This window comes from Manis javanica, chromosome 1 (genome assembly GCF_040802235.1).
Source record: "Manis javanica isolate MJ-LG chromosome 1, MJ_LKY, whole genome shotgun sequence".
NCBI lineage: Eukaryota > Metazoa > Chordata > Mammalia > Pholidota > Manidae > Manis > Manis javanica.
In genome coordinates, this window is record NC_133156.1 from 217,426,527 (window position 1) to 217,570,705 (window position 144,179).

The 144,179-nt window shown below is 35.0% G+C and overlaps 3 protein-coding genes across 10 annotated transcripts in view; all 3 read right to left on the minus strand.

The window, feature by feature from the left end:
• Window positions 1–6,934: 6,934 nt before the first annotated feature.
• YIPF4 (Yip1 domain family member 4) lies at window positions 6,935–29,062 on the minus strand. The gene is made up of 6 exons (XM_073214602.1): window positions 28,755–29,062; window positions 18,081–18,234; window positions 16,347–16,518; window positions 13,872–13,949; window positions 11,009–11,122; window positions 6,935–8,010 (listed from the first exon to the last, which is right to left on the minus strand). The coding sequence occupies exons 1-6, from the start codon at window positions 28,831–28,833 to the stop codon at window positions 7,873–7,875; spliced, it is 735 nt and encodes a 244-aa protein (XP_073070703.1). The 5' UTR covers window positions 28,834–29,062; the 3' UTR covers window positions 6,935–7,872.
• A 12,242-nt stretch (window positions 29,063–41,304) lies between these two features.
• Window positions 41,305–73,380, minus strand: SLC30A6 (solute carrier family 30 member 6). Of its 7 annotated transcripts, XM_073214632.1 has the most exons (15): window positions 73,302–73,352; window positions 72,773–73,091; window positions 68,990–69,076; window positions 64,621–64,705; window positions 63,884–63,926; window positions 62,715–62,780; window positions 57,678–57,758; window positions 57,178–57,213; window positions 56,366–56,535; window positions 53,683–53,731; window positions 53,254–53,373; window positions 50,293–50,395; window positions 49,407–49,481; window positions 48,358–48,426; window positions 41,305–44,743 (listed from the first exon to the last, which is right to left on the minus strand). In XM_073214632.1, the coding sequence occupies exons 4-15, from the start codon at window positions 64,646–64,648 to the stop codon at window positions 44,243–44,245; spliced, it is 1,341 nt and encodes a 446-aa protein (XP_073070733.1). In that variant the 5' UTR covers window positions 64,649–64,705; window positions 68,990–69,076; window positions 72,773–73,091; window positions 73,302–73,352; the 3' UTR covers window positions 41,305–44,242. The 7 variants fall into 7 exon arrangements, with proteins under 7 accessions (XP_073070733.1, XP_017506512.1, XP_073070724.1 ...); XM_017651023.3 differs by lacking the exon at window positions 72,773–73,091 and having other exon boundaries at window positions 49,407–49,454; window positions 56,366–56,460; window positions 73,302–73,380; XM_073214623.1 differs by lacking the exon at window positions 72,773–73,091 and having other exon boundaries at window positions 56,366–56,460; window positions 73,302–73,380.
• A 10,225-nt stretch (window positions 73,381–83,605) lies between these two features.
• Window positions 83,606–144,179, minus strand: part of SPAST (spastin) — a 72,170-nt gene continuing 11,596 nt past the window's right edge. Inside the window, exons 2-17 of one of the 2 annotated variants that reach the window (XM_037009384.2) lie at window positions 129,727–129,810; window positions 126,196–126,279; window positions 117,253–117,348; window positions 108,753–108,940; window positions 107,986–108,119; window positions 107,615–107,708; window positions 97,522–97,596; window positions 96,664–96,735; window positions 95,334–95,409; window positions 95,001–95,092; window positions 94,777–94,856; window positions 92,600–92,642; window positions 91,565–91,644; window positions 90,240–90,310; window positions 88,864–88,904; window positions 83,606–85,233 (exon numbers count right to left, since the gene is read on the minus strand). In XM_037009384.2, the coding sequence (XP_036865279.1) occupies window positions 85,111–85,233; window positions 88,864–88,904; window positions 90,240–90,310; window positions 91,565–91,644; window positions 92,600–92,642; window positions 94,777–94,856; window positions 95,001–95,092; window positions 95,334–95,409; window positions 96,664–96,735; window positions 97,522–97,596; window positions 107,615–107,708; window positions 107,986–108,119; window positions 108,753–108,940; window positions 117,253–117,348; window positions 126,196–126,279; window positions 129,727–129,810 (1,433 nt within the window). In that variant the 3' untranslated portion in view covers window positions 83,606–85,110. Of the gene's footprint in view, window positions 85,234–88,863; window positions 88,905–90,239; window positions 90,311–91,564; window positions 91,645–92,599; window positions 92,643–94,776; window positions 94,857–95,000; window positions 95,093–95,333; window positions 95,410–96,663; window positions 96,736–97,521; window positions 97,597–107,614; window positions 107,709–107,985; window positions 108,120–108,752; window positions 108,941–117,252; window positions 117,349–126,195; window positions 126,280–129,726; window positions 129,814–144,179 lie in introns of both variants that reach the window. The other variant, XM_037009383.2, reaches the window with a different exon arrangement.

The window sequence follows — 144,179 nt, forward strand, 5'->3', positions numbered from 1 at the left end:
TTTGCACCTCATCCAGTCTACTCTTAAATCCTTCTATTGTTTGTTTCATTTCTTATCTCCAACTGGAATTCATCCCTTAGCTCTTGCATATTTCTCTGTAGCTCTATCAGCATGCTTGACTTTTATTTTCAATTCTTTTCCAGGAAAATTGGTGATTTCAGTCTCACCAGGCCCTCACTCTGGTGTTGGAGGGATTTTGGACTGAACAAGGGTCTTCTGCCTTTTCATGGTGTTGGAAGTGATTGCCGGCGAGTGGCGCATGTGTCAGCTTGGAGAACAAAATCCCTTCATGCTTGCTAGTTGCCTTTCCCATCTTCACTGACTGTACCAGTCAACTGCACACAGGGAGCAGCCTCTGGTTTAATCCTGTGAGCTGCTGTGAGCAGGGCAGCCCTCAGGACAGCCTAGGGTCCTGGTGGGGGTTGCAGGCATGTAGTGTGTGTTCCCCTGGGAGAATGGCACCCCTGTGTGCTTTCCAGACTCTGAGCCAGTCTCCACTGCCTGTGTTGGGCAACCACACACAGGGTGCAGCCTCTGGGTTGACCCTCTGAGCTACCATGGGTGCAGTTGCTCTTGGGTTGGCCTAGGGCACTGATGGTGGTTGCAGAATGGCAGTGCATGTTCACTGCAAGATCAGAGCCCTACGTGCTTCTTGGACTCTTCGCCAGTTTCCTCTGCCTGTGCCAGTCAACCAGGTGCAGGTGGTAGCCTCTGGGTTAATCCCAAGCTGCTATGGGTATGGCGGCCCTTTGGATGGCCCAGGGTACTGGTGGTGGTTGCAGGTGATCAGTGCACGTTCACCATGACAACAGAGCCTCTACGTGTTTCGCAGACTCTGTGCCAGTTTCCTCTGCCCGTGTCAGTTGGCCACGCACAGTTGGCTGTCTCTGGGTTAACCCCCTGAGCTGCCATGGGTGGGATGGCTCTCAGGATGGCATAGCACACTAGCAGGGATTGCAGGCAAGCAGCGTGTATTCACCACAATAATAAAGCCCCTTTGTGCCTTCCGGACTCTGCGCCAGTCTTCGCTGTCTGTGTCAGTCAACTGCAGGCAGGGGGCAGCCTCTGAGTCTGACCTGGTTAGCCACCTGCTGGGAGAAGACTCTGTGTGGTTGCTGTGGGCAGGGCTGCTCCCCGGCTGCTCCACAGCAATGATAGGTCAGCCAGTTTGCTTGAGGTGCCAGTGGGGGGGAATGAACAGCAGGCTGCTTATTGCCGTGAGGGGCTTTGCAGCTGTGTTGCCACCCAGGGGGTTAGGGCGCCTGAAGTTCCTTAAACTTCCCAGCCTGCTGGGCTGAGTGTGTCAGGCCAATTTTGTTCACCTGTTACACCCTTATCCCTTTAAGATTTTTAAAGCACCTGCTTTTCTTTTGTCCCAGGGCAGCCGGCTGTGGGAACCTGTTCACAGTTTTAGTCTTGGATTTTGCTTTTCTGTTCCTCTAATATCCAGTACACCATGCAATGTGTCTGTGCTCCCAGTGCAGATTACTAGGGCTGGTTATTTAGCAGTCCTGTGCTTCCACTCCCTCCCCACTCTTTCCCTCCCACCGGTGAGCTGGATTGGGGAGAGTGCTCAGGTCCCACTGGGTCACAGTTTTGTATCTTACTCTTTTCATGAGATGTTGAGTTCTCTCAGATGTAGACGTAGCCTGGCTGGTGTACCATATCTTCTGGTCACTCTTTTAGGAATAGTTTTATTTGCTGTATTTTCAAAATACATATGGTTTTGGGAGATTCACGCAACCCTACTCATGCCATCTTGAGAATCTCCTCCTAAAAAAACGCTTTTGTAGACTTTACATCTCAATATGTATCCTGAAACACAATAACTTAATTTTGCCTGTGTTTGACCTTCATATACATGGAGTAGGACAGTACAAGATTTTTGGTGTCTGTTTCATTCACTCAACACAATGATTGTGAAATTCTCCATTTTCTTGCGTGTGGCTCTAGTCATTAATTTTCACTGCACAAAATTCCATTGTATAATTATACCTATTTATCCATTCTATATTGATGGACATGGTTTTTCCAATTTTTGGCTATTACGAATCTTGTTACTATGCACATGTCCCTTGAGCATATGTGCATGAATTTCTATTGGGAATATATTAAGAGCTGAATTGCCTTATCTTGACCTTCAGTGTTACAAGTACCTATTTCTGATACTGTATTTCTAATAAAAAGCTGTAAGAAAGAAAACATGGCTTAGAATGTCAGGTATAGAGTGGTACCAACTTCCCTATTAATTTCATAAACTTACTTAACTTCAGCTAAAGGGATTTTTATTTCCTTCTACTCACCTGCTATTCTCTCTGGAAGAGTCTTCCCTCCCCTCTCTGCCTAGTTAACTTTCACTTAAGATTTCAGTTTAGGCATCACTGACTCAGGAAAGGCTTTTCTCATCTAATACCTCCAACTATACTCTCTTGCCACCACAAACCTCTCTCATCATCTGCTACAATTGTTGTACAATTTGTGAAACTAATTAGCTATTCCTGCACTTAGCACAATATCAGGCTCATAGAAAGTGGTCAATAAATACTTGATGATATTCTCTCTTCCCATTCAGGGTACCCAATTCAAATGCTGTTTCTTCTGAATATTTCATTCTTGGAGCCACTACCAGTGCCATTATTTGAAAATGAGTCTGTATTATATGGTCAACAGGCACATGGAAAGATGTTCCACATTGCTAATCATCAGGGAAATGCAAATCAAAACTACCATGAGATACCATCTCACACCAGTTAGAATACCCACTATCCAAAAGACAAGAAATAACAAGTGCTGGCAAGGATGTGGAGAAATGGGAACCCTCTACACTATTGTTGGGAATGTAAATTGGTACAGCCACTATGAAAAGCAGTATGGAGGTTCATCAAAAACTAAAACTACAAATACCACACAACTCAGTAATTCCACTTCTAGGAATTTACCCAAGGAAAACAAAATCTCTGATTCCAAAAGATATATGCACTCCTTTGTTTACTGCCGCATTATTTACAATAGCCAAGCTATGGAAGCAACCTAAGTGTCCATCAATAGATGAATAAATAAAAAATATGTGGTACATATACACAAAATATTATTCATCCATTAAAAAAAGAAAGAAATCCTGCTATTTTCAACAACATGGATGGACCCAGAGGTATTATGCTCAGTGAAATAAGCCAGATAGAGAAAAACAAATACCATATGATTTCACTTATTTGTAGAATATAAAAACAAAGCAAAGCAAAATGAACAAAATAGCACTAGACACACAGACACTGAGAAGTGTCTGGTGGTTACCATAGGGGAGGAGTTAGGGTAGGTGGAGAGGGCGAGGGGGATAAAGTGGCATAAAAATTCTCAATCATAATATAAGTTGGTCATGGCGATGGTAGTACAGCATGGAGACCATAGCCAATGATTCTGTAATATCTTTCTATGTTGACAGATAGTAACCACACTAGTGGGGGTGAGGATTTAATAATGTGAGTAACTGCTGAACCACTGTATTATATACTTGAACCCAATATAAGGTTGTATATCAACTATAATTCAATTTCAAAAAAAATTAAAAAATAAATCTGTATTAGGCAGAAAATTTTCCTAAGCTCCATTTGGCAAATAAGATTGAATATGAGGGACTTAGCATGTAGACCCATCATCATGAACAAGAATATTTTTACTTACTGTTTCTGAGAAGAAATTATAATTATCATAAAGAGTAATTCTATATAACAATGATAAAACCTATGTGTTATTTCATTATCAAATGATACACATATATAAGTGATACTTTACATAGCAATTGATGAATTCCACAAAAGTGAGTAGGAACATTATAAAACTGAAAATATATAATTTCAAAAACTTATATTCAATGATAAGTGGTCATTATGAAAATAGTAGCAATCCACTTTTGTATTACCTTTTTCTCTTTATCACCAGATGACAAATTTCTTCCACAACCAGTCATTCTATATCATTTCATTTGATCCTTCACTTTGGTAAGCTTTCTTTGCTTGTTTAGCTTTTAATAAAAATTGTTTAGAGGCAACCATTATAGAAAAAAGTTTCTATTCTCACTAAACCTAATTTACTTATATTTCAAGTGTTAATTAAACGAAATTATTACATGTAGGAAAGCTTACTACCCCCACCAAGTATTAATAACCTTTATATGCTCCAATTACAAGTTAAATTCCACATATTTTATAAAAATTTTTTCATATTAACATTTAACTTAAAAATATCTCAGTGATAGCATTAGTATACCACTGTTCAGGAGGATGTAGAAGGATATTTTTCAAGCACTTGAAAACTGTAAATGAAATACCTTCGAAGTACAAACAACTTGCGGATATCTTGCTGAAAGGTAGAAAAGTTGAAAGTGGAGTTACTACTGATACAAAATGTAAAGTGGGAAATTATTTTACTACTGCCATCTTAATCATCCCTATGTTAAATTAACTCCCAAACTGCAACCTTGGCATATCAAAAGAATTTCAAATGAGAACTCTATCCCTAAGCTTTATGTTTAATAATATATGCCTTGTACAGGGAATATTCTCTAAAACATTTCTGTTCAGACTACTACATCCCATAAAGGCAAGGTAGGGTGTAAAATTTCTATCTGTTTGTTATAAAGAAAATGTATTCACAAGTGTAACTTCTTTCAGAAAAAGCATGATTTCAAGTGCAAAGATACAAGAATGTCAATCCTTTACTGATGCCAAAGTCACAGTTTGGGATCTATTTAAAAACATTCTTAAATACACAGACTACTGCCAGGAAATGATACAAATGAGGAATACAGCACTTGTAATTCAGCTTCTAAAAAGAAATTAAAACATAATACAAGGTAAGATATATTACAAGTTCAATTAAAGAAATCATTCATGAAAGAGGATAATCAAACACTATTATTTCCTGTTATCAGAGAATTGCTGAGGGTGATTTTTAGCCCTACTTACTTCAATGACTGACATGCAATTAATTTTTTTAAACCAAGCTTAAAATCCTGTGATATATCCTTTTCAACACTCCAAGACATCCTATAGTTCCCCATGTGTGTTTTTCTTCTTTGTTGTAAATAACAAAGCAATAAAGCCAACTTGTTCAACTACAAAAAGAAAAAAATTATATACAAGATATTTTAACAAAACTCAACAAATGTGTCACAATTCCCTAAAGCCTAAAACTGGCTAAAATATGCACTAATAAAGATGTAAAAGATAATAATGATAATCTTAAAATACTAAATTAGTTTGGCTGAATGCGAAATTCTCTATTAATTTGTGGAAGTATTATTTTATTTAATTTTATTACATTGGAATTTAAAAATACTGACTAAATTTTAAACAATATTTAAACATATATCTACCTCATATTTTAAGTCAATGCAAATTTTCACTATAACTCTGTATTAGTATTTGATATTTGGGTATTTTGGAAACAACACATTATTATATATAAAAATCTTATAGAAATAAGAAAGTTTAATAATGTTCATAAAACTTAAGTCTTCCTAAGCTGTTTTTTAATGTAAAGAAAATTATAAAGACTTTGATTTTTTTAATCAAAATTTTAATTATTTTACAATTCATTTGAAAAAGACGTTTGGTTCATAATTCTTTTCTTGAGGATTAATATTCACCAGGATTAGCAAAACTGATAATATTTACAACACAACTAAAAGAGGCTATCTGGTTAGTTCAATTCTTAAAATATTAATGAACTAATAATTAAGTTGGAAATTACAATTTAAAATCAGTATGACTTAGGAAATATTAAACACTGAAGGAGAGGACATTGTTATGGTCAGCTTACCATTATTAATTAGTTTTAGCAGTACTGGATCTTGTACTCACTTACAATTCATGTTTTCAAATTGACCATCTGTTCTAACTGGTTTGTTCATTAGAACATTAAGGTGTTGAATGGGTTAGAAACATTATAAATTTTATTTGTATATACCCTAAACATGGCAGCTCCCAAGATTAAATGGTATTATTTTTAAATACTTTTTTAGAACACAAATACCTAATTTTATCCAAATCATTAGGAACAGACATGATATATGAGTGAACTTCTCACTCCTCTTAAAGAAACGATAGCTTTAAAAAATTAAACCATTTTTTTATAGAGTTGGGCCTAAAATGCCCTGATAATTGTTTAGTAAAATTCTACCCCTTGGTACCAACCCCCAACCCTTTTGGAAATTTTTTGAGGATAAATATTCCAGGGTTAACATCAAATATAATAACCTGTTCTAACAAAATATTGACCTCCTGAAGTGTAATAAATGTTTATTCTACAGTTGCTGATTCTGTAGCTATAGATCCTTTCTCACTACTACATATTATTTTAGGTTCTAGAAGTTTATCCCTCTAATTTGTTTTTTCCTAAGCTTGTTTAAGAAATTCACATATGTAATTTTCCACATTATTCTGGCTCAAAGGTAGCTCCACATATTTCCTGCAGCTTAAAGTAAGTTTTTTCTTTCTTTTTTAGAAGGAGAGATGGGAAAAGGAAGAGGGATGGGCTTGGCAGCCTTGCTTATTCATAGACTTGCTTCAGTTACTGGATACTTCCTGATGAACAAGGTTGCTAAAGGAATACATACCAAGAGATGGCCACATTATATTGAGGACAGCAGCTAACTCTTCCAGCTGAGACCAAAAGGATAACACAAAAATTTGCTAATACTTATTAGGCATGTTACTTTATAGAAATAAATAAAATATTTACCTATTTTACAAAGTGAGATTAATTAAAAGTACATCTGGAGTCTATGACATTATTTGCAACAAAAATTTCACTACTTAAAATTTCTTAGTATTTCCCTTAGCAAATACTGTGCATTTGTTAAAGAATACCTGATACTTAAAATATGAAGTGAAAGAGGACGTGTTTCTAAAACAAAACACACAGCTGGGAAGCATTTTATTTTTTTCTACTTGATATAATATTGTTCAGGGCCACGAGATTTTAAAGGTCTCTTTCCAGCAGCCTTATGACTTAGGAGTACCACTTGAAAAGTTCTACTGATGCTATAAATATTACTGTTTTTCTACATATTGACAATATTAATGAATGCCATATCCATTATACCTCTTGCTCCTTTGGTCAGAAAGATAAACAGGAAGTTCAAATCAGATGTTTAGACATTCAAAAATGGTTTTTAAAAGCACACCCAAACAAACCAAATCTATACTAGCAACTGTTAAAATTAGTTTTAGTTGTTATTTTTAAGAATCCTTAACAAGGACATACCTGAATCATATATGAAATTCTAAAAATTATATACAATTTAAAAACAAATTTAAATTTATAAGTAAAAAGATTAATGGCCAAATTAAACTTTAAGCATCAGATTGACAATATCTCAATTTTTAGGCTATTCAGAAATATATTTCATGACTAATAAGAGTTATTTCATAAATATATAGGTATAAATATGTATCTACAAGATTTGTGATACAGGAGAAAACCCTTTAAAGAAAAAAAATTGCACTTTTAGATTATCAAGATGTTGTCATATTTTTCCTTCAAGTGAAATATAATTAACATTCCAGGTGCTTTTGGCACAAGTTTTTAGGTGAATATCAAAACAATTTTAAAAACACAATGCTTTTATATTTTATTCACTGGAATATGAAGAATCAAACAGAACTTAGAATTCTGACCGAAAAAATCCAGGTAACTGCAATTGCTTAATTAAATACAAAAAATATTGTTTTAAAAAGACCTGAAACCTGTCTTTACAACTGGAACACATAAAATTTTACAAGTAACAGGTTTTCTTCAGTCTTCTCATCAAAGATTCCCAGCCTACGTACATATGTAACATTGTCTCTTTCCATTCAAATACGACTTAGATCACACCCCAGTATATAAGGACAAAAAATAAATGTATAATAAAAAGATTGGATAAATCAGGAGAGGCTTTTTGGTCTTGAATTCTTCACCCACTAACAATGAAGCAGCACTGTAGGCAGCCCAAAACACACCAAACAGCTTAAAAAACAAACAAAAAAGACAAAAGGCGGCATATTAGCAAGTCAATTAACATGTTGATTATAGAGTAAAAATAACATTTACAGTATTTTTTTAAAACAAGCCTGAGAACCAATTGTGGTACACAGTTAAACTTACTAAGAATGTTTACAACTTATTAAGAATGTTCATCCTTGCTCTGCTCCCTTGTCTTCTACAAATGAAATTGTTCATTTATTACAAGCTTGTTTCATACTAAAAATCACCTGGGGTGCCTATTAAAAAGAGAATCCTGGGAATCACTCTAGTTCTGCAGAATTAGAATCTCTAAGGGAAGGGTCTTAGTCTTTTTCAATAAGTGTCCCTAGTGATTTAAGATAAGGAAGTTTTGGAAAAACTATTTTTGGGCCAAGTTGCTGCAAGAAATTTAACTACCAATGATCCTTACAAAGTAGAAATTTTTCCTTATATTCCTTCTTAGTAGGAAAACAGATTAGGTGAAAAATTTACACAATGTTTATTAAGTATCACAGCATTTCCCTAGGAATTCACAGAAGTACAGAGTTAAATAAAAAGAAGAAAAAAGCTTAACATTCGGTCAAGTTTAATTAAATAAAACATACTGTGGTTTTCTGGTTACACAGATACCTAATTTTAAAGTATATCCACTGGAAATTTACGTAATACTTATTGATGTAGTTATTGAAGGCATCTTACAAAATAAAATGAAAGGAAGAACTTCAAGGGTAGAAATCAGGGAGACTATACTAGAAACAGACTTGGCACACAGCAGGGTTTTCAATCTTGCATTACTGCCATTTGGGGGCTGGGTAATTGTGGGAAGCTGTTCTGTGCACTGTGGTATGTTTAGAAGTATTCCAAACCTCTACCCACTACATCCAAGTAACATGCCCCCAACCATGGTGACAGCCAAAAATGTCTTCAGACATTCCAAAATGTCCTTGGGGGGCAAAATCATCCTCACTTGAAAACGAGCATAGAGTTTAAATATTGGCAGACTGACTGAAAATGTATTGAAATGGTCCAAATCCTACTATGCTTTTTAAACTTAAAAAAAAAAACTACAAAATATTTTAAACCTAAATTAAAGGGAAATAGATGAAATAGAATTTTGATCAAATTGCATTTGTCTATCACGATTAAATTTTTTTATAAATAAGTGGTTAAACATTGGTAGGAGTTAGAGATTCAGTGTTAAAAAAGCTAGTCCTTGTTCATTAAATTTCATTCTAATGCCAGAGTTAAATGATGAGTTTTGCAACACATTTCTCAACCAACTTTGAACTGAAAGAAGAAACATAGCTCAATATACACAGATTAAGCCATTAGGGAAAAAATTCTGGCAAAGAAAAACCTGAGGCTTAACAATTTTATCCTAAATGTTTAATAATATATAAAGACTTTTCTATTTTATAGTTACACACTCATACTTTGCATAAATAATAATAAGGACCAATTTTCAGTTGAACTCAATGACTAAAAATGACCAAAGTATGCAGTTTTAGCAGTTTGGGAGTAGTCTCTGAAGTATTCAAACAGGCTTTAACCCAAGTAAAACAACACACAAGCAGGAAGTGATCCTGAATGATTCACTAAAGTGGTATGTTTACTAAAGCTAGATTATTAAATGCCAGTATGGGGCTAGCCTTCCACAATGCAAGACTGTTAAACTAAGTGCTAATAATAATGATGAAAAATTAAAGATTTTAGGGTAATGATGTTGAGGATGGAAAGATCATCTTGGTATCTAAAATGTTCCAACAGTTCAAATATACAAAGAAGCTCTCAAAATATTTTTTTATTATACCTGTAATAATAACAGGCACTGTACTAGGCATTATATATGCTTCTAAACTGTCATTAACATACATAAAAAGTAGTTATTAAGATTTCCATCTTGCACAGAAGGGTAAGACAGAAATCTCCCCAAGGCAGACATTAAATAAGGGGCAGAATCAGCATCTGAATTCAGAACAGAGTGGTTCCAAAATCTACACTCTTCTCAATACCCAATGGTTACATGTCACTATTAGCTTGTCATTACCCAATTCTCAAAGGAATTATTTATTTTATATTGAAATTAGTAATGAACTTTAAATAAAATCAGAAGTCATAAAAATTAAGTGGCTCTACTTAAAAACAAATACTTTAGTATGGGGGTAATATATGGCAGTTTTGAAAAGTAGTGGTCTTAAAAAGTTCTATTTTTTATAAAGAAAAAAAAACATAAAAACTACAGTCAGTATGTAATATATATACATACTAAAGCATTACCCAAAGTTCTTCAAAATTAATAAATGCCAAATTTTAAGTTACATAACTTATTAATACTTAATATCATAAGTAAATGTTTAAGATGGGTACATGTTAATGTAACAATATGGCACAAAGTAGTCCTGATCTCTGCAATATAGAAAAGCCAATTTATTAGAACCATGTTTACCATATTTGCTAAGGAAGTTACTATTCAAATAGGAATAAGTGGAATTTTAAATAAATTATCTCCCACAAAATTTAAGTCAGATGAACTCATAAGCATAGAGAAGAAAAATTCAACATTAAAAAATTCTGAATGTACACTACGTAAGAACTTGTTCACCATGTAAGAACTTGTTCGTTATGCTTCAGAAGATTGGAGACTGACGAGAATTAGGCTTGGGGTGGATTAATGATTGTACATTGAGCATTGAGTCCCCTATACAGAATTTTATTGTTGTTAACAACCATTTGATCAATAAATATGAGAGATGCCCTCTCAAAAAAAAAAAAAATTCTGAATGTAATATCCTGAGGCCTGATTTGCCCTTTATTCTTTATTCCCTGCTAAACATACGTTACAGGGATTAAAACAGGAAAATGAAAGAAATACAACTGGTAAAACCAATTAGTAAGGTCACTGTTCCAAAAAGCTACAGATGACAATATTCTTAGCCAAAGAACTAGTACATTTTTGTTACTGGAAAATAGTAAATGACTTTTTGTAATACATACTACTTACTTTTATAAGTGTAGAGACCACTTCAAATGACCCAACCACCAGAACTACAGGGGCTATTACAATGAGAGGAAGTAATGAATATCCTATAACTCCAAGAACTTGTCCATATGCAACCTGTGAATTTTCAAAATTTTAAATAAATATCATAGAAATCAAGATAGTTAATTTAATCACTACTGATCATGATATATTCTTTGTTGTACTTACATCAACATGAGAATTAAGAAGAAATCATGAAGTACCATAATCACTGCATTTCAAATTATCACAGTCTTCTATGTTCCTGGACAGACTCACCAACCACCATGGTTTCAATTACAATCAATTTTCTTATGATACCCAAACCAACACTTCTAGCCCCTCTCTCCCTTTTGAGCTTCAGACTTATATATCCAATAACTTTCAGAATATCTCTACAGTATACTTTGTCATTACTTCTCTTAAATTGTAGAAGGATTATATAAAGAGACCAAAGCCTCTTAATCAGATGAAAATTTCAAGATCTAGAAAAGCTAGATTGACAAATACAAACTTAGAAGGGAAGGGAGGTCAGACAATAGAGACTAAAGAGAAAAATATTTTTAGTGGCAGCATGGCAAACTCTGTAATAGCACTTCACATATTATAAAGATCAAATGCAGTGACAACCCTCTGAAGTAGGTAGTATTGTCACCATTATGAAGAAACTGATCATAGACAAAGCGTTTTGTTCAGGAAAAAAGCAAAGCTGGTAGGTGACAGAGTTCAAATTAAGATCTAGGTCTCTTAACTCCTGTATCAGCAGTCCTAAATAACCAAAATATTTAGTGATATCTATTTTCACATAAATATTATATGAGGTTTTCTGTAGGATATAAGAAATAATATGTGGACAAGTGTAATTTTATCTCTATTAGAATTATTTTATATTTCCATATGCAGAGTAAAAAAGTTTTATAGATAAACTTTATTCTGAATTTATTCAAGGGTTTTAAGTTAAGATGATGGGTTGAGCACATATGTCTAATATCATTCCCTCTTGAAACTCCACTAAAAGGGAAAGGAAGAAACTCCTTTCTATAAGAGGCATAAATAGAAGAAGAGAAGACAGCACAGCAGCAACGTTAGTTTGGAAGCTGGAAAGCAGGTCAACAAGACTGCTTCCCACCAAGTGTGAGAAAATGGATCCAAGTTTCTGCATTTAGTATTCAATGTTCATAGCATCAACATCCACATCATAACTCTGTCTGGCATTCCCTCTGCTTTATTCTCTCTTCAGAATTCCTAAACTTATAGTAATTCATGAAGTCTTATTTAATGAGGCAGTGGTTCTCCAGGTGTGACCCATAGAAACCTGGGACAGGGGAGGGTCCCAGAGACTCTTCTAGAAGACCAAAAGGTTGAAACTATTTTTCATAATAGCAAGAAAGCATTATTTGCCTTTTCCATTGGGTTGATATTGGTACTAATAGGGCAAAAGCACTGGTGAGTAAAATGTGCTGCTTAGCATGAATCAAGATGGCACAAACTGAACTAGTAGTTACAGTGTTTTTTTACTACCAGTCACAAAAAAAGAAGAGAAAAAAGCCAATTTAACTGAAGAATATCTTTAATGAAGCAGTTAAAATGATTAATTTTATTAAACCTCAACCTTTGAGTATGTCTTTTAAATAATCTGCATAACAAAATGGGAAGTACATAGAAAGCATATCTGCTGTATCCTGTTTCAATGGTTAGCCTAAGGAAGAGCTAACTGAGCAAAGAGAGATGTTTTTCCCATGGAATACCATTTTTAATTGAAAGAACAACTGAAAGACAAACTATGGTTATTTAGGGTTGGGTATCTGCAAGCATGTTCTTAAAAATGAATGAAGTGAGCATATTGTTTCAAGGAAAACAACTGACAGTATTTGGTGCAAATGATAAAACTGTTTCAAGCAAAAATTAGGCTTTGAAAACTTGCATCCATCTCTATAAGCTTGACAGTTTTCTAAAACAGACTTTTCTGATGAGATGGGTAATGTTATTAATGTAATCTTCAGATATTGTGTAATAAAACACATCAACATTTGGAAGATCTGCAAAAGTCAGTAAACCAATATTTTCCACATGACCATTCAAAGGTAGAAAAACCTATCCAAAGTGAGTATGAAAAGTTCATGGATAGGGTCTGAGATTCCTCACTGAAACAAACCTTTAAGAAACTATTACTTGTTGAATGTTGGTGAGAAGAATATCCACAATTATCTAAAAAGGTTATTAAAACACTCTTCCACTTATATATCTGTGAAGCCTTATATTTTTACATACTTTAAACCAGAGCAATATATCATAACAGATTGATGCAGAAAGCAGATATCAGAATCCGATTTCCACTAAGCCAGACATTAAAGCTACTTGCAAAAACGTAAAACAATGCCACTCTTCTCACTTTTTGTTTTGAAAAAGTTATTTTTCTTCAAAATATTATTTATGTTAAAATGTATCTGTTTTATTTATGAATAAACACTTAAAATTTTTATTTTAATTTCTGGCATGGTAAATATTGATAAATGTAACCTACATAAAGAAATTTCTTTGTGGACCTGAAATCAAGAAGTCTGAGAACTGCTATAATGGAGAGTATGTTGTATGCTTCCCTAAAAAGCTATAAAGTACTTATTTACAGAAAAGGGATGGCACCTTTTCTTTCCTATTCATTTCTTGTAAAATTTATTGAGTATGCACAATACTAATATGTTGATCACCCTAAAGGAAGCATAACTTAAAAGCATTTCTGAAACAAGAAACAGTTATGATGACTATAGTTACTGGTGGTATCTGTAGCATCAAAAATAAAGTTTACCATAAAAAACAAAGGCTGTTTTCAAAATTAACTACTTACTTCTCCACCAAGAACTCTGGCCAGTAAGAAAATTGTTAGTGAACCAAATATCCAAATGGTTATAATCCATGAGACCACCTTAAGGGAAACAAAAATTCATGCAATTAATATCTTTGTACCAAAGAAGCTTTGTACCAGTATCTCAATTCTCTACATAAAATAGTCTGGTTTACCCAATTTCAGGTCACAGATAGTTTGTTTCAGTTCCCAGGTGTCTTTCCAAAACTTGGTAAGAATAACATGTGTAATACAATTTTATATCCAAATCAAAAATTTAGCAATGATCAATTGCCTAAGGAAACCTCAGTATTTCAAGATTTATAATAAACTACTGCAAAAAGAGAAAAAAGTGTTTACTCCCAACTCCCTAGTTTATAGCATCCTGCAAGGAGAATTCATCCCTGAAAACACATTACCAATCTTCTCAGGAGGTCTTTAAAATTTACATTAATTACAAATTATGGAGTGTGGAAGATATTTCAGACAGTTTAAACTTCTGAGACTTGGTGCAATAATGATATATGCATATATTTTCAAGTTCTGTCTGCTTGGAGGGTCTAGAAATAATGGCATCCCAGTAGCAACATAAGCACATTTACTGCCCAGATCCTGGTTTCTAAATATCATTCCCCCAAAAAAGGAACTAGGATTGCTGTGAGAAATGACTGATTCCAGTGTTGAGGCAGGGAAAATAAAAGATGAGCCCAGAACACTTTGTAGAGTTAGAAGGAAAGGAAGTGCTCAAAAAAAAAAAAAGAGAGAATATGTGAAAAAGACACAGAAATTAACCTGAAGGAGCCCCCAATGGCTAAAACTGGAACAATCTGAGCAATAAATGATAGGACTGGATTATAGTCCAGAAAATAAATGTCCATAAATAAATAAATGAGTAAGTAATGGTGAAGAAGAGGTAGCTGTTCCATAGAGAACAGCAATTAATACATGCAGAAGGAAATGAGGAAAATAGAAAATCACCATTCAGAAAACAGTATAGTAATAATTGTTGCTTGTGAATTCCATCAAAAGATGCTAAAATTAGTGTGCTAAGATTTGATGAGAAACAGGATGTTTGCATTAGTTACAAAGTTATCTCCACAAGATATTTATTAACTAAAAAAGGAAAATAACAACTTCATAGTGGAGGAATTGGACAGACACCACCCCATCACCTAATCAAGTGATCAACATTACTAGCACCAGTATTAAGACATAAATATCATGTACTCCCTGATATTATACAAAGATGGGCACAATGTCACTTCTCTGGTATTCTTGCCAAAAAAGCACGACCCCAATCCAGTCATTAAGCAAAGCCAAATTGAGTAACATTCTACAAGGGTAGTAATCTTTTTAGCCTTAGAACCCAGTGTTCAAATGAATGATTATACAAAACAGATTTTAGAGATGTTTTAGAGGGAGAACTGGTGGTGGGTGGAAGACCACAGCACCCAGTCAACTATTTCCACGTCCTTACACTTCAAGAGAATACCTGATACAGATTACTGATCTAAGGTAAATATTAATAGGACTAATGTTAAGGATCTTGCTAAAGGGAGATTATTCTGGATTATCTGGAATAGTATTAAATGCAGTCACAACTGTCCCTAAAAAATGAGACAGAGGAAGATTTGGGTACAGTAGAGAATATGACAATGTGACCATGGAAACAGAGTTTGCAGTGATGCAGCCAGAAGCCAAGGAGTGCTGGCAGCCTCTAGACATCAGAAGAGGCAAGAACAGATGCTGCTCGGCAGCCTCCAGAGAACCAGCCCTGCTGATATTTTGATTTTAGCTCTTTCACACTTACTTTGAATTTCTGACCTCCAAAACTATAAAAGAATAAATCTGCATTGTTTTTAAGTCACTAAATTTGTGGAAACTTGATTCGCTACTGCAGCAACTGGAAACGAATTAATTTCCAAATCACTGTGTGGTAAAGAGTTATTTTTTACTCCATGAAAGCCTTACACTGGGGATGAAGGAATGGTTGTGTATGTTGTGTTCTGATGATAAAGATAAAGCCCCTGTGTGCAGGATAAAGTATTATATAAAAACAAATACTAATGGAATCCTGGTCATCATTTATTAAAATGTTTATTTAAAAAACAGAACTAAAAATGAGTAAGAAATACAAATATAATTATGAATACTATATTTAAAACTCTTTATCCTGAGAGGACATCAGAAAGGGCATAGGCAGTCCTTTTGGTCACATCTGAAGCAGGCCCATCCATTTACCCAGTTGCCATACAAAAACTAATACTTTCTGTGTGAATGATGATATGGAGAAGTTTGGAAAGCATCAACCTAAGGCACTCCCCACTTACTTAATTAAGAACAGTTCTAGGGACAAACAAGTGAGAAATAATAGGTAAAGATAAAGCATTTTCCAAATATAGTACTACAGTTTATATTTAGCTATTTTTTTAAGACTCTTAAAGTATTTAGAATTTGTATAAAGTAAGATGTACTTACCCTAAATTGTCCATATAATGATATCATGGAAAAGAAAAGAACAACAGCCAGAGGACCCCAAAAGTCAGGATTGTCTCTCACCACTTGTCTATTAAAACCAAGCGATGGCATTGGCATCAAAACACATCGGATTTTATAGTAAATATCCTTTAGATCGATATCCAATTCCTCCCTATGATTTTAAAATAAAAATTCTTAAAAGTCACACACTTATGAATAATGAAGACAGTTAAAATAAAATTTAAGAAAAGATTAAATATGATGATGAAGTCTCCACAGGTTAACAAAACATTTGCATTTCTGGTCCCATATTTTCAAGGTATACATTTTCAACATTTCAACATCTCTAAAGTTGGGACTCATCTCACAATCACTGGTGTCTTAGAATTGCTGTCAGCCTGAAATGAAGCCAAGTGCTTCCAAGGTCTGCCTTTCCTTATGCCAGTCTCCTGAAGGTACTACTAATTTGAGAGAACTTTATATAAAATTCTCTGCTTGAGACTTTTTTAGACTATGCTGATAATTCAGACTGCAATCCTATATGACAACTGGTATGGGGTTTACAGTCTCAGAGGAAATTTTTCTTCCAGTAGCCCACCCAGTGTCAAATTGAAACATGCAAACTTCCATCCAGTCTCTTTTTGCATGGTAGATTGTTTCTCATTTATCCTTGAGAAATAACCCTTCGATGTCCTACCTTTATGCTGTCTTAGATACTTTTTCTTTCTTATTGATAAATGTAACATAACTGCATGTTATAATCCACAGAGTCATAGATTTGATGAAATATGGTATATTAACATTAAAAAACAGAATGTTTCACAGCAACAGACTCACAGACTCCAAGAAGGGAGTTGAGGTTACCAAAGGGAAAGGGGGTGGAAAGGGCGGGTGGGGAGGGAGGGAGAAGGGAATAAAGGGGTATTATGATCAGCACACATAATGTAGGGGGGCCATGGAGAAGGCAGTACAGCACAGAGAAGACAAGTAGTGACTCTATAGCATCTTACTACGCTGATAAACACTACGCAATGAGGTATGTGGGGGAGACGAGACCTGATAATATGGGTGAATGCAGTTACCACAATGTTGCTCATGTGAAACCTTCATAAGATTGTATATCAATGATACCTTAATAAAAAAAAAACAGGATGTTTTAGCACTTGATCTACCAATAATTACTACAGAGAATAACTTGGTTTTGCCCCAATTTTACAAAATTAGATTCTTCTTTGCAAAATTGTTAACTTCTTTCATGTCCCAAATGATACGCAATCACTTAAAAGTTTTCAAGTATTATGAAGAAAGTAAAAGGCTGCCTATAGTCCTCCCAGTGGCGGCTCTAGAATTTCTATACAGGAGAGATTTTGTAGTCGTCTTTTTGGAAGTCTTAATTTGTTTTAAACTGTCCCACAGTAAGCACCCAAGCACCCTACATTTTACTTTGACTGCATGTTTACTTGAGACAGCTATAGACCCAGAGAAGTCCTAACAGTCTAGAATGTGTTTATATGATATAAGATTATGATTCTTTCAGTTTTTGCTATTCAATAGGTTAAAAATACTCTATTATTTCAGTTTTTTTAATTACTAGTAAAACTGAAAATAGCTAAAACTTTTGACCAAAAAGGTTAAGATTTTTCCATACTTTAAATAAATAATATAAAACAATATAATCATCCCATAGACTAGCTCTAAAAAAAAAGAAAAATACATTTTACTATTTTTACATACAAGAGTGGCTTGTTATCTTCAGGGTCATCATCTTCAACTTCCAAAAGCCAGCCATATCCTCTTTGTCTCAGAAAAGTAGTAGCTGTAGATTCTTTGATAAAATCTCCACCAAGGTTTAATTTGACATCAGGAGATGTTATTGAACCACTGAGATCTTAGGAGAAAAGAGGATAAAACTATAAACTAAGGAACAGTGTGTGAATCTTAACCAACATAAGCATATATTCAACTAACATCACTGTCATTTGAAGATCTCTATGAATATTTGCTAATAAATACAATCTTATATTTGATACCTTACAAGAAAATGAAAGATGAGAGAGGTGAAGACATATGAATAGTTTCACAGCTAATTAGCTAGGTTGCTACCAGATCTAGATTTATAATAGTAACTTTACAATTTAAATAGAAGATATGTACAAAATATATTCCATGAAATTATTTTGGATTCCCTTATTATATACATTATGTGCTTCAGAATAAAGTGATTATATAAATTATTTTTAAAGGCATCACGTATGTATATATACAAACCATTGAAAATAATTTATTTACTAAAGGAAAACTAGATCATTTTTCTCTACTTTTTCAAGTATTTATTCATACATTCTTTCATTTAAATTACCAAATTTCTATGCTATATGCTTCATACATTAATGCTTATTCTGGATAAGTCTGAGTTCCCTGCTATTTCAGAAAAGTCTTTTCTATATATAATTATATCAATCATCTTTAGTTTGGGCAAAATAAAGGTTTTTTTTTTTAGGTCAGCTCTAGAAAAAGAGGTTAAGAAATTCAGTTATCTACATTACAAAACAAAGTCCATTCATGGTCTGCTCAGTGACTGAGAGGTTATTCAGATAATCACAATAGTACAAATGCCACATTTGCTGGTCAAAAAAAAACTGAGAATAAGGGACTTGTTTGAGGTCATACAGGAATTAAGAAAAAGAAAACACATTTCTAAAACCAGACAATAGGAACCAGTGAACAACCATCAATGTTAACTAGAAGCCACATGTCTGAAGTGGTACTTTAGAAAACAGTTCTGGCTAATGGCTCTCCTTTCCTGGAGATCAGATACAGCATAAAAAAAAAAAGAGTTTAATTTGCACATTACTCTAAATTCCAGGATAGTTTTTGAGAAATGCCATTAAAATTTTGGCTTAAACTTCAATCTATGAATGGCTCAATTATTAATTGCACCTTACTATGGTGTGACAACTCCTGCAATTAATTATTTATAGTAAAGTTTGCATTCTGAAGCTAAGTCCTAGCTTAGCTACTAATGAATACAGCAAATCATTAATGTCTTCTGTTCCCCAGTTTCCTATTTCAAAGTTCTTTCCAGGTTTAACAGTATATGATTCTAAAAAGTTTTTATAAGGCAGTTTATTCATCTAGAGATAAAATACACAAGGACTTTTGAGTTCACTCTCTTTCCCTATTTAAAGTTTAAAAATAGTCCCTGTAGGGGGGCATGAAGGAAGTATACAGAGAAGACAAGCAGTGACTCTATAGAATCTTACTATGCTGATGGACAGTGACTGTAATGGGGTATGTGGTGGGGACTTGATAATAGAGGGCATATAATAACCACAGTGTTGCTCATGTGAAACCTGAGCATAAGATTGTATATCAATAATACCTTAATAAAAATAATCATAATAATCATAAAAAAATCACTATGCTGTATACTTGAGCTACTATAATATTGTGTCAACTATATTTCAATTTAAAAAAGCTTAAAGTAGAAAAAAATTGTCCCTGTAGATGCTGTCATAGAATCTTGTGATTAAAAGTCTCTCAAAATTACTTTCTTTGTCTTAATCCAATTTGAAAATGAAAGAGTTCAAATTGAACAAAAATTCCATTTCCAATAGGTACAAACAGTGCTTTCTTTAATAAGAGCAAGATTTAGATCAGGAAGTCATTAGTACAGCAGTGATATTAAAGGTTTTGGAATTATGAAACAGGAAAGGACCTTAACAACTGTTTCTTGGCCTCTACTAAGGGCTGTACTTGAAGTTCTTAATCTAAACCAAAAAAAAGGATATATAAATTATAGTACTAAGGAACACTATGATAAAGAATTGTATATGTTTAGCAGTTTGTCATAGCATGGATGTCAGAACCTCAAAAAAGGTATCTTTAGCTTGTTATATTGTAGCACTTCCATCTCATGCAAAGTAGGAAAAAATCATAGACATATGTAGGAATGTTAGCAAGAACAGTTTGGCACATTCCCCAGTGCTCCCAAGACACAATTAGATGTGGGTACGAAAAAGCAGCAGAGAAGTCTAAAAAATTGATGGTTAGCCTACCATGTTAGCAAGTTAATAAGTAAAGAATAATGTCAGGAAAAAAAGGAAAGAGTAAAAATCACTCCAAGAGCACAGCTGGTTTTAAGTTAAATCAGCCTAAGAACCAGCCAGTTTGGTTGTCAACTCTAGCATAAATATCCGGAATTATATTATAAAACACTAATTTTTAATTAATTCTTTCCTATGACATTATTTATAACATTCTTCATTCTAAGTAAAAAACAATGTAGAGATAATAACAAATATAATTGGATTTAAAAGGAATAGTCTTCTGAAAAAAATCTACTGTAAAAGGAAACCTTAAAAATGTTTCCACTGCTTTTTGAGCTTCGAGTGAAGAATATCCATAAGTTTCAAGTTTAATTGAAAGCCGCCTGGAAAAATTGCAGAACAAAATTTAACAGTAATTCTCCCTCCCTTTCAATTCAAGTATATTACTGAATATATACTCAGGTATCCTTCCCCTGAATCTTCTACTTAGCCTGCGAACTCCACTTTGAGATGAGGAAGAACTCAGTGGAGTCTGACAATACACTCAGGATGAGATTTACTGATCTGCCCCTAAACAACTCCTAGATTTCTGTGAAGAAAATTATCCTGCAATGAACAATGAACATTTTGTTGGCACTCATCAACTTCTTAAATATGTGAAGAAGCTTTTTCTTATTTAACAAGCAATAAGAGCAAAGACAAAAATCATCTCATTTCATTTGAAAATGAAATCCACATGTCCTTAAGTCTAAGCCACAACTGAGCATTTGTGTGACAAAAAGAAAACAAGCACAAGTTTCACACTAAAGGGAAAAATTCCACTGTTCCATTTTAGTTATAAAAACATTTCAATGCACATATAGGCCCATGAAAGAGCTCAAGAAACCAATACAAGTAGAATGATTTTATAATTTTTAGACCTATACTGGAGCTTGATCATGTTACTCCATAAAAGCCTTGTATAAAAATTTATTTGTTATTCCTGTTGTTTTGATTTATGGTTTAGTAGCCTTATTATTTAATATTGTCAGTAAAATTTCATATTGTACATTATACAATGAAAATTAGTTAAATCTCCTGTGCCTACCTTTAGAAAAACTAAATCCCATTTTTGTATAAACCAGTTAACAGAAAATCTCTTTTGTCTGCCTTATGAATCTTTTAACTTTTTTTTCTGAAATAATTATACATTCACAGGAGTTACAAAAACAGAACAAAGAAGTTACATATACTCTTTATGCAGTTTCCTCCTATGGGTACCATCATATATAACTAACAAGACTAGTTAGTATAGTATATGTTGTATATACACACAATAGTATACATTGACAATGCTGTATTATTCAGATCTTACCAGTTTTCCAGCAGTTTTTTGTATGTGTGTACAGTTCTATGCAATTTTATCACATTTATAGGTTTGTGTAATGCCTTATGAGTTTAACATTTATGAAAACAAAGAAATAGATTCATTTTTTTTTAAAAAAGGTAAACCTTGCTTAACTACCTGTTTTATTCCTCCCAAGAAAGATTGGCTTAAAAGTCACTTGCAATTTTTAAATAGAGAAGAAAAGCTATTCTTGCACCAATTATGCATCATTTATCATACTCCTTAGCATACTATATAGAAGATATCTGTGATCATAGATATATGGATATAATTTTTTTTAATTAAGTAGGAAAATTCTAAAAGTAAACTGAAGATTCCTCATCTATACTACTAGCTTGTACTGGAAATGATATCCTTTCTGGAAAAGTAATTTCCCACAAAGAGTAAGCTAAATGTTTGGCCACCTTAACAGATTAACAGAAAGTATCACTTACTCAAAAGAACATTGACAATAATTATTGATTATATTTACAGTTTACTGATCACAGTAATGTACTATGAATTACAGATATTGTCATTTTTATATAAGAGTATCTTAGTCTATTTGGGCTGCTATAACAAAATAACATAGTCTAGGTGGCTTATAAACAATAGAAATTTATTTCTCACAGTTTTGGAGGCTGGAAGCCCAAGATCAGAGGGTCAGCATGAACAGATAAGGGCCCCTTTCCAGCTTGCTGACTTTGTGTATCCTCACATGGCAAAAGGAAGTAGGGAGCTCTGTGTAGTCTTTTTTTTATAAGAGCAGTAATCCCACTTATGAGGACTCCACCTTCATGACCCAAGTACTTCCCAAAGTGCCTCACTCTCCCAAATAACTCACACTGGGCTTTAGTATTTCAACATATGAATTTGGGGGTGGGGGGATATGAATATTTAGATTACGACAGGGTTAAGAAAATTGAGGAAGGATGAGCTCGAAAGCAATATATTGGAACCCAGTTATCTTTTGTAGACTTATGTAATAAATTGTCAGTTTAATGTTTTCTTGAAGTATATCAAAAGCATCTAAAACTCAATATTCCAAAACAGAATTCTTGATATTGAAAGTCTTTCTTATTTCAGTAAATGGTACCACTATCCACCAGCATTATAAACAGGCAGCTTAATTATCCTTGACAGTTTCTTTCATTCTTATGCTCCCTGCTCCATCCAACCCACCACTAAATTCTATTACTTACACCCATAAATATTTTTTGAACCTGTCCACTTTTCTCATTTCTATCACCAGTGCAAACTACCACCCCCTGCCTGCATGACTATAATGGTCTCCTAACTGCTGTCTCCCTAATCATACTTGTCTCCTTCCAATCCATTCTAACTATAGCCAGGACAATCTTAAAAATGCAAATCTTTCACTCTTGCGTTTAAAATCCTTCAGTGTCCTCCCTCTGCTTTTTCAGCTCAAGTCCAACAATCTCTACACACCCTTCCTACTTCTTCAATTTTCTACCCCTTTCCCATCTGGACCCTACACTCTAGCAATCTCAAGACTCTTCAATTTTTTTAATGAAACAGGACCCCTTTTACCTCAAGGACTTTGTACCAGACTGTATCTTCTAACTTCAGATAATTTAAATGCCAATCTTCAGTTCTCAGATATACTTGCTTAAGGAAATTTTCCCTGACCTCTCAGACTAGACTAGGTTCCTTTCATAGTCTCCTGGATTTTGTCTCCACAGCATTCATCACTGATAATAATATGTTTTGATGTGATTGGTTAATGTTCCTAAGTTCTATGATGGCAGGAACTAAGTGTTCTGTTGTATTTTGTTCTGAACATATACCTGCATTACTTATCATAGTGCCTGGCCAATAGCAGGCAACAACAAACATGTTCTGGTTGAATGAATGAATTAAGGGAAGGGCAAATAACTTCACAGAGCTTAACTCAAGAAATGATATTAAAGGGCTTTTAATAAAGCAAACATAAAATTAACTCTATTTTGGAAACAATCTGAGCTGCATTAAAGAGGACTGATATGAGAGGGGAGAGATTTGAGCAGGAAGTATAGTCAGGAGGCTGCAGTAAGGAATACAGAAGAGAAACAGTAAGGACTCAAACTAAGGTAATGTCAGTAGAGATGGAAGAATAGATTAATTATATAGCTATTCTGGAGCTATTCTGAAATTATTCAAAAACTAACTGAATATGAGAAATTGAGGGGAAGACTAGAGACAAGTTTCTGGCCTTTGGAGGAACTATATCACAAATATTAAGTCATTTTCGTTTTACTACTTTCTTCATTTTTCATGTTGACCAATTAACCCACCAATAAATATTTATGGATTATTAATTGTTTTAATGCCCTGACGATAATATAAAGAAGAGATACTTTGGGGAGTTTAAAATCTAATCGCTAGTACATTCCAACAATGGAATATTATTCAGCCAGAAAGATTCATGCTGCAGAATGGACAAACCTTGAAGACTTGCTGAGCAAAAGAAGCCAGGCACAAAACGTCACATATTATAGTACGTTATGCTGGTATGTTGTTATATGAAATGTCCAGAACAGGTGAACCTATAGAGACAGAAAGTAGTTTAGTGGCTGCTAGGGGCCAGGAGGCATGGCGGGGAATGGAAAACGACTGAAAATGGGTACAGAGCTTCTTTTTGGAGTAATGAAAATGTTCTAGGATTAGATAGTGGTGATGGCTATACAACTTTATGAATAATCTAAAAGCCCTTCTAAAGCCTGTATGCTTTAAAGGGTAAAGTTTATCATACATGAATTACATCTCAATAAAAAAAGCGGTAAGATGTGATACAAACCCCTATTAGTACTGAAAACTCATTCTTCTGTAGACAAAGAACAATGCATATCGCCAAGTTATCATTTGGGCCATAGCAGTAAAGAGGTCTAAGCTATCAGAGAGGTGGTCAGGAAGGATATATGAAGGTAAACTTCAAATTTACCAATGAGGGATAGCTGAATGAACAGAGGAATGAGAAATCATTCCAAGTAAAAGCAATGGCAGGAACAAAAAGGCATGGAAGCCCAAGGCTTATGATAGGCATGGAGACCATCTCCAAAAGTTGTGGAAGAGAGGTTAGGGACAAATTGTTAGAAGCGTAAATATCAGGTGAGGGGGAGAGGGGAAGTATTTTATAGGCAGGTATTTCTTTATGCATGTTCTGTGGAATCTGGATCCTATGAGATACTCTCCATGAAAGGCTTTTGATGTTCACTAAATTTGGAAAACCCTACATACTACAACCCCACTTTGAGTTTCAGAACTAATACTGGTTGGCCTATTAAAGGTTCTGAGAATTCTGCATTAAGGAAACTGATTTAACTTAGCTTACTAACTAACACATGATTTACCAAACTTAACGTTGTCATGGAACTATTTCTAATTGGGAAACACTACTTAAGACTTCTGTAGCTGAGAGGAAGGAAGTGAAGTTCTAAAAGAGTGGTACGGATACCTGGGTGCTGAGGAAATAGTAAATAACAGAGATAATTTAACAGTGAAAATAAGGAAAAGGGGAAGTAGTAGATTTAGTTAAAAATTCTACTAATTAGGAGTTGACCTGTGAGTGACAGTAGAGATGGAAGGAACAGAGGAGAAATAAAAAATGCTAGAGAAAAATAGAGAAGAGAAAGGAAAATTCAAAGGAGGCAGGGAGATATGGAAATAAAAGCACTAGTAATGGCTTATCTTAAAAAGGAATAAAGCAAGTTTTCCTTTAAGATTTGGAGGAAAGATGAATATTTCAATACAGATACAAAGATATTTAGAGGTACGTAAATATGAGCATGGGAAAATGGCTACTGGATGGCTTAGATTATCTTTCTTCCTTAGTTATCTCTGCCCATGCCCTTTCCAAGTACTTGCTGAATTTCTGTTGAATTAATGTTAGCTTTAGTTCTAGCAGCAAAATACCTTTATCTTAAAAAGTATCATGTAGTTATTTATTCATCAAACATTTATTGAGTTCCTGCTATGTGCCAGCTTCCATGCTAGGCAGTGGGTATGATACTGGGAGGCAGAAAAGCACTGCTTCTAACACCAAGGAGCTCATGGTATAAATCAGCATTGTTTTAGGTTTGTGAAGACTGAGAAGTGTAAGATACAGGGATTGCCTCCACCAATTATTGGACTTGTACAGTTCTTAAGTGAATGCTCTTCCCACTTTTCAATATAAAGAATTCCTTCCTACTTATCCTTCAAATATCCCCCATCTGTCTCTGAAGACTTCCTTGATCCCTTACTGCACAGTTAACCACTTCCTCTTTGAACCATATTTTTTACAGCGTTTATTATGTACAATGAAATTTCTTTTATCTCTTTATTAGACAGTTTCTCGGTGTCAGAGACTTCCTCATATTCAGTCCCTCACGTGCAGTCCCTTGCACACGGAGGAACTCCCTCCATCCTACATATACAAAACATTACCTATCCTGTAAAGTTGGGCAAAATACCACCTCCACTAAACTGTCACTGATCTTCCAGCTAGAAAAAATTTCTTCCTCTTCTGATCTCTCACAACATTCTATATCAGTGCTTCTCAAGCTTTAATTTGCATATGAATCACCTAAGGATCCTATTAAAAGACAAATTATGATGAAGGCAGATTCTGTATTTCTAACTGCCCAGGTAATGCCAATGCTGCTTATGTGTGGACATAAAGCAGGTAAAGAATTACTTATTTGTCTGATAGAAAATAAAGTCAAAGGACTGCCATTAAGACACTCGTACTACAATTTACATATATATATATATGTAATAGTATTATTCTATTCTTGCATTTATACACACATGCATTTCATTACTGCTTTTGGATGCAGTTTTACATCATAGACTTGAATATTCAGCCTGGATTTTACTATTCATTTGTTAATTCATTTAATGTCTTATTTACCCATAGTTCTCATTCTTTTAACTTGTACTTATGGACCATGCTTTTATACACATCATCCTAAATAATTCTCAACTACTCTTAAGTGTGGTTTTCATTTTACAGGTGACAAAATAGAAGCCTATAGAAGCTATGTAATTTGCCCAATATCACAGTTATTTACTGAGAGATGGGATTTTAACTGAAGTTTTCTGACAGAATAATATAACCTAACCTATTGACTCCATATATTAAAACAAGAAACCCGGATTAGTAAAATCCCTAAAGTTTATACAAACTTCTCCATATAGCCTCCCAGGATATATCCAAGGGTATACAGAAGAGGATAGCTATAGGTCTAATAATATCTTCATGTGTATCACATTGTACTGCATAAATGTACAGGGTATTTTAACCAAACGACTTGTTTGCTCTTTGTAAGAATCCCGCTGAGCTTTATTACTCCCATATTTTATAATAAAACTGAGGCTCTAGACTGAGATGTCTATAGCTAAGTATAATTTTTTTTCAAAACGAGCAGTAAGTTTGGTCAATGTAAGATATAACCGGTGTACAAAGTCTAATAAAAGTAAAATTTGAAAACGACTAGCACAGAAAGATTCTGGTTACAAAGAGTCTGGTAAGGGACAGAGAAGAGGAAAACAAATTTTCCTGTGCAAATTTTCTGGAGAGATAAATATCTCCAGCACAACTGCTTCCTCAAAACGGTACAAGGAAATCTGCAGAAGCTATTGGGAGCACCTAGCTGGATTACAAGAAGTTTCAAATATGCCTGGGCCCCCTTCTCTGAATACTGAGGTTCAAACACTACAAAACAGAAGGAAAAGTGGGACGTAGGCAAGATATCAGATTCCATGAAAACACAAACTCCACAACGGAAGTTAGTATTTGCAGAGCCGAATCTAATCCCAGAAAAAAGTTATCTATTGACAAGTAACAGGAACACAGGTGCCCTTCCTCGTTTTCATTCTTTGCCACCCACCCTAGCCAATCCAACCCTCCCTGTTCTGAAACAGACTCATTTCAAAAACAAAATGTTAAGTGTTGTAAATGTTGGCGAGGATATGGAGAAAGGGGAACCCTCCTACACTGCTGGTGGGAATGTAAACTAGTTCAACCATTGTGGAAAGCAGTATGGAGGTTCCACAAAAAACTAAAAATTGAAATACCATTTGACCCAGGAATTCCACTCCTAGGAATTTACCCTAAGAATGCAGCAGCCCAGTTTGAAAAAGACAGATGCACTCCTATGTTTATCCCAGCACTATTTACAATAGCCAAGAAATGGAAGCAACCTAAGTGTCCTTCAGTAGATGAATGGATAAAGAAGATGTGGTACATATACACAATGGAATATTATTCAGCCATAAGAAGAACACAAATCCTACTATTTGCAACAACATGGATGGAGCTAGAGGGTATTATGCTCAGTGAAATAAGCCAGGCAGAGAAAGACAAGTATTAAATGATTTCACTTATCTGTGGAGTATAAGAACAAAGAAAAAACTGAAGGAACAAAACAGCAGCAGACCCACAGAACCCAAGAATGGACTAACAGTTACCAAAGGGAAAGGGACGGGGGAGGGTGGGTGGGAAGGGAGGGATAAGGGGGAAAATGGGGCTTTACGATTAGCACACATAATATGGGGTGGGGGGACACGGGAAAGGCATATATACAAAGAAGACAAGTAATGATTCTATAGCATCTTACTACGCTGATGGACAGTGACTGTAGGGGGGCGGACTTGATAATGGGGGGAGTCTAATAACCATAATGTTGTTCAAGAATTGTACATTAATGATATCAACGAATAAAAATAAAAAAAAAATGTTAAGTGATGTGTGTAGGTCCATCTCTGGTAGGTAAGTCACCCAGGAAAACGTGCCACCAGACGGTGCGGACAAAGCCAGAAGCTGAGTGACCTGGAAAACGCACCACCAGTCCTCCCTCGGCCTCTCGGGCCTCTCGGAAGGCCGGGCAGGGACTGAGTCACAGGCACCTTCCCACCCGTCCCCACCGGCCACAGCCGCCCCAGCACCACAGAGACGCCGCCGCGTCCAGCCCGGCGTCCGCGGTGACGGGCCTTCCTGGGGCTCAGTCTCACCTTCCGCGTCAGCTGAGGAGACAAAGGTGAAGTCTCCGTTGGTGGGAGAATACGCCGGGGGCGGGCCGGGAGGCTGCATCTCGCGGCCCCTCCGAGCCGGCGACAGACGCGGCGGCTGCGGCTGTACCCAGGCCTCGCGGCGCCAACCCGCACACGCGCCTCACGGTGCGGCCCGCGACTCGGGAAGCGCAGGCTGGCAGCGAGGCCGGAGAGCGGCTGTCCCCAGAGACGGCCCCAGCGAAGTCCTCTCGGTGGCGACAGCCCAAACACCACGACGCCCGAGCCCTGACAGGACCAAAACAGTGACAGCACCGCTTGGATTGGCTCTTTGTAATGTGCTCCCCCATTGGCTCCCCGAGAGAGGTTTTGATTGGGTCTCCTTGTTGCAGATACCGGAAGTTTCCGCAAGATGGGAAGTTAATTTCTAATTCGTGCAGTTCATTTGCGTCCTCTCTTTTGTCTCTTCTTTTTACCTTTAAGACTCATCTCTTTATGGCTTTTCTTTGCCTGTGTCCAACGTATCTTGTTAACTGATTAGGTTAAGGAATTTTGGAAGTAGGAATGTTTCTTGGGGTTATTCCTGGCCTAAGGATTCCAAGATTCCGTAGCCCTTAATCTGTAGCCATTTCTACAGATGAAATTGCGTGAGTAGGTAAAGAAGAGATCGTGAATAGTTCTGTATTAATTTTTTTAAAGATTAAATTTTTGTCTGCAAATGTAGGGGGAACCATTAAAGGTATTAGAGCAAAGGAGTGACATATCAGATATCCTTGTTAGTATGATTATTTAAAATACCCACAATAGTGAATGTTTTAAGTAGGAGAGTAGAGATTTGTATGAGGCTTTTACAGAAATGTATCTATGTTTTGGAATAGGGATGCAGCATTGGGGATAGGAAAGAGGAAACAAGATATGAGATATATTAACTTTAAGAATCCACAAGACTTAGTGATCAATGGGAAGAGACTGAAGTGAAGAATAGGAAAGAATCTAGGGTGACGTATGCTTCTTGCTTAGATAGTTGGAAGTATTCATGAAGTGAGAAAATAAAGAAAAGGAGTTGGTTTGGTGACGGAAAGTTTTAGACAACATTAGTTTAAGAACATGCAGGTTGAGCTCCCTGGTTTTTTTTTTTTTAAGTATAAATGGTAATTTAGAGTTTATTTCAAGGGGCAAAAACCAAATACAATAAACTGAAAGAGTAGAAAATTTTATTTTCTCTGGTTATTCTTTGTATAGTAACTGCACAGAGTTCTGAACTGGAGGTATAGCACTGTAGTCATCAGTACATGGTTGGAAATTGCATCAATGAGTACAGGTGAGATTGCTCAGGAGGAGCTGTGCTGAATGAGAGAAGTGTGCCAACAATGATACTCTCAGGAACACTAACACAGGGCAATCTAAGGAGGGCTGGCCTTCAAAGGAGATGGGATAAATTGCAATTTAAAATAGGATGATGGTTAAGATACGCAAAATAAAGTTGACATTTGAGTAGACTTGAGGGATATCATCATTTGTAGTGAGCCAATTTAGTTAAATTGGGATTATGATTCCTAGAATTACTTTCCTTGTTTGCCTTCAGCTTAGAATTTCTCAAAATAGCTTGCACAAGATTTGTAGGGTGAAATTGAAGCAGTAGCGTTTGGCACTCCAAGCTGCACTTAGTCAAGCATGGTAATGGACAAATGCTATTGTTCCAGCTTATCCTAACATTCTTTGGTCTGCTTTGAATTCTTCCTCTGAAATACAAGTCCTGTTGACTAACAGGTATAGCTAGCTAGCTGTGGCCCTGCAGAGGTGCCAGCCACCTAGATAAACTGATTTTCCTTGTCAGGCTCACCTTAGCAGCTAAATGTGCTTAGCTTCACAAATCGATTGGTTGGTGCTCTGGTCCTTCTATACCTGCACTCCCTTTTCTATACCTGCACTTCTACAGCCATTATTTTTCAAATAATTTTTCTCTATCCCTCTCTCTCTTCCCCACCACCTTTCTGGGATTTCCATAATATATCTATTGGCCCACTTGATGGTGTCCCACAAGTTCTTTAGACTCTGATCACATTCTTCAAAAAATTTTAAGTCAAACCATTGTAAATTGAGGACCTTCTGTATACATATATCAATTCATTTGGTTGTATGTGTTAAATTTACATAATGTTGTATGTCCATTATATCTCAATAAAGCTGGAAAAAAAATTAACCTACCCTCAGTACATTCCCATTTACTAATCATCCACTAATTCCTATTCATACCAGCTTAGTCTACACATGGGAGTGTTTAATTTACTTAATCCCTCCGTAGGAGTTGACACTGAACGCTCTCTCCCTTTCAAAATGTTCTCTTGACTTCCGTTCCATCTTGGCTACTTTGCAGTCTCCTCTACAATGGCAAATCCTCCACACAGATATTAAATACTCCCAATTTTCCTTGGAGCATGGTCCTAAACTCTCTGCTTTTCTTCCTCCAAGATTACATCCTACCTTAACGCTTTGCCATTTATTTATTATGACTTCCAACATTCTGTTTTAGCGCATCAACAATCTGGGACTACTGGATAAGAATTGCTGCTAGTTTAGGGATCTATTTCACCCGTTCTAACAAAGCCCTTTTTAAACTGGCATCTTTCAATTTAAATGTTTGAGGCTGAACTCTACTATCCAGCCTGTTCTCAAAAAGAGAGCCATCACAACTGAACTCCATTATCCAGTTTGTTCTAAAATAAAAAAAGACCATCACAGAGCCTATTCATGTTCAAGAAACTGGTAATCCTGGGTCCAAACACTCTGCCACATGGATCCTGATATACTTTGATTTTCCAAGTGTTTTTCTTATTCCAATTGTATTTTTTTTAATATATCATCTTATTTTTATTGGGTATGTGCAGTAACATTTTAGGGACTCAGAAAAAATTTCAGTTGTTCAAGTTTTTTTTTCCTGTTTCCTGTTCCCTCATTCTGGGAGTTTTTTGTTTGACTTTTAGTCTCTGTCTTCCCTGTTGGAGGCTGTTCTCAAATTTCGGGTATACCTGTACTGTTCTCTTCACATTTTAGAATGAGGCACAAGGGAGGTGGTGACTTTTTACCTGGCTGACTTTTCTGTGGGTGATGAGGAAAGCAACCGGCTCTTTATTTGTAAGGTCTTTTCTTGGCGGCAGCTCAGTTTCTCCTGACAAGGGTCCTTCAGTCTTCCTCCTGTATAATATGTAAGCCCAGTTGCCAGTGTTCTGGGAACAAAGTGGGATCGGAAGACCCATTGCCTTTGTGTGCTCCCAGTGCAACCTGACTATCACAGCACCTAGCACCCATCTAATTACTTTATAACGTATGTTTTCACACTGTATCGTAAGCCCAGTGACACAAGTACCATGTCTGTATCTTTCCCACATCCCAGGGACCCAGCACAATCTGTGGTACATAGTAGGCACTCAAAAATGTTTGTTGAATAAGTAGAAGGTAAGAGCTCGGTCTCAGGCGAACTGTCTCTGACAATGTTTAGAGGTTTTTTAAAATTAAAGGATCATTGATATACAATCTCAGAGTTTTGTTCAGGATGCAAGAACCCTTACAAGGATTAGAACCCCAACAAGAGCATGTGAGATTCTGCCTGAAGTTTGGATCAAGTCACTTGCATTCTCCCCAGCCCACATACAGCCTACAGCGAAGTGTCAGATTCTTTTTCTCTCAGAGCTAGTCTGCTTCTAGTGACAACAAAACACTGCAGACTAAATGAACAAAATGCAAGCCCTTGGATTATGGGTAATGGTGCTTGTTCTTGGTTCCTGTGTTTGCACACATTTTAATAACTAAACAGTAAGTACTTTTTTGGTATCATTAATCTACAATTACATGGGGAACATTATGTTTACTAAACTCCCCCCTTCACCAAGTACCCCCCACATACCCCATTAGTCACTGTGCATCAGCGTAGTAACATGCTGTAAAATCACTACTTGTCTTCTCCTGTGTTGCACAGCCCTCCCCGTGCCCCCCTCCATATTTATACATGCTAATCATAAGGCTCCCTTTCTTCTCCACACCTCTCCCACCCTTCCCACCCACTCTCCCCAGTCCCTTCCCTTTGGTAACTGTTAGTCCATTCTTGGGTTCTGTGATTCTGCTGCTGTTTTGTTCCTTCATATTTTTCTTTGTTCTTATATTCCACATATGAGTGAAATCATTTGGTACTTGTCTTTCTCCACCTGGCCTATTTCACTGAGCATAATATCCTCCAGCTCCATCCATGTTGTTGCAAATGGTAGGATTTGTTTTCTTCCTATGACTGAATAATATTCCATTGTGTATATGTACCACCTCTTCTTTATCCATTCATCTACTGATGGACACTTAGGTTGCTTCCATTTCTTGGCTATTGTAAATAGTGCTGCGAAAAACATAGGGGTACATCTATCTTTTTCAAACTGGGCTGCTGCATTCTTAGGGTAAACTCCTAGAAGTGGGATTCCTGGGTCAAATGGTATTTCTATTTTTAGTTTTTTGTGGAACCTCCATACTGCTTTCCACAATGGTTGAACTAATTTACATTCCCACCAGCAGTGTAGGAGGGTTCCCCTTTCTCCACAACCTCGCCAACATTTGTTGTTGTTTGTCTTTTGGATGGTGGCGATACTTACTGGTGTGAGGTGGTATCTCATTGTGGTTTTAATTTGCATTTCTCTGATGACTAGTGATGTGGAGCATCTTTTCATGTGTCTGTTGGCCATCTGAATTTCTTCTTCGTAGAAGTGTCTATTCAAGTCCTCTGCCCATTTTTTAATTGGATTGTTCTCTTTTTGTTTGTTGAGGTGTGTGAGCTCCTTATATATTTTGGATGCCAACCCTTTATCAGATCTGTCATTTATGAATATATTCTCCCATACTGTAGGGTCCCTTTTTGTTATATTGATGGTGTCATTTACTGTACAGAAGCTCTTCAGCTTGATATAGTCCCACTTTTTCACTTTTGCTTTTCTTTCCCTTGCCCGGGGAGATATGTTCATGAAGAAGTTGCTCATGTTTATGTCCAAGAGATTTCTGCCTATGTTTTTTTCTAAGAGTTTTATGGTTTCATAACTTACATTCAGGTCTTTGATCCATTTCAAATTTACTTTTGTGTATGGGGTTAGACAATGATCCAATTTCATTCTCTTACATGTAGCTGTCCAGTTTTGCTAACACCAGCTGTTGAAGAGGCTGTCATTTCCCCATTGTACATCCATGGCTCCTTTATCATATATTAATTGACCATATGTGTTTGGGTTAATGTCTGGAGACTATTCTGTTCCACTGGCCTGTAGGTCTGTTCTTGTGCCAGTACCAAATTGTCTTGATTACCATGGCTTCATAGTAGAGCTTGAAGTTGGGGAGTGAGATCCCCCCCCCCACTTTATTCTTCCTTCTCAGGATTGCTTTGGCTATTCGGGGTCTTTGGTGGTTACATATGAATTTTTCAACTATTTGTTCCAGTTCATTGAAGAATGCTGTTGGTAATTTGATAGGGATTGCATTGAATCTGTATATTGCTTTGTGCAAGAAGGCCATTTTGACAATATTAATTCTTCCTACCCAAGAGCATGGGATGAGTTTCCATTTGTTAGTGTTCTCTTTAATTTCCCTTAAGAGTGTCTTGTAGTTTTCAGGGTATAGGTCTTTCACTTCGTTGATTAGGTTTATTCCTAGGTATTTTATTCTTTTAGATGCAATTGTGAATGGAATTGTTTTCCTGATTTCTCTTTCTATTAATTCATCGTGAGTGTATAGGAATGCAACAGAGTTTTGTGGATTAATTTTGTATCCTGCAACATTGCTGAATTAAGATATTAGTTCTAGTAGTTTTGGAGTGGAGCCTTTAGGGTTATTTTATGTACAATATCATGTCATCTGCAAATAGTGGCAGTTTGACTTCTTCTTACCAATCTGGATGCCTTGTATTTCTTTGTTTTGTCTAATTGTCATGGCTAGGACCTCCAGTACTATGTTGACTAACAGTGGGGAGAGTGGGCATCCCTGTCCAGTTTCCGATCTTAGAGGAAAAGGTTTCAGCTTCTCTCTGTTCAGTATGATGTTGGCTGTGGGTTTGTCATATATGGCCTTCATTATGTTGAGGTACTTGCCCTCTATACCCATTTTGTTGAGAGTTTTTATCATGAATGGATGTTGAATTTTGTTGAATGCTTTTTCAGCATCTATGGAGATGATCGTGTGATTTTTGTATTTCTTTTTGTTTATGTGGTGGTTAATGTTGATGGATTTTCAAATGTTGTACCATCCTTGCATCCCAGAGATGAATCCCACTTAGTCATGGTGTATGATCCTCTTGACGTATTTTTTAATTCAGTTTGCTAATATTTAGTTGAATATTTTTGCATCTATATTCATCAGGGGTATTGGTCTGTAATTTTCTTTTTTGGTGGGGTCTTTGCCTGGTTTTGGTATTAGGGTTATGCTGGCTTCATAGAATGAGTCTGGAAGTATTCACTCCTCTTTTATTTTTTGGAAAACTTTAAGGAGAATGGGTAGTATGTCTTCTCTGTATGTCTGATAAAAATCTGCGGTAAATCCTTCTGGCCCGGGAGTTTTGTTCTTGGGTAGTTTTTTGATTACCGCTTCAATTTTGTTGCTGGTAATTGATCTATTTCGATTTTCTGTTTCTTCTTTGGTCAGTCTTGGAAGGTTGTATTTTTATAGGAAGTTGTCCATTTCTTCTAGATTTTCCAGCTCTTTAGCATACAGTTTTTTGTAGTATTCTCTAATAATTCTTTGTATTTCTGCTGGGTCTGTCATGATTTTTCCTTTCTCATTTGTGATTCTGTTGATGTGTGTAGATTCTCTGTTTCTCTTAATAAGTCTGGCTAAGGGCTTATCTATTTTCTTTATTTTCTCAAAGAACCAGCTCTTGGTTTCACAGATTTTTTTCTATTGTTTTATTCCTTGCAATTTTATTTATTTTTCTCTGATCTTTATTATGTCACTCCTGCTGACTTTAGGCCTCATTTGTTCTTTTTTTCTAATTTTGGTAATTGTCTTTAGACTATTCATTTGGGATTGTTCTTCCTTCTTCTAAATGTGCCTGGATTGCTGTATACTTTCCTCTTAAAATTGCTTTCACTCCGTCCCACAGAAGTTGGGGCTTTGTGTTGTTACTGTCATTTGTCTCCATATATTGCTTGATCTCTGTCATTGATCCATTGATTATTTAGGAGCATGTTGTTAAGCCTCTATGTGTTTGTGAGCCTTTTTGTTTTCTTTGTACAATTTATTTCTAGTTTTATACCTTTGTGGTCTGAGAAGTTGGTTGATAGAATTTCAATCTTTTTGAATTTACTAAGGCTCTTTTTGTGGTCTAGTATGTGGTCTATTCTGCAGAATGTTCCATGTGCACTTAAGAAGAATGTGTATCCTGTTGCTTTTGGGTGTAGAGTTCTATAGATGTCTATTAGGTCCATCTGTTCTAGTGTGTTGTTCAGTGCCTCTGTGTCCTTACTTATTTTCTGTCTGGTTGATCTGTCCTTTGGAGTGAGTGATGTGTTGAAGTCTTCTAAAATAAATGCATTGCATTATATTCCCTCCTTTAGTTCTGCTAGTATTTGTTACACATATGTTGGTGCTCCTGTATTGGGTGCATATATATTTATAATGGTTATATCCTCTTGTTGGACTGACCCCTTTATCATTATGTAATGTCCTTCTTTATCTCTTGTTACTTTCTTTGTTTTGAAGTCTATTTTGTCTGATACTAGTACTACAACACCTGCTTTTCTCTCCCTGTTGTTTGCATGAAATGTCTTTTTCCATTCCTTGACTTTTAGTCTGTGCATGTCTTTGGGCTTGAGGTGAGTCTCCTGTAAGCAGCATATAGATGGGTCTTGCTTTTTTATCCATTCTATTACTCTATGTCTTTTGATTGGTGCATTCAGTCCATTTACATTTAGGGTGATTATTGAGAGATACATACTCAGTGCCATTGCAGGCTTTAGGTTCGTGGTTACCAAAGGTTCAAGGTTAGCTTCTTTACGATCTAACCATCTAACTTAACTCACTTATTGAGCTATTATAAACACAGTCTGATGATTCTTTATTTCTCTCTCTTCTTATTCCTCCTCCTCCATTATTTATATGTTAAGTGTTTTATTTTGTGCTCTTTTGTGTTTCCTTTGACTGCTTTTGTGGGTAATTGATTCTATTTTTTGCCTTTAGTTAGTATTTTATTCTTCTGCTTTCTTTGCTGTGGTTTCATTTTTTTCTGGTGACATCTATTTGGCCTTGGGAGTGCTTCCATGTAGAGCAGTCCCTCTAAAATACCCTGCAGTGGTGGTTTTGGGAGGCAAATTCCCTCAGCTTTTGCTTGTCTGGGAATTGTTTAATCCCTCCTTCATATTTAAATGATAATTGTTCTGGATACAGTATTCTTGGTTCAAGGCCCCTCTGTTTCATTGCATGAAATATATCATGCCATTCTCTTCTGGCCTGTAAGGTTTCTGTTGAGAAGTCTGATGATAGCCTGATGCGTTTTCCTTTGTAGGTGACCTTTTTTCTCTCTCTGGCTGCCTTTAATACTCTGTCCTTGTCCTTGACCTTTATTACCATTTTAATTATTATGTGTCTTTGTTTTGTCCTTCTTTGGTCCATTGTGTTGGGAGTTCTATGTTCTTCCAGGGTTTGAGCAACTATTTCCTCCCCCAATTTGGGGAAGTTATCAGCAATTATTTCTTCAAACACATTTTCTATCCCTTTTTTCTCTCTCTTCTTCTTCTGGTACCCCTATAATGTGAATATTGTTCTGTTTGGATTGGTCACAGAGTTCTCTTAATATTCTTTCATTCCTGGAAATCCTTTTATCTCTCTCTGCATCAGCTTCTCTGCTTTCCTGTTCTGATTTCTATTCCATTTATGGCCTCTGTCACCTTGTCCATTCTGCTTTTAAGTCCTTCCAGAGATTGTTTTATTTCTGTATTCTCCCTTCTTAGCTCTTCCATATTTCTCTGTAAGTCCATCAGCATGGTTAGAACCTTTATTTTGAATTCTTTTTCAGGAAGATTGGTTAAGTCTATCTCCCCAGGTTCCCTCTCAGGGGAGCATGTCTGTGTGATTCTGGTCTGGATCAAATTATTCTGCCTTTTCATGGTGATAGAGTTAGTCGTGGGTAGTTGGCGCGTGTGTCAGCTGAGAAAACAAAGCTTATTTCCACTTGCTCCTCACCTTCCTCTCCTGGGATAATGGCGACCCCTAGTGGCTTGTGCTGGGCAGCTGCACACAGACAGGGTCTCTGATTCTTGCCCAGGCAGCTGTGGAGGAAGTTCTGCATGATTGCTGTGGGTGTGGCCAGTCTCAGGCTGCTACTCTGCTATGGCGGGGCTGCACTGGAGGTTGAGCCAGCAGGAGGCTGTTTATCACCGTGAGGGGCCTCAGAGCTTCGCTGCCATCCAGGGGGTTAGGGCACCCAGAGTTCCCCAGGATTCCCAGCTGCTGGGCTGAGTGTGCCAGGATGCTTCCATCCAGCTGTGAGTCTCCTGTCCTTTTAAGACTTTCAAAAAGCACTCTCTTTTCTTTTGTCCCAGGGGCACTGGCTGTGGGAACCCACCCACAGGTTTTACTGCTGTTTCCCTAGTATCCAGCACTTCACGCACTGTGTGTCTACGCCCCAATGTGGATGACTTGGGCTGGTTATTTACCAGTCCTGGGCTCCCTCTCCCTCCCCACTTCGACTCCTCTCCTCCCACTAGGGAGCTGGGTTAGGGGTGGCGCTTGGGTCCCGCTGGTCCGCGGCAGCTTGTATCTTACCCCCTTTGTGAGGCACTGGGTTCTCGCAGATGCAGATGTAGATGTAGCCTGGCTGTTGTCCTGAATGCTGTGGTCTCTCTTTTAAGAATAGTTGTATTTGTTGTATTTTCAAAAATATATATCTTTTTGGGAGATTTCTGCTGCCCTACACACGCTGCCATCTTGGCTCTGCCCCCCTAAACAGTAAGTTCTTTTATTAAATTGAGATCATTCTTAAACATTAGGAGATAACCTGCATAAACAACTCACCCTCTGAGGTTGGAATGGGCTTTATATTCTTCCTCATTAAGTTCCTTTTAGGTGGTAAAATCTGTTGCTAGTCCAGGAAGAAAGAAGTTGCTCTTGGGAAAGAAGACTTACCTAGGACACACTAACTGGCAGAGAGCATTTTGACAGGGGGCATGCCATGCTGGGAAGCACATGGAAAAGAGGCAGAGACAGAAAAGAGACAAACATGTTTATACGAGAGAGCCAGGAGAAAGCTATTTACGAGGAATGAAGAAGGGCTGGCTCCTTATGAGGAGGAAGAGAGGAGAAAGTGAGGCCCTACAATGTTAGGCTGGGCACAGGCTATGCTGGTGTAATGAGACACAACTACATCATGGCTTTACAGAAGACAAAACTTTATTTTCCTCTCCTGTAACTGTCCAAAAGTGAGCAGTCCAGGCAAGTAGGGTGGCTTTGCTCTGTGAAGATTTTCAGGCCCAGAAACCTACTTATTTCTATGCCTTTATTCCTTAGAGTGTTGTCTTTGACTTCATGGTCATGGCTAGGATATTCACCTTACCTTTGCAGGATGTACTTTAGAAAGCTCTACTTGGTAAGGAATGGAAAAAGTTCCTGAAGAGTCTAGGGGACGTCAAAAAAAAAATCTTGAGATACTAAAGGAGGCTCACTTACTCAGTTTTGCAATCAGGAATGTTCCACACCCAAAGAAACAATAGTTAGGTAGTGTTTGCTTCTCCAAGAGAGGAAATGACCTATGATTGCCAAAGTTTTCCAGTTTTGAAAACAGGTACTGAATATTTAATATTATCTCAACCTCAGTTTTTAAGCAATCTTCCATTTCCTAGAAGAGTCAGGAAAAGGGAAAAAATTATAATTCACTTATATTAATTTGCTATACTACTGTGAATTACTATTTATCAGATTCCCTTACACGTTAGTAAAAATACAATTTCTAAATTTAATGAACCATATTCACAATCATAGCCCTATCTACAGAGTATTCTAATTTCTTCCTGAAGCAAAGCACAGATTCAAACATGGCCATTTATCTTTTAAAAATTGTTTTGCTCCCATCCCTATTTCAAAAAGACATACACACCCCTATTTATTACTGCACTATTTGCAATAGCCAAGAAACAGAAGCAACCTAAGTGTCCATCAGTAGATGAATGGATAAATAAGATGTGGTAGATATACACAATGGAATACTATTCAGCCCCAAAAAGAAAAGAAATCCTCCCATTTGCGACAATGTGGATGGACCCAGAGTGAAATAATCCAGGTGGAGAAAGACAAATACCAAATGATTCCACTCAATTGTGGAGCATAAAAACAAAACAAAATGGAAGGAACAAAATAGCAGTAGACTCATAGACACCAAGAAGGGAAGAAGGGACTAGTGATTACCAAGGGAGGAGGGGCTGGAGAGGGTAGGGGGTGAAGGGGATTAAGAGGAACAATAATTTGCAATCACAATATAGGTTGGTCACAGGAACAGTAGTACAGCACAGAGAATACAGTTAATGGTTTTGTAGCTTCATACTATACTGACAGTGACTACACTAGAGGGGGTGAGGATTTAGTAATATGGGTAACTGTTGAACCACTGTTATATATTTAAATCAACATGATTGTATATCAATGATACTTTAATATTAAAAAATTGTTTTGCTTCCAACGAACATACTTCTTTTTTTACCCAGGGACATTTTTTGAAAAGAACCCTCTGAAAAACTTCTAGCACTTGGATTTGGTGGGACACTGAGCAGTGATGGGTGGCTTGCTTTCATGAGTGTATTTGTTAATCTTAAGCATTTAGTGTTTTTTTACTTTAGTACGGAGATTCTTACTTGAAGCAACATTAGTCAGAAATCTTGGCCATTTATCTAGTTTTTTTTTTTTTTCAAGAAGCTAGACTTGTTGGGTGGCAATTTAATGACGGTGTCAGTATTGAAAGTGTTTTTGAACTAGTAACTGCTTAAAGAACAGCCAAAGCCCATAAATGCTCTAGAGACTCCATTACTTTCAGCCTGGTGATTTAGAAATCTCTGCTCATATAGTCCAAGAGTCATGAAAGTATATGGCAATCCATTATACACCTAAAAAGTAACCTCAACAGTTTGCTTAACTCACCCCTTCTAAACTTTTTCTTCTACTAATATCAGGATGTTAGTGGCACCATCATCTCCTTAGCTGCCCTCTTCCTTGGAAATATTTCTTATCATTCAGGGAGAAAGGAGAAGGAAAAGAGGATAATGCCAGGAAAATGAAGCCAAAGAGGAAGAAGTGGGAGAGAATTTAATTTGATATGTACAATAGTTCTGTGTCTCCTCACTCCTACTAGGATTATCAGCTACTTGAAGGGGACTCTTGTTAATCCATGTGTTCCCCTTGGTCTCAAGAATAGCAAGTCACAAAAATTGATACTGTATGTACATTTACTAAGTAGAGTGCCTGGCAAGTACAGATACCCAGCAAGTATTGGCTGAATATGAGGTAATCAAATTACCAACAAATAACTACTGAATAAAGAAACAAGCCAAAATTATTTAAAATCAGAGAGAAAACTTCATGTATGTTCTTTATTCAAACTGTAATTCAAACTATTTGGAATGTAAAAAACATTTTCATATATAAGCAGCAGCAGACCAGATGCCCAAGAATAGCATTCTTTAGTCAAGCAAAAAATTGGTAGTTCATGAGCAGCTAAATCAGAGGCTTGAAATTCAGGTCCTCTCCAGTTGCTGGTACAAGTATGTGTTTCCAACTGTGACATGAGAGATTAAGAAAGAAAAAATGTACCCCATTCTTTTGTACCCTATAGAAACTAAGGGTACTCTGTCCTCATCTTTTCTCCAATACTCCCCAAAATAATCCTTCCCCACAAAGAAAGAAGTCTGAGAAAAATCTATTTAACCTAAAACAGATTTAAGTTAAGGAAAATCTGAAATAAATAAAAACATAAATGGTGCTTGCCTGCGGCTCAGTTTCTATTCTCAGAGCACCTCAAACTTGGCCTGTATGTTGAGGTAGTCGCTGGAAAGAAATTCTGGGCATAATATTCTGTTTAATAAGTGGACATATATTCTGTAGATATAGCCATACCATTTTAAAGCTCATAATTTACAGATCAACTAATTCATTCTGCACACTAACTTTACAGATGATTTGCCCATGGTTGCAAACCTACTTACATAATGGCAACATCATGACTGGAATCCAAGTTCAGTCCAGGGCATATTCCATTACAATACAGTGATTTCTCAACACTCCATGGAGCTTGATCTTAACAATAAATCATAGGCCAAGTATTTAATTCAAACACCCTTCATCTATTTTAAAGTGACTCCATAGTAACATTTACTCATAAGGCTACTGCCAATAGGCCTATGCTGCCCAAGTTTCTTTTTTCATATACAGAAGCTGGCCAGAGCTTGGCAAATAAGACTTCTATATAGTAACGCATGGACCAATGTCACCTGCAGCAATTGGCACTACTGAATTTCAGCACAAACAGTCAATACTTCAAAACCCAAAGGAACCTTCTCAAATAGCGTAGGTGGGTATCAAAGCACCTTTGGTAGGACAACTGCATAGGTGTTGCCTCTGAATGGGAGGTTAAGGAAGTAGGTATTTAACCTTATGCAGAACTATGTTCCATACCTAGACACTTAAAAAAACCTGATGGGGATGGAGAAGATGCACAGGGCAACAGATATACATCTTAGTCATCACTCAGAGCATAGCAGTTCCTCTAATTTCACGCATGATTTGAATACACATTTCAATGAGGTCAATGAAGAAAATAATTAGTCTGTAATAGTGGGTCAATAATAGGTAGAGTAATAGTTGGAGAACATAGGACAAAGGACAAGGAACAGACTGCTTTACATTTTATGAAGTTTCATTTTCCTGAGCAGTCAAGATTGTGTGGGCTCTATTTCTTCAGCAAGCCAGATGGCTGAACAGGATTACAGATGTCAAAACAAAGACCCACTCCTCATCATGTAAAAGTAACTTGGTCACTTTTCAAAGGATGATTACAATTCTGCTTGACAGAGATGACTTCTTGGATGTTTGCTATTCCATTATGAAGATTTGGAAGGGTTGCTCATATTTTAAAAAGGATGTGTTGATTGAAGAAAGTGTTGTAAATTCTACAAAAACAAAAATCTTCTCTAGATAGCTGGCTGATGGTTGGAAAAGTCATAAAAGTCCAGGAGTACTGAAATCCAGAAAAGGTGAATCCACTCTCAAAATCCTTCTTTAAAGCTGTAATTATAAGACTCCTGATAAAATTTTTTAAAAATCTAATAGGTAATTTGTGACTGCTGCTTTTTATACTTTTTGTAAATAATACTGGCCAGGTTGGAAAATTCCTAACATTTGCATATGGAAAATAAGCAAAAAGTAAAATGTTCTATATGATTCTCACATTTAGTCACAGCTAACAATTCACTATTTTTTGGCAAAGCAAAACAAATTAGAAACTGCCTATTGCAGATCTAACAATACTGTATTCTATACTCTAAGATCCATTCCGTTTTGTAAAATCATTCAATTTTACCAATTTCTCACCAAATTAATGTAAACTCAAATTGTACAATTTTGAAAAGATATCAAATTCCATATTATGAATGGAATTCCATGCATTTTGGTAATACATTTGATATATTTTAATAAAATGAAAATTTAAGTCAACCAATGGCAAAAAAGATAATTAAAAGATGACAAAAAAGATAAATTATATAACTTTATGTCAGTGTTTGATTAAATGTAAGAAAACTGGGATTCCTCCATTGCATATCACCAAAGGATTTTGGTATTCATCTAACCAAAATACAATACTTTCAAAACGACAGATTATTTACAAATGAACTGAAAAATTTTTTAATGCGAGAAACTATTAAAAAACTTATAATTTAAAATTTGACTTCTGCGAAATTGTAAATGATGTTCTAAAATTTCTCATGAAAAGATTTTGCTTTTTCTTTTCAGGAGGACCTCAAAGAAAAATGTAGCAATTAAGTCTGGAAAAGCTATAAAACACTTTTATTTTTTGAGTGGACATTTTTTTCTTTTCCCAAAATGTGTATCATTATTCAAGGAGCATGTTTATAAATCTCACTGAAGAAACTACTATATTTTTAATAATGTGACAGATCCACTCCACAAGTGGTTCTCTCATGATGTCATTATCACACTGCAGTCACCCACAAAACGGAAGACTGCAGAATTCAATTTTGAGAAACATGCTTCCTAAAGGAAGCCTATTTAAAGACTATAACATTTAGAAGGTTCTCACTGCCCCAAATACATTTTACAAAAATATAGTTTCATTGGTTTCATGTAATGTGAATAAGTCTATTATTCTCTAACATTTAGAGTAAATGATTGAACAGTCAATGCAAAGTTGGATCAGAAAATAAATTGGAAGTCAAGGAGTCAATATCCCTCATAAAAATTAATTAAATTACAGTACATCATGGTCTTAGCTGTCCAATTCTATTGTTAGTTCCATATCTACTTGGTATATTTGTCAAACCAGTTCTGAATCCTTGGGTTGCTCCAATTCCTGGAACTCCGAGTCCTTGATTGAGCATGCTGCTATAAGATGTGTGTCCATGATTAAGACCCAAACCATAAGGTCTTATTTGTGTGTTTAGAAGAATAACAGGGCTCACATTTTTTCCAGGGGTGTTAAATGAAAATTCTGGAGGTGGATTACTAGGTTTAGCTGGAGTTGATGTGACAGGATTCAAATCATCAGTACCCTTTAAAGGAGGCATTGAGATTATGTGATGATCTGAGAAGTTCAGGATGTTGGCTGCAACAGGCCCAGACAGTAAGGCAGGCCTAACCCAATCATCCTTGAAAATTTGAACAGTCAGAGTAGACACTAGAGTGTATAGCCTGTTGGTCACATGAGCAAGAACCATTTGTTCATTTGCATCTCGTCGAATTCTTACATGCACTGATCCAGCCTAAAAGGGGCAAAATCATAAGAAAGAGGCTGCTTAGATTTACACTACTAAAAATTCCATTAGAAATGAACATTTTACTTATGATTTGGTTTTAACAGTACCTTATATTTTCGTTAGAACAAGAGAAAGCTTAATGTCTTGCTATCTCTTAAATATAACTTCGTAGTGATTATCAATGTAAAGAGTTAATGAAATAATTTATGACTCTTTAAATAAACTGTGACTTAAAAAAAATTTTTTTTTAAAACAAGTCTGTGGAGGACAGGCATGTTATAACACAAGGCAGAATATAAATGAAGTATATGAAAAATGAAGTGCAACAATAGTTTAATAAAAACAAAAAAAAGAAACATGCAATAGAAGGCCAGACAAGGTTATGTATTAATTCAAATTCAGGAAGACTTCAAAAGATGACTTTTGATGGTAGAGTTGATGGTTAAATTAAATTTCAAAAGAAAGAGACAGACATTCTAAACTGAGGGAACAGCAATTAAAATCATGGTATGTCTGGGCAAGAATAAGCAATATTACTAATATATAAAGAAATACAAATATTTCAGGGAGCAGAAAAAGAATGAAAGTGAGGGAAAAGAGAAGGAAGGAGGAAAAGAGGGAACAAAGAAGAAAATACAGAAAGAAGGAAGGTAGGTACATAATAAGGTTAAATAGAGGCTAGCAGAGGGCTCTATAAATCATGATAAAGAGTTTTAACAGCAAAATAAAATAAGTAAAATAAGAAGAATGCAGAAAAATTATAGATATGGATGACTGGTAATTAGATAGGGAACAACTACCAACAGTCCAGGTTAGAAATGAAGAGGGCTGAAATAGGACAAATACAGACAGACCAGAGAGAGAGAGAGAGATTCATGATATTCCATGGGTTACATGTGGATGGACTTGTAACAAACTGGATACAATAGATGAGGGAGATGGACTCATCAAAGATGAGCTTCAGGTTCCAGCCTAGCCTAGGAAACCTCCTAGGTTTCCAGCTGAGGATAGCGGGCACCAGGTATTACAGTGATGGTAAGAAGTACGTTATTAATTTGAAAAGATGCTTACCATATGTTATGTTTTTAAAGTAGACAATGAAATAGTAAGTATAACAATGATCCTATTTTGACTAAAATACAAAGAAAAATATCAAGAATGACAGCACTTATCTCTAGGTAGAATTATTAAAGGATTTTTATTCTTTTTGACTTAGTTATAAATTCTAATTTTTCTAACAATCAGGCATTATTTGTATAATAAAAACTTTAAAATACACAGTATATAAAAATTAAAATATCCTGGAGAAAGACAAGTACCAAATGATTTCACTCATTTGTGAGGGAACAACAAAGCAAAAACTGAAGGAATAAAACAGCAGCATACTCACGGACCCCAAGAAGAGACTAGCAGTTACCAAAGGGAACGGGGATGGAGAGGGTGGGTGGGAAGGGAGGCAGAAGGGAATTAAGGGGCATTATAATTAGCAACATAATGTAGGGGGGGCGCAGGGAAGGCAGTACAGCACAGCGAAGACAAGTAGTGACTCTATAGCATCTTACTATGCTGATGGACAGTAACTGTAATGGGGTATGTTAGGGGGTCTTGATAATAGGGGTGAATGTAGTAACCATAATATTGCTCATGTGCAACCTTCATAAGATTGTATATCAATGGTAACAATAAAAATAAAATAAAATAAAATAATTAATTAATTAAAATAAATTAAAATACCAGCAGACATTCTATGTTGACTTCTAGATATACTCAGATTTTCAAAAAAGAAAAAAAATAACAAAGCGTAAACTGCACAGAAATCAGCCAAATAGTTGGGTTACATGTCTAGAACTATGACTTGGGCAGTAATAAGACAGTTACTGTCAATTATAAGATAGAGAAATACCTATATTGCTTGAATCTGCCTTCTAATTTATTACTTTAAGGTAAGACAACTTATACCTAGAAATGAAGTCATCTTAATTTCTCCCTTTTCTTTGCCACTACCATCTCACAGTTGTCACTATAAAAACTATAAAAGATACTGGGTCCTCTTTCAGTGTGATATGGAAATCAAAGTAATTAAAATAAGTGAAAATCATTTCTGAGTGTGAGCTTAAACACAGCCTCCTATAATTATGGTGTCTGCATTAATCTATGGCTTTTGTGACAAGTATTCTTGGCAGCTCAAGCTTGTTTTACTACTTTCTTAATTAGGCACTACACAGGTGCTGTTGTTAGATGGCCAAGTTCTAAGTAACTGAGATGACTGCATTCTCTGTATTTGTAAGCCACCCTGCTAAATAAATGATTAAGATCAGTACAGTTAAAAGATAATTAAAAGCAAACTACATTACTAGGGTGATATAAACTGGTACAGCCATTTCTGGAAATTGCTATGGCAATTTGCATCAAAAAACATAAAAAATGTGAATACCCTTTGATTCACAGAAAATACTTCTAAAGAGTATCCATGTAAGTGTTCATTACAGCCCTATTTATGTAGGGAAAATGGGAACAACTTGTCCATTGGGGGATGATTAAATAAATTATGACACATTCACATAATGTAAAACTCTGCAGCCATTAAAAATTATTTTAGGATTCTTGGGAGATAGAGCAGTGACAGCATTTTTTTGAAAAACTTAAAATATCTCCATAAAAACAGAGAAAGTCAGTCAGCAAATCCAAAAGCCTGTGGACAGTATCTACAAAAAACTATATAACCCAGCACCCCTAGGAAGCCCCAAATACAAAATATAAGACCTGCAAGGTATCAGCATCTGTGAAGGACGAAGCAAAAGGGGACATGACTGACCTAAAACCCTCAAAATAGCTAAATGGTACTTACTGGAAATCTAGGACAGTGAATTTGAGAAGGCAGCTGGGAAACTGGGAGGGATTTTGTACATTTCAATAGTGGGTAAATACACTGGTCTGCATAAGAAGATATGAAGAGCTCGAGTATTTAAAGCCCAATGGGCTCTCAAAAGTAACCAAGCAAAGCTCCCTCTGTACAAAGCACCACATTAAGAAGAAACAACTGGGAACAGAATCCAAATTTAGCTGCACAGCAGAGACAAAGGTTCAGATACAAATAGGAAAGGAACAGAGCCAAGAGAAAGCAAGAACTTTTACTCTACAAACTCACCAGAAGAGGGATCTTTAGAACCATGTATTTAGACACACTACCCTGTATCATTCCTAATTTTAAAGTTCAAGAAAACTAATTTTACATAAAAAGGAGCAACAGAAAAGGACTGGATCCAAACTCCATACAAAGTTATTATAAAAAAAAAGAGAATACAAAACATATTATAAAAGATCACCAGATTTATAAAACTGATGAGAACTATAAGCTACCTTTTCAAAACAAGAAAAATATAAATTAGAAAACCTCAGAAATGAAAATAGCAATTAGAAATCATTAATAGTTGGAAAGGAAAAAAAAATCCCTCAATTTATCTCAATTAGGTTATCAAATCCATTTATATTTTACTCTATTGAACAGAAGTGGGAATCAAAAGGCTCTATAAAAGTTTTAAAGAAAATACTTTTATCTAGTTTTTAAAAATGTAAACTATGTTGCAAATTATAATGGAAATAATATGTAAGAAACATACCAATGAGCCAAAACCTAGGGTCCAAAAATGCTCATTTCGTACTTCTAAAACTCCATCCAAAGTAGATACCTTATCAAAAACAAAGAAATAAGGTTGTGTGTATTTGACATATCCAACACAGTTCAGTCACATTATGGACTTGCTCTAAGCCTAGAAATACAAGGGTGAATCCTGTATGAAGACACTCATTAGCCAAGAGAAGTTTCAGACTACTTGAGATACCATTTGTTTGTTCAGTACTGAGCCAAGACCTTGTTTTCCCAGTTTCTTGTCTTCCCAATCCTTCTAGAATCAGGTCATTGCCCCTTCACCCACCCTAACCACCTTGTTCAATAGTGTATGGTTATTTCATCACTATGGCATATATTTACATGTAGCACTTGTGTTGTCAGATTTTTTTGTCTTCTATCATTTCTTTCTCTGGATTCCCTTTCAACAAATTTCTGCACAATACAGGGTTTTATCTGGATGTAGGCCAAAAGGAAATTCCAAGTCCAGATATACAGCATACAGCCCATTGGTACAGTGGCTCAGGTTTCACTGGCTGAAACAAGTGGCCAACTCTATTGGTAAAAGTAGCCTTTGTGATACTGACAACCAATACTTTAAAATACTCTCAACATCCAAATGATTCAATCGTCTTATTCCTTCATTAGTTAACAGGTGAAATTTATATAATTCAAAAATTTAAAACTCACAGATCAAGATGTTAAGTGGTGAAATAATTGACATGTAAAAGTGATCTCTCACTTTATCAAAATCCAAGGTTTGAATATAGAATCCTAAAAATCACAGCATTCACACAGCAAATAGGGGTCTTTAGACAATTACCTTCCACACTTATTTCAAGTGAATGTGGCATGCAAACTGAGCAATTGCTCAAATTTTTTTACTTTTGTCACTATGTTGTCTCTTATTGTGCTATTATAAAGAATACAAACTCCCCTAAAATAAAATTCTAGGGAAGATTGAATAGAAGTATTTTTCATAGCACTCTTTCCATTCTCTAATTACAAATTAAAATGATCTTATTTACTATTCCATCTTACCTCTCTGATAAGTTTGTCCAACTGACCAATAACATGGGGTGGTGTTGTCTGCAGAAAAAATAAAGTAAGAATAACCTAGAGAGATCAAAAGATTTTTGCAACAGTGGTCCTGAAACTTAAAGAATTGGCTTTTATACCAGCCTTTGCTTTGTTTGACATGTGCCCTAACATGATTTAAAGATGAGGGGTTACAACTGGCCCCATTGATGCTTTTTATCTCACAAAGAAGTCACTATCTTTAGAATCAAACAAGCCTTAAGAACCAACAAAAAATCTTTAAGCGAGTACCCTTTTGCATAGGGTACAGCAGTATACAACTGTTATTTTATTGTTATTCCTACTTCTGGAGATGGAGCTACTACCACACCTAAGTTTTAGAAAAGGCATTAGGATGAAGAGAGAAGGAAAAGCAGTGCTTACATACACACCCAGCCCCAGGAAACTATTCAATTCACATCTTCCTATTGTTTCACTAGTACTAATTTGTCACTTTTAATTCTAAATTTAAAATTCAACAACAGAAAATAAGAAAACAATCAACCAGATTATATAATAAGCAAAGCACATTTATTAAGGGAAAATGAATATCTAAAAAAAATTTTAAGTAACATTTTTTTCACTTGAAACATTATTAGAGGTAAAAAAATTTAGCTTTTTATTTTGTCTTATAATATGAATACAAGAAGATCTGTGCCTAATTTATGGACGAGTAGAATTTCATCTTGTTCTTACTATACAAATTTCAGAGATTACATTTGACTTCAATCCTAACAAGGCCTCCAGTAGCTAGGTATTTTACAATCTGGTAGGAGAACACATACAATTTTGCAATCTGGTAGAAGAACCTGGCTAATAATAAGCACATGCACTGAAAGAAGTCCCTTACCTGGAGTAACACTTTGCCACTGTACACACTCATGGGATACATAGTGCCAAATGTCATCAGTGCAATGGCTACAGCAGAGGCAGTGTCTACAGCAAAATAGTTACTAAAAGAAAAAAAACAATTCTAAATTTTAAGTGTATGTTGCACTGGACTTCTTACAAGTCAATCTTCCAAACACAAATTATCTAAAGACTGTTTTATCACAACTGGCCACACTGACAACCTGAAAGAAAAAATTTTTTAAAGGAAAACTAAGTTTTTAGAATCCTTTCTTGCCAAAGTTTACTGGAAGATAACTAGTGATTGTTAGTGTGAAGACAGATGAAGAGGAAAAAAAAAGTGAGCATTTCCTCACTATGCATTTCCAAACAATTTGTCAAGTAGACATATTTCATATATATCCATTTGTTGTAACAAAGAAACCCTCAATTAGTAATTTCTGATACAGAGAGACTAATGGACTTCATCAGTGACTCTATCAAATTTCCTGTAAACAATAGCTTTCTAATAATTACTATTAAAATTTTTCAAAATTCCTAAAAAATTTTACAAGGTCAGATTCTCCAAGAATTTGTTATAGCAACGTTGTGATTGAAGTGCAGTATCACCTCAGTAGTTCAAACTATTCTATTAAGAGCACAGACCAAAATGCCAATGGTTACAAGCTGATCATGCAAACTTTTTCCCATGGGCTGGAAATAGAAACATAAATTAAAAGATAGTTCCTGCCTTTGAACAAAGTAGGAAATACACATGTGAAAAACATAATAAAGCACTTTGGGTACAAAGGAGAAGTCCTACAGGATGTCACGGATGCACAAAGGAGTAAATGCCAAGCCTGATAGGGTAGGCACAATTCAGAAAGGCTAAATAAAAAACAGATGACATTTGAGCTAAGCCTTCAAAGATAAGTAAGATGATGGGAGAAAGATATTGCAGTGAAAACATGTGTCACGAAGGGCATGAAAATCCTGGTGCAGCAACAAAACAATAGTTGGGTATAGACAGATGGACCGCTAGTAAGGCTGGTAGGGGCTTTATCATGCTACAATTTTTAATTTTTTCAAATATGCAAAGGGGAGAATTTTGAAAGAGGAAAAATAATGTCCGGACTTGCAATTTTGAATTATCACATTAGTACCAAAATAGTAGGTAACTAGAGATGTGTAAAAATGAAAATTAAGAGACAAGTAGACTATTCTAATTAGGCCAAGAAATGATGATAAAGGCCTCAGTTTGGGCAGCAGCAATGTGAATGGGAAAGAGGGGATAGATAAATAAGTATTTTAAAAAATTAAACAAGACTAGGTGACAGGACTATTATTTATAATAGCCAAGATATGGCAACAACCCAAGGGCCCATCAATGGATGAAGAGATAAAAAAATGAAGATGATACACAAATACAGAGGAATATTATTCAGCCATGAAAAGGACAGAAAGTTTGCCATTTGCAACATGAATGGACCTTGAAGGCATTATGCTAAGTGCATTAAGTCAGACAAAGATAAATACAAATACTATATAATCTCACTTATATGTGGAATCTAAGAAAACCAAACTCTTACGAAACAAGAAAACAGATTAGTGGTTGCCAGAGAGGATATAATGTACAGCAAGGTGACTATAATATTTTTTTAAAAATTGGCTTGGTGAGAGGTGAGAAAGAGGAGGGAAGACAAGTAGGTATTGAAGAATGCACTGGAATTCCTCAAAAAAAATTTAACACTGAATTATCATATGATCCAGCAATTCTACTTCAAGTATAAACACACAAGAATTAAAAGCAGGGATTTTAACAAATATTTGTACACCCATGCTCTAAGCAGCATTATTCACAATAGCCAAAAGGTGGAAACAACTCAAATGTCTATCAATGGATGACTAGGCCAACAAAATGTGGTGTACAGACAACATGGAATATTATTCAGGCTTAAAAAGAAAGGAAATATGCTACAACATGGATGAGATTTGATATCATTGTTAAATAAGCCAGACACACACACACAAAAGCAAATTTGTATGCTTTCATTTATATGAAGTAGTTAGGCAAATTTATAGAGACAAAGTAGAATAGTGGTTGCCAGGGGCTGGGGGGAGGGTGAAATGAGGAGTTGTTATTACAGGGTACAAAGTTTCAGGTAGGGAAGATGAGAAACTTTTGGAGATGGATGATAGCGATGGTTGCACAACAAAGTGAATGTACTAATGCCACTGAACTGTATTCTTTAAAATGGTAAATTGTATGTTATGTATGTTTTAACACAATTTTTTAAAAGGATGCAATGGAATAGATGGTAGTGGCATTCACTGAGATGGGAAATATAAGAAAAAACAGTTTGGGGGATAGGGGAAAATAGGTTCAGTTGAGAGAGACATGAACAGAAATCAATAAAATGTGCCTTTTGGATGGAATTTAACAGAGATTTGGACTAGAAATAAAGGTTGGGGAAACACACAGAAATAGTAAATAAACAATTTTATGTGATCTCCCAGTAGAGTATGCAAAACAGTTAGAAGAATAATTAAAGACAGATTCTAGTAAACACTAATATTTAAAAGATAGTCAGAATCCTAGGTCATAATGTATTAAGCTTAAAGCTTAAAAGCTTGCCTTTTTAAAAATTGTTTCACACCTACACTCCTCTTCTCTTCCCTCTCTCAGCAACAGCAGTTGTGACTTATCCTCCTTATTGTCATTTCAATTTCACTCATGAGATCAGTAGTGGAGAACATAAAAATTTCTGCTGAATTTTAGATGTGAGTTTTCCAGTCTGAATTATAGATGGTGGTGAAAAATACTTCCTGAATCAACCCCCTCAATTATTCAGATGAAAGGCACTTGAGGATGAGACTTGACCAAGTTACACAGGTTATAAGCCAACATGCTAAGTTTAATCCCTATCCCTCCAGTCAGTCCCCAGGAGTGGAAATACATTTGACAGCCATAAAAAATACTTACTTAATTTCAATTAGCATATATGTAATACAAAGAGCAAATGCCCCAGCAAGATAAATCAAAACAAATGGATTCATTCGGGGAAGGAAGATACTGCTAAGTCCTGGAATAATTCCACACAAGCTGTGAAAAAACAGAAAGAGTATTCATTAGAACTCATGTAATACTTTTGAAAATCTTATAAAAGATGACATATATTCGTATCATGCATCTTTTAAGGAAGCAAAGAAGAAAGCAAAGTTCTCTCACTCATAAAGGTCTCTTTTGTATCATCAATTAAAAGTAAGAAAAAAGCAAAGGGACAGTAAGAATCTGATCTGTGAGATTCATGTAGTAACCTCAGCAACAAATAATGTTAAGTTCCCAAGATAGATTCATTTTTTGTGCAGTCCTTTAAAATTATATTTATCAGGAAACCCTGCAACATCTTACCTTCGACTAAGATCTGCAACATGCTCTTGAAGCCAACTCGTACTAGCAGCTTTAAGGAGAAAAAAATCAAATTATCTATATAGAAGAATAAACTACTACCAGAAATGCTTGAATTTTTTAAATGTTTGGCAATGACCATGTAACATTACAAAAGGACATGTTACTCCTCAAATGTAGAACTTTTTCGTCTTATGCCTTTAAGATACTAAATCAAAACCACTTTCACCTACAATATAGAGCTGACCTGAAATAATCAGAGACTTACTATGTCATTGCTAATATTAATATGAGGTTTTAAAGCACAGCTTCCTAACCAGTGTGCTAAGAATGGTTATAGGTATACCAAAGATTAATTCCCTCAGGTCTCAGGAAGGTCGGTGGGAATCTGGCTACACGCAGACACCTGCCAGTTACTATATCTGAACAAGTAGCTTCCAAGTTCAAGCATCCTCTTACATATATACTCAAGGGTGCTACAGAAACTTTCATTTTTTTATGGGCACCGTGATGTGAAAAAGATTGGTAAGCCTTATACAAAAATGGTATAGTAGCATTTAAGAGCAGACGATGGTGCCAGAATACCTGACTTCAAACCGAGCTGTGCCCTTAACTAGATGTGTGGTATGGGACAAGTGATTTAATCTCTTCAGTCCCTCAGTGTAAAAATGGGGGTAATACAATGATTTAACCTCAGATGGTATAGGGAGAATTAAATGGGCTATACTATGTGAAGCATTTAGACTAGTGCTTGGCAGACAGAGAATGCTCAGTATTATTTTCCACTCAAATTTCAACTAATGTCACAAATCTTGACGTTTCTGGGAACTTTCATTTCCAGCTAATGAAAATACAAACTAGATAACCTTTCTGGAAATAAATGTGGCTATATATATCAAAGACTTTAAAAATACTGTATTTTAAACCCCTTAATAATTTCTTCTCTAGGAATTTATCCTAAAAAAGAATCAGAAATGACTATAAGAAATTTGAAACAAGCTGATTATAGCATTATTTGTAAAAGGTAAAGTGTGAATGTGTAATAGGCTGTTTATAAATATTCATGACAAAATATTATACAGGCATTCAAAAATAATTTTTGCAATGAGCACTTAATGAGAGGCAGTACTCAAGATGTATTGTTCACTGTGCAAAGCCAGACATAAAATTGTAAATACATACAACTCTAAGTATGTTAAAAGATACATATATATGCACAGAAAAAAATGAAAGGAATAAAACAGAAAAGTTAATGGATGTTATCTCTGAGTCAAAAGATTAGTAAGAGTATTCTTTCCTTGTATCTTTCTGATCTTTACAAACAGATACCATTTCTAAATCTTTGTACCTTCTTAAAATTTCTAGAATAAGCATTATAATATTTTAATAATTTACGGTTTTTCAAAGTAATTCTGCTTGTCACAAATACGATTACTTAATTTTCTAGTTCACACAGTAATTCATAAACTGTAATTCATATAAAACTCATACTTCCTAACACTCACGAAGTGTTTAAACTTGGAATGGGCATTTTGGACCATTTTCCTCTCTTCAGTGTCCTGATGCTCAAGTTAGTGAGATCTAAAAAGACCCTCACCTATATTTGCTTCAAAGTATGGGTATGTGCACACAGCCACTTCTGTTTTTACCTCACTTCTCCATCAATCAGTGGTTAACCCTTCATGGATTAGTGGGATTCCAAATCACTGAAATTATTTTAAAATGCCAATAATTTATACCACTAAAGTGAAAAAATCAGTGTGAATTTGTAAAGACTTGAAAATAAAAGAGTATTTCAAAAGAAATAAAATTTTGCTACTTTCAAATATATGCCCACCCACCACTGGCAGAGAGAAGTTCCTGGGAACTTATTTAACAGAATACAACTATTTGCAATGAACACATCAACTACTCTTAAGTATATTGATGCTTCTTAAACACTTGCAGCAGGTTTTTTTAGATAGGTTATAAAGGCATACTTATATAGTACTTTGCTTTATTGTACTTCACATATTCTAGGTTTTTTACAAATTGAAGGTTTGTGGCAATACTTTGTCAAGCAAGTCTGTTAGTGCCATTTCCCCAACATTTGCTCACTTTGTCTCTATGTCACATCTTGACAATTATGGCAATATTTCAAACTTTTTCATTATTATTGTATTTGTTAAGGTGATTGTTGACTATGACTTGCTCAAAGCCCAGATGGTGATTAGCATTTTTTGGAATCAAGTATTTTTAAATTAAAGAAATGTACACTTTTTTTCAGATATGTTGCTGTCACATACTTAATAGATTACACTATAGTATAAACATAACTTTCATATACACTGAGAAACCAAAAATTTCCTTTAACTCACTTTATTGAGGTATTCTGGAACTGAACCCACAATATCTTCAAAGTATGCCTGTGTACCTAAAATTTCTTCATGTTACTTGATAAATGTAATTTTCTTCACATGTGATTTAATATGTCAGTTCTGGCTGTTTTTTAAGTAATACATTATTTTAAAGCTCAAACTAATCAGACTTTGTTTTATGATTTCCTACTTAGAGAAGACGATAGAGAATTTTGGGGTAGTTTACAGGATAAACTTTCTCCTTGATTAATGTGTCAATGAAACAAACAAGACTTTTCTTTATGAGAGATGAATTGAACTTTTTTATTAATGGTAAATAAAAAACATACCTTCAGAGACATAAGCAAAAGGTTTATTCCGAACAGAAAGCATCGTGAACAGGTTGAAAGAAAGAGCCACAAAAGTACCAACTAATAATCTTCCCCTAAAAAGAACAACATAACGTTCACCATTATTTTTTTCTTTGTAATACTGACATGTAGTTTCAACATGTGGAGAGCTGAAAGACAGGAAGGTAGAGTAGTCTACTTCAATGGTTTGGTATTTGCAGAGCCATATTAGAATCTTATTTCTAGCTCATAACCCATGTCCTGTCTACTGTTTTACATAGGACAAAAAAAAAAGACACTAAGCATTAATTGTATCTTTGAACAGGTAATTGCTGTTATGAATTTGTATAAATGCTAGTAGTATTTGGTTACAATACACTGGACAGGTCAGACTGTCCTGAAATAAAATGATCAGAATAGGAATTGGCAACTATATGGTAGATAATAACAGCTCCATCTTTTCAATGGATGCTACTATAAGATTTGGGAGATGAAAGTTTAAATTATAGAAGACCAGATGGGGCTGGCTTAGTGTGTTGGCCTGAAGCTGGAAATAATAAAGGACCTGAAGACTGGGTAGAAAAGGCCTCCTTGTGTAGTATAAAAACATAAGGATCTGGGAACAGTTAACGGTAAAGGAAAGGAATCTTGGGATTTGGAGATTTTATTTGTAAAGTTATCAGTAAAATGTATACTGCTATAGTCTGAACTCTGATATTATTCAAGGTAACCATTATTTAATAATATACCAATTAATAACTGGTAATCAGACTAAATGTTAAATTATATGTTATGTCAAAGCAAAATCTCACGTGTGTATCTCAGGCTGCTCCAAAAAGCGTTCTGCACTAAAAGAAAGAAAGAATGTATTACATAAGCCTTAGAAATTATAAAATTAAAATGATTCATTAAATATAATTAATCCAGTAAGTTCATGAAATCTCCTGATTAAAACTGTTATCAGCAGTGATCAGGCAGAGACTCACAGATTCTCTACAGTATATAATGTCAATCTTCTCTATCAAACCTGTTTTAATAGGTTTGTACTAAGCATTATAAGATGTCTAACTGAATCCCTTTCATTTACACCTATCAATGACTGAATTTGGGAGCATCAAAAAAGGCAACAAAGTAAGGTTGAAAAGAGAGGAGAAAGTCTGAAACAGGCAGAAATTATACTCTGAAAACCCCAGCACTGCTCATCTTAATTTGTATACCCTTTGAACTAGACATGTCTCACTGGATTCTTTCATGTTTCCAAAGATGGCATAGATGGAATTTACAATGATAGTAACATCAGATACAAATATACCTTTCTTTTAATATAAAGAGAGCTCCCAACTGTGCCAAGACTGTGGAAGCAAATACAGCCAGGACTTCTAATCTTTCAAATCTGAAATCAGAAAATTAATTAGATCAACAAAATTCACAAACCATATGTCTAAAACACATTTACATTCATTTATTCACTCACTTAATATATGTAAATGCCTACTATAAGCCAAACAGAACAGACTACAGCTTTCTAGAATGATGATAAATAATGATCATCACAGATTGTTTTTTGAAGTACCTGTTCCCATGACACATTTATAGCTCTTGTTTTTCTAGAAATAACCATTATCATAGTAACAGCTAACACTTTACAGACCCTCCTTGCATTAGACACTGGTCGAACTGCTTAACATTATCTCATCTAAACCTCCAAACTCTTATGAGGGTTACTTTATCCACTTTTTCAAATAAGAAAAGGAACCTGAAACATAAAAAGGAAAAGTAACTATTTAATCATCTAAATAGCAAGTAGAGGAGTCAGGTTTCAAACTCCGGCATTCTGACTCCAGAGCTCATGATTTTAACCACTTATTATACTGCCTCTCACTTCCACACATAATTGCAGTGAATTATGAGTTTGCCTTATAATCCCTACACTATCGGCTAAAGGCCAGCAGCTGTTGTTTCAGTCATCTAGTTTTTCACACATATACTTTAATGGCATTCAATACTTGTGGTAAGTGTAAATGCCTAACATTTGTCAAGAAAATAATTATATTCAGAAAAGATAATAAAATAATTAAATATGTTCATCACACTGCTGTTTGTAAAGGAAAAATGTTGGAATTAACAATAGAACATTATGCATTATTAAAAATATAACAAATTATTTACTGATGGAAAGATGTAAGTGAAAAAAATGGGTTATAAAAGAGTATAAAAAGAAGTATGTAAATGCAGCAATGTTATCCGTGGAAATTAATAAACTGATATTAAAGTACATATGGAAATGCAAAGGTGAATGAAAACTGAAGGATGAAATCTGAAGAACAAAGTTGGAAGATTTCCACTACCAGATATCAAGATTTATTTTAAAACTGTAGTAGTTAATGCAGTACAGTACTAAAGCAAAAGTAAATAACACTAAATTGAACAGAAAGTCCATAAACATATCTAGTCACCCAATTTATGAAGAAGTATCACATAAAAGCAGTAGAAAATGGATGAATTTTTTTCAATATGTTTTTCAATTTTCAATTAAATAGCTGTATAGAAAGAAACATGTCTTGACCTCCAACTCAAGCCAACACAAAAATCAGTGCCAGTTTGACTGTAGGCCTAAATGTGGAAGGTCAAAGAGTAAGACTTCTGATAGATAACAGAGTATCTTTAAGACCTTGGGGCTGGCCAAGAGTTCTTGACAAGTACAAAAAAAGTACTAACCACAAAGGACAAGACTGATAAATTGAATTACCACTGAAATTAAAAATCTGTCATTCATCAGAAAATACTATTGAGAGAATGAAAGGCAAGTGGGAGTGGGAAAAGATACTGATAAATAAAGAACTCCTATAGATTAGTAAGAAAAAAACAGGCACCTAATTTATGGGTATAAACTTTATATGGGTAGAACACTTCAACAGGCATTTCACAAAATTTGGATGATTAATAAACATATAAAAAGTGCTCAATTATCAGAAAATAACTTAAAACCACAATAACACTGCATATTCTCGAATGGCTTAAAAACAAAAAGACAATACCAACCACCGGTAAGAAGAAGCAACAGGAACTCTCATACGTTGCCAGTGTCTGTGTAAATTGGTAAAACAACCCTCGATACCTCCTAATGGTGAGCATATGGAAATCCTATTTCTGAGTAATTTCACTCAAGATACATACCCGACACAAATGAGTCCACATGTATCAAAATACATGTACACCAATGTTTGTACATAGTTTTATTTATAATAGTTACAAGCTAAAAATCACCTAATGTCTTTCAACAACATTTAAACAAAATGTGGTATATTCATATAATGGATTATTAGAGCAATGAACAAGAATGAACTACTTCTATATGACAGAATATACTCTTACATTTACATGACTTCAGAAACAGGCAGTAATAATCTGCAATGATAGAGGTCAGAATATTGGTTACTTCTGTAAGCATTTGACTTTGATTCAACATGAAGGGAGACTTTTGGGGGACCTGCAATGTTTTAACCATAATCTAGATAGTAGTTATATAGGTATATTCATTTCATTAAATCAATCGACTGCAGAAGAATATTAGAACAAGAAATTTGTTCTGCTACCATTAAATTTATATTGCAAAGGAGGAAACAACAAATAATTTATAAGTTCTGCCAAGTTCTATATAATTACAGCAGTCTGATTTGAGGAGTTTAGCAAGGTGGTCATTTTAGAATCTACTTTAGATTGGGCTTAGTCACTTAATGACAATAGCATTTAGTGATATTAAGATCAGAATAACAATACAGAACTAAGCTTGCAAAGATCAGATGAAGAGCATTTCACACAGAGATAATGGCATGAGGCCTTGTAAAAAGACCCTAAAGCAGGAATAAATTGTGTTCAAATTACAGAAAGAAAGTCAGTGTGTAGAGGGAAGGAGAGTGGTAACTTGAAGACAAATAGGCAAGGTCAAACTCATATAAGGGCTTTGTAGATTAGGGAAAGGAGTCAGAATTTTATTCTATATATGACAGAAAAAAACTGGATGATTTTGAGAGCAACAGTATGATTTAAGTTTAAAAAGGAAAATCACTCTGGCTGCTATATGGAGAATGGTACATAGGGGTGGCTAGAGCAGAAGCATGGGGACCAGTTAGGATGCTGGTTAAGGCAAGAAATGAAGGTGGCGTGGTTAGGATGGTACTGGTGGAGATGAAAATGGGGGTCAGAACAGATTCTGGATGTACTATAGGTTAATTTGCTGATGGATAAATGTGGGTAATGAGGAAATAATCAAGGATATTGCTTGAGCAACTGAGTGCCAGTATATTTACTGAAATGGGAAAAACTTCAGAGGAACAGATTTTGGGGAAAGAAAACAATAATTCAAGACTAAATTTCAGATACCAATTAGACAACCATGTGAATCTGTCAAGAACTAGTCTGAGACAAGACAGACAGGGCTGGAAAACTGAATTTTGGTATTGCTAAAGATAGATGATATTTCAAGCTATGTGATTGACTGAAATTATATTTGACAGTTTTATCATTTAATTGCTCTCTCCTTTCCCATTCACTCTAAGCAAGTGGGCCAAACGGGAGCTATCATGTCCTTGCTTGACCGTACCTCTTGACGACAGTGACTAATCTAAAGACTAACATCTGTTCCAAGCTGGACCAATCAACAGTTCTTTATCATGATTTTCTAAGAAATGAGAGTTGGGGAGGAGTCCTTTGCTCTCTTGGATGAAGATGAGAAGGTTCAAGTTATGGTCTTGTAAGGAGTTACCATTCCAGAATAGTGGTGAAAAGTGGTCTGAGAAACTGAACCTGACATGTAGAGAAAAGCAGGCCTAAGAGGTAAGAGGACAGTACCCTGAGTGTTCCAATCCAGTTACCTCAGTCTTCCCATATTTTGGTTACATAAATGACCAAAGTCCCATTTCTTCCCCCCAACCAGTTTTAAGTTCGATTCTGTCACTTGCAACCTAAAACCTTGACTCAATCACAGTTTCCATATATAGATATTTATATGTAACTTATAACTAATTATCACAGTAATAGTCCAACCCTATCAAATTTCAGTGACACTTATTCATATCTTAATTTTGCATTAAAATTTCATGTTTGCTTTGTCCCATTGTTTAAGTAAATAAAATCGGATTTTGTTCAAAAGAATATAATCCCAATGAATGATAAGATGGAGAAGGATTAGTTTGGTCCAAGAATTTCTTTAAGAAAATTAAATTATCTTTCATGTTGTTTTCTTGAATTTGAAAGGAATTCATTTTTTCTAATATATTTTTAAAAACCCTCTAATACCTTCCAGTTTTCAACTTTTAGTAATTTCTAAAACTACAAATTATTTGATAGTCAATTGTTATTAATAAATCCAGTCTTAAGATAAAAATATATCTCCACCACTGCATTAAAATATATCACATTTACATTGCTTTATTATTTTTTATGAAGATGTTGAATTTTTTATTATTAAACTGCTCTTATTTTCCTGCAAGGCTGTTGCTCCACTGTATAAAATAGCACCAGCAGATACCAAAATAAAAATTAAAAAAAATAAAAAATAAAAAATAAAAAATAGCACCAGCAAACTTAGTATATTGCAAAATTAAGATAGTATTGTTCATCTGACAATAAATAACAAAACTTTTCTCCACTGCCAAGTACTCCCAATGGAAGATTATTAAGTATTTTGGCCCAAATCTAGGGATGAATAAATCAAGTTATGATATTATATAAGGCTTAAGATAATAATGTTATCGTTGAATTACATAATTTTTATACCTAGTTCTTACCACAGATAATTTTTGGAACTCTAATTACTATAACAAAATCAGATTTTATTTACTTAAACAATGGGACAAAGCAAACATGAAATTTTAATGCAAAATGAAGATATGCATAAGTGTCACTGAAATTTGATAGGGTTGGCCTAGTACTATGATAATTAGTTATAAGTTACATATAAAGAGTCATAGGGCATTGTATCACATCTACTTTAACATCTACCAGATATACTTACATTAAAATCCTTTGTACTTTCTCTAAGTAAAATAAGAGATTTCCAAAATATTAAACTTAATGTGAACATTTTATGATAACATTTGTTTTATAAAATAGAAAAGAATCTAATGTGAAAATTTTATTTTAATATGATTTAAAATTAAATATTCATGTTTCTTACTTAGAATCCTCTTGGAAGATGTTTATTAATCTACTTTCACTATTTGATCCCCATTCTACTAAGCAGGCTGCATTTATTTTCTAGAAATACTCTAGCTAGCTATTTAATGCCTAATATACCTACTATTTTGATAATAAGAAGTTAGCAGAAAATAAAATAATTTGAACTTACCCAAAAGAATAGACAGGGGTAGGCTTCCTCATCATTATCCAGTAACTTATTAGACATGTCATTAAACTAAGTAAAAAGGAAAATAAAATTAGCATTAGAACTAGAGTGAGAGAACAAGCAGAAAGAAACTGAGTTCCCAGAATTTCTAAGCTGCTGAAAATTATCAGTTTTTGCAAAGAACAATTCCGTAAATTATTCTGATTTATAATATAATCATATAAGCATCCTGAAACATGACAGTTTTTTTAACATGTGTAAAAACTGAAAGAAGTTACAATACATTATAATTAAGTCAGGTAAACAAAACCTAAACCCATACTTGCTCTATTCACTGAGTTATCCATCCTAAATAGGGTTTATAACTGTTTATAACTGAGCATGCAAAAAATAAATTACATAGTAATAATAATGATAATATATTTTATTCTAGGCATAAAAAATGAATTTTAACTTTGATAAACTTTATTAAATCTTTGTTAAAACTTAAATATTAATAACACCTTAACAGTCCAGATGGGATAAAATTATGTTCATTTTCCAAGTAGAATAATAGATATTCATTCTAAAACAACTTCCCACAGTGTGAAATTCAGGTAACAAATCTGTTTTAGACAATCAAGTAGATTTAATTATGTAATTTATGAAAAGGAGATTTAATTACATAAATTGATTAAATCAAGTAGATTAAATTACATGATTACTTATACTACTATGGCACAGATCTTGAAGACATCAAGGTCTAAGTATTCGATAAACCTTATATGGCAATATGAAAGGTCCCAAGAAGTAGGGAGCCAAGTGGTTGTCTCCCCAGCTCTCAATTACTTCCTTCCTTCTCAGTTATCAATGTCCCTCATATCTTTTCCCATCCACACAGTTACAGAGGGAACTGTATGGTCCTACATGACCCTGCTCCCTGGTCACAGGTGACTCACCTACAGGGAGGCAGCTGAAGCACCTGACCTAAGCCTGGGTATTATCTTTTCTGTTGCTACATAAATGGAATGTTTTATTCCAGAATATCTTCTAATTATTATTGTTTTTATGTAAATGTTCTATGTTGATAATTTTACTTATTTTACAGATTTCTTTAAGCAAAGAAAATTTCATAAGTTCAGTGTAACAAATTCCTTATTAGCCTCAAAACACTAAGATTTTCTAAAACTTACCTAAAAAGATCAAAAATGGTCAAGTAAGTATAGGCAGTTAAAGCTGCAAAACAAAAAGAGTGCTTAAAATGTTACTGAATCAATTGTTAGGAACTATTAGCAAATCACAAAAATTATTCACATCAGGGGCATCCTTTACTAAAAAAATTGTAAGTTACTGATTAACCTCATAGTTAGCAATTATCTGGTAAATTTGAGTAATACATGTAGCCAAAGTTGGGTAGTACAAAAGCTTACTTTAGAATCCGATTTCTCCGTCAGGAAAAATGAAGCAGCATATGCTCAAAGCCCTATGATCATTTTTTTTTTTTGCCTTCTGTCATGTAAGTACTATTTTAAATGTATTTGTTAAATAGAAGGACAAAAATAGTGGTACATAAAAATGTAAGAGGTCAAGACACAAGAAAAATATTACAGATTTCCGTTTCTAAAGAAAATCAATACATCTCAAAATCTTAAACACTGCATAAATTCAAGTACTCATCTATCACAAAAAAAAGGAATCTCAGCTTTTCAAACAGATCTAAAATTTTTTTTAAAGTCATTTAAAATGATAATGCCTAATCACACTTCATAGTTTACAAGGCATTTTTCAAATAGACTCTCTCACTTAAATCTTTTGAGCTATATTTCAAAATAATATATTGTATGTAAAGGAAGACATACCTTTATTTAAAATCAGAATAATAACAGTGAAACTAATAATTAACTCCATAAAAATAAGAAGGCTGACATACCTATACTGTTAGTGGAACTGCACCACATAAGCAGAAAGCCCGTACATGTTAAGTTTATTGCACCAAAGAGCAGTATCTTCCAGGACTGTGAAAAAGAAAATCATTCTTATTTGTATGCTGATAAACTTCACTGGGTTTGTTCAAGTTGCTATAATTCATACTCTGATATTCAAAGGAATAAGCACAACTTCCTTCAAAAAGGCAAAGTATCACATTTTATGTATCTATCAAAATTATCATCAACCAAATTATTATTATAATATTATAAATCTAAAAGAACAATTCTAGAAGTAGACTTGTTCAGGAGAGGAAAATCCACAGAATAGCTGTTATGGCAACTATACTATTGAATCATCAAAGAGAACAAGAGCTACCAGCATGAATTTGTGGTAGACACCATTCTGAAGTTCCTCTACACCCAGGAGCAAAACCAGAGAAGCAGGTGAGGTAGGGGATGTTAAGAGAATCGAGAACTGACATGATAGGCTAAGTGAGGACATTAATGAAATGACTGGACATGGTTTCTAGCCAGGAGAGGGATTCAAGAATAGTCAGAAGAGGAGGATAAAACATGTAATTTGAAAATGACACTCTCTGTAGCCCTACAACTGAAGCTATTTGTCAACAATATTTGAGTATCTATATTTGTAACACATTCTTCTAGGCAATGGAGATAGAGCAGTGAACAAAACATGGACCTTATAATCCAGGTGGGATAATAGACAATAAGTAAACACGGTCAGGAGGTGGACAAATAAAGTACAGTAAGAACACAGTAACAGGAGATATGAAGAGCTGCTCTTCCAAATAGGGTGACTGGAAAAGACCCCTTTGGTAAGGTGACATGTGACCAGAAATCTGAAAGAGACAAAGGTGCTAAGCATGTGAAAGAAATGGGAACTATTTCTCAGTGCAAATGCCCTGAGACAGAAGAGTACTGGCTAAGGACAGCTAGAGGGGGGAGAAGAGAGGGAGTCTGGAGCTTTGGTCTTAGAAGCCAGGAAAAGAATTGGGATTTACTCCAAATGAGACAGGAAGTGATTTAATTTTCGTTTTTAAAGATCATTCTGGCTTCTCTATTTAGACTATACTGCATAGGGGCAAGGATGGAAGTAGGAAGACCATTTAGAATGTGACTGCAATAATCCATGCGAGAACTGCTGGTGGCTTTGAAGGTGGTATGAAAATGGTAGAAGAGTCAAATTATAGGTCTTATTTACACTGAAAGACAGAGCTAACAAGATATACTTATAAAATGGATGTGAGGAGTGAGGGAAAGAGAAGTATAAGAATGCTCCAAGGTTTGTGACCTAAGTAAACATATGGAAGAATATAATAGCCATTTGTAAGGGAGCAGTAGAATATTAAAGTTCAGGCTTGACCAATTCAAATTTGAGTTGCCCATGTATGGCCCCGGAAGATGACTGGTTAGCCAGAGACGGGTAAGATTCCTCAAGGGAGGAACAACCTAAGACAGGCACAGTCGCAGGAGGGCCATCAGGTGAGAAAATGGGGATCAACAGAGGTGAGGCTTAGAACCTCCCCCCCACTGTTCTGAGAGAAATCTTCTGCATACGTGGATGTTTTATTGCCCTTGTCTAGCTTGGATTAACACATAGTCTACAGGCACACACCTGATCATCTACATTTGTTCTCTTACAACACTAAACTATGTTTTCTACCTTTATCTTGTATCTACCTACCACTTCAGCATTTTATTAAAAATAATAATAATAAAGAGAGAAATGTGGTATCCACATATAAATCAAGTATAAAAATCAAATGAATATTCATATTTGAACTGTTTATAGTCCATAATGCATGATCAAAACCAAAAGCCTCTGTGATGACTGCCCTTGTAATGTTCACCATGTAACTTATTCACTATGTAAGAATTTGTTCTCCATGTAAGAACTTGTTCGTTATGCTTCAGAAGATTGGAGACTGACGAAAATTAGGCTTGGGGTGGATTAATGATTGTGCATTGAGCATTGACCCCCCCATACAGAATTTTATTGTGGTTAACAACCATTTGATCAATAAATATGAGAGATGCCCTCACAAAAAAAAAAAAAAAAAGTACACACTTCCAATTGTAAAATAAATAAGTAACCGGGATGTAATGTATAGCATAAGGAATATAGTCAAAATATTGTAACAACTTGGTATGGTGATAGCTGGTACCTAGAATTATCATGTACATAAATGTTAAATCACTGTGTTGTACACCTGAAACTAATGTAATACTGTGTGTCAACTACCCTTCAATAAAAAAAAAAAAAATTTGAGTTGCCCATTAGATATCCAAGTGGCAATGTTGAGAAGGCTATTATATATAGGAGTGAACAAGAAGGTAAAGACAAGTCACTATAAAAGGAAGCAGAGAAATGAAGCAGCTGAGAAGGGAATATATGGCATGTAATTATGGTGCAAGAAAGAGAAAGAGACTGATACAAGAAGTAACAATGAGGCAAGAGATAGAAGGACAATTATAGAAACACTGTCTTTCAATAGGCAACCAGTGGAGGGGATGGCCTTATGTAGCAGACCATTCAGTTCATTCACAGGAACAGGAGGGAAGGCAGAGTGTTGGTAGATGAGCTAATGGTAGGATGTGGACATTTTCTTCTGATTATTTCTTTTCCCTTAGTGAAACAGGAAGCAAGACCAACAGGTTAGAGTAAGGATGAATGACGTTTTAGAAGTTTGAGGACATAAGTGAAAGAAAATGACATGAAATACTCACTAGGAAATTGGGAAACTGAATGCACTAGAAAAATATAGTATGGGCAGTACTGATGGCAAACTTGACCATGAATTTAAAGTGAGACCAGTCAGCATGGTTCTGTGTTTCTCCCAGGCTACATTCAGGTGCTTGAGTGCAGGTACACAGTAGAAAGAAAGTGAACTTCAAGAAGTTAAGGATTTGCCAGGGAAGTATGCTAGACAGAAGAGGACACAAAGGAGTTGAAGGCACATGCAAGAAAATGATAATGATGAACCAGAGAATCTAAATTGGATAAGTAAGCAAATGAGGATAACAGAAGTGAAAACATATGGCAGAGTCAATGGATTGAAGGTTCTGGTCAGACTGAAGAGTTACTTGGAGATGGGGTAATAGAAGTAAATTAGAAAGACAAGAAATGGTGACTGATGAGTGAAATGCAGAAATTGAGACAGTGGGAGGATACAGTTATTAGTAGTTATTATAAATGATAAAGTCTACGGTATGATCATAGGAGGAGATGGTTGGAAGGGGTTGGGAGGACAAGATTATTTGTGATGAGGATGTATGTAACTGAGAAGTAAGGATCTTCCTCATGAAGTATGAAATCACAAGAACTAAGACAGGAGTAGTAGTGAGAGATGAGCCAGGCATATTTCTTAAGATTTATATTATGATAGAGATTATCTGCACAGTTCAGGTGTTACTATATCAGTTTTTTTCCTACCACCTATTCTGTAGTGTACTGTGCCTCAATAAAGGGTACTGTTAAAGACTTCCCATTTACTTTTGCAATATAGTTGCTTTCAGTCAACATCATAAAGCTGTATCTATCTGTTCTCAAGAGATCATCCTAAATGGACTAGATGGACAAGCAGCAGATTAATTCCCTAACCTTGGCTCTTGAAGTTTAACACTCAGGACATGATAATATTTCCAAATACTAGAATTATTGAGTTCTGACTATATTCCAAGGTTTTAGAAACAGGAGATACAGTGGTAAAGAACTAAGAAAAGAAGCCTCTGGTCTGGTATCACAATACATGGCCAATATCATTGGTACTGCTTACTATGTTCATTGACGCTAGGCTTATTTAAAACTCATCAAATATTTATTGGGTGATTTTTTTGTACTTTTATAAAAAAGTGAGCAAAATAGAAATAGTCACTGTTCTCAAGGAGCTTAAGTATAATTTAGAGAATAATGAGAACAATGAAAACAAAACAATAACTATAAGGTTTATATTGGTGACCAAAAGGGGTGCTGATTACCTTTTTATTTAGTCTCAAAGCATAACTTATTTTTCCTGCTTTATATTAAAAATAAGAAAACATGGCTTCAGACTACATCAGTCAATTTGTTAAAAAATTAATAACATAAGACAAGCACAAAACAATTTTTCTTTAAAACGCTTTAGAATCAGAATAAAAACTCTGAATAGCTTCCTTGCAAGCAAAACAACTGTATACCAAAAGAGCATAATTTTATTAAAAAATTACTTATGCAACATAAAAAAATGAAAACAGTATGGTGAGATTAAGAGTAATTCCTATTTGCCTTAAAAATTAGCTTTCTTCCATGCTATAATATTGTGCATTTGTGCAATCTTTAAAATTAGGGTTAAGGAATAAAAAACAACTTACCCTTCGGTCAGCTGCTACAAGTCTAAATTCCTGTACTAACTTGCCAAAAACAGATCTCTGTGGTTTTCTAAAAAGATGAATTGTCCCCTTTAAAACAAATGAAAAATACACAAATCAGCATTTAAGTATCTTCATAATTCCTGTGATATTATAGCAATAACCACTAACATTTACTGAATGCTCAATATGTGCCAACCAACTATTCTAGACACTCTACATGTACTTATCTATTCAATCTTCATGATAATCTACAAGGTGGAAACAGTTTCTAGTAAATTGTCGAAGGGCACAATCCTAGCAAATGACTGAACAGGAATTCAAACCACAGCATTTTTCCTCCAGACCACACTATTTATTTTTCAGTGGATTAGGTAATTTTGAACCAGAAAAGCAGTTTGCCAAATAGCTCCACTGATAAGAAAAATTAGAATTTACCAAGTCGAAGATTTGTATATGAAAAGTTTGCAACTGTTACTGTAGCAACCTCTGACGTTCTCTTAGGCATTCAGCGTATCTAACATCCTAGGTAGCCTCTGTGGTCTCCCCTATGCAGTATGGGGCCAGCAGAGATAGGGCCTGGCAGTGGGGTTACCAATAAGAAAAGAGACTGAGTGGCAACTAGTGTGGGATTTACCACTCAAGTTCCAGAAACCATGTGGGAAAGCCTGGGCATAGAGTTAGTGCACATATGGGAAATTAGCTTATGATTAAGGCAGTATCCAACATCAGTGGGAAGAACTGTGAGCTATTCAATAAAGGTATTTGGAAAAAGGTAAAGCTGGATCCTTACTACATTTCTCACTCTTTCATTATTTTTAAATTAAAATAAAAAGCTAGAGAAGCACCTTACTACACTGATGGACAGTGACTGTAATGGGGTATGTGGTGGGGACTTGGTAATGGGGGGAGTCTAGTAACCATAGTGTTGCTCAGGTAACTGTACATTAATGATAACAACAACAACAAATACATATATATATATATATAAAGCTATACAGTACTTGAAGAAACTTATGGATGGTTAGTTTTATAATCTTGGAGTTGGAGAAGACTTATCTTAATAAGGATAAGTAAATAGGATGTAAAACCAAGAAGATGTAAAGGGAAAAATTGATTAAAATATACTATATACTTCCATGTTGGGAATACAATACCCTACAAAGTAACAAAAACAATTAAAAACCCTGGAAAGGAAAGATAAGCTGTGGGGGAAAAAAGTTTGTTATTCCAAAAGCAAAGTAATTATTTCCAGGGAAAAAAAATTTCCCAATTTTTCAACAGGTCATACATACATAATAATTTGATAGCTAACTGCCATGTATTTAAATATTTAGGTTTCAACAAAATACTTTCCAAGGTGGTAAAAGCCACAATCACCACAACCACCATACTACATTTCTACCTCATAAAGTTGGCAAACTTTACTCAAACACTGAAGCTACGCAGAAAGCAGTGGAACTGGCTGTGAGATTTAAAATGTGAAAGACTTTCAGATACAATTCCAACAGAGTATGATTTTCCTACAGTTAGTATCCAGGAACATCTCAGTAGTTATAAAAAGGTATGTCCTATTTCTTCAAAGCTTAGAAATATCGTTAGTGGCACTATGCTGAAACTCAGGAAAGGCAGAAACTAAGGCTGAGTCCTAGAACTCTGACATAAGAAAAATAGAATTGTTGAGGCTAAGTGATGGCTACATGGGGCTCATTATACCATATTCTACTTTTATGTCTGAAAATTTCCATATCAAAAAAATCACAAAGCAAAAAAATACTTTAAACTATAAACAAAGCATCAAAAAAAGTGTTACTAATTTTGATATACAAATAAAGATGTATAACCCTAAGGTTCTGCTAAGCCAATTCAGTTTAAAAGGAACAATACAATATTTTCATTTGAGATGTTAACAAATGCTAATGCTAATGGATTACTCTATTCTTAAAGAATTATGTATGGAATATTTCTGTCCCAAAGATAAATTCTGATTAATACAGTTACCCTTGGATAACATTCTAATATCAGCCCACTTTAAATTATTTAAGTTACTTTAACTGAAGTTTCAGGTAAAAACAACCAAGATTTCTAAAAGGCAGAGGGCCATTTCTTATGCCATTCTGATATTGGGGAAAAAACACAGAAATCCCAATTTTCACAGCACTCTTTCCAAATTATACTGGCTCTTCACTGCTATCAGGATAAACTCCCAATTTTAATGCTTTCAATGACTTAGCCCACTTTTTTCGTTTTATTTCTTGCTCCAGATCGTAATCCTCAACTCCAATTAAACTGGTATACCCCGTCTCTTGATCATACCACTCTACAGACCTGTATAATTAAGCTCTAATAGCCCTGTAACATTTACCAAGTTTCCTGACTTCTCTCCCATTTCCTCATCCAAGTGAGAGCAATGGATAGTAGATTAAGAGCAGTGGAGTAGTGCACAGAGCACTCAGTTTCACGGTTCACCTCTTACGTGAAACCGTCCTAGATTATTCCAAACTATACTGCTTTTCTTAATGCCACTTGATTTGTAATTAGCCAGAGTATAGCCTTCATCTTGTTATCTTGCATTTTAAGTTAATTTTTTAGTAGCTTCACTAATGACATGGGCTGTATTTCCTTATATTTTCTAAGATAGTAAATACTGTGTTTTGCATATAGCATGTTCTTAATAAACAATACACAATGAGTGACTCATAAAACCTTTGTTCCCAAGATTAAAACTTAAATACTACGATTTTCCTGTATTACTGTTTCAAGCATAAATATTTAATGTCATAATTATTTATTCAGTGCTTTGTAAAACACACATCTACTGAAAAATTCCTCTGGCCAGGCACTGTACAAGGCTTGGGAATACCAGAGTGAGTACACAGGTCCTGCTCTCAAAGAGTTTACAGTCTAGGAAGAGAGAGAGACAAGTTTTAAATCTGGTAAGAGCTACTCATGCTATCAGTAAAAAGCACCAAGTTATCATGGGAGCATAAAAGAGGCACCTAAGTGGATCCTGAGGCATGCAAAAGGTTCATGAAAGAGACAAAAGGACACATAAGGGTTATACTGATAAGAATGAGGAGTAGGGGACAGGGAACAATTCTGGAAGATGAAACATACAAATTACGTGCAGAGGCCTATTTCTTAGAGAAGATATGCAAGCTGTTCACTGTGGCTGGGATATGGATGTATGTGTAAAAGGTCAGAAACTTGACTATAGATGGCTTTGTATGCCATGCTAAAAAGGATTTTATCTTGAGGGTTATAGAAAAAAAACTGGCTTTAATAAAAAAATTAAGGTATTTTAAATGAGGGAGTGGTATAGACAGATTTTAGAAAATAAACTCTGGCTATACATTGATGAATGTTTTTAAGAAGGCGTAGTTGGAGGCTATTTGGTCAGCTAATAAACTTTTACCCACTATGTGTGTGGGTAAAACTTAAAAAACTTACAAATGATAAGGCATGTGAATAAGATACTTTTTTCTACTCAAGGGGAACAACAAGAGTGACAATGCCTTAGGCACAGAAACGTGCTCTTTTTCTCATATGGAGACTATCAATAAGAGAAACAATGAATTTTTCTAATAAAATGCTGTGCACTTCTTTTGACACTGAAATCACAAATGCTCATCTTAGGTAAAATCAGAGAGCTATACACTTGATTTCTAAAGGCATAAAATAACTAGTTCCTCTAACAAAATTTAGATGAAAACTCCACATCTCCAAAACTGTAAGGCTACTGGGTTCTAGAAACGCAAAAAGAAAACTGCAAAAAAGGTTCTCTACCGACACTTCGACTTTCTCCAATCACTGGCCTTCTGAAAGTTGCTGCTGTATCAGGTTATCCGGCATTCAACAGAGCCAAGGTGCAGAGTGGGAGTCCGCTTCAGCAGCCTACTAACCCTCTTGATTCACGCCAGCGTTATCGTCTCTGCTGTAAGCGTCACTATTACGGCGTTGTTGCTGTGGACTTGTTCTCGGAGCATTTCTTGGTATTTTGGTCGCTGACGCCGGCAAGGAAAATCTCGGCAGCCCCCTGTCACAAGCTCGCCGGGAGGTGACAGCTCGGCTTGGAGCGGGGCGGGGATGCCCACCGGCAGAGGAACTGAATGAGGGGGCGAGGGGGAAACAGGGCTCTGGGAGAACTCTCTCGGACACCAGCCACTTCTCCCGGGGATGGAGGCGGAGAGCGGGGCAAGAGCACAACTCCGACGACCCCTCCTCTGGGCAACGGACGCATCTCAAGGCCTCTTCAGGACCAGAGAAAATAAGGACACATCTACCGCAGAAACCCTCACAACCTAAGCCAACTCACCATGATAAGGAGCAGCGCAGCTCCCGCCGGAAGACGCTCTGGGCGCTAGCTTTTCTCTAGAGAGGAAGAGGTGGGGCACTAGAGGCCGATTGGCTGCGAGCGACGGGGGAACGGAAGTGCGTCCCGGCCTTCTGTCCCGCCCCCTTTCCCCGGGCGACCCTGGTTCCTATAGAGGAAGAGGTGGCGGCTAGAGCGGCTCCTCAGCACCTTTCGTGGGATTGGTGGTGAGCGGAGAGACCCCTGTCAAAGGACATTTGAGGTTTATTTGTAATGTCAGGAAAATTTCATTGGGTGATGTAACTTATGAAGTAGATAGTATTCTTATTTTACAAGTGAGAAAGCAGGAACAATAAGAGCTTTGCACAGAGACACATCTACTTTGCATAACTGAATTGAACTCAGATCAATTACAGAATTCTATGTTCCATTTCCTAAAATGCTACTTAAATTCCCTATACAATTAATTTTATTATGGAAAAAACATAAAATAATTCGATAAAGATTGAATATAGAGCACATGTGTGCCAGGGACTAGTCTCATGAAAATTATATTTTAGCAAGAAGAGACAAAAAAGTAGTGAGAAAAACTTTACAAATACATTGATAAGTAGTGTCATGTAGTTAATGCAATAATGCTATAGAGTAACTAGGTTGCTAATTTATAGTAGTACTTAGAAAAAGCTTCTCTAAGGAGATGAAATTTGACTTCCAAATGACAAAAGTCTTTTTGTGGAAGATTTCTCGGACAAAATTCAAATACCTAAGTCAAAAACAAGCAGGGGTGTTCTAAGATCTGAAAGAGAGCAGTTATGTCTGGAGCACAAGAGAAGAAATGAAGGTCTAAATAGTAAACAGGGGCCAGATTAAGCAGGAAATTCATATTTATGGTAAAGAGCTTTGATTTTTTTTTTTCCTAAGTGAGAAAGGAAGCCAGAGGACAGTTTTAACAAGGCAGCGATCTTTACATTTTTAAAAGATCACTGTGGCTGTGGTATGGAGAATGAGTTGTAGATGGATGATATAATAGCTAATGATGATATAATAGCTAATGTTTATTAAACATTTCTGTGGTAGGTAATGATCTAGGAACTTACTATGTATTAGTAACTTAACTCTTAACATCACTTTGATATATATAGCCCCTGCTTGGAAAATTGTGTGTCAAGGTCACACACCTAATCAGTGGCAGAACCTAATTCTAAAGCCTTAACTGCTACTGTGTATTTAGTACTTACTTATGGACAAGATTAGGAGCAGGAAGACAAGTTAGAACACTACTGCCTCATTTATCAAAACAAATTATTCTTGATTTCTGAAGTTTCTTTATGGGCTTTTTTATTTTAACCAAATAGCAATCAAACTTATTATAGTCTTCCTATTTGGTGTAAGGATGTACTGTGACTTTTTCTTGTATTTTTCCAGAGTCTTATGTAATGGCCTTAGAGAACTCAGTCATAGGAATGTATCTTATATTTCATCAATTCCTTATTGATGAGTGCAACAGTCAGGGTTTATATGTAGCAAGAAGAAATCTCTCAAGCTATTTTAAGAAAAAAATAATCTAAGGCAATCTAAGGGAACAACTAGAGAGAATATTAACAATGCAATAGAAGACTTGAACAATACTGTATACCTATTAGACTTGATATCTGTCAAATACACCACCTAAGAGCAGAATATATTCTTCTCAGGTGTATATAAACCATTCTCCAGGATAAAACATATGTTAGGACAGATAAATTAAAGAAGATACCAATAAATGGAAACACATCCTGTGCTCATGGATAGGAAGAATTAACATTGTCAAAATGGCCATTCTGCCTCAAGCAATCTACAGATTCAATGCAATCCCTAACAAAATACCAACAGCATTCTTCAATGAACTAGAGCAAATACTTCTAAAATTCATATGGAACCACAAGACCCTGAATAGCAAAGCAATCCTGAGAAGGAAGAATAAAGCTGGGGGATTATGGTCCCCAACTTCATGCTCTACTACAAAGCTACAGTCATCAAGACAATTTGGTACTGGCACAAGAACGGACCCATAGACCAATGGAATAGACTAGAGAGCCCTGATATAAACCCAACCATATATGGTCAATTAATACATGATAAGGGAGCCATGGACATACAATGGGGAAATGACAGCCTCTTCAACAACTAGTGTTGGCAAAACTGGACAGCTACATGTAAGAGAATGAAACTGGATTATTGTCTAACATCATACACAAAAGTAAACTCAAAATGAATCAAAGACCTGAATGTGTCATGAAACCATAAAACTCTTAGAAGACAACATAGGCAAAAATCTGAATATAAGCATGAGCAACTTCTTCCTGGACACATCTCCTTGCAAAGGTAAACAAAAGCAAAAATGAACACATGGGATACATCAAACTAAAAAGTTTCTGTATGACAAAGGACACCACTGACAGAACAAAAAGGCATCCTACAGTATGGGAGAATATATTTGTAAATGACATTCCAACAAGGGGTTAACATCCAAAATATATAAAGAACTTACATGCCTCAACAGCCAAAAAGCAAATAACCTGATTAACAAATGGGCAGAGGATATGAAGAGACAATTCTCCAAAGAAGAAATTCAGATGGCCAACAGGCACATGAGAAGATGCTCCACATCACTAATCATCAGGGAAATGCCAATGAAAACCACAATGAGATATCACCTCACACCAGTAAGGATGGCCAGCATTGAAAAGACTAAGAAAAACAAATGCTGGTGAGGATGCAGAGAAAGGGGAACCCTCCTACACTACTGGTGGGAATGTAAGCTAGTTCAACCATTGTGGAAAGCAATATGGAGGTTCCTCAAAAAACTAAAAGTAAAATACCATTTGACCCAGGAATCCCACTCCTTGGAATTTACCCAAAGAATAAAACTTCTCAGACTCAAAAAGACATATGCACCCCTATGTTTATTGCAGCACTATTTACAATAGCCAAGATACAGAAGCAAACTAAGTGTCCATCAGTAGATGAATGGATAAAGAAGAGGTGGTACATATACACAATGGAATACTATTCAGCCATAAGAAAGAAAGAAATCCTACCATATGCAACAACATGGATGGAGCTGGATAACATTATGCTCAGTAAAATAAGCCAGGCGGAGAAAGACAAGTGCCAAATGATTTCCCTCATTTGTGGAGTACAACAACGAAGCAAAACTGAAGGAACAAAATAGCAGCAGACTCACAGACTCCAAGAAGGGACTAGTGGTTACTAAAGGGGAGGAGTGTTGGAGGGTGGGTGGGGAGGGAGGGAGATGGGGATTGAGGGGTATTAAGTTTAGTACACATGGTGTAGGGGGGTCACAGGGAAGACCGTGTAACATAGAGAAGGTAAACAGTGACTCTCTGGCATCTTATTACACTGGTGGACAGTGACTGCATTGGGGTATGGGTGGGGACTTGATAATATGGGTAAATGTGGAAACCACATTGTTTTTTCATGTGAAACCTTCTTAAGAGTGTATGTCAATAATACCTTAATAAAAAATTTTTAAAAAATGTTTGGACATAAAAGAGCTTTCAACAAATTTTAAAGGATTAAAAGCATAGAAACTATGTTATCCAAACATACTGGGATGAAATTAGAAATCCATTATAGAGGATATTTGGGATATTCACATCTTGTGGAAATTTAAAAAAAAACATACTCTTAAATAGTCAATGCATCTGGATGGAGCTAGAGGGTATTATGTTCAGTGAAATAAGCCGAGCAGAGAGAGACAAGATTTCACACATTTGTAGAGTGTAACAACAGAGCAAAAACTGAAGAATTAAAACAGAGGCAGACTCACAGACTCCAAGAAGGGACTAGCGGTTACCAAAGGGAAGGAGTTAGGGAAGGGGAGTGGGGAGGGAGGGAGAAGGGGATCAAGGGGCATTATGATTAGCACACATAATGTAGGTGGGTCACAGGAAGGCAATATAACATGGAGAAGACAAGTAGTGACTCTATAGCATCTTAGTACACTAATGGACAGTGACTGCAATGGGGTGTGGGGGGACTTGATAGTATGAGTGAACATAGTAACCACAATGTTACTCATGTGAAACCTTTGTAAGATTGTGTATCAATGATATCTTAATAAAAAAAAGTTTAAACATGTCCATTCATCAAAGAAGAAATCACAGAGAACTTAGAAAATACATTGAGATAAATGAATATGAAAACTCAACATATCAAAACTTATTTGATACAGCCAAAACTGTAGAGGGAAATTTATAGCTGTAAATGACTATATCAAAAAAGAAACATCTCAGATCAATAATATAACCTTCCACCTTAAGAAAATAGAAAAACAAGATCAAACTAAACTGAAAGCAAGCAAAAGGAAGGCAATAATAAAGCTTGGAGAGGAAATAAGTGAAGTAGAGAATAGAGAAACTATAAAGAAAATCAACAAAACCAAAACCTGCTTCTTTGAAAAGCTCAACAAAATTGACAAAGCTAGACTGACCAATAAAAAAACAGACTCAAATTATTAACATCAAGAAAATAAGAAGTGGACATTATGGTTGATCTTCAGAAATACAAAGGATAATAAGGGAATATTATAAACAATTGTATGCCAATAAATTAGATAACCTTGATCAACTGTACTAATTTCTCTAAAGACTCAAACTACTGAAACTAACTCAAGAAGAAATAGAAAAAAAAAAGTAGAAAATCTGATTAGAAATATAACAAGATACTGAATTCTTAACAAACAAAAATCCCAGGCAGATAACTTCACTAGTGAATTCTATCAAACACTTAAATAGGAACTAACACCAATCATTTCACAAACTCTTCCTCAAAAAACAGAAGAGGGAACACTTCCCAACTCATTCTACAAAGCCAGAATTACTCTGATACTGAAACTAGACCAAAGACATTACAATAAAACTACAGACCAACATACCATATGAATACAGGTGAAAAACTTCAACAAAATGATAGCAAAATACATCTACTAACACATAAAGGAATCTTACACCATGAATGGGTGGGTATTGTCACAGTAATGCATATTTGGTTCAACATAGGAAAATCAAACAATGTAATATACCTATTAATAAACGGCAACAACCATGATTATCTCAACAGACGCAGAAAAAGCACTTGATGAATCCATCACTCCTAACTGAAAAAAAACACTTAAAAAACAAAAAATAGAACTACACACATGGGTTCTTGTGTTTTTAATTTGGAGGTGTACTATCTTGTAGTTAGACCTAGATCTTTGTATAAAGTCACTAGACTAGTTACTTTGAAAAAGATTTTGTCATTTACCTGCTTATTCTTCTGGTTACTTTTCCTGTTATCTGTATTACAAAGTCTTGTTTCATTTGCTTTGTTTATACTGTGGTATTTCTGTTTAATGCATAAGGGAATGTTCCGAAGGAAACAAATATAAGTATAAACCTGATAAATCTTCAATCCAAGTCAGCCCTAAGGCCTAACTGGAAGCCCCATTAGACTGGTGGTCAATTGTTGAAAGATTGATTAAACTTTGCCTTGGGTATCCCGAAGAACCTTCATGAGGACACTCCCTCTTTAATCAATTAGTGGGGAAAAAAAAGATCGCTTTGATTAGTCCATATTCTGGGGTCAATAATTGTTGGATTGTTGAATGTACAGACTTCCTAGTCTCCCGCTTGGTTTAGAGAATCTCAGACACTAACAAAATGCTAATAACACTGCTAATTGACCATCATGTCCTCTATTGTGTTATGGGCTTATCTGTGTCAAAGCCTCAACCTCCTTTCAGAAGAACTTCTCCTTTTATTTTAAATCATGAATTCATACTCTTTAGTCCAATTACAACCCAACTCCACAGGTTTCATTTAGTGTTCTCCCTTTCTGTATTCATAACCTCCTTTTCTCATAGTGAGAAATGTGGTTTCTGCTAAGGCTCTTATTGACTTATTTGATCAAGTCTGTATGTAACCAATCTACCATCTTTGCTGACACCTTTTCTCCTACAGACATCCTCCTCTCTGCTTAAGCACTTACTGATCACTGAGTAGGGGTAGGTTGCCCCTACTCATTTGGTTTACTTCTTCACTCTGTCCTCTACACCCCATACCAAGCTGCCCATCACTGTTGACACCCTCCTCAATTTACGTGGTATCTGACACTTCCAGCTCGAGCCACATATGTCCCCTACCGCCCGTTGTGAACTCTATTTTGAAACACTGTGCAGAAGAGTTAAAACAGCAGGCCTTAGACTGCTGTCCTTAGAAAGTCCTGCTTGCAAGGTCGGCCCTTGGATGGCAGCTCAGAATGCAGATTTGGGGAAGGGTCCCCACCATTCCCTAACCAACAGTGTGAGTGACTCACTGTGCTTAACACTCTCACACATGTTGACATAACTTGATGCTGGAGGAATTAAGCACATCGTGTGTGACTCCAATGAGAAGGGACTCTCGGAAGTTGGTGCTTGGTTTTCCCTGAACTTTGCTCTATGCCCCTTTTCTCTTGATTTTGCTTTGAATCCTTTAGTTATAATAAATCACTGCTTTGAGTATAACTGTATGCTGAATCCTGTGAATGCTCCTAGCAAATCATCAAACCCACAGAGAATCTTAAGGACCCAACCACTTAATGGCTGTAAAACTGAATAGTACACGACAGAGGAAGTTAAGAAAGCAACTCATTTAAATTTAATTACTGTCATCTTACATCTTAATTACAGCTGTGCTTCACCTCTACTACACTGTTGTTTCCTATTTGTCCCATCTATCCCTTTTCCCTTTCCTTCATTTCATTTGAACCAATCGAGTCACTTTTACTAATCCACTTTATCTTTTTTAATGGCTTTTTAGATATTTTCTTTTCCATGGCTGGGTGAGAGCTTACAGTATTCATCCTTATAAATCTACTTTACATTAATACACCACTTTGTGCACAATAACTTAATGTAATTCCATTTATTGCCTTTTTCCACCCTTCATTTGTTCTTTTTACTTCTACAAATACCACACTGTAATTTTTTTTGCTTTAAACAGCCAATAGATATTTAGAGAAATTAAGAAAAAATATTTCATATTTACTGACATATTTATTATTTCCAAAGTTCTAAATTTCTTCCTGGAGCTACAGGTTCCTGCTGAGGATCACTTTCTTCAGCCTAAAGAATTTCTTAAAACATTTACTATCATGTGAGTCTGCTAGCAACAAATTCTGTTTTCATTCATCTGGAACAGTTTTTGTTTTTTCTTAATATTTTGAAGGCTATTTTAACTTCTTAAAATGTTTACTCTTTAGAGATGTCATTCCATCATTTCTGATGAAGTTAGCCATCACTTATACTGTTTATTTGAATGTAATGTTGTTTGCCCTCCCTGGCGGCTTTTAAGATTTTTCTGCCTTGTTTTTTTTGACAATCTGATCTGGTCTTTGTTGTAGTTATTCTGCTTGAAGTTCACTGAACTTCTGAGATCTGTAAACTGATGTCTTTTAACAAATTTGGGGATACTTCAGGCATTACTGTTTCTAATATTTCTTTTGCCCCATTCTCTTCCTCTCTTCTCTTTCTGGATCTCCAAAAAGCAAGTACACTAGACTGATATTGTCCCACAGGGCTCAGACTTTTGCTATTTCTTCTTTTGTGTGCTTCAGTTTGATAGTTGTATTGGCTTGTCTTCCAGTTGTCCTGTGTTGCTATGGCCACTCTGCTGTTAAGCCCACCCAGAGAAATTTATTTCAGATAGTTTCATTTCAAATTTTTTCATTATTAGACTTTCCATTTGGTTTCTAGTTTCTCTGCTGAAAATCCTAATCTGTTCATCCATCTTTTTTCCTGTAAATTCTTTTAACAAATTTTAAAGCTGTTTTAAAAAATAACAGCAATTCAAACATATGGGCCTCAAGCATTTGCTTCTATATAGTTTCCATCGATTATGGATAATATTTTTCTTTGTATGCTGGCTTATTATAGTACTGTACTTTGCAGATTTGTTGTGAAGACTTTGGATTGTTTTCTAAAAAATGCTTTTTGCAGAAGGAACAAAATAGGAGTAGACTCAGAGACACTGAGAAGGAACTAGTGGTTACCAAAGGGGAGGGTTTGGGGAGCAAGAAGGGGATTAAGGGGCACTGAAATTCACAATCACAATCTAGGTAGGTTACGGGGATGGTAGTACAGCAAGGAGAAGACAATTAATGACTGTAACATCTTAGTACGTTGACAGTGACCACAAGGAGGGGTGAGGACTTGATAATATAGGTGAAATGCTGAACCACTGTGTTGTGTATTTGAAACCATCATAAGCCTGTGTATCAAGTAAATAAAACGTCTGGCTGTTAAATTACTTATACAGATTCTTGATACTAAGAAAACGTGGTATTTTGTTCAGTGAGTTTTTTCCATTTTGCTCATAGTCCTAAGTACAGCCCTTACTTCTAGAATGTGGTCCTTCCTCCTTAGCATGGTCCTTCTGGGTTTCAGTAGGGAACCTGAACTTTTTACTAAATCCCTCTTAGTGCAATTTGAATTTCAAACTCTTTATTCTCCCAGCAGCTGCTACTTCTTGCCCAGTTCCTTAGTCTTCAACTGCTGTTAGGTTCCTTTGATTATCACACTGCACAGGTACAATTTTGGAATCCACTGGGATTTGAAAGGAATTTGTAAGTATATTTTGGAGCTTATATCTCTGAAGCTAGCTCCAAGATTTCCTTCCTAATTTCCAGTTGTTCTGCAAGCCCCAAATCACTCATCAGCCCAGCAAGACTGTCACAGTCTGCTTGAGTGCTATTTCCAAGCACACTGCACAAACTGAAAATTGTCCTCAGGGTAAAAGCTAGTTAATGTGGAGCTCTTCTAGTATATGATGTGCAGTTTCTGTTTTGATTGCTTTGTAGTCTTTTAATCATTTCTTTTTATGTATTTTTTCAGAATTTGTAATTATTACAGGCAAGAAAGTCCAATATAAGCTACTCCTTCATTACCAGACTGCAACCTCTAGCAACTCTAGAACAAATAAAAAAATAAAGGCAAAATAAAGTTTGTCATTTATTTTCAATCCATTAGGATAAAAACTCTTTTATGCATCTGAACTTTCTAATTCATTTCTTCTGAAGAAAAGTATGATAGACCAGAATAAAATTCAGACAAACATTTAAAGGAAAATCCTTTGACTCAGAGTCCCAAAACAAACTGTAAAATGGTTCATTCCACCAAAAGAATTAGTTTTTGTATAAAATATAAAGAATTTTACACTATAAACAAAGGCTGCTATATATTTACTTAAATTAGAATTTTAATATCTGCATTTCCTCCAATTCATCCCAAGCACAAAGCATATATGTAAGTCAAATTTCTAATGACCTCAATGGGCAAACTATCTTAGAATAAGCTTTTACCCTTAAGATACCTGGAAAGAGAGTATTGATTCTTTCCCTTGGCTCAAAAGTCCAGTACATCAATAGGTTTTAATTTAGTGTACAAAACTCTGCCATATTAACATGAAGAGCACACTAACATTTAATGTTTAAGCATTACCTTTTAGGAAGTTAATATGACAAAGAGTTCAATGTAAAATCTAACAGGTCACAATCTAAATCTAATATTAATTCTGAAAACCTCAGCAACTTCTATCTTTATTGAAAAGACCAAACCAATCCCTCTCACCTCCTACTATCATTATCCTATTTTCATGGCCCTTCTATGGAGGTAACACAGCTTAAAATAAAACTTGGTCATAATAAGTCATAGAAAATAGTTCTCTGTCACTAAGCTCAACTTCAGACTTGATCAGGAAAGTAAAGTAACTATATGGATGTTCATACACTTATGTAATTTGCTGACTCAGTGTTTATGACAATACTAACTTTTGTATCTTTTAACATTTGAAATCTTTGTTATCTAAAAACTGTCCCAATAAAAAGTGACATGAATCATAATTTTGAAGATTATGTTTTTGAAGTTGAGTTTGAAGCACATACACCTTTAATATGACTGACAAGCTATCCAAGTACCAGTAACGTTAATCCTTTTCTAAATGAAAATACAAAATATTTTTATGAGCCTTATGGAAAATTCTTTAATTTTGGATGTTCCCAATTATTGTCATCATGTTTATTTCGTCATCTTTCATTATCATTATTTTATAACTGATGTTTTAATGTTTTGAAAACTTAGAAAGATAATGTTCATGACCTAAAATATTCATGTCTCTGGCTTAAAATTTTTTTTTTCTATTACCTCAACCCTCATTTTTATTATCCAAGGAGTTCTAACATCATGATTAGAAGAGACATAATTTAAATTATGGCTACAAACAGCATATTACCTTAAGAATCAAACATTTTATATATTCAGACAACTCTTTTAACAAGAGCAAGATTAAGGAGAATGTATGTCTTCATTACAAAGTTCTTATCTGGTGGGGCAAGTCTTTAATTCTAATATTTTCTATCAAAACCAAAGATATGTTTCCTCAATGAAAAAATCTTTGTTCCTACTATATACTCTTTCCACCCATGACATTTTACATAAAAGCACCAAGAAAATTTCTGTAAACAAACTTTTAACCAGTAAACTAAGGGCAAATATTCATTTGCCTTTATTACAATATTTAAAAAGCTGTGATATAAGTCTCTACTTCCTACAATGACATTTTTTAAATAAAATCCAGGCATACTTATACAAACAAGAAACGGAATTACTGTACATTTTTGGGAAACAAAAGGCAGATTAACACACAAACTTTTTAGTTAACAAAGCACAATAAACCTATAAAATGTATGCAATGTATAAAAATTCAGTAATTTTTTAAAGTTTCATTGAAGGGATTAATAATTATTAAGAATAAAAGATGGTAGATCACTGGCTTATAATTCTCCTGTAACAGTAAGAAAGTAATAAGCAATCAATTAGAAATGTCTTTAGCTCCCAGTACTTCCCTTCTCTCATATAGGGAACCATTTTTACAGCAGTTAAAATTGGCTTTCTTAAATATTAGAATAATTCAAGCAGAAAATAAATTCCATTAGAAATAAGTTAACAGTCTACAATAGATTTCTTACAAATATACTAGAAAAAAAATTCAGATCACAAGAGGATTGATCTACATGTCGTATGAAGTGACTCACACCTTCAAACTTTCTTTTGTTTTAACAGTTTTGCTATGTTGCTATCACAATATGCTTTCTAAATTGTTTGACAAGGTAAAAGAAAATTAAAAAGTGAAAACAATTGTTTAATAGCTGTAGACTTACGAAGAAGAAAAAACCTTCCAAATACTTTTTCCTATTACTGTTACATAGGAACAAGTTTCATTTGGCACAGTGGATTTGTAAAAAGAAACAGAGTGCTTGGCATTCCAATCACCCGCAGGGAAGACAACACCAGGAAAGGAAAATAGAAAAAATTGCTATTTTAAGAGAAGACATCAGAAGACAAAACAACCAAAGGTTCTTCAGTCTTCTACTATTCACTGTCTCTGGAATACTTTCATCTGCAACACAATATACAAATTATTATTTACATTATGATTATATTGGTAAAGATGACTAGAATCAGTTTTTGTTGTGGTCGAACTTACGGTGCCCATAGGTATAACCATTCCATCTAAGCAAGAAGGCCTTAAACAAAATATTCCATTTGCAATGTATATTTTATTTAAATTTGTTTTATGGTTCTTCTGCTGGGGTGCACAAATAATTGTAAGACTCTGAAAAGTCCTGTAAACTTAGGCTGAGCTTCTGTAGCTGGTAATTATTCATTGAAGATGGGGTGTTTCTCTCTTGCAAGGTAAAATGTTCTGCAGGCTTACAAAAGTATATTTCCTTAAACAGTGGTGTCTCCAAAGTCCTTGTTCCAACGTATGTATGCTTCTAAGGTTTGAGGGCTCACGCTGCGTTTTATCTTTTTCAAGGATTCAGTGAAGTCAGATAATCGAATATTTCTCATCTAGGTTTTAAAAAAACACATGACAATGCAAATCATGAAGACATATATAGTAGTTAGCCCAATGATGGATTAAAGTAATGATGCTGTTGTTTATTAACATTTTAAATACAGACATAGTCTTAGAAAATCATGCCAATCATCTTATTTTACACATTTTACACATTAGGTAAGTTTGCTATATTAGAAATCTTACAAAAATGCTATACTAACGTATCTTTAAAAAAATTTATTGAAATATAGCTGACATACAATATTACATTGGTTTAAGATGTACAACATAGTGATTCAACAATTATATACATTACTAAATGTTCACCACAGTAAGTGTAGTTACTGTCACTATACAAAGATATTATGTATTATTGGCTATAGTTCCTATGCTATACTTCCATCCTTGTGATCAATTTATATTATTTTTATTACATGTGTTTGGTTTCTTAGGTATTACATTTAAAATCATAATGTTTTCCCATTATAAAAACAAAACACACTCATAGAAATCTGGCAAAATAAAGGCAGTCGAAAAAAAAAGAATCACAATTCCACCATTCAATATACAACCACTATTTAGCTTATGGCCTTCCGATTTTTTTTCTGTGTATAATTTCATGGAATTTTACATTCTTAAGTCTTATTCACAAGCATACTCTAGCTAAATTCATGCTAGGTTTATTAAAAAGGAAAGTGGAGTTTACAAGAAGCATATGGGACTTTTAAGTAAATAGTGCTCTTTAACTACAATATAGAGGACACTAGTATCTGAAACAATGTTGCTTATAATGCTTTTTTATATCAGTTGGGTCTTGTTTTCTGATATTTTAAATTGTCTTAAGGACACAGAATAAAACAATGCTGAGTTAATAAATATATTTATCTTAAGGATTTCTAAAAGACAAAAAAAATGGAATTTGGCACAAATTGACTAGTTTTAAAAATTGTCACTAGTATATACATGTACATTTCATACCAAAATATGAAGTTAAAGGAGAATTTGAAACAAAATTTCAACAACTGGTATTTATCCATATTCTTTTTTATTACTCTTATAAAATTCAATCTACTTCACACCCTGATGATATATCTCCATGAGCAAGAAAATCACCCATATTTGCAATCTGTAGCCTAATTTACAAAATCTTAGTCAAAAATAAAAAGGACATATATTCACATGATCACCATACAAGCCCTATATTTTTTAAATTTAATTGTAAAACACATATTGGCTCTTCCTAAAGCCTAAAGTGTAGAAGAATGATGAATATAATATATAATTCTATGATATCTCAAATAAAATTTGTTATAGAAGTTAAGGTTTTTAAAGCTTTTGATGAAATTCTAACAAGTGTCTAGTTTGTTTTGGTGTATATATATTTATGAAATTTATATATGATATTTTTAAGCTAGTAAGAGACCAATGTATACAACAAGAAAAAGCTACTGGTAGCCAGTTCACTAAAGTGGGTAATTGAATATCCAGTCTCTTATTATATATACTCTTCTGTAATCCCTTCCCCTTGAGTATGAGCTGACCCTAAGAAAGAATATAGCAAAATGATGGGCTGTCACTTTCAGGATTACCTTATGTAAAGACTGTGACTTTCATCTTGCTGGAACTCTCGCTTATCTTCCTAGCTTTCCTGCTTTGATGAAGGAAACTACTATGTTGCAGAAGCCTGTGTGGCAAGGAACTGGAGGCCTCCAACCAATACCCAGAGAAAATTGAGGTTCTTACCCCAACAACCTATAGCAAAGTGAATCTGGCAAACAACCATGTGAAAAAGCTTGGAAGCAGCTGTTACCCAGTTGAGCCTTGCATAACTACTGCCCCAGCCAACATCTTGTTTATAGCTTAGCCAATACCTTGATTGCAGCCCTCTGGGAGAGCTTGAGGGAGAGGACTCAGCTAAACAATGCCTATATTTCTGACTATGAAAAATGTGAGATAATAAATGTGTGTTATTTTAAGCAGCTAAGGTTTTGGGCAATTGATCTACAGCTACAGCTACCTATTAAAACAGAATTACCTTGTTTTAAAGTCACAAGTCTGTAAGAGTTACTAAAGAAAATAGACTAAAAATTTCTTTGTTCTTCAAATAAAACAGGAATTGTATTTAGATTCATTTTGTTCGGTGAAGAAACATGTTCAAGTTTGATTTTAAGTATATATTTTCTCAGGATGGGTAAAATATATGGAAAGGTTAACAGAGCCACTTTCAAAGAAAAATAAGTCTCTTTCTTATGAAATAATGATGGACAGATTTTTAAGAATTTCTACTCTTCCCTAAGTTGCCACAAATATATACTAGTTACTATTATAAAATTATCATAAGATATGAATGAAAGTACATCAAAGCATTTCATTTATAGCTATAAGTGGCCTTCCCAGTGGATCATCACAGGAAATGGCATGGCCTTGGAGCTATACACAGTGGAGAACACGTGCAGATGTGAAGTTTGAGTGTATTTTGCCCTAAGTGGACTGAGAATTTGTAGACTGCTTCTTACTGAAATGTACTTGCCAGTTGGTGGTTTTACCTCATTATTGCCTTAATTAGTCCCTTTATTCCATATGGCCTTTCAAAGGGACACACATAGGGGCCTAAAAAGTCACACAGTGGGCCTTCCTCAACTTTAATCCAGAGGGCAGAGTACATGAGATATCACATTTATCTGTCCTGGGACCAAGGCAGGAGTGGTGGTATGTGGAGAAGAAGTAATTCATGCATGATGCTTGCTTTTTGGGTAGAAAGGTGCTGTTAGGTTTATATTACAACTATAAAAACATTTTTAAAATAACATATTTATGGGATATTGTTAGTAAACTATACTAAAACTATTTTAAAAATCCAAAAGACACTTTGAGAACACATGTCAAACATACTCCAGGTAAAACTAGATGGTTAAAATGGCAGGATGGTTGCAAGTGTGAAGTCTTTCTTAGTAATATAGTTGATTAACCACCACAAGATAATTGAAGCCAACCTCAAATTTACTTAGAAGTTTGAAGAAAGAAGACTGCCTAAATGTACTCAAATATACTCATTCTCTATGTTAAGAGTTCACTACTTCCTCAATACTACTGAAACATGGGCAGTAAATATCTCTGAATAAGCTACAAATATAATTCAAGTCTGATTTTAAAAGTTTGCTTTTAAAGTTGTGATCATTCTGCATATCCAATTTTATATTTTGCAGGCAATTTTTAAAAAAGAAATGGTTTAACATCTCATAAGAGTGCCTACCATATTAAGATGTTATAAATACATTAAGACAGTAACTGTATTGCTTTTTAAGGAGGAAAACATAAATGCTGAAAAACAAACAAAACAGAAACTCAAGGGATTAACCTATTACAAGTTATTTTCATACTGTATAAAATCCCTAAGTTTTCTTGTTTAGTATTTATGTAATATGATTTGACAGAAAATGACTTAATGACTACATACAGTATTTTTTCTTACCAAAGAAAACTGTAAGAGATGGTAATTTCATAGGTCTCTATATTTTGAAATGAAGCAAAGTTAACCTTTTCTAGTTCCTAATCAAATAAACTAGAAAATCCCAGACAAAAGACATGTCTTACAATATAGAGAATCAAAACAAAGGAAAAGTAATTATAAAATAGTATACCTCACTGGCAGACATATTCTTCACTTGTTCTGGTTTTAGTTCTGTAAAATATAAAAGTCAGCTACTTAAAAAAAAAAATTCTAAGTTTAAATTGCAAAAGAGAAAAACCAAATATAATGACCTCGAATGTTCATCATTCTTAATCAAAGAAAGATACCTATGAAGAGCACATTCAATTTGTAAATGCTTAGAATAATATTTTTCCTTAGGAGTAAATGGGAGGCATTCAGTTTCTTTGCATACTGACCAAGGCCAATAAAATTTTCACATTTGAGAGTGAACTTAAAAGAATTCAGCTTGTTCTTTACAAAAGGCATTAGTTTTTTTAACCCAACAACTTTTCTCTGCTTCAGAATAATAGCAAAAAAGTCTAAAAAATACAAATGGCCTATACAATAGCTACTATTTTTGAGTCCACTATCTGAACAAGATTGCATGCCTCTGGCAGCTTTGGCAGCAAGAAAGTTTGATTGAAATGCTTTACCCGGAGTTTCAAAATATATTCTCAAGATTACATTTATTATTCTCCAAAGCAGTTCTTAATCAGTACCCTGTTTCAGTGTAGGAAATGTTTTGGAAGCTGCATGCTCCCTGTTCTATTTTACCGTCATAGTCAGTAACCTGAGTGCATACCTGCGAGCATGACCTGTTCACTGCCCATGCTTGGCTATGGAAAAGTAACTGAGAACATCCACTCTAAAGTGATATCACAGTTTTCTAACATAAAAATAATCAGTTGTGGCATTTCAGAATCAACATATAATTACCCTTTATTAAAACATAGCAATGAGTGATATATTTTGCTGCAATTCTTCAAAAGATAACATAATAAAAACTTCCCTTGGACACATTTCAAGTGATATTGGAATACTGAAATGAAAAGCCAACAAAACAGGTGAAAACATTTCCCCTTTATTACTCTTTTTTGCTTTCTTAAACAAGCAAATTACTCTTTTCTTTTTCTTTGAATTTTCTGTTGGATACCTACTATCAAGAAGTGAAACCTGTTGTCTAGAACAGAGGTCATGATCCACTGACCCATGGACTTTGTATGGTCTATAAGCTAAGAATGGTTTCACATTTTTGTTTTTTGCATCACAAAAACAGGATAATATGCAACAGAGGGCTTAAGTGGCCCATGAAACTAAAATATTTACAGTCAGGCCCTTCATATCTAAATAAAATATTTATAATCAGGCCCTTTACCAAATAAGGTTTGCTAACCCTAAGTCTGGAAACTATTTTGTAATAAAATTTCCAGTGACACAGCTTTATTGCTTTCCTATTAACAATACATATCTCTCAGTAGGGATTTCTTAAATTTCTAAAGTGGTCTAACAAATAATTCCAAATGTTTCGATCTCTAATACACCTACCTCGAATAGGACCCAGTGCCGCATCTTTTGCCAAAGCTGTTAGATCACTTCCTGAGTATCCATCAGTCATTCTGAGGATGGGAGGAAAGAAAGAGCAAATTATTTCCAACTTTGCAGGCTTAAAACCTCCATGTAATAAGAGGGTAAACTTAGTTTGCCTCTGTCATCAGGCAGACAACTATGTGATTTGGTTTTAGGGCACAGAAAAGCCCACTTGCTGAAAACAAAGCAGCCTACTGCTGACTCCTTGTAATGCCTCCGATTGTCATCATCAGAACCTTTTCTTCAGATTAAGGCATATTATTTTTAGCAGGAGGCTCCATTAAATTGTAGCATCCCCTGGAAACCTAACATCTATACACCATTACTGGCAAATGACACATAATCATAATTACTTCTCTATTAGTTAATGATTCTTTGTCTGGACAAAAAGCATTGATGGAATAAGGGCCAGTAAAAGTAGATTTCTTTAAATGTAGGACAGGGTAAAGGAAGGGTTCTGGGGTAGAAGACACTGACAAAAAGAGGCACACGTGAAAGAGATGCCACAGTGGAGAATCCTGGGCAGCCAAGAGAGATTACAAAGGGAACTAGAACTAGGGAGGCAAGGGAAAGAGGAAAATAAAACAGCAACAAAAAGCATTCACTTATTGTATAGTATGTTAAATAAATAACTATAGAGATCAAACATTATTAGTTGAATTCTTTATTGGAATGAAGAAGAAAGACCTCAATATTTCCAAGTTCTGAATTTGGGTTTTTTTCATATGTACCTGGGAACTCAAGAGTTTTTACTAAAATGACTAGCTATTCATGTACCTGTTAAATATTTTAAATTACTTTGTAAGATTTTTTCAGTGATTAAAATTCCCAGTGCCTCTCCTTAATTCAGCTTCTACTTAAGTACCTTGCTATTCAGTTTCTAAGTAAGTATACCACTCATAAAAATAATTGAAGATGTAAAAGTAAAAAAATTATGTGTAATACAAAAAGAAAAAATTCATATGAAAATATGTGTTGGTATGGACAGATATGTTTTAGAGTTTTAAAGTTACTTTAATAATACTAAGTTTAATAAGTTTATAAAAAGAATATTGTACCATCATTAGCTATTTAATATAGTATCATCATCACATCTTGTAGAGTACCTAGAAATTGAAATTTAGAAACCACATAAATAAGAGAGGAAGGTAAAGGAAATAGAGGATGAGACAAGTTTTCTGATAAATGAATTACTCATTTCATTCTTGAGTTTACTTTAAACAAAACAGAAAAAGAACTCTTTGAAAAAACAGTTGTAAGATAGACCAAATCAAATTACTCACCTAGCAAGTTGGGCTAGTTCTTTTTGGGTCAATGGGCTTCCTTGTTTACATAATAGGTTTTTAAGTAAAAGTAGTCGTGTCTGAAAAGAAGTATTAAAGAATTATCAGTCCTAAGAATTAACTTAATAAAATATCCGGGAATCAGGCTCAAATACTGACTCTAATTTATCAACTGAATAATCTTACACAAATTACTCTACCTCTTATATATAAGATACTCATGTCAATTAAATGGAGCTAAAACTACCATTTTTTGAGAGTTCCTGAGAAAATTAAAGATAATCCAAATAAAGCACTAAGGAGGTAGCTGCTGTTATTACCAAGGATGTTAAAGTCTGAACTAGAAAACTATAATTTATTAAAAAGTTTTATAGATGTATGAATTCATATAACATGAAACCCACCCACTCTAAGTATATAGTTCAATGACTTTTAATAAATTTAGAGTTGTGCAACCATTACCGTCAGCCTGTTTAAGCACATCTCTATTATCCCAAAAGTTCACTCAAGCCTGTTTGGAGTTTATCCCCATCCCCTCCAACCTTAGCCTTCAAGCAAACCACAAGCTGCTTTATGTTTCTAGAAATTTGTCTTTTCTGGATGTTTCATATAAACAGAATCACGTTATCTTTTGCATCTGGTGTCTTTCACTTAGTATAATGGTTTTGAGGTTTTTGCATATTATAGCATGTATAAATACTGCAATCCTTTTCTTGCTGAATAGTATTCCATTAAATGGATATACCACATTTGCTGGTCCATTCACCATCTGATGAATATTTTACATTCTTTGCAGTTCTTGGCTATTATTTATAATAGTGCTATAAAAATTCTTGTACATGCCTTTGTGTAGACATGTTTTCATTTCTCTTGAGTAGATTCTTAGGCATTGGCTCCTACAGTAAGTTTATATTTTTTAAGAAATTGTCAAACTGTTTTCCAGTGTGGCTGTACCATGGATTGGAAGATTCAATACTGGCAAGATGGCAGTTCTTGTTTCTGCTTAAAAGAAAAAAAATGCAAAGATATACATACCTCCTCATTTGGCAAAGACACATATACCCGTTTGATGAAACGCCTAAAAAAAGAGGATTCAAGCAATTTCAGAAATAAAGTTTTGAATTTAAAGGTAACTCAGTACAAGAAGCATATAAGAGAAAGATTTAAGTATAATGCTCAGAGCACTTGAATGTGTCTTAGTAGACATCAATGAGAAAAGCTATTTTTAGAGTTACTCTTTTAAAATTCTCTAGTTAATGTTTAAAAATCCTTAATTCAGTATTGTCAGAATTAAATCAGCCATTTATGTATGTGTATGTTTTTAATAGCAATAATGCTTTAAACAAACAAAATATTTGACATAAGAAGTGGAATAAAGAGATCTCTGCTCTCTTCTTGAAACTGAAAATAAGTAAAATCGTCAAGGACAAAAGAAGCAAAACGTAAACTACATTATTAACAAACTGCACAACATTTACAGAATTAAAATGTATGAAGGCTTTTTAGGGCAGTGAAAATCACACTACCAAAGGAGGATACACACAGGATCTGTTACTGCAGATTCTAGACATGGCTGTCAGAACATCAAGTTTTTCCAACGAAAACAGAGCACACTCTGAGGGGTAATAAAACCAACTTCCCCATATTTAAACAAGCATATAAGGGTTGGCTCTATAGAACACGTGGCCCCTAGTCAGCAGCAGGGGAATGGCAAGGAAGGTGAGGCTGAACAAAGAAACTCAAAGACGCATCTTCTTTGTAAGAAGACATCAATCACCCTGGCAAGTTGACAAGTTCTCTTGCATTAACCAATCTTTTTTAGTTGAAGGAGACTAAATCAACCTCTCTCTTTTAGTTATACACTTCTATTAGGTAGGGCTTTATTATGAGTCAGGAAGATTGCCTGTTAGTCCAGGGAATTTATAGAATGACTCAAGTTATTTGCTCTCATCTTACTTTTTGAGCTTTTCTCCTAAAATGTCCTTCCAAAACTGGGTTTTCCAAGAAAACTCCCCTTACTCCAAAATAATGAGCAAAACAGGCAAAAGCACAGGAGTGATCTAAAAAAAAAGTAGTGCCCCTTGACAAGGGAAAATAATAAATGTAAAATAGACAAACTGAAGGACATGCACAGATTTTGCCATAGACCAAATATCTTTCCATGAAATAAAATAATGAAAAAAAATCTTCTATGAAGTTAGAGCTCAGTGAGATAAAAAGGTTCAGGGCAATGACAAACAAAAGCTAAAGGGAATAAGACAACAGAAAATAAAAAATGGGGCCATAAAGATCAAGAATGCAATGAAAAAGAAAAAGAAAACCATCCATTACACAAAATATAGTAGCAGAAAGGAGATGAGACACTAACCCAGTAAGAAATAAGGACAAGTGGGAAGACAGACAAAATGGAACAAAAAGAGAGACCTAACAATCAAAAAGGATTAGAAAGGAAATTACAGATATGGAAGGCAAAAAGATGTAACATAATGCAAAAATTGGGCATAGAAGGAAAAAACTCAGAAAAATGAATTAGGAAATAGTATTTTAAATAACTTTACCAAAACAAAAGAGGTTCCAAACTAGCAATTTAAACAACAAATCCTAGGAAAAATGAACACAGATCAACCAATATATTTTTCAAATAACTAGATTTCAATGGTTCAAAATTGAATCTAGCAAAGAGAAGAAATAAAGTTAGGCCATAACTGAATAAAAGCAGGCTGGCTTCCGACTTTTACACTGCAACAACCAATCCTAAAAACAATGGGGCATTGTTATAAATTCCTCAGGAAAAGAAAAGGAGGCCCAAGAATTTTATGCTGAATCAAACTGTCCTCCCAATGGAAAGGGAACAAATTTGTTCAAAGTACAAGAGAAGATAACATAGTTCCCATTAGTCCTGCTTTTATCAGCTTCTCATGTAGCCCAGTAAAAGAGGGAAGAACTAATTTTAGAGCTTCACGATGATTTAACACAAACCAGAAGAAATGCAATTTGCCTAAAACCATAAAGTGAATACTAATTTTCCTGATAGCACACTGGCCCTCTCATCAAAATCTGCAGTTGGTGACAACAGGCCAGAGGGTGGATACATGAGGGAAAATGCTGAATTTAGTCTCCAAATCGAGAGTGAAAGAAATAAATACATGAAATGAACACATAAGTAGGCATATACTTATAATAAATGTGTGATCCTACATAAATCTCCCTACCTGAGAACAGCCTCATCAAGCTCTTGCGGCCTGTTAGTTGCACCCATTACAAGCACTCTGTCATCTCCAGCAGATTGTACCTATAAGCCAAACATTTTTTTAATACTTTTAGATACAGTAATAAAACATAATTAACATAATCTATATTTCTAATTTGGGTCATTTAATAGGTAAATAATACATTAAAATGCTACCAAGTTAAAAATATCATGATCAATACTTACACCATCAAATTCTATTAGAAATTCAGTTTTTAGACGTCTACTAGCATCATGTTCTCCTTCTCTTCTTTCACACAAAAGGCTATCAACTTCATCTAGGGGAAATACAAGGAAAAGACTTTAATTAAAATAATTAAATCCCAAGCAATATGAGTCATCTGAGATTAATCCAGTAAGTTATTAATACAGTTGGTCCTATTGAATTCATTAGTTTTTAACTTTGTACTTCTTTAAAACTTTTTTCCTCCTGAATAATCTTTCCTATCATACCTCTCATATTTGAAGAGGGGAATTTCACAAATGTTCAACTAACTTAGTTAGAAGACATGTTCTTACCTATAAAAATTATAGAAGGCTGAAGTTCTCGAGCCACAGCAAAAAGAGCTCTCACTAATTTCTCTCCTTCTCCCACCTGAAACAGGCATTAAACAGTTACATAAAATGCAGTATTATTCCAGCTTTTTAAATTTCATAATTAAAAGTTTTAACAACTAAAACTTTGGTTTAAGGAAGGGGGGGTATTACTGAATTATCCCTCATTATTTTAGAAAATAGGCTATTTATTACTTAGTAGTCTGGTAGGTACATCTTTAAATGAAATATATCTGTTTTGCTTCACGCTGCATTCCTAAGACCTGAGACTGTTACAGCTATTAGTAGTGAGAAGAGGGAATACTAGAGGAGAGAAAGAGATGCTATACGCATTCTGTAAGCCCTAGGCTACAGGCTGTATTTACAGAAGAGCTAAGTTGGAAAGTGCTCTCCTAAATAAAACTTGCTTTATCAAGAGCACCTTGAAAACTCATTCTTATATTATCACTGTCAATAAATATCAAAATATTTCCAGGTAGTCCAGGAGGTCTATGAATACCCCTTGAGACAATACTAAAACCAATCTACGCAACAAGGCTCTAATGAAAAAAGGGTCACAAACTTGGGGTAATGTATTGTAAAAACTCTTCTGTCCTCTAGGTGGCATCTATTCTTTGAATTGAAAATTTTATTTAAAAAAGAAAAAAAAGAATGGCACGATTTAAAACCGTCAAAACAAATATTCTCAGAGCTGGAAGAAACTGAAAGAGATCACCTATTATGACATCAACATCTTATAAACGAGCTAAGGCCTAAAGTGATACTTTCTAAGGCCAACTCCGAATATAAAAGTTAGGTTGGAATCCCTATCTCCTAACTTCCAAGACAGTGTTTTCCATCATGTTATGTGTATAATGTGGGTTCACCTACTTTAATAACAATTTTCGTTATAAAATTTCACAAGGTAACAAAATGTAACCAGGAACAGAGGTATCACTTTATATTTATTTTTAATTATTTTTACAAAATTGAGAAACTTGCCAATTTACTTGGACTTCTACAGCCTCCAAAACTGTCAGACAATAAATTTCTGTTGTTTAAACCAGCTAGTTCATGGTACTTTGTTACACAGCCTAGCAAACTAATAACAGTATTTGACAGCACAATTCTAATCTTAAAAGTGCCCAACAAATGCATATAACTTTCTACTTCGAAGAGTGATATTCCTCCCATCTAAATAATAGATATAAAACTCATAGAATATTTTTCTGTAATGTCATTGCTATTTATACTTAACACAGTAACATTTAGACAGTAACTTAAAACATAACAATACTAGGAAAAGAATACTCACATATTTTGAGGTTAAACTTGCAGCACTTATGTTAAAGAATGTTGCATTAGATTCCGCAGCTACTGCTTTAGCCTTTAAAATTCACAAGGGCAAATATTATATTAATTCAATATCTTGCTTAAAAAAAATAACAACATGTAATCAATTTAAAGTATTGGAAAAGATTTTCTAAAAATAAAAGGTATGACACAATTCCCAATGTACAGCAATCAATGTGTTTCCATCTTAGCAATAAGGAAAGGTCTGGCTGTGCTTCTTTCCAAGCTTTTTGTTTGCTAAGGGAGAATGGAAATGGAGAGGTTAAAAGGAAAGGTGTTATTTTCTTAGTGATAGAAAGACAGCTGGCTGGAGAAAGATAAACAGCTAAGGAAAAAGTAATTATTTCCCTATTTATTTTTTCCCTTTATAAGAACTAGCAAAGAGAAAGAGGTATTCAGATCCTAGTAAAAAGTTCTGGCAAAGGATATTATTTTTTTAAAATCTGTTTTATGTCAATTGTGTCTCAACTAAAAAAAAATCTGTATCATGATAGCTGTTAAGATAGTAAAGTTAATAGTTAGGGAGATACTTAATATAGTAAGGTAAACTCCTTTAAGGTGAAAATTTCATTATTTAACTTGGGAAAAATAATGAAAATTACACTATTAAATTTAACCAGCCCAAAACATATTACTGAAGATAATATATATGGTTTTTCATCTATTGTGTCATTGAAAACTGGTTTGGAAATTTAAAAGAAGTAGGTTATAGTAAAATACAAATCATAAATAACAGACTCAGGGATAATGTAGTTTCTTTTTTGCACATTATTATCCCTAATATCTATATAAAACTTTCAAATTTAGAAAGAATTCTTACCAGCATTGTTTTCCCATTTCCAGGAGGACCAAAGAGTAACAATCCTCTGGCAGGTGCTCTAAGCCCTGTAAACAACTTAAAAATACGTATTTTAGTTTACAACTATGATTCTGGAGATATTTTTTCCCAGACATTTTAAGTATTACATGTCATCTAAAAAGAATCATTTTTCAGTAGCATCCTCCCCAACAGAACTGTCCAGAGCTCTAAAGAAAATGCTGTATCAATAAATTAGTGTAATTAATGAAAACAGAAGAAAACAAAATAAACAAAACCAAATCCTCACTAACCAAAACAAAAGCAGACTGTTTAAACAAGATACACTGAATATAGGTATGTTTCTCCACTCCTTTAGAAATCTCACCAAAATAATGGTAAATGAATAAAAAAGGTATAAATCTTGAAAACAAAAAGAATGTGAAAGGAGACAACATAGGACACAAATTCTGTAGACAGAAAATTGATAAAGGATGTTAAATTATTTAGCAGAACTGAGGGACCTAAAATCAAAGAGCCTGCCTGTAAAGGGAGAAACCAGAGGGAAGAAACAAACCGATGTCAATGAAAAACCCTGGAAAAGCTCCGGAACTGGAGGCCTCAGGTGCCAGGGAAAGCAGCAGTAAGTTACGTGGCCAAAACCAGATGAACAGATTTAAAATTTGTATGATGAACAACCTAAACCATGTTCCTGGCCCCACCCAAGGGCACTCGGGCAAGTAATCCTCTTCCACAACCAAAGGAAGAAGTTTTATTCTCTAGAGATATTAAGACAGAATCTCCAGACTCAGAGACACCAGGAATGGAAGGAATAGAGCGTGAAACACTAGACTGACAACACCTTACTTAATAGTGAAAGTGTACGTATTTTTAAGGTGAACCATATGAAATAGCTTATATTCAACTTTAAAAGAAAAACTACTTTTTTTAGTGGTTTTAGTTTACAGAGAATTTAATGGAAAATACAGAGTTCCCATGTAACTCCTCACCTCCACAATTTCCCCTATTATTAACATCTTGCATTAGTGTGGTACATTTATTATAACTGATGAAACAATACTGATAATTATTAATTGAACTCTATAGTTTACATTAGGGTTTACTATTTGTGTCAGGTATCCACTATCACAGTATCACACAGAATAGTTTCACAGCCCAAAAAAATCACCTGTGCTCCATCTATTCATTCCTCTCTCCCTCCATCCCCATGAACCTCTAGCAACCACTGGTATTTTTTCTGTCTTTAGAGTTTGCTAGTCTAGAATGTCATATAGTTGGAATCATAAAGCATTAGCCCTTTCAGACTGGCTTCTTCGATTTAGCAATAAGCACTTAAGATTCCTCTGTATATTTTCATGGCTTTCTAGTGCATTTCATTTTAGTGCTAAACAGTATATTGTTATGTGAATATATTATATGCACCCATTTACCTAGTGAATAACATCTGGCTTGCTTCCAAGTTTTGGCAAGTACAAATAAAGCTGCTATAAACATTCATGTGCAGGGTTTTGTGTGGACATAGGCTTTTTACTCATTTGGGTAAATACTAAAGAAAGCAACTACTGGATAGCATGGTAAGAGTATGTATGTTCAGTTTTGTAACAAACTGCCAAATTGTCTTCCAAGGTGGCTGTACCATTTTGCCTTTCCACCAGCTATGAATGACAGTTCATGTTGCTTCACATCCAAAGCAGCATTTGGTGTTGCTGGTGTTTGGATTTTAGCCTTTCTAATAAGTGTGTAGTGGAATCTCACTACTGTTTAACTTGCAATTCCCTAATGACAAATGATTCTGAATAGTTTCATATGCTTGTCATTTGTATATCTTCTTTGGTAAGGTGTCTGTTCAGATCTTTCCTGCATTTTAATTGGGGTGCTTGTTTCCTTACTGTTCAGTTTTAAAATTTATTTGTATATTTTGGATACCAGTTCTTTATAATATGTTTTGCAAAGATTTTCTCCAGGTCTGTGGCTTGTCTCTCATTCTCTAAATAATATCTTTCACAGGGAAGTTTTAAATGTTAATAAAGTTCAATGTATCGATTTTCTTTCTTTCAAGGATCATGCTTTTAGTGTTGTATCTTGTAAGTCATCCTCAAACCAAAGAGCATATAGATCTTCTCCTGTTATCTTCTAACAGTTAATACAGTGCAATTGGCTTTACATTTAGGTCTGTGCCCAATTTTGAATTAATTTTTTGTGAAAGGTGTAAAGTATGTGCCTACATTCATGTTTTTTGCATGTGGATGTTCAGCTGTTCTAGCACCATTTGTGGAAAGGCTATCCTTTCTTCATCAAATTGCCTTTGCTCCTTGATCAAGTTGAATACATTTCTGTGAGTCTATTTCTGGACTCTCTATTCTGTACCATTGATCTATTTGTCTGTTCTTTCAACAATGACATGCTGTCTTGATAACTGTAGCATTTTTTGAAATTTTTTTACCATTTTTTCCAACTTTAAGATATAACTGACATAACATTGTGTAAGTTTAAGGTGTACAATGTGATTTTTAATTATCAAAAGTGTATCACAGTGGTTCAACAGTCTCCCTCTCCCCCGACTTCTGCCCACTCCCCTCCCACTTGGTAACCACTAGTCACTTCTTAGTGTCTATGAGTCTAATGCTGTTTTGTTCCTTCTGTCTGCTTTGTTCTTGTATTCCACAAATAAATGAAATCATTTAAGTATTTGGGCAGAGGACTTGAACAGACACTTCTCCAAAGAAGAAATACAAATGGCCAACAGGCTAATGAAAAGATGTTCCACATCACTAATCATCAGGGAAATGCACATTAAAATCATAATGAGATACGTCCTCACACCAGTTAGAATGGCCACTACCCAAAAAGACAAGAAACAACAAATGCAGCCAAGGATGCAGAGAAATGGGAACCCTCTTACACTGTTGGTGGGACTGCAAATTGGCGCAACCATTGTGGAAAGCAGTATGGAGGTTCCTGAAAAAATTAAAAATAGAAATACCATTTGACCCAGTAATCTACTTGCAGGAATTTACCTGAAGAAAACAAAATCTCTGATTTGAAAAGACATACGTGCCCCTATGTTAATCTTCTCATTTCTGATACTGTTTATGTGTGCAGACTCTCTTTTTTTCTTGGCAAGTCTGGCTACGGGCTTATCTATTTTATTTTCCCGAAGAACAAGATCCTGCTTTCATTGATTCTATTGTTTCATTTTTCTCGATTTTATTTATTTATGCTCTAAACTTTATTATGTCCATCCTTCTACTGACTTTGAGACTCATTTGTTCTTCTTTTTCTAGTTTCATTAATTGTGAGTTTAGACTGTTCATACAGGACTGTTCTTTCCTGAGGTAGGCCTGTGTTGCAATACACTTCTCTCTTATCCCAGCCTTCACTGCATTCCACGAATTTGCAGTGTTGAATTACTGTTGTTATTTGTCTCCATATATTGCTTGATCTGTTTTTATTTGGTCATCGATCCATTGATTATTTAGGAGCATGCTGTTAAGCCTCCATGTGTTTGTGAGTGTTTTTTGTTTTCTTTGCATAATTTATTTCTAGTTTCATAACTTTGTGGTCTGAAAAGCTGATTGGTACAATTTCAATCTTTTTTAATTTACTGAGGCTCTTTTTGTGGCCTAGTATATGATCTATTCTTGAAAATGTTCCATGTGCATTTGAGAAGAATGTGTATCCTACTGCTTTTGGGTGGAGTATTCTGTTGATGTCTGTTAGCTCCATCTGTTCTAATATGTTGTTCAGTGCCTCTGTCTCTTTACTTACCTTCTGTCTGGTGATCTGTCCTTTGGAGTGAGTGGTGTGTTGAAGTCTCCTAAAATGAATGCACTGCATTCTATTTCCCCCTTTAATTCTCTTGGCATTTGTTTCACATATGTAGGCGCTTCTGTGTTGGGTGCATAGACGGTTATATCCTCTTGTTGGAATGACCCCTTTATCAGTATGTAATGTACTTCTTCGTCTCTTGTTACTTTCTTTGTCTTGAAGTCTATTTTGTTTGATATAAGTACTGCAACTTCTGCGTTTTTCTCCCTATTAGTTGCATGAAATACTTTTTCCATCCCTTCACTTTTAGTCTGTGTATGTCTTTGGGTTTGAAGTGAGTCTCTTGGAGGTAGCATATAGATGGGTCTTGTTTTTTTATTTGCACCCCTATGTTAATCAATCCACTGTTTGCAACAGCCAAGATATGGAAGCATCCTAAGTATCCATCAGTAGAGGAATGGATAAAGAAGATGTGGTACATATATACAATGGAATATTATTTAGCCATAAAAAGAAAAGAAATCCTGCCATTTGCAACAACATGGGTGGGTCTAGAGGTATTATGCTCAATTAAATAAGCTGTGTAATGATTTGATACACATATATATTGCAAAAATGTTACCACAATAAGGTTAGTTAACACATCTTTCACCTCACATAATTACCATTTGTTCTGTTGTTGTTATGGTGAGAACTTTAAAGCTCTACTCTCATAGCAACTTTCAGTATCGTTAACTATAGTCACCATGCTATATTTTAGATGCTCAGACTTATTTATCTTACAACTCAAAGTTTGTATGCTTTAAACAACACCTCTGTCTCCCCAACCTCTCACCCTTCACAACCAGCTTTCTACTCTGTTTCTTAGATTCTACATATAAATGAGATCATACAGTATTTGGCATTCTCTGTTTTACTTAATTCACTTAGCATAAATGCCCTTAGGGTCTATTCATGTCACAAATGGAAGTTCTCCTTTTTTATGGATGAATAATATTCCTCATCTCTCTACCTATCACATTTTCTTTCTCCATTTACCCAGTGATGGACATTTAGGTTGTTTTCATGTCTTGGCTATGGTGAATAATGCTGCATGATTACTGTAGCTCCATGTAAGTCTTGAAGTCAGGTAGTGTCAGTCCTCTATCACTTTGTTTTTCTACTTTGATACTGTGTTGGCTCTTCTGGGTCTTCTCTCCATATAAATTTTAGAATCAGTTTGCCAATATCCACAAAGTAACTGGCTGGACTTTTGACTTTTTTGTGTTCAATCCATATATTGACTTAGGAAGAACTGACATCTTGATAATATTAAGTCTTCCTATCTATTAATGTAGGATATCTCTTCATTTATTTAGATCTTTTTCATCAGAATTTTGTATTTTTTTTTTAAATAGATGTTGTGTGACATATGTTGTAGTTATACCTAAATATTTCTCTCTTTTTTCGGTGTTACTGTAAACAGTATTATTTTTTTTAAACTTCAAATTCCAATTGTTCATTGCTGGTATATAAAGAAAGCAATTCACTTCTGTATGTTAACTTCATATCCTGCAACTTTGCTATAATCACTTGTAAATTCCAGGAGATTTTTTTGTTGAGTCTTTGGGATTTTCTACATTGACAATCATGTCATCTGAGAACAAAGACATTCAACTACTTTGACCTATAAGAACAGTACTTGCAATAGCTCAATCTTAAAGTAAACTAAGTCCTCTTCTCTCAACCAGTTTCTAGAACACCAATAGTCAAGATTATATTTTCCAAACAAGAGACTGGAAAATCCTTTTCTAGAGAATATGAATAACCCCAGAAAAAAAAGAACTACAGCTACAGACGTTTGGAGAAATCAAATAAATAGCAGCCTTGCCGCTTGATCAGCCCTGCTTACCTGCACAGGCATACTCAGCAATATTGCAGGTTTGGTTCTAGACCATCACAATAAATGGAATATCACAATAAAGCAAGTCAAATGAATTTTTTTGGTTTCCCAGTACATATAAAAGTTACATTTACACTCTATTGTAGTCTACTACATGTGCAATTGCCCTGTCTAAAGAAACAATATAAATACCTTAATTAAAAAACACTTCACTGTTACAAAATGGTAACCATCATCTGAACTTTCAGCAAGTCATAATCACTAATCACAAAACACCAGAATATAACAAAAATGAAAAAGTATGAAATATTTCAAGAATTTCCAAAATGTGACACTGAAGCACGAAGTGAGTGAATGCTATTGGAAAAACAGAGCTAATCAACATTTTTATGGTTTCTCTCTAGTATAAACGGAAAACCAGATAACCAGATATTTGAGTGAAGCTTCCAACATGAAACAGTTCAAAAGAAAAAAGGAAAAAAAGGAGGAAAAAACAGAGAATGCAGTACATAAAATGAAACTTCACAAAAACTATAATTAATATTCTTATATACAGGAAGACAATGCATCTATGAAAAGAATAGGAAACTAAACAAAAGGGCTAACCAGAGGACAACAAAGAGTACTTAGAAGCTAAGACACAGTATCTGAAATTTCAGGGAAATAGTTGGAAAATAAATATGATAAAATTTCCCAGCAAGTACTACAAAGGACAAAGAAATAAAGACTAAAGAGGAAAGATGAAAAAAATCTCAGAAGATCAATTTAGTAGGTTTCAGAACCATCTTGAAAGTTTTAAAAAGATGGAACAAAAATGCAAAGAAATCTAGAAACTTTTTCAGAATTAAAGGATGAGTGTCTAGACAGATGTCCACTGAGAAAAAAAGAAGAAAATAAAATGAATGAAGCAAACTGTGAAATATCAGAATAGCAGGTGTAAAGAGCAGATCCCAAAAGCTTTGAGAAATAAAAATAACAAGTCCAGTGTTGTTCTGATTATTGATTCTTTGTACCTTCTAAGAAGCAATAATGGACAATGCCTTTCAAATGCTAAGGGGAAAATACTTTCCAACCTAAATCTTGACATGTAAATTATCAACAAGCAAAACAGCAGAATAAACTTATTTTCAGATTTGTGAAATCTCAAAAACTGTCTCACTAGTCCTTTCTTAGGAACTTGATGGAGGATGTATGCTATCAAAATGAGAAAATAACCATGAAAGTAGAAAATATGGAATCCAAAAAAAACCCCAAGAGATCCAATATAGCAGAAAGACAAAGTACAATTTCATGATGGTGAAGAGAGGTTATATAACAGCTTTGAAATAGGTATAGAGGGCAATAGTCTGAATGGAACAGGAGGTGGCTCTAGAAAAAAGGAGTTCCAAGAAAAAACAAAAAAACAAGAAGCTGAGCTTAACAGATTTCCGAATTAGCATGGCCATATGGAAAACAGATTGATAGGGTGTAGGAAGAATTATCAGTTGGTAGGTAAAAACTAACCAAATGAAAAACACAATTATTTACTCTAGGGGAGAAATCAGCTATACAAGGAAAAAACAAAACCATAGTACTCTACTCTGTTTGCTGGTGAACAACACTTACAAGCACAGAATACTGACTTACCGTACAGTGGTGCAATAACTATACTGGGAGGATAGGGGTAGGGATGTGTGGCATAAAAGAGTTAAGGATTAATCAAGTTAATACCCTAACTTTAGCTAGATTCTGTATTTAGCTGATTCTAAAGAGTCAGCTTTATAAGATTACTAGTTAAAAATAAAAAAATATAAAAATAAGAGCTAAAAAGAGCTAAAAATAAAATAAATAAAGAGCTAAGTTCTGAAATTTATTTAAAAGGCACATATTCAAACTGGTGTATCAAAGACAACATCATATTTAGAAATTCATGGAAATTTTAGTGGTAGGTAGAGTAGAGCCTTTTTAAATTGAAGTAAAGTCACACTGTTCTACAAAACTGTAAGAAAATGGTTATTAAGTAGCAAGAGAACAGAATAAACACAAGAGCTCAAGATAATGCTGACAGATGACATGCATATGGAAGAGGTCTATGAAATACAGAAGAACATACATTGTCCTTGTAAACTTTTTGAGAAGAAACTTAGATCACTGTGATGTATTTTGAAACTGAGTGTTGTTTTTGAAAGTGGGAAGTTTTATATTCTTCTGTATAGTTAGAATATTTTCAAAGGTTAATATTTGTGATGAAAAAATTATTTTTTTAATATTAAAATATAATTAAGAATAGTCCTATTTGATGGCAGGGAGATGGATGGACAAGAGTTATATCCTTTCTAGGTCTATGATTTCATGAATGAGTAAGGATTAAAACATTTGTTTTGAGTACCTCTGAGGACAAATTATCTCAAGAATTTATCTTTAATATTAATCATCTCCTTAAAACCAATAGTAGTATTAAGTGATTAGCAATGATTGTGTTTCTACAAAGAAATAAAAAATTCTAGTATATTGAAGAATGAGTAAGTTCATCACAATGCTTGTCATACCCAATTTTCCAATCTAGTCTAATAATGTCCCCATTGTGGTCCATGCAAACTTCCCATTGTGGAGAATTAAAAATAAAGCTAATTTTTGCACAATGGAGGTGCTTGATGGGATAAATTAGACCCATTTCACAGGCTTACCATGATCCATTTTATAGATCTACTGTGAAAAGATGAGATAAGAAAATCATATTCCCTTTCTTGGGAATCTGAACTGCAAGGAAAAAAAAATGTTTCAATTGGCAGGTATGGAGATTCAGAGATAAATGGTCCAAACCCTGAGGTCCGGCTCTACCTCAGATCCTGCTTTTCCTCAGACCTCATCTACTGAGGTTTCTGCCTTTCCTGAGGTTATTTAAGTTTATTTGAAATAACTTTCAACTAACATTTCCATATTATTCCAGCTTAAGTGCACATTATATCACTACTATGGAAATATGCCTAAAATGCAAATTCACCTGCTGTTTGACCTCACTTTCCACTTTAGCTGTGTTCTCTAAAGGTACAGGTAAAGAAGAAGCTGAATAACTTTGAGTGTAGTCCAACTATTTCCTTAGTACTTACCTTTACAATTTTAGATATATTTTTGTACACTAAAAAGCATGGCACTTAATAAATACTAAAACCCACACTTAAGAATTAGGGGCATCTACAGCACTGAGGAGGAAGCAGTCCTAAACTTAATCTAGGTATCTTATTTTTATTTCATTTCCTAGGTCTACCACTTAACTACAATCTTGAGCAAGTAATTTAGGTTTTAGGATTAGTTTATCACAAAAGGGTTAGATGTTCAGTAAGATCCGTTTCAGGTCTACAATAATATGAATCCTTTCAACTAGCATTTTTGTCATAACTTATTCGGCTACATTTACTACTCTTCTATAACTCCAGCAAAAAGTCAGTTCAGTACATAAACTACAGTATGTTTCCCCAAAGCATGGCCTGAGGTAGTACAGGAGATAGATGTGGTTCATATAAGGACAAATGCTTTCTATTTTAATATTACCTAAGTTTTTTTGCGTACTAACAAAATTTCAATTAGTGTATCAAAGCAGTGATTCATGTACTTAAAATGAGTAAGAAGTAAAATAAGGAAAGCAGAATTGAAAAGTATTCAGTAAGTTCCAGTATAATTGGCACTCGTGAGTTATATACAGCATGAAGGTAGTATGAGAATGACTGAGACTACAGGGAACAGCCATACAACATTTACATATTCATTTAAAAGCACATTCATTACAATGTACCATACAATCTATTTTCATTTTCACTAATGCTGTAAATGGGTCTGTAAGACTTAAATGTTCAAGAAGAAGAAAAATAACTGAGCCAGAAGTGGACCCTCAGATTTATTTTTTGCCATATTATCAGAACAGCACCAAATATGCAGTCTGTGAATTGCGAAAATCCAAAATGGTGCTAATTCTGGAAAATCAAATATTTATCATCAATTTCATGATTACCCAATTTCCTTACCAAACCTAAAATTATGGGATGGAAAGTTAAGTCCTCACCCATCATTCACTGGCTCCCTACTTACTTTGATGACTTAATACCTTGAAAATAATTTTTTTTAAAACTGTTCTTCAAACTTAGACTTAAAGAATAATTTGATCTTAATTTCCCTGTCTCTAGCATGCTTAATTTTAAGTCCCTCATACCTTGATATAAAAATTATTTCCTATTACCTATTTCTCCTATAAACGATAAAATGGATTGGGAATTAGGAACCCTTACTGTCATCCTCCGCTCCTTTAATAACATTCAACATCAACTGTTACTGATTTTTCTTTCCAAAAACATTAATTTTAGTGTTAAATGAATTATTAATCATTCTAGCATAGCTTAAACATTTCTTTACTGCTACTACATATTCAACAACGGATGATATTATAGGAAAATGAAAATACAAAGTCCTTACCTCAGGCCTCAGGGAAGGAAGAATAACAATTTCTTGCAATGCTTGCTTTGCCAACTCTTGACCAGCTATGTCATCAAATTTAACAGCTGTACCACTAAGAAACATAGTTTCAGTTAGCTCCACACCAGAAATAGGGTTTAGTTATTACACTATGAAGTATAAGCTCTACAAAATGCAGTCATTCTCATCCTAATAGTGAAACTACAGTTAAGAAAGCAAAGGTTTTTTTTCTACATTTACAGTAACTGAAAACTCTCATAAAAATTAAGTATGTAAATTAGACAAAGTATTATCTACTGCACACATGATACATTTTTGAGAAATTTAAAATTAAAAATGTACAATAAAATACTTCATATGGCAAAACTTACTTGTCCACAATTTCATTCATTATAAGGTTGGCAAGGTTGCTGTCCACATTTCTGAAATTCTTCAAGTCTTTTTTTTTACGAGCAGCAGTTGTAGGGGTAGAAGGTTTGTTTGTTCTATTTGGTTTTGGTGTACTCTTCAATGACATGAAATTTTAAAGTGAAAACACAATGTAATATTTATACTTTTCACAAGTGAATTAAACTTAAAGATCACAGAATTAAAGGTGGAAAAGTGGGAAAAAAGGACACAAAAACCCCAAAATTGTATATTTACTCCAAGGTAAAATGGTGTTCACTATAGAACTACATTTGACATAAAGTGGATTTATAGAGGATTTTATTCAGAGAGATTTACGTACTATTAAATTAAAAGGCCCCCATGACAATGCTGTCATATAATTTTGATTCTTGCTAGAACGGTAACAAAATTCTGGGTATATTTAACAGTATAAAACATTTATGAGATTTAAATAAGTAAAAGAATAACAACATTAAAATGAACTATATAGCATTATATAAATCAGATTGGATAAGCAAACTTACTATTAAAAGCCTGATTAGGCTCAAAAAGAATGAAAACACAATTTTCTTTTCAATAACAAGTTGACCTTGTAAATTTTAAGAAAGAAAAATTACATTCAAATTTGTGGAAACTCAGAAGTTTTGTAAGGCATTATAAAGTACTTGTAATAAACTTAAGCAAGCATATTATGTTCAAAATTTTCTGTTTGCAAAAGCATACCAATAAAAGTACCATTTCCAAATACCTTATGAATGGCAGTTGAAGGACTAGGTCCCTGTCTCATTCCAGAAACCATGGATAAACCACTGCAACTAGGTGCCCTGTGATGGCCTGAAAGACCTGTGGATCCAGTTTTCATAACTGTTTTTGAACGAGGCAGTGAATTGCTAGTGTGTGTTAAGGGATCTTTTTTTTTTGGAACAGCTCCACTTTCTATTAAGAAAAAAGTAAAATCATCATGGTTAGAAAACTATGACTAAACTTAAAAGTAATAAAGATCAGTGAAAATTTATAAAACTAAGCTACTGCTATTTTTTTAATGTTAGCAATATTTCAAAATGAGATTTCAATTAGAATACATACAAGGATGTTCATAGAGGTTGCCACTGGATGGACAAGACTACTATTTAGATTTTTTTTTCTTTTTCTGATGTGTATTCTCATTTGCTTATAAGAATATGTATTTTTAATAAGAAGAAACAATTTTATTTGTGGGTACAGGGGAAGGCTATGAAAAGGTTACGAAACAAATAATTTGCCAGATATTTAAGAAACAAAATGCAGTAAAGGTATTGGGGATAGGTTCTACAGAGGGGAAAAAGAATTGCCCTGAACTACTTTGGTTTCAAACTTTTTAAGACTATAAAATAGTATGAAAATATACAGTCTGTCAGTGTTTATAATAGTGTAGTAAGTGAGTTAAAGTTTGATAGTTAGATAGTAAAGAAGCTACCATTGAACCTTTGGTAACCACGAATCTAAAGCCTGCAATGGCAATAAGTACATATCTATCAATAATCACCCTAAAGGTAAATGGACTGAATGCAATAATTAAAAGACACAGAGTAATAGAATGGATAAAAAAGCAAGACCCATCTGTATGCTGCTTACAGGAGACTCACCTCAAACCGAAAAGACATACACAGACTAAAAGTCGAGGGATGGAAAAATATACTTCATGCAAACAACAGGGGAAAAAAAGCAGGTGTTGCAGTACTTGTATCAGACAAAAGAGACTTCAAAACAAAGAAAGTAACAAGAGATAAAAAAGGACATTACATAATAATAAAGGGGTCATTCCAACAAGAGGATATAACCATCTATGCACACAACACAGGAGCACCGACATATGTGAAACAAATACTAACAGAATTAAATGAGGAAATAGAAAGCAATGCATTCATTTTAGGAGATTTCAACAAACCACTCATTCCAAACGACAGTTCAACCACAGAGAAAATAAGTAAGGACACAGACACACTGAACAACACACTAGAACAGATGGACCTAAAAGACATCTACAGAACTCTACACCTAAAAGCAGCAGGATACACATTCTTCTCTAGTGTACATGGAACATTTTCCAGAATAGACCACATGCTGGGTCACAAAAACAGCCTCAGTAAATTCAAAAAGACTGAAATTCTATAAACCAACTTCTCAGATAACAAAGGTATAAAACTAGAAATAAACTGTACAAAGAAAACAAAAGAGGCTCACAAACGCATGGATGCTTACTAACACGCTCCTAAACAATCAATGGACCAATGACCCAATTAAAACAGACATCAAGCAATATACAGAGACAAATGACAACAAAAGCACAATGCCCCAACTTCTGTAGGATGCATCAAAGGCAGTCCTAACAGGAACTACATAGCAATCCAAGCCTATTTAAAAAAGGAAGAACAATCCCAAATGAATAGCCTAAAGTCACAATTATTGAAACTGGAAAAAGAAGAACAAATGAGGCCCAAAGTCAGCAGCAGGAGGGACATTATAAAGATCAGAGAAGAAATAAATAAAATTGAGAAGAATAAAACAATAGAAAAAAATCAATGAAACCAAGAGCTGGTTCTTTGAGAAAATAAACAAAATAGATAAACCCCTAGACACACTTTTTAAGAGAAAAAGAGAATCTACACACATAAACAGAATCAGAAATGTGAAAGGAAAAATCAAGATGGACACCACAGAAATACAAAGTATTCTTAGAGAATACTCTGAAAATCTATGTGCTAATAAACTGCATAACCTAGAAGAAACGGACAACTTTCTAGAAAAATACGTTCTAAGACTGACCAAGGAAAAAACAGAAAACCTAAACAGACCAATTACCAGCAATGAAATTGAATTGGTAATCAAAAAACTACCCAAGAACAAAATTCCCGGACCAGATGGATTCACCATTGAATTTTATCAGACATTGAGAGAAGATATAATACCCATTCTCCTTAAAGTTTTCCAAAAAATAGAAGAGGAGGTAATACTTACAAACTCACTCTATGAAGCCACCATCACTTTAATACCAAAATCAGGCAAAGACCCCACAAAAAAAGAAAATTACACACCAATATCCCTGATGAACATACATGCAAAAAATACTCAACAAAATATTAGCAAACTGAATTCAAAAATACATCAAAAGGATCATGCTCAATGATCAAATGGGATTCATCCCAGGGATGCAAGGATGGTACAATACTCGAAAACCCATCAACATCATACATCACATCAAAGAAAAAAGGGACAGAAACCACATGATCATCTCCATAGATGCTGAAAAAGCACTTGACAAAATTAAACATCCATTCATGATAAAAACTCTCAACAAAATGGGTATAGAGGGCAAGTACCTCAACATAATAAAGGCCATTTATGACAAACCCACAGCCAACATCACACTTAACAGCGAGAAGCTGAAAGCTTTTCACCTAAGATCAGGAACAAGACAAGAATACCCACTCTCCCCACTTTTATTCAACATAGCACTGGAGGTCCTACCCAAGGCAATCAGACAAAAAAAAGAAATAAAAGACATCCAGATTAGTAAGGAAGAAGTCAAACTGTCACTGTTTGCAGATGACATGATAGTGTACATAACAAACCCTAAAGACTCCACTCCAAAACTACCAGAACTACTACCTGAATTCAGCAAAGTTGTAGGATACAAAATTAATACACAGAAATCTGAGGCTTTCCTATACACTAACAATGAACTAACAGAAAGAGAAATCAGGAAAGCAATTCCACTCACAATTGCATAAAAAGTAATAAAATACCTAGGAATAAACCTAACCAAGGAAGTGAAAGACCTATAACCTGAAAACTACAAGACATTCTTAAGAGAAATTAAAGAGAACACAAAAAATGGAAACTCCTTCCATGCTCTTGGGTAGGAAGAATTAATATTGTCAAAACGGCCATCCTGCCTAAAGCAATCTACAGATTCAATGCAATCCCTGTCAAAATACAAACAGCTTTCTTCAACAAACTACAACAAATAGTTAAAAAATTCAAATGGAACCACAAAAGACCCCAAATAGCCAAAGCAATACTGAGAAGGAAGAATAAAGCAGCGGGGATCTCATTCCCCAACTTCAAGCTCTACTACAAAGCCACAGTAATCAAGACAATTTGGTACTGGCACAAGAACAGACCCACAGACCAGTGGAACAGAATAGAGACCCCAGACATTAATCCAAACATATATGGTCAATTAATATATGATAAAGGAGCCATGGACATACAATGGGGAAATAACAGCCTCTTCAACAGCTAGTGTTGGCAAAACTGGCAGCTACACGTAAGAGAATGAAACTGGATCACTGCCTAACCCCATATACAAAAGTAAATTCGAAATGGATCAAAGACCTGAATGTAAGTCATGAAACCATAAAACTCTTAGAAAAAAACGTAGGCAAAAATCTCTTGGACATAAACATGAGCAACTTTTTCATGAACATATCTCCCCGGGCAAGGAAAACAAAAGCAAAAATGAACAAGTGGGACTACATCAAGCTGAAAAGCTTCTGTACAGCAAAGGACACCATCAATAGAACAAAAAGGTACCCTACAATATGGGGGAATATATTCATAAATGACAGATCCGATAAAGGCTTGACATTCAAAATATATAAAGAGCTCAAGCATCTCAACAAACAAAAAGCAAATAATCCAATTAAAAAATGGGCAGAGGTGCTGAACAGACAGTTCTCCAAAGATGAAATTCAGATGGCCAACAGGCACATGAAAAGATGCTCCACATCACTAGTCATCAGAGAAATGAAAATTAAAACCACAATGAGATATCACCTCACACCAGTAAGAATCGCCACCATTCAAAAGACAAACAACAAATGTTGGCGAGGTTGTGGAGAAAGGGTAACCCTCCTACACTGCTGCTGCTGCTGCTGGTGGGAATGTAAGTTAGTTCAACCATTGTGGAAAGCAATATGGAGGTTCCTCAAAAAGTTCAAAATAGAAATACCATTTGACCCAGGAATTCCACTTCTAGGAATTTACCCTAAGAATACAGCAGCCCAGTTTGAAAAAGACAGATGCATCCCTATGTTTATTGCAGCACTATTTACAATAGCCAATGGAAGCAACCTAAGTGTCCATCAGTAGATGAATGGATAAAGAAGATGTGGTACATATGCACAATGGAATATTATTCAGCCATGAGAAGAAAACAAATCCTACCATTTGCAAGAACATGGATGGAACTAGAGGGTGTTATGCTCAGTGAAACAAGCCAGGCGGAGAAAGACAAGCATCACATGATTTCACTCATCTGTGGAGTATAATAACAAAGAAAAAAACCAAAGGAGCAAACCAGCAGCAGAATCACAGAACCCAAGAATGGACTAACAGTTACCAAAGGGAAAGGGACTCGGGAGGATGGGTGGGAAGGGAGGGATAAGGGGGGAAAAAACGGGCATTACGATTAGCACACAAAATGTTGGTAGGGCACAGGGAAGGCAGTACAACACAGAGAAGACAAGTAGTGATTCTATAGCATCTTACTACACTGATGGACAGTGACTATAACGGGGTATGTGGTGGGGACTTGATAATAGTAAACATAGTAACCATAATGTTGCTCATGTAATTGTACTATAATGATACCAAAAAAAAAAAAAGAAAATACACAGTCCGTGCCCAACAAAAGAGATTTTTTAAATAACCAATTTTTAACCTAAAGGGTATAAAGATGTGGTTTTTAATAAGTCAAGTATTTTATGTACTATATAAATATACATAAAACACCTTCAATTAAGTCTAAGAGGATATATGACATACCTACAAGGCTCTTTTACATAAATTTGAGTCTTAAATGTTCAAATTTCACTGCTTCTAAATAATATTTTTATCTACTATATAACATCAGTGTTTATTAATAACAATATTTACTGTGAAGAAAATGTCAAATCAGCAAATTAGAGCAGCCTGTAGAAAAGACAAAAAGCCGTTTTGCTTTTGTCATCAAATTCCTTTGTATTGTTTAACTCAAAAGATGAGAACTTCAGAGTAGAGTAAGGTGATCAAGGTGGATTTCCAGTAAATAAATGTGAAGTATTGAATCATATTTTCAAGAAACTAAGGCATAGCAACCATAAGGAAAGAAGCATGAAAGCAATCCAGAAAAGAAAATGTGAATAAAGAAAACCGATTGTTGAGAAAAGCAAGATCTATCTAGCCTGTAGTCAAAAATCATTCATTTCAGAGGAAAAAGGGAGCCTGGAGAAGAATTTCTTTGGACAGAAAATATACAGTTCTGAGGCTATAAATGGATAGAAGTTTCCACTAGGAACAATGAGAATAACAGCAGAGTTTTCCTGAAAAAAAATAACAAAAGGTCCATAGGCAACGGAGTGCGTTCAAAATGTTGAAGGAAAAAAAAGTGTTAACCTGTATCAATTCTATATCCAGGTATTTTGCTCATAAGAATGAGGGTATTTTGAGATATTTAAAAGACTAAGAGAATTTACTCTATACAAACCCTCATTAAAAGAACTACTACTTAACTACATTGATAGTGACAGCACTAGATGGGGTGAGGATGTAATAATATGGGTTAACTGTTGCACTACTGTGTTGTATATTTGAAACCAACATAAGATTTTCTATCAATAATACTTCAATTAAAAAAAATCAGTACTATATGCTTAGATATTTAAGCATATAGTATTATTTTACAAGAAAAAAAGAACTAAAGGAGGTCTTTCAGTTAAAAAGCAAATTTAAATACAAAAAGCAGTAAAAAATTATTAAGTTAGAGAACAAGAAAAAGAAAATGTGGAGAGAAAAGACTCAAAAAAGGAACTATAATTAGAATATACTATTTGGCTTTGGGTAAGCAGTATTTACAAAATCATAATAATATTACAATATTTTTCAGTGTAACTAAAAATAGCATAAATATATTGGGAGACAAGGCATAACGGTGGCACAAGACAATTAAGTCTTTTTCCACCTGAATAACTAGTCAATACATATCCAAAAACTGATAAATCAAGAATAGTAATATAAGCATAATATCTGAAAATATATTAGGAAGCATAAGAAAAAGTAGCAAAATGAATTAAACATTGTTTGAGGAGACAAAGAAGGAATAAAGGTAAGGAATGCAGAAGAAAGGTAGGAAGGAGAATATTATTTTTCTCCATAAACCTTTTAGCATTTATTTTTAAATCAATTTGTGAGGTATAATCTATGATAACATGGTAAAAACCATGATAGACAAAAGTTTCTTTCTATCCATTTGTACTCCATTCCTTTTATTGCCCCTGGTCCTAAGCAGTTACTAATCTGCTTTCCGACAATATAGAGGTCATCTGGTTTGGTAACTTCTATTGGTCTAGATTGACATTGACAATCTGCTGCTGAGGCTATCTACTATATTTTTTTTATTTCAGCAACTGTACTTTTCAACTTAAGAATATCCATTGTTTTTATTGTGTAGTTTATATTATCTGCTAAGACTGCAGATTTGTTATTGATGCCATATTTTCTATTAATTCTTTGAACATATTTATAATAGCTGCTTTGAAATCTTTGCATGTTCAATTCAACATCTGAGCCCAATCAGAAGTCAGTTTCTATACACCATTTTTTTTCTTATTTCTTATTTCTTTGCACGTCTATTAACTTTGAGTTGAAAACTGGAAGTAATAAGTACATTTTGGCATAACTATTTCCTAAGAGAAATAATATAACCAACCCAAGTGAAACATCACAGAATCTTCCAGGAGTTTGTGACACTAATAAACTAGGCCTGAGTGAGTTTACTAGGGCCCAATGAGTATCAAACACCAGTGCTGCATGAATTAGCTGTGAAGTCAGTATGTCCCTCAACCAGAAAACAGAATTAATACAACAGATAGATTACTGGGATTTGAAGTAAGACAGTCTGATTTTTTTTTAATGGGTCCCAAGAAGAGAAAATTATTTTTCTTTTTTTTGCATTGCAGGACAATACAATGGGATCTCACAGGTGGAATGAAGTAGAAGAGCATAAAAATAACAAGGGAAAGGCATACCAGCTCCTCGGGGCTAGAAAATCTTTGCTATTTATCCTGTTTGGATTATAAGGATTTCAGATTTGTATTTTGGAAACTTAACTATTTCTATACATGGTGAATTCTTACATTTCTTTGCTTTTTAAAAAAGTTTCTTAGGAAAATGTCAGCCCCTCACAGCTGTGCTCACGAGAAACATGTAAAATATTTATCTCTGTACTTGAAATGGTATTTTAAATTAGGCACAAGAAGGAATAAGAAAAGGAATACAGCCAATGACATGGGACACTGCATTGGAAGACGAAAGTGAGGACTCCTGAGGGAGAGGTGAAGCACTGGTGGAAAGCGCTGATGACCAAGTCTCTTTTGTCCATAAAAATCCACTTACTATCTCTTTCCTACTGAAATCTTAAAAGCTTTACATTACATATAAATAAAGCAGTTGTCTTGTAGTCTAAAGTAAGGTTTTTCTGCTACAATTTGAACAAAGTAATATTTAATAAATTTAAGCCCTGGATCTGAAACTAATACTGAAAAAGTCAAATTAAACTAGCCAATATGCCAAAGAACTTAGAAAATGATTTCCCTGATTCAAACAAGAACAAAAAAAACAGCACAAAATCTATAGGAATTGGTACCCAGAAGTTCATGGAAAACAAATTTTACCCATAGTAAATAATATTTATAGTATTATAACAATAATATTCTAATATAATAATAATATACATATTATCATATAGTAATATAATAATAACAGTATTCAGCTTCAAATTTTTTCTAATAGGTACTATGATAGAACATTCATATACAGTATACATGCAAATTGATATGCAACAAAAATTGATATACAGCAGAGAAAAACTGTTATTACATATTCTGTCTTAAAAAACATTATTTAATAAAAACTTGGTATATATAAAACTGGAAATACAATTGAAACTAAAGAATATTTTAATAGTTTAGGAAAATAAACCTTCATATTTTATAATCCCAAAAATTAGAGTTTGCAAAACATGCAAATAAAGCATGTTGAGAATGGTTATATTTGTTACATGTTTATACACCATGAATGATAGGGATTACTGTATTTTCAACATAGCCCTCTGAAAACCAACACAATCAAATCTACCACAATAAAAACACTCAACATTTTCAGGTTAAGTAGGACTTTACTTTGCATGCAAGCTTTAATGTTTTACATGTTAGTTAACCTAAACCCACCTGACTGGAGATGTCCATTGCGGCAAGTCAAGTTAGTACTGTCATTATAGATGTCCATTTGTGACTTGGAAAACTGCAAAACTGGTTGCAGCTTCTCTATGCAACAGAGGGGAGTAAAAAAGAACAAAATAAACAAAAAGAAAAAAGAGGCAATGGAAAAGTAAAATGTACATGTGAAAATGAAAATTATTCAAGGTGTTACAAGGTTGTTAGATGATGAAGGGTTTTTGCATTTATAAAAAATTCTCTTAAAAAATATAATTAGTAAAAAGACTTTAAAATAGCAACAGATACTAACAAATGAATGGCTATGTTCAAAATAATGCCTTATTCAGGTTTAGTAACTGGAAGCAGTTCATATCACTATCACCAGTAAATATTTTCTGAATATCTAATATGCCCAGATCATTGTATCAGGAGAACAGCATGGAGAGAAAGAAATGAATATAGTCTCTACCATCCAGATACTTAATAAATATGGTTGGCAACTTAAAACACAAATATATATTTTTAAGAGTTGGATGGCAAATAAGAATGGGAGTACTAAAAAGGCTATAGAGAGGAAGTGGGCTTGAGTTGGCTAGGATTTGAAAAGATAAAAACAAAGGACATTCCAGGAAATGAAAACAACATTTAAAATGACATAGAAGGGAACTATAAGGAGTATCTAGGAAATGCCATATTCAGTCATATTAACACATGTCAGGCAAAAAAGCAGAATGGAATAAGCATGCTGCAGAACTGTGGTGTACAGTACAGTACCATTTATTTAAATACACACATGTGCACACTTACATACATGAAGATTATCTCTAAAAAGGACTGAGAGAAACTGGTAATAGCAGTTGCCTCTGGGAAGGGGAAATGAGTGGCTGGGGAATAGTACAGGATGGATGCTTTTCATATTTAAACTTTTAAAATTTCACAGCATGTACCTATATTACCTATTTAAAAAATTAATCAGTCTTAAAAGAATTATTTCAACCCTACCCCCACTTCAAAATATGATAAATCCTCTCAAGATCTGGGTCTGTATGTCTAGCACCTGAAGCCGAGAGGGCAGCTCTTAGGGCTTCCTTGCCACTCTACACCACTGCTGCACTCTTTCCCCATTAAAGTTATCCATAAAGCTAGCTGACAAACACCCTGCTCTACCACTTACTTCCTAGGATGAATTTGCTTTAGCCTCAGTTTCCCAAGGGACTCCAGGACTAAGTAAAGTAATATATAGTACCTGCTCTGTGACTCATTCATTACAGGGGCTCAATTTTTACCATACCTATTTTGTTAGAATACTTCAAGTAGTCATTAACGGATTCTTTTCTTCAGTTTAGAAAGTCAATGAATACATGCAAAATGTAACACATAACACACTAACTCTTCTAAACTTTCATTTCTAAGGTCAGACAAGCAGGCGCCATGCTTGGTTGATGGTCCAGCCACACATGCCTTCGGGACAGGTTAAATAGCAGCTACCCTTTTTGCACAAAGCACAAAGTCCTACACAGCTTTTGTATCCTAGAACTGGCTGATACAATATACCTTGGAGCTTTTTTATGTTTTTAGTTAACAGGTAGGTCATCTGATTTTTCCTAATGATAATACTCTTTAAATCACCATACTGAGAAAGAAACTACTTGTGTTGGTAAAAGGTATAAATTGAAAAAAAAACTGATTTGTAAATTTCGTTATCAATTGACACTCTTCAATGAAATATAACAAAAAGTTCACATAAGCATTCATTACGTAGCAAAGATAAACAGCAATTAAATCCTTAATTTTTATAACTAACAAAAAGGAATAAAAACCATAGAACTTGTTTTTTAGGTGTGTAGGGTTTAGATTTATATGTGTGGAAACACATACACAAAGGCAGTACACTGCTACTGTGAACCTGCTCTGATTCATTTTTGTTAAAGAAAGCAGACTTAGTTTAATGCTTCCTTTTAGAATGTTCACACCTAAAAGTTATGTATAAGATTAATTAACAAAATTTAAAATTAAACAGGCACCTCGCTTCTTGATCCTCTCACATGCAATCCCCACATAAACCTTTAAGTGATCTACCTAAAAAAAATTCTTACCACAAAACTCTTCTGCTTAAAACCCTTTAGCAGGTTCCAACTGCCCATAGATAAGCATTTGAGCTCCTTAATGTGACAAAAAACACCCTCCATGATGTGCCTACATCTCTCATGCCTGAGCAATCCCACATTCATGTTTCTACTAAACCCTGTCATACTATTCTTGCCCGAGTTTTTGTTAACGCTGTTATTTCTTCCTGAAACATTTTATTTCCAAACATTCTTTAAAGCTCTCATCTTTTTAAATTCCCACATTAGGTTTCACTTCTTCCAGGAATATTTCTCAGATACCTGTTTTCCCACCCTTACAAAATAACTGTATATCTCCATTATGCATCTGCCTCCCCCACTATATAATGATAGCCTTAAGAGAAACATTTTATCCAGCCTATCAATAATCAGTTCCCTCAACCTTAAAATATAAAAATATAATCATAATCCAACCATGTGTCATTATTTCTCCTGCTATCATCCTGGTCCAAGCTTCCACCATTTTTCTTCTAGCTTGATGCAATAGTGGTCCTACTTGTTCTCCTAGTTCTACCCTTGGAGTCTCTATGCAACATTACCAACCAGACTTAAATTTTTTAAGTCAGATTATGTCATTCCATTCCTAAAAATCCTGTAACTGCTCCCCATTTCATGTACCAAAAGCTCAACTCTTCATGGAAAATGATAAGGACCTACATGTTGTGATGAGATCTGCCCCCACTAGTTCTCTGATCTCATCTCTAGGACACTGTCCTTACTGAGGTACACTGAACTCTTTGCTGCTTCTCCAACAGAGCAGGTCAGTTTTCTTAAGGCTTTGCAACGGCTCTTAACTTCTACCTGAACCATTCTTCTCCCAGATACCTGCATGGCTAATTCATGTCAACTTCTCAAAGAGGCAGGCCCTAACCATCCTATTTAACACTTAAAAGCCCTAACCACCTCTTGTCCATTCCTAATCCCCCTTACTGTTGCTTTACTTTCCCATTTTTCCATATATTTATTACCTTCTAACATACTATATAACTTATTTGTTTTTTAAGTTTATTGTCTACTGTCAGTCTTCCCCTGCTGGAATAGAAACTGTGAAGGGGTAACTGTGGATAAAGTGAAGGTTCCTGTGGCCAGGATTATCACCTGGCCCTGGCTGGCTTGCTCACTACACACATGTGGGCAATACATCATTACTGACTCTATAAAAAGAGCTCCACCCAGTGCTCTGGGTGACACAGTGGCACAGCTGCTGCACAGCTGCAAGTCTGCAGGAGAGCAGACGCTGGAGTTGTGGCAGCGCTGAGGACAGAGACTGAGACAGCTGCAGGGGTAGAGAGGCCCAGAGGCAGAGACCAGCTTGCTGCATGCAGACTTGCTCTAAGTGGACAGGATTCTAGTGACTGATCTGCCATTGTGGAAATAAACTTGGGTATAACCCTTTCAGCCCTCCAAAAAAACTATAAAGGGATCCTTATCTATATCCTAAGTACCTAGAACATGGTATTCACCCAATAACTATTTGTGGAGTTGATAATTCAGCTTATATCCCTTGGCACTGTACCTGTTATGTAGTAAGAACTTAATAAATGGGCACTGAATAAAGCTAAATTAAAAAAATAATAGGGGATGATCATCAAAAAGCCTCCACAGGGATCCGGGCGATGCTGCGGTTGTGGCTGCGTCCACCCCACCATTTCCTGGACTTGCCATTGGAATGGGGAGGGAGATGTCTAGGCTGGCATGTGCATACAGTGAGACAACGAATTTGACCGGATCTGTACTGTTGGAACTCAATCAGGAGGTGGGAGGGGTGCAAGTTGTAGCGCTCCAAAATCTTACGACTATAGACTATCTACAGTTAAAAGAACATATGGGATGTGAACAGATCCCAGAAATGGGTTGCTTTAATTTGTCTGATTTCTCTCAGACTGTTCAAGAACAGTTGGACAATATCCATCATATCATAGACTAATTTTCACAAATGCCTAGGGTGCCTAAATGGTTTTCTTGGCTTCACTGGAGATGGCTGGTAATTATAGATTTGCTTTGTTTATGTCACCGTATTCCTATTATGTTAATATGTGTGCGCAAGTTAGTTAGTAGTTTAAAACCTATACATACTTAAGGTACTCTACAAGAAGATATGTCAAAGAAATAATCAATCCTCCCATGTTTTCTTCCATCTGCTACCTCTATAGCTTTTCTTCTTCCTTCCTAATTACAACCCTTCAATAGAATTCGTGCCTCATATCGAATTTACCGAGTATCATAATTCCTCCAGGTGGTAAAGATACCTCGAGACAAGTGCTGGGCATAGAAGCCACAGGGCATAAATCTGCAAAGAAGTAAAAAGCTAACCTTTGCAAACAATATGGCTTCTCTCTCACTCACCAACTTTACATTTCCCTGTATGGCCCCGGAAGGTGACTGGTTAGCCAGAGACGGGTAAGATTCCTCAAGGGAGGAACAACCTAAGACAGGCACAGTCACAGGGAGGCCATCGGGTGAGAAATTGGGGAACAACAGTGGTGAAGCTTAGAACCTCACCCCCCCCTGTGTTGAGAGAAAGCTTCTGCATCCATGGATGTTTTATTGCCCTTTTCTAGCTCAGATTAGCACATAGTCTACAGGCACACACCTGATCATCTACAACTGCTCTCTTACAACACTAAACTATGTTTTCTACCTTTATCTTGCATCTACCTACCACTTCAGCATTTTATTAAAAATAATAATAATAATAATAATAAAGGGAGAAATGTGGGATCCACATATAAATCAAGTATAAAAATCAAACGAATATTCATATTTGACCTGATTGTTTATAGTTCATAATGCGTGATCAAAACCGAAAGTTTCTGTGATGAATGCCCTTGTACTGTTCACCATTTAAGAACTTATTCACTATGTAAGAATTCGTTCACCATGTAAGAACTTGTTCGTTATGCTTCAGAAGATTGGAGACTGAAGAGAACTAGGCTTGAGATGGATTAATGACTGTGCATTGAGTATTGACCCCCCTAAAAGAATTTTATTGTTGTTAACAACCATTTGATCAATAAATATGAGATGCCCTCTCAAAAAAAAATAATAATAATAATAATAATAAGGGTAACAACCAGGTAACCAGGTATACCAAGATGCTGATACTAAAATTATCTTGTCAACCACGGCAGGTTTTACAGTTAAGCTTTGCTCTAAGGTTTACTATCACTAAATTGAAGATTATACTATCACTAAAATGAAGATCATAATATATGTATGAACTCTTCCTATCTTGATCATAGAGACTGCAACCTCTCAAACCAGTCTGACACTCCCAGTATTACATCCATCCCAGTTAGATTCCTTTCAGGCATCCCAATTCTGAAAAGCTCTATTTCTTAATCAGCACATAATACACAAATATGCTCTACTATGCACTTGTGCACAACTCTTTTTCAGTGTTTTTGGCGTACATATACTCCCAGGCTGACTTGACAAAAGTATATTGATGCCTTCTATCCTGCCCCTCTTTATTTTTATTTATTTATTTCTAATTTATTTATTTTTTGTTATCATTAATCTACAATTACATGAAGAACATTGTTTACTAGGCTCCCCCCTTCACCAACTCCCCCCCACACACCCCATTACTGTCCCTCTTTTTTAAAGTAACATCTTTCACTAATGTGCACACAGCACTTTTAAGCAGTGACAACAGATAACAGTAACATCCAAACATTTACTATTTATGCCTAGCTTCATGTACTTTTTGTCCTCTCCTCTAAAAACACAAATAAGGAATTACAAAGTTGCATTTAAAGACAAGTCTATAATCGATGAGATGCTTCCAATGTTTTACCATATCACTTCAAATAAAAGATGAAAAAATTATTCAGTTTGAAACATTTCATAAAATATTCCATAATCAAACTTACTCTGCATTATATGATACCTTGTATATATACTGAAAGGTGTTATAGCTAAAACACATAGCAAGTACCAATTAGAACAATTAGATATTTACTACAATAAACTTTGATGTAACATTTAATTTTATTTGATGCAGTTCACTTGGAAGCAAACTCTGTCAGCCACAGAAGCCAAGGAACACTACCTTATTAGTGACCTAGAAACAGTAAGGGTTTCTTTTTCAACAATGTAGGGCAAAAAACTTATTAGAGATACAATGGACCATATAAGAATGATGAATGAATGAATGAGTAAAATACATATGTATGCATGTGTAAATATATGTTTTCACAAAAGCAGGTGGGGAGATTACAGACAGGGAAGAACATGAACAAAAACTGGCATTTTGAGCACTTACTATGGTAACGTTCTTTCAAAAATTCAATGGTCACGAATATAGTAAGATAAATATCTATTAGCCTAGTATTATATGAGATAAAAAGGCTTGGACATCATCAATAGATGAAAGGATAAAGTAGATGTGGTACAAGAAGTGCTACATATACAAAATGGAATTATTATTCGGCGATAAAAAGAAAAATCCTACCATTTGCTACAACATGGATGAAGCTAGAGGGTATTAGGTTCAATGAAATAAGCCAGGCAGAGAAAAACAAGTATGAAATGATTTCCTTCATTTGTGGAGCATAATAACAAAGCAAAACTGAAGGAACAAAACAGCAGCAGACTCAAAGACTCCAAGAAGGGACTAGCGGTTACCAAAGGGGAGGGGTGGGGAGCAGCTGGTGGAGAGGGAGGGAGAAGGGAATTGAGGGCTATTATGATTAGTATGCATGATGTAGGGGGGTCACCGGGAAGACAGTGTAGGAAAGAGAAGACAAGTAGTGACTCTGTGGCATCTTACTACACTGATGGATAGTGACTTCAAATGGTATGGGGGGACTTGATAATATGGTTGAATGTACTAACCACAATGTTTTTCATGTGAAACCTTCATAAGAGTGTATATCAAGGATACTTTAATAAAAATAAATAAATTAAAAATAGATTGTGTATCAATGACTTAATAAAAAAATAAAAAATGATTGTATATCAATGATACCTTACTTTAAAAAAATGTTGTACATATACACAATAGAGTATTATTCAGCCACAAAAAGAAAATATAAGCTCCTATTTGCAACAACATGCATGTATCTAGAGGGTATTATGCTCAGTGAAATAAGCCAGGTAGAGAAAGACAAATACCATATGATTTCACTTATTTGTGGAGTATAAAACCAAAGCAAAACAGAAGAAACAAAATAGCAGTAGACTCACCAACACCAAGAAGTGACTAGTGGTTACCAAGGGAGAGGGGTTGGGGTGGGTGGCTGGGGGAGGGTGAAGGGGTTAAAGGGGCACAATAATTTGCAATCACAATATAAGTTGGTTGCAGGGATGGTAGTACAGCATGGAGAATGCAACCAATGCATCTGTAACATCTTACTTCTTTGAGAGATAGTATTCACACAAGAGAGGGTGATGATTTAATAATGTGTAACTGTTGAACCACTGTATTGTTTATTTGAAACCAATGTAAAATTGTGTATCAATAATACTTTAATTAGAAAAAAATATGCCCAGGCATGCTAAATAACTTAACACAAATCAAAGAGCAACACATAAATAAGATCTGCTTGTTTACCAAGTTATCTACTGTTTCTCTTACATCAAGCTATTGGAGAACCACCCAAAAATGGTGGGTTTTGGTTTCTCTTTATTTTAGGGGTAGATTTACCTTAAGAATATATCTTTAAAATCTATCTCATCAAATAGATGAGTTGTTTCTCTTTATAGGCCTATTCCAGCTGATGAATACAAAAAGAATGACAAAATCATAATATCATTAGATATCAGTCATCAACTGCTGCTAATATCACAAGACGTAGGAACTGCTGATGGGTAGACACATAAGCCCCTAACAAGTAGTCTTATCAAAAAATAAAAACCAACTTCTACTCCAGTTGAGGCTCTATAGCCAACTATCCATTTACACGGAGAACAGAAGAAAATATTAAAAGATACCATGGAAATGAATGCAGCATAAGTCAACCACATGACAAAATTCTAGTTCATCAACAAATAAATTGCAAGAGAAACAAAAAAAGTTGGGACTTATATATTAAGAGAGACATAGTGCATGGATCTTCTTGAGATCCTTATTCAATTAATTATAAAAAATAGTAAGATATTATGAGAAAATGGACATTATTTACCTTATATATAAATTGTATTTGGACACTGACCTTTTTGGGCCTCATTGGTTAATATTAAATATTTTTGGTATGATAATGGTATTTAGGCAATTTTATTTTTAAAGCATCTTTATCTTTTACAGATACACTATGAAATACTTATAAATGAAATAAGAAGATGTCAAGAATTTGTTTCAAAATAATATGAAGTGGGGGAAAGTGGGCTGGGATATAAAGTAGGGTTGGCAAAATTTTATGTAAATACCCAAATAGTAAATAGTAAAATAATTTTTAAAACTGTATGTTAAAAGGCCTTGAGGGCTATATGATCTCTGTATTAACTAGTCAATTCTGTCACTATAGCATGAAAGCAACCAGATAATATATAAAGGAATAAGAGAAGCTGTGTGCTAACTTGCAAAAATAGGCACTGAACTGGGTTTAGCCCAAGGGCTTTAGTTTGCCAGCCCCTGGTACAGATAAATCAGGACTGACCATGCGTTGACAATTATTAAAGCTGAGTGATGGATAAGAATTTCATTATACTCTTCTATTCTGTATATGAAAGGTATTTCTATAAGTTAAAAAAAGCCTAGATCACATTTTCAAGATCAGTGATCTATTTCTACATACATTTAGAGTTTCATTCTACATTTAAAGTTTCTTTGAATATACATTTTCAAATAAATCTTACTCCCATTATACAATTCATTAACTGATACCTAGAAGTTGTAAACGGTCCTTGGCCATAACCAAATTAGTCATCATTTTAGCCTGAAGGCGTCTAGCTCTTTCACACTGTTCACCTGAAAGAAAACACAGGGACAAAAAAAAAGAATTAAAATATCTGCATTTCCCTACTAATACTGCTTCAAGATAAAATATCACCCCAACTAATATCATGGGGAGTCATAGTATTTACAAAAAACATTAATATTATTTTCAAATATTATCTTTAAAAAAACCAGTTACAGTTCCTTCTGAAGGTTTCAGATCTACTGTGTGTGGTATTTCATGGATTTCATGTGTATTTCATGGATGTTCAGACATATTTTTTCCCCTGTATTTTAAAGTCTTTGAAATTGGGATGTGTTTTACAACAGTGCCAATTTCCTACTGCTATTAGTAAAGTGCAGTCATAACACAGTTTGTCTTTGCCTGTGCCTATACAAATATATTAATACTGGTGTTACAACTATGTCTAAATAAGATTAAGACAGCATATTCAATTAAGTTAAAATACAAATTCTAAGTGATAAGAAGAGAATGAGAATGTATCATAGTTTAATTGACACTGTCTTTCATCTTGGTAAAAACAAAGGCATTTTTGATTCAGTGAAATGCTATTTTTCTTATAACCAACTCACTTTTTTTTAACTCTTCTATGCAAACTGACAATGAATAGCAAACATTTTCTACATAATTCATAAAGTCATGCTTATCAACTCATGCAAGTCTCAAGGGCCCAACTTCCCATATTTACTTATTCTATTCTGCTTTCTTTTATGTAGGAGATTAGTAGCTAGATAAGAAGTCAAAATAAAAAGGGGAGAGAAAAAAACATGGTAAATATTGGACACATTATTGAACACATTGTAATTATCAGAGATTAGCTGATGTAAATACTAATGTCAGCCAGACAACAAACTTCCACTGGGTGAATTGATCCATAAAGCTAAGATTCTTAGCCTACATATTATAATTTATGCTTCTGAATTTATTTTAGCTATAATAAACTGGGTACTTTACTTATTCAAGAGTGTCACCCAGGAACTACACAATATTTACAGCATACAATTTAAGAATTCAGGCTCTGAAGTCAGACTGTCTGGGTATCTTGACTCTACCACTCATGTGGCATTGAGACCTCAGGCAAGATACTTAACTTCTTTGTATTTTAAGGTTACGCAACTGGAAAATAAGGATAAAAACTATAGCCTCAAAGTATGGGATTGTAATGAAAATTAAGAGAGATAATGAAGAGATATACAATGATACTTCGGCACAAAATTAAGTGTATAATAAATGTTATCTATATATTAAAGATATTTTAGACTCTAACTTTTTATTTGAGATAATAGGAAAATAAAGATGAGAAATAATTACTTTGGTTTTAAAAAGTCAAGTGTAAATCAAACTAAGACATTTATAGCTCACTTTCTTACATGTAGTCAAGCATTACCCACAAGTGCAAAGGGAAGTCTGTGAATTAACGACCCCTTCTCTGCCTCAACAATGAGGAAAGGACCAGGTTTCAGACATAGGCTAAAAATAGAGCAAAAGTATCACCAACTGTGCGTCCAAGAAGAACCAAAAATGTACTAGTTTTTGCCTAACTGCTACAGGTAATCAGATTTCAGCATATCTGGTTATAACTTCATTTTTAGCATAGGTAATAAAGTATTAACTGTAAGTCTATGAACATTAACAATAACATCTAAAAATCTGTTGAACACCTTTTTTTTAAGATAAATGTATCTGAAATCAGGGCAATCATGTGAATATAATTTGAGGTGGCTACTAAATGAATGTAAATATAACCTTACCTTGGATAGGAAGAATTAATATTGTCAAAATGGCCATCCTGCCTAAAGCAATTTACAGATTCAATGCAATCTCTATCAAAATACCCACAGCACTCTTCAATGAGAACAAATAGTTCTAAAATTCATATGGAGCCACAAAAGACCCCAAATAGCCAAAGCAATCCAGAGAAAGAAGAACAAAGCTACGGGAATTACCCTCCCTGACTTCAAGCTCTACTACAAAGCTACAGTAATCAACAGCATGGTACTGGCACTAGAACAGACCCATAGATCAATGGAACAGAATAGACAGCCCAGATAGAAACCCACACATACATGGTCAATTAATATATGATAAAAGAGTCATGAATATACAATGGGGAAAAGACAGCCTCTTTAATAACTGGTATAGGGAAAAACTGGACAGCTACAGGTAAGAGAATGAAACTGGACTACTGTCTAACTCCATACACAAAAATAAATTTGAAATGGATCAAAGATGTGAATCTAAGTCATGAAACCAAAAATCTCTCGAAATATAAGCATAAGCAATTTTTTCCTGGACACATCTCCTTGGGCAAGGGAAAAAATAAAAAATGAACAAGTGGAACTACATTAAACTAAAAAGCTTCTATACAGCAGAGGACACCATCAGCAGAACAAAATAGGCAACCTACTGTATGGGAGAATATATTTGTAAATGATTTATTTGATAAGGGGTTAACATCCAAAATACATAAAGAGCTCATAATCCTCAACACCAAAAACACAATGAACCTGATTTAAAAATGTGGAGGAACCTGCACAGACATTTCTCCAAAGAAATATGGATGCCTGACAGGCACATGAAAAGATGCTCCACATTGTTAATCATCAGGGAAATGCAAATCAAAATCACAATGAGATATCACCTCATACCTGTCAGAATGGTCACTATACAAAAGACAAAAAATAACAAGTGTTGACAAGGATGTGGAGAAATGGGAACCCTCCTACACTGTTGGTGGGAATATAAACTGGTACAACTGCTTTACAAAGCAGTAGGGTTCCTCAAAAAGTAAAAAATTAGAAATACCATTCAACCCAGTAATTTCACTTCTAGGAATTTACCTGAAGAAAACAAAATCCCTGATTCAAAAAGATATATGCACCCCTATGTTTATCACCACATTATTTACAATAGCCATGATATGGAAGCAACCTGTCTCCATCAATAGATGAATGGATAAACATGTGGTATATACACACAATGGAATATTATTCAGCCATAAAAAGAAAAGCAATCCTGCCATTTGCAACAACATGGATGGACCTAGAGGGTATTATGTCAGTGAAATAAGCCAGGCAGAGAAAGACAAATACCATATTATTTCACTTATTTGTGGAATATAAAAACAAAGCAAAACAGAATGAACAAAACAACAGTAGACTCACAGACACTGAGAAGTCACTAGTGGTTACCATGGGGAGAAACTGGGATGGGTATGTGGGGAAAGTGAGGGGGATAAAGAGGCACAAAAATCATAACGTAAGTTGATCATGGGGATGGTAGTATAGAATGGAATACATCATCAATGATTCTCTAACATCTTTCTATGTTGACATTAACTCCACTAGAAGGGGTGAGGATTTAATAATATGAGTAACTGTTGAACTACTGTGTTGTATATTTGAAACCAATATATAATTGTATATCAACAATACTTAGAAAAATAATAATAACCTTACCTTGTCCTGTAACTATGACAGCTATTCCTCTTTCTAGTTCTTCAATACCTTTTTTATACCATTCCACAGCTTGCTCCTTTTGTCCTGCTTTAAAGTAGAAATAATTATTTGTATGTATTACAAGTATGAAGAATACCCTAAACGATTCCTAAAGCATGCTATTAGGTAATACATGAAAAAGAGGGTTATGATCAAATAAGTCAGAGAAGTACTACTATATGACTTCTTATATCTCTAGCATTTTAATATACATGTGAATCTCCAAGAGAGGAATAAAGACTTCAACATGTCTCAAAAATTTAAGGCTATGAGTCCTTTATTTATCACCTCATCTTATTGATGCTTGTAGGTACTGATATGCTATAGTAAGAGAAATTTAACTTAAGGAAAATTTTTTAAAATAATTTTTAAAATATACATTGTTAGAAAATATAAACATGATTTCAATAATAGTGAGAAAGAAAAAAGCACTGTTTAATCTATTCAAATCTGATGTAATATGTTCATTGTTAGGTACCTCCTTTCTAGAGTTTTTTTTAATACAAATGATTGCATCATAGGAATTGGTATATGAGATTACAAGTGTGGCATTTAGCAACACGTTTCTATTTTCTTTGAAACAAATGACTAGTTAACATTAATTACTGGCTCAAGTGAAGCTTAAAAAGGATTTAAAAATTCAGCATAATCAAAATGTGTGTTGAGTATTTCTGTAAGGTGACAAAAATTACATGCAAATCTCATTGTTTTTGAAAATTAATTTCTTAGTCCTTAGAATCTACAGAGCCTGTAGTAGCTATTACAGAAATGCAGTAAAGCAAAGGTGGAAATCAACTACAGTAGTGTGTATTTCATTTTTTTCAAATTCATGTCCTTATTTTATTTAACAAAAATTGCCATGTCATTCTTTAATATTTGAAATTTCAAAATCAATAAAATATTATTACTCTCTTGATAACAGAGAATAGATGAAGTCTTGTTACCAATACCACAACAACTAAGAAATGCTGTTCCCTTTATGAATAGGGAACAGCTCATACCTACCCTTTCCCTCATCCCTGATATATACTGATAACTAGATTCAGTCTTTTAGACAGGGTAATTTCTTAATTATTACAGTCCCATTAGTATTTTACAAAGTGTCTAGTCCACAGGAAGTGCTTAGTAAGCACTTGATAATGATACATGAAGAAATTATTAAAAATATGTTGTAAATCAACTGGATATTTATATTCCTTTTTTAAAAAAAAGAATGTATCTATTTACATGTATTTTTGTTTTTTTAATTTGACATGGGGGAAATAACAGAAAAGAGGAAGACAGTATTTGTACTTTGAGTGATGGGAATATTGATAATGCCACATTTGCTTAAAAATGTTTTAAATAAAGTACAGTCTAACAGATATAACAGAAGTTCCTTTTTTGTGCCTCTTCCCATTCCCATGCCTCTTTCCTTCCCAGAAACCATTATTATTAATTCAGTTTATCTCTTTCTAGAACGTTTCTCTATTGTTCCTATTTTATTTTTAAAATTTGCATGGCTTTTGAGATTTACGCTGCTATATAGAGATTTAATTTATTCATTTTGACTTCTTTATAGTATCTTACATCATCCTGTAATTTATTCCACTATTTTCCTATTAAAAGATATTTAGGTTGTTTCCAGTTTTGCAATATTTCAAATAATGCTCCAATAAACAAACATTCTTGTATCTATCCCCCTAAGTACATACTCATGCCAGTTTCTCAAGGGCATATGCCTAAGAAGTAGAATTGATGAGTCACAGCTTATCACATACTCTCCTTTGACCAGAAGTCAACCAACTGCTTTGTGAGAGCACTTGTACTGATTTAAACTCATAGCAATGTATGACAGTTCTTATTGGCAACATCTGAACAAAATGTTTTAAGGGGTTTCAGTACATTACCATAAGCAAATGAATGAATGATTACAAACAAATTCACATGTTCAATAATTACTCGATTACCTAACATTCTTGGGTAACAGAGAGTTAATCTACTGCATTATTTCAATTTTACAAATATGATACTAGAAAATGCATAAATATTTCTTACCTGAAAGTACAGACTACTGAAAAAAAGATAGACATATAGGTCAAAAGAACTGAAGAGAAAGTCCAGGAATAGACCCACAGATATACCATTGACTTTGACAAAAATAACAAGGTAATTCAATGGAAAAGGAAAAGTCTTTTAAAAAAAAGTATGCTGAAATAATGGACATCCAAATGCAAAGAAAACTTCACATGACTTACAAAAGTTAACTTGAAATGGATCACAGATTTAAATGTGAAACCTAAAAACATAAAATTTATAGAAGAAAATACAGACAATATTCTTTGTGATCCTGGTTTAGGCAGAAAAATTTACAACATAAAAATCACAAATCTTAAAAGGAAAAGAACTGATAAAACTAGACTTCATTAAAATGGATAGTTCCTGCCCTTCAAAGGACAAGGGCAGGAACTACAAATTAAAACCACAAGATACCACTATACACTTAATTTAGAATAGAAAAAAAAACTATAAGACTAAGTATAAATGGACCCTGCAGATGTTTGCAGGTATGAATACAAAATGGTGCAACCACTGTGTGGAAAAGTGTTTGGTAGTTTCCTGTAACATTACCAATATTTACCACATGACCCAGCAATCACTTTGTATATACCCAAAGAAAGAAAAATATCAAAGACCTATATGTAACTGTTTATAGCAGCTTTACTCATAAAAGTAAAACTGAAAACAACCCAAATGTCCCACATTTAATGAACAAATTAACAAATTGTAGTACATCCATACACAGACTACTACTCAGCAATAAAAAAGAACTACTGATACATGTAGAACATGGATAAATCTCAAAAACATGCAAAGTGAAATACAGACATAAAAGGCTATATAATGTATGATTCCATTTATATGACTCAGTGAAGATAAAACTATAGAGACAGGTCATATCAGTGATTGCTAGGGGCTAAGGGGAAGACAAGAAGACTGATTACAAAGGGGCACAAGAGAGTTTTAGGGTGATAAAATTTTAAAATATTCGATGTATTGACTGTGGTGATGGTTACCCAGCTGTGTCACTGAAATACACACCCCTAAAAAGGGCAGAATTATACTGTATGTAAATTATACCTTAATAAATCTGATTTTTATGAAGTGTAATACTGCAATATTTATATATAAGGATATTCATAATTATGTTAAATTCTAATACCAGAACTCAGTTTTTTCTTACAAGAGTAAGATCAGATTAGAAAAGAAAAATATTTTTTAAAACATCCATTTGAAGGGATTATATAGTGAAAATAACAAAATTTGGAAAGGAGAAAAACAACAAAGGTGAGCCTGGCATTTAGGGTACTTTTCTGCTCGAAGCTATTGCCACTATATGAGTAGTAGTTGTGACAGAGAGCTTAAAATATTCACTAAATGGCTCAACAAAAACCCAACCAAAAAATGGGAGAAAGACTTGAAAATACATTTTTCCAAAGAAGATTTACAAATGACCAATAAGCACAAGCAAAGATGCTCAGGGCAGTGCAAATCAAAGTCATGACGAGATACCACTTCACATTCATTAGGATGGCTTCTATTTAAAAACTTGAACAAATGTGGGGAAACTGGGAACCTTGTGCACTGGTGGTGGGAATGTAAAAATGGCACCAGTACTGTGAAAAAGAGTTTCCCAGTCACTTAAAAAATTAAACACAGAATTACCATATGATACAGAAATCCTACTCTTAGGTCGATCCTCAAAAGCATGAAAAGCAGGGACTCAAGCAGATATTTATGTACTAATGTTTATAGCAGCATTATTCACAGTAGGTGGAAACCCAAATGTCCATCAATAGATGAACGGATAAGCAAAATGTAGAATACAAATACAATGGATTATTTTTCAGCCTAAAAAGGGATGAAATCTGATACATGCTATAACATGGCAGATGATCCTTGAAAGTGTTATACTAAATGAAATAAGTCAGATACAAAAGGACAAATACTGTATGATTTCAGTTACATGAGTTACCTAACAGGCAAATTCATAGTCAGAAAGTAGAACAGAAGTTACCAGGGTCTAGGAAGAGGAGAGAATGAAGGAGAAACAGGGAGTTACTGTTTAATGGGTATAGTTTCTGTTTGGGATGATGAAAAGTTCTAGAACTGGATAATGATGATGGTTGTACTGTGAAACTATTTAATGCCACTAAACTATACACTTAAAATTTTATGTTATCTGATGGACAGTGACTGTAATGGGGTTTGTGGGGGGGACTTGGTGAAGGGGGGACCCTAGTAAACATAATGTTCTTCATATAATTGTAGACTAATATAACAACAAAAAAGTGGAATATCATCTAAGATTTAATCTGAAAATGAGTAGAGTTGCTTTAAACAAAATTTAAATCACTACATTATATGATGTTATCTTATGTTCATAAAACAGTAACCAAAGCTATAGAAATAAATAAGAAAAAAAATTTTTTTATGTTATCTGAAGGAGGACATTATGCTCAGTGAAATAAGCCAGGCGGAGAAAGACAAGTGCCAAATGATTTCCCTCATTTGTAGAGTGTAACAATGAAGCAAAACTGAAGAAACAAAATAGGAGGAGACTCAGAGGCTCTAAGAAGAACTAGTGGTTACCAAAGGGGAGGGGTGTGGGAGGGCAGGTGGGGATGGAGGGAGAAGGGGATTGAGGGGTATTAATGTTTAGTACACATCGTGTGGGGGATCACGGGGAGAACAGTGTAGCGCAGAGAAGGCAAATAGTGGATCTGTGGCATCTTGCTGCACTGATTGACAGTGACTGCATTGGGGTATGGGTGGGGACTTGATAATATGGGTAAATGTAGTAACCACATTGTTTTTTCATGTGAAACCTTCATAAGAGCGTATATCACTAATACCTTGAAAAATTTTTTTAATTTTTGTTATCTATGTTTTACCACAATAAAAAAATTACTTAATGACCCATTCAATACATGCTATTTGTACCCCTGGTACACAGCAGTGAACATGAACAAATTACTGCAACAAGTAATGTCATGCATTATCTGACAAACACATGTTGAGCAAAAACAACATATACTGTATGATTTCATTTAAAAAGCTCAAGATGAGGCAAAAAATTGATATATGGTGTTAGAAGTTAGGATTTACAGATACTTCGCAAGTATGGGGAAAAGCAGTGAATGTAAGAGAGCATGAGAAAGGAAGCCTGCTAGAGCAATATTCTATTTCTTGACCCATTGGGAGTTTCAGATGGCTGTACTCAGTTTGCATATTCATTAATACACCAACTGTACATTGTATATGTATTTTAATAAAAGTGTACTTAAAAACTGACAAACAGAAGATGAAGATCAAATATATTGAAATGGAAAGAGTCCAATAAATAAAATGAAAAGGGTTACAGATTAGTTTGTATGTATGTTTTATTCCCTCTAATGAATATTTACGCTTACTTAAGTAGACAAAGTCAAGAAATTTATCAGTAATCATCTTCCTGCAGGTAAAGATTACCCTTAGGATTTTCACTTTCGAGATTCATGTAATATTTTTTGAGTATGTGTTACTGTACAAGCAATAGAAACATTAATAATATCCATCTTGAAATCAAGATAAGTATAGTGGACTAATTTGTGAATTATCTACTACCTCTTCTTATTCATATAGAAACAGTACTCAGATTGCCACAAGGGTCAAAACAAGAGTAGCTTGGAGTGGAGAGAGAGGTGTGTTCCCAAGTATGTGAGTTTTAAGACAGAGATTTAAATCCTTGCTCCATTATTTAATAGCTGTATGACTGCACAAGCCAGTTAATCTCTGAGCTTCAGGCTCATTACCTAAAAACAAGATGACATTTCTTATAACTAATTCTGAGTTGTAACAAAGTTCAAATGAAATAGGGTATGTAACAAGAATGCCTTCTACTGTTTTATTCAGCAAAAAGATGATGTTGGCTTTCATTTTCAAACTTCAGGGTTTACTTCTGAACTAAAGGTTTATTTTCCCATCTAACCGGGAATGTTTTGAATCCCACAAAAAGAAATCATTTCAGTTTTGTACATTTTCTTTAAACCTTAAGAATGTCAATTAACTTATCTTCTTTAAAATCTTTTATATTTACTATGGGTGGTGGGTAGTTTTTATTTTCTTCTGTTTCTTTTCTGTATTTTTCTGAATTGTCTAAGAGCTTACATTATATCCATATATGAATACAAATATTTATTTTATCTGTTTCATAATGAAAAGCTAGGATACTGTTAGGTTAGGAAGAAACTTCTGCCTGTTTTTTTCCGAACTAAGGTAAGCAAGATTATTTTTAAATCTCTCTTTAGGTAATTCTCCTTTCCCCCAAATCTCATTTATGCTGCTGCTGAATCCTAAGAAGGGTAATAGAAACTAGGTATCAAGGATTAACAATGTTCTAACATTACCTTTAGGAACTGTAATCTAAAAGGATTGTTGTTGAGTCAATAACAGTATTTCCCATTTTTTAAGGACCTACCAGGAGTATGCACTAAGTATTTTACATTGTGTCAGTGTAGCGAGTAAGTTGTCCATGGTCTTATTAAAAAGTCAAAATTCAAATGTCAGGTTGGGTAAGAGGCACTGCAATTCAAAAAGGATAAATTAGACCCTCAACCCTAAGAAAGAGAGTCTCTGACATGTAGGAGCTGGCTGGTATTATACCTAGGCCTTGGTGTTCTCTTGAATATAAATAATTTCACAAAACTTCACAGTTCTTTCCCTCTTTGTAGCATGAATGTGCAGAAGAGCAGAAAAGATATGTGACTAAGTATAGCATATCTGTGCTATACCTATATAACTGTAAAACATTTAATACTCTCCAAGAAAATAATACATGTTGACCTTTTTCTTCCTTCATTTACTAGAATGAACTGTTGAGATATAAGCAGACCCCAAGATGTTTTCTTCTATACAATGTATAGCATGAGCAGTTGTTAACGATTCACAAAATGAGAAAAAAAGTTTACTTAAGCATATTAGTACTGGTATTATATACGTCAAGGAGTATTATAGGTCAAGAGAGAGAAAATGAAGAGAAAGGTAAAGAATCTGTAATTTGCCAGAAGTAAAAAAATCCAATTACTATTGAGAGGAGATAGAGATATGAGTGGCAAAGAGGCAGGAAGGGTTGGAGAAGATCGTTCTACAAATTTTAATGTTTAGTATTTATCATCTGGATGACTACCAGTAATCTTAGAAATCCAGTTACCAGGTGAGTTTTATAGGGTATAACAGTATTCTACATTAGGAAAAATATAAACTGCAATTATAAAAACAGCTAAAAATAGAACCAAGGGAAAAGTTTCTACAAGTGGCTAAATTTTTGTCTCTTTAGTGCAAGTCCCATTAAACATTCTTTTTAAAAATATTTTTAAGGTATCATTTATATACACTCTTATAAAGGTTTCACATGAAAAATATTGTGGTTACTACATTCACCCATATTATCAAGTCCCCCCATACCCCACTGAAGTCACTGCCCATCAGTGTAGTAAGATGCCACAGAGTCACTACTTGTCTTCTCTGTGCTACACTGTATTCCCCATCACCCACCCATACCATTTGTACCAATCATAATACCCCTCAATCCCCTTCTCCCTCCTAGCCACCCACCCTGCCCAGCCCCTCCCATCTGGTAACCACTAGTCCTTTCTTGGAGTCTGTGGGTCTGCCACTGTTTTATTCCTTCGTTGTTATACTCCACAAATGAGGGAACTCATTTGGTACTTGTCTTTCTCCAACTGGCTTATTTCACTGACCATAATATCCTCTAGTTCTATCCATGTCGTTGCAAATAGAAAGATTTGTTTTCTTTTCATGGATGAATAATACTCCATTGTGTTTATGTACCACCTCTTCTTTATCCATTCATCATCTGATGGACACTTAGGTTGCTTCCGTATCTTGGCTATTGAAATAGTGCAGTGATAAACATAGGGGTGCATATGTCTTTTTCATTTGAGAAACATTCTTTGGGTAAATTCCTAGGAGTGGAATTTCTAGGTATTTCTATTTTAGTTTTTTGAGGAACCTCCATATTGCTTTCCAAAATGGTTGAACTAATTTACATTTCCACCAGCAGTGCAGGAGGGTTCCCATTTCTCTGCATCCTCACCAGTATTTGTTGTTCCTAGTCTTTTCAATCTTGGCCATTCTAACTGGTGTGAGGTGATATCTCATTTGCATTTCCCTGATAATCAGAGATGTAGAACATCTTTACGTGTGCCTGTTAGCCATCTGAATTTCTTCTTTGGAGAAGTGTTCAGATCCCCCACCCATTTTTTTTTTGGTATCATTAATCTACAATTACATAAGGAATATTATGTTTACTGGACTTCCCCCATCATCAAGTCTCCCCCACAAACCCGATTACAGTCACTGTCCATCAGTGTAGTAAGATGCTACAGAATCACTACTTGTCTTCTCTGTGTTGCACAGCCCTCCCAGTGCCCCCCACCACATTATACACGCTAATCGTAAGGCCCCCTTTCTTTTCCCCTCCTGCTTATACCTCCTCTCCCACCCATTCCACCGACTCCCTTTCCCTTTGGTAACGTCTAGTCCATTCTTGGGTTCTCTGATTCTGCTGTGGTTTTGTTCCTTCAATTTTTTCTTTGTTCTTATACTCCACAGATGAGTGAAATCATTTGGTACTTGTCTTTCTCCATGTGGCTTATTTCACTGAGCACAATACCCTCCAGCTCCATCCATGTTGTTGCAAATGGTAGGACCCATTTTACTCCTATGGCCAAGTAACATTCCATTGTGTATATGCACCACATCTTCTTTATCCATTCATCTACTGATGGACACTTAGGTTGCTTCCACCTCCTGGCCACTGTAAATACTGCTGTGATAAACATACGGGTGCATATGTCTTTTTCAAACTGGGCTGCTGCATCTGTAGGGTAAACTCCTAGAAGTGGAATTCCTGGGTCAAATGGTATTTCTATTTTGAGCTTTTTGAGGAATCTCCATACTGCCTTGCACAATAGTTTAACCAGTTCACATTCCCACCAGCACTGTAGGAAGGTTCCCTCCTCCCCACAACCTCATCAACATTTGTTCCTGCTTGTCTTTTGAATGGTGGCGATCCTTACTGGTGTGAGGCGACACCTCATTGAGGTTAAAATTTGCATTTCTCTGACGACTAGAGATGTAGAGCATCTTTTCCTGTGCCTGTTGGCCATCTGAATTTCATCTTTGGAGAACTGTCTGTTCAGCTCCTCTGCCCATTTTTTAATTGGATTATTTGCTTTTTGTTTATTGACGTGTGTGAGCTCTTTATATATTTTGGATGTCAAGCCTTTATCGGATCTGTCATTTATGAATATATTCTCCCATACTGTAGGGTACCTTTTTGTTCTATTGATGGTGTCCTTTGCTGTACAGAAGCTTTACAGCTTGATGTAGTCCCACTTGTTCATTTTTGCTTTTGTTTCCTTGCCTGGGGAGATATGTTCATGAAGAAGTCGCTCATGTTTATGACCAAGAGACTTCTGCCTATGATTTTTTCTAAGAGTTTTATGGTTTCATGACTTACATCCAGGTCCCCAATCCATTTCAAATTCACTTCTGTGTATGGGGCCAGACAGTGATCCAGTTTCATTCTCTTACATGTAGCTGTCCAATTTTGCAAACACCAGCTGTTGAAGAGGCTGTCATTTCTCCATGCCTCCTTTATCATATATTAATTGACTGTTTATGTTTGGATTAATAACTGGACTCTCTATTCTGTTACACTGGTCTGTGGCTCTGTTTTTCTGCCAGTACCAAATTCTCTTGATTACTATGGCTTTGTAGTAGAGCTTGAAGTTGGGGAGTGAGATGCCTCCTGCTTTATTCTTCCTTCTCAGGATTGCTTTGGCTATTTGGGGTCTTTTGTAGTGCCATATGAATTTTTAAACTATTTGTTCCAGTTCGTTGAAGAACGTTGTTGGTATTTTGATAGGCATTGCATTGAATCTGTAGACTGCTTTAGGGAGGATGGCCATTTTGACAATATTAATTCTTTCTACCCAAGAGCATCGAATGAGTTTCCATTTGTTAGTGACCTCTTTAATTTCTCTTAAGAGTGTCTTGCAGTTTTCAGGGTATAGGTCTTCACTTCCTTTGTTAGGTTTATTCATAGGTATTTCATTATTTTTGATGCAATTGTGAATGGGATTGTTTTCCTGATTTCTTTCCGTTAGTTCATCATTAGTGTATAAGAAAGAACAGATTTCTATGTATTAATTATGAATTCTGCAACTTTGCTAAATTCAGATATTAGTTCTAGTAGTTTTGGAATGGAGTCTTTAGGGTTTTTTTATGTATAATATCATGTCATCTGCAAATAGTGGCAGTTTGACTTCTTCTTTACCAATGTGGATGCCTTGTATTTATTTGTTTTGCCTGATTACGGTGTCTAGGACCTCCAGTACTATGTTGAATAATAGTGGGGAGAGTGGGCATCCCTGTCTTGTTTCCGATCTTAGAGGAAAAGCTTTCAGTTTCTCGCTGTTCAGTATGATGTTGGCTGTGGGTTTTTCATATATGGCCTTTATTATGTTGAGGTACTTCCCCTATATATGCATTTTGTTGAGCGTTTTTATCATGAATGGATGTTGAATACTGTCAAATGCTTTTTCAGCGTCTATGGAAATGATCATGTGGTTTCTGTCCTTCATTTTGTTGATGTGGTGGATGATGTTGATGGATTATCAAAAGTTGTACCATCCTTCCATCCCTGAGATGAATCTCACTTGATCATGGTATATGATCCTCTTGATGTATTTTTGAATTGTTTGCTAATATTTTGTTGAGTATTTTTGCATCTATGTTCATCAGGGATACTGGTCTGTAATTTTCTTTTTTCATTGGGTCTTTGCCTGGCTTTGGTATTAAAGTGAAGTATTGGAAGTATTGGTATTGGAAGTATTCCCTCCTCTTCTATTTTTTGGAAAACTTTAAGGAGAATGGGTATTATGTCTTATCTGTATGTCTGATAAAATTCCATGGTAAATCATTCTGGCCCAGAGGTTTTGCTCTTGGGTAGTTTTTTGTTACTGATTCAATTTCTTTGCTGGTAATTGGTGTGTTTAGATTTTCTGTTTCTTCTGTAGTCAGTCTTTGAAGGTTGTATTTTTCTAGGAAGTTGTCTATTTCTTCTAGGTTTTCCAGCTTGTTAGCATATAGATTTTCATAGTATTCTCTAAAAAATTTTTGTATTTCGGTGGGATCCGTCGTTATTTTTCCTTTCTTGTTTCTGACTTTGTTGATGTGTGTAGATTCTATTTTCCTCTTAATAAGCCTGGCTAGGGGCTTATCTATTTTGTTTATTTTCTCAAAGAACCAGCTCTTGGTTTCACTGATTTTTTTCTATTGTTTTATTCTTCTCAATATTATTTATTTCTTCTCTGATCTTTATTATGTCCCTCCTTCTGCTGACTTTGGGCCTCATTTGTTCTTCTTTTTACAGTTTCCATAATTGTGACTTTAGACTATTCATTTGGGACTGTTCTTCCTTCTTTAAATATGCCTGAATTGCTATATACTTTCCTCTTACTGGCTTCACTGCATCTCACAGAAGTGGGGCTTTATGCTGTCATTGTCATTTGTCTCCATATATTGCTTGATCTCTGTTTTAATTTGGTCATTGATCCATTGATTATTTACGAGCATGCTGTTAAGCCTCCATGTTTTTAGGAACCTTTTTGTTTTCTTTGTACAATTTATTTCTAGTTTTATGCCCTTGTGGTCTGAGAAGTTGGTTGGTAGAATTTCAATCTTTTTGAATTTACTGAGGCTCTTTTTGTGGCCCAGTATGTGGTCTATTCTGGAAAATGTTCCATGTACACTTGAGAAGAAGAATGTGTATCCTGCTGCTTTTGGGTGTAGAGTTCTGTAGATGTCTGTTAAGCCCATCTGTTTTAGTGTGTTGTTCAGTGCCTCTGTGTCCTTACTTATTTCCTGCCTGGTGGATCTGTCCTTTCGAGTGAGTGGTGTGTTGAAGTCTCATGGAACGAATGCATTGCATTCTATTTCCTACTTTAACTCTGTTAGTATTTGTTTCACATATGTTGGTACTTCTGCATTGGGTGCATATATATTTATAATGGTTACATCCTCTTTTTGGACTGAGCCCTTTATCATTATGTAATCTTTCTTTATCTCGTTACTTTCTTTGTTTTGAAGTCTCTTTTGTCTGATACAAGTACTGCAACACCTGCTTTCTTCTCCCTATTGTTTGCATGGAATATCTTTTTCCATCACTAGACCTTTAGTCTGTGTATGTCTTTGGGTTTGTAAGCAGTCTCTTGTAAGCAGACTCTTGTAAGCAGCATACAGATGGGTCTTGCTTTTTTATCCATTCTGTTACTCTATGTCTTTTGATTGGTGCATTCAGTCCTTTTATACTTAGGGTGATGATTGAAAGATATGTACTTATTGCCATTCCAGGCTTTAGATTCTTGATTACCAAGGTTCAAGGGTAGCTTCTTTACTATCTAGCCGTCTAAATTAACTCTCTTATTAAGCTACTATAAATACAGTCTGATGATTCTTTATTTCTCTCCCTTTTTATTCCTTCTCCATTTTGTATATGTTAGGTGCTTTATTCTGTGTTCTTTTGTGTTTCCTTTAACTGCTTTTGTGAGTAGTTGATTTTATTTTCTGCCTTTAGTTAGTATTTGGTTGGTCTGCTTTCTTTGCTGTGATTTTATTTTCTCTGCTGACATCTATTTAGCCTTAGGAGTGCTCCTATCTAAAGCAGTCCCTCTACGATACCCTGTAGAGGTGGTTTGTGGGAGGCAAATTCCCTCAACTTTTGCTTGTCTGGGAATTGTTTAATCCCCCCTTCATATTTAAATGATAATCGTGCTGGATACAGTATTCTTGGTTCAAGGCCCTTCTGTTTCATTGCCTTAAATATATCATGCCATTCTCTTCTGGCCTGTAAGGTTTCTATTGAGAAGTCTGATGATAGCCTGATGGGTTTTCCTTTGTAGGTGACCTTTCTTCTCTCTCTGGCTATCTTTAATACTCTGTCCTTGTCCTTGATCTTTGCCATTTTAATTATTATATGTCTTGGTGTTGTCGTCCTTGGGTCCCTTGTGTTGGGAGTTCTGTGGGCCTCCATGGTCTGAGAGATTATTTCCTTCCCCAGTTTGGGGAAGTTTTCAGCCATTATTTCTTCAAAGACACTTTCTATTCCCATTTTCTCTTTCTTCTTCTTCTGGTACCCCCATAATGCGGATATTGTTCCTTTGGGATTGTTCACACAGTTCTCTTAATATTCTTTCATTCCTGGAGATCCTTTTATCTCTCTCAGCTTAGCTTCTCTGTATTCCTGTTCTCTGACTTCTATTCCATTAACAGCCTCTTGCACCTCATACAGTCTGCTCTTACGTCCTTCCAGAGATTGTCTTATTTCTGTATTCTCCCTCCCTACTTGCTCCTTTAACTCTAGCATATTTCTCTGCAGGTTCATCAGCATGGTTATGACCTTTATTTTGAATTCTATTTCAGGAAGATTGGTTAAATCTATCTCCCCAGGCCCTCTCTCAGGATTTTTCTGGGTAATTCTGGACTGGACCAAATTCTTCTGCCTTTTCATGGCAATAGAGGTAGCTGTAGGCAGGTAGCGCATGTGTCAGCTGGGAGAACAAAGGCCTTTCTTGTTTGCTGGTTGCCTTGCCCTTCTCCGCTGCCTGTGTCAGTTACCCGCACTACTGAAGCAGCCTCCGGATTAATCCCCCAAGCTGCCATGTTTGAGGTTGCCGTTGGGCAGCCCAGAGCCCTCCTGGGAGTGGCAGGCATGCCAGGTGTGCTCTCCTGTGAGAGCGGCGCCCCTTTGCCCACTGCCCCAGTTTTTCTGCCTGCACAGGGCAGCTGCATGCTGGTGGCAGCCTTTAGGTCTGGCCTGGGCAGCTGTGCTCCAAGAGGAGATTCTGGGCTGCTGCTGATGGCACAGCCACTCCCGGGCTGCTCTGCCGCGGGCACGCGTGGCTGCTCCCCTGCTGCCGCAGGCATGCAGCCGCTCTCAGGCCACTCCTCTACGTCCGGGCCACTCTGCCACCTCTGCTGCCGGCTCGCGCGGCCACACAGGCTACTGGGCTGCTGTGTTGGGGGCTGCGCCAGCCGGGGGAACAACTGGCAGGCTGCTTATAACCATGAGGGCCTTCAGAGCTGCACGGCCGCCCAGGGGATTAGGGTGCTGGAGTTCCCCAGGACTCCCAACTGCTGGGTTGAATGTTGCCAGGACAATTCCGTCCAGCTATGAGGTCCCTGTCCCTTTAAGACTTTCGAAAAGCACTCACTTATCTTTGTCCCAGGGGAGCCGGTTGTAAGGACCCACTCGCAGATTTTGCTTTCCCTTTTCTCTACTATCCAGCACACCATGCACTGTGTGT

Coding starts and splice junctions, on each gene's coding strand:
- YIPF4 (XM_073214602.1), bottom strand. CDS start 28,833: ATGCAGCCTCCCGGCCCGCCCCCGGCGTATTCTCCCACCAACGGAGAC. Junction 18,235..28,754: donor CTCCTCAGCTGACGCGGAAG/GTGAGACTGAGC, acceptor TTTTCTCCTAAG/ATCTCAGTGGTTCAATAACA. Junction 16,519..18,080: donor GAAGATAACAAGCCACTCTT/GTATGTAAAAAT, acceptor TTAAAATCATAG/GGAGGAATTGGATATCGATC.
- SLC30A6 (XM_073214617.1), bottom strand. Junction 62,781..63,883: donor ACCATTTTTGATCTTTTTAG/GTAAGTTTTAGA, acceptor CTTTTTACTTAG/TTTAATGACATGTCTAATAA. Junction 57,214..57,677: donor CTCTTTATATTAAAAGAAAG/GTATATTTGTAT, acceptor TCTTTCTTTTAG/TGCAGAACGCTTTTTGGAGC.